Raw genomic sequence first — 140,546 nt, forward strand, 5'->3', positions numbered from 1 at the left:
AACGCAGTGATCAGATTCTCAGATGTCCCCCTGCTCGTGATCAGGCTTTGCATGTGCATGGGAACGTGGGAGCAGCGACAAGCTTCGCACCGTCATCTGAGCTGATAACGACACCGAAACAAGAGATGGAGACATCGGCGTGGCTGGGATCGATCCGTGCAAGATGAGCTGATGTGGGTTTTAGTCCCCGATGATCGGTAAAACCTCGACCGTGAGTTCTACAAGAGGATCATGGAAGAAGCAACGGAGGGAGGGAGAAGGAGATGAAGGTGGATGGGAAGACCGGCCATGGCGCGGCAAATGAACGATGTTGACATGCGGAGATCATGGTGGTGGAAGTAGCATTAGGTATTAGATCCTTGCACCGGCGTGTTCCCTGAGGAAGGGACATCGAAAGCAAAGGTTTGTGGCCATGGGAGGTGTTTGGCAGCCATGCAACCAAACCCGAAAGCACTACCGAAAGGGCTGATCGTGATCCACAAACCTCACATCGGAAATGGTGCATGTGAGTACTCTTACCTTTCGATGTGAGATTAATTGGGATCTCTCGAAGACATAATTTTTTTTTTATCGTTAATAAGTGTTATAAAAAAATATCCAATCCAAAGTTTTACTAAAATTATTGGGTTAATTTTTTATAACAATTCGTTGAATTATAAATTATCCAAAAGAAAAATAGAATAATTATGATAGAAATATGTGTACTCGGGTATGCACATAGATCAGCCTCTACTTGTATGTATTGAACCAACTTAGACCTCTTATTATTAATAAAAATAATAATTTAATATAATACCTCAAGTTTAATTCCATGTCCATGCAATCAAAAGAAGATTTGAATGGATTTATAAGAGTTTAGTATGTATATATCTTTAATTTTCGGTCGAGAATCTATGATGGATTCGAAAATTGACTGTGATCTTTAATGGTCTAGAGAAAGATAGCGAGTGTCACAGTCAGCAACAGCTTACGAGCTTGATCGCTGTCGTCAGATAGCTCGCCAGCATGCGATCCATGTGCACTGCAAGAGTGCATTGCACTACTCATGGGTACCAAGTCCTCCCTGCCAGTGCTCCAACTCAACATCTTCATGCATTCTGATCCTAAAGCAGAGGGAATGATGTTTTAGCTGTCATGCAATGAACCTTTGTTGCATGTTTTCAGCTGCACTTAAAGCAATATTCCAGCTTCTGGTAGCTTAATCTGATATATATATATAATAGATAAATATCTTGGGTATCATATTGTGAAAAAAAAAGAAAGAAATCACATATAATTGTAATCTTTTTTTCAAATAATAGTAATAAGGTAGTAGTAACCTAAGATCAAACTAAATAGAAAAAAATCAAGACAGAAGTAAAAAAAAATTATATAATATTAAAAAATACTTATAAAATCTTGAACTATTCTTTGACTTAGAGCTCTGTAGATCTGACCACTTAAAATTTGGATGAATCTACATGTATTTGTCATTTATTTATAGGTGTAGAATAACAATTTAAATTAAGAGATCTTTATCTCTAAAACTTTATTTAATCAGCTTGTTTAAAAGATAAAAGATAAGAACTTTAAAATCCTTCAAAAATAATATTTTGAATCTTATCACTCTCCTTTAAAGTATTCTTTTGAGATAAGTCTCAATTTACTTGGAAAATCTTCCAATGATTTTTTGGAAAGAGATTTTGTAAAGATATTTGTGATATTATCTTTGCTCCTGATCTCCATAGCTTTAATGACTCCTTGAAGTATATTTTCTCGAATGAAATGATGTTCAATTCTAAAATGCTTGATTCTTGTATAATAAATTAAATTAATAATTAATTTTAAGGTACTTTGGTTATTATACTGTAAAATAGTTAGTTTATTAATTTAATAGTAAGCATTCTTAATCAAATATTTTAACCATTTACATTCTTAAGCAATAAGTGAGAAAGTCTTGTATTTTGTTTTGATTATAAAAAGAGAGATCAATTGTTATTTCTTATTATACCTATAATTATCCAAATCATCTCTCAGATCAAATATCTGCATAATCATAGCTTATTTGATAGATAAATATATCTTCTTTTGTATTCATCACCTCTAGACCAAGAAAAATATATTAAGCTTCCTCAATATTTTTATTTCAAATTAGAGAGAAGAATATTTATTTTATCATTATGATGATTATATCATCCACGTAATAATATATAAGCTTCCTTACTTTTTAATAAATAAACTAGAATCTGAATAAAAAAATCATTAAAATATAAATATTGAGAAAAACTTGCTTTACCTCGTAGAGGGTCTTCTTGACTATGCAAACATAATTTGGTTTAAAAATAAAAATATATCTCTTAGTATAATAGTGTTTTTAATCAATTTTAATACTCAATTGATAAATCAATACGTTTTGGAAACTCGATAGTTCAAGTTAAAATTACAAGTAAAGAGAATAAAACTAAGTCACAAGTAAAGAGGGGCAAACAAATTTATAGTAGTTCAGTCTTCTCAATTTACCTTTATTCTTGATTTCTCTTTCCAGTAAACAAAGATTAATCATCCTTATTACAACTCTTTCTTTTTTCAAACTTAGGAGATAACAATCACATTCACACTCTCTTTTTACATGAGATTTCTCACATCTTACAACTTAGAATTTCAACTAAAATCAAGAGGAGAAAACTTAAATTATGCTCCAAATTAAGCTTATAATAGTTTACTAGCTCAAAAATGGATATTCCATCAACCAAGCCTGATTGAGGTATTTATAGACCTCAAAAAACTTTAAAAATAGAGCTAAAAATTTAAATTTCAAAATTTTAGGGTACAAGTGATACCACTCATTAAGCATTACTATTATCATAACTTTTGACATTGTAAATCTAAACTTTAGTGGTACTACCATCGTAAAATTTAAATTCTGGATAGGACTACCATCACTATAGATGATACCATTATCGAAAAGGCTAACAAAGTATAAATAGTGCTTGTTGGTTAACTCAGACGGTACTACCACTTGGGCTTGATGGTACCACTACCCAAGTCTTCTAACAAGCTCAATTTAGCTCGACTTTAAGCCCTTTGATAAGTGGGCTTTGTTTCAACCCAATACTAGCTTAAATTAACCTAGAATGACTTCAATTAAGACCTTGACAAATCAACTAAATATTTGACACATTTATAAAGCTTTCGGCACGTTGTATGAATATGTGATATTCTTTGCATGAAGCTAACACTTACACGTCTCTATGAGATTCTGAATCTTTCATTCTATTATGTTATTTTATTATGGTGTGTTTGAACAAGTGAGTTCCTTTTGATGTCATGTTCTTTGCAAAAAGAGAAGAATCTATTAGAAGTGAACTCCTTGCTATTATTTGTGTTATCTTTTAATTTTTATTTTAAGAATATCTTTAATTATTAATTTAAACTTTTAAAATTAAAAAAAATTGATTTCTTATTCATAGACGCAAGTAAACCTTATAAAATCAATAATAAAAAAAAGCATATAATGAGAAAAATTAGATAAGATGGAGTTTGAGTAAGACCTATTACATCACTAATGAATAAGCTCTAATAAAAATTTGTTGAGTGATATATCAAAAAGTTATTTTTGTGCTTTATCATATTGACAACCTTCACAAACTTTATTATTACTAGAAGTAGTAAGATTAGAAAGACCATTAACTAAACTTTTTTACATCATAATTCTTAATTTAAAAATATTTATACGATCAAGTCTAGCATACGAGATTGATATATCATTATTTGTACTCATCCTATCAACTTAAGAGTTAGATGTTGATAAAATATATAAATCTTTGACCCTTTTACTAGTGTGTATTATATCTATAATTAATTCTTTTATGTTGCGAAGAAACCTGACTCTATTAAGATAAAATAAAATAAAATTTTTAGCATCAATTGTATTTGTAATAAAAAAAGATTTTTTTCATACCTAAAATATGGTATACATTTTTCAATGTAATATGATTATTATTTTTATATGAGATTATGATGTTGTCTTCCTCCTTCACTTGGTGAATAGTGAATAGTATTATTTACTTTGATAATTATATTATTACATGTATATTGACAAAGATTTATGAATTTTATATATCTTGAATCAACTATTTAATCATATTAGAAATTGATGAATGTCATAATCTCCACTATAGTAGTTTTAATCATAAAGAATTTGTCTCAATTTTCATCAGTAACATTGAAACAATCTTCTTTATTTAAAATATTTTCTCCTTTAATCTTAACATAATATTTTTTTTATATGGCTTAACTTGTGACACCTATTTTTTTTATATGACTTAACTTGTGACACCTATCACATTTGATCTTCTTTTGATTTATACCATTGTTGAATGAAGACTTTGGCTTGTTGTTAGCATTATTTTTTTTTATCTTTATCAGTACTCTCTTTTTTTTTATTTATAAAAAGAGCATTTTCATCTACTCTTAAAATAAAGACTAATTATTTGACGAGTTAAGAATTCCTAAGAAGCAAAAAGATTTTTCAACTCGATGGTTATTGAATCCATCATTGAATAGATATAATATAATAAATATATTGTTTCCAAAGACTATGAAAATATAACATTTTAATCATGCATAAGAGATAGACTGGATCTAAAAATAATATCTTTGAATATGAATTTTTAATTTTTAAAAAACTTAAGAAATTAAAAGATCACCTTAGATAGTATTTGTAAAATCATTTTTTAAATATTAAAACTGAGTGATATTCTTCTTGTTGAGCAATGCAATAAGAATGATCCAAAACTCTGAAGTTGATTTGCAACCAATAATATGTTCTAAGAGATCATGGGAGATAGATCTCTTTAATGCAAGTTCAGCTTTTGTATTTTATGCCCTCTATCTCTTTATGGCATCTCCATATACAGCATATGGTATTATTGTTGTATTGCCACCAATCACAATAGATAGATCTTCCACTATGAGATAGGATTTCTGATATAGATAATCCTATCTCATTCCAGTTCATTCGCCATAGAAGCAGACACGGACTTTGAGTCATCAACTCCTCGACGCCATGTCATGAGCACGCTCCAATCGGCCCCACAATAATGGCTAGCAGCATGACACGGTCTTAATAATCCTTCCTGTCAGATGAAGGACGAGAAGACCATTCCCTGGTTATACAAACTTATAGCTTACGCTGAAGAAGGGGGGCTCTACACTCATTTCATTATATAGCTTATATCGTTCTCTCTCTCTCTCTCTCTCTCTCTCTCTTTCTCTCGTCACCCTCCCGCCCCCTCTCTATCTTGTATTGATTTAAGTATCGAAATGATCGAGTCGAGAAGCCCCCAGCACATATCTGTTGTGCAGGACCACTAGTGGACAGGAGATAACTGATAGTCAGGAGATGATCCCGTAGCAAGGAATACCCGCATTCCTCTACTTGGCTCGTCACGTAAATACCCCACATCAGTAAGAAGACATCAAGATGCATCTACACCTTCAATAGTGAACCAATTGAACCGACTCACCAGTCGATGGTATACATAACATATTAGTTCCAAACAAGTCTTCTAGACTAATTAATAAGTTTAATATCAAATCTACCGATCAATCCATAGTAAAAAAAAAAAAATTATCTTCTTCACACAAGTCTTAAAATACAAAAATTATATAATCCTTTCTCAAATAGTAACAAATTACTACTGTTTGACTTGGTAATCTTTGACTGGAGTTCTATAGATATAAGCATTTAAGACTTTGATGAATCTATACATATAGATATCATATATTTATAAGTATAAAATAATAAATTAAATTAAAATATTTTTTATCTCTAAAATTTTATCTAATCAATTTATTTAAAAATAAAATATTAAAATTTTATCTAATCAATTTATTTAAATAATAATTTAAATCTTGACACACATCACTGCACGTTCACCCAATTAACAGGAAAAGGCGTTCATCCGATGACAGAGGAAGCAAAGGAGGCAGAAATGACATTGTTTGGTTTATGTGGACGACATGTTATATCTATAAAAATCCAACATGATCCGTCCTCTGGACGCTTCTCTTTCACCTTCACATCACAGTATACTTCAATCATCCTTGCAGTTCTACCGAGAACACGAATGATCCCTCGTGAGAAACTCCCAGTACAGGATCAGTGTCCTCTGATTCCTCTTAGATCGCATGATAAGCTTTAGCATCCTACTGGCTGTGGCAAACATGGACTCACAAGTCCACATCACCCTTGTAGATCTGACTTGAATCTAAGTTAGGCCTGTTTCCCTCCGGCAGCAAGTTTGCTACATTCCGATAACGACGACGACAAGAAGCCGTAATGTAATGTCCTAACAATATGCATATAGTCGGAACAGCAAACGGCCCTGCTCTTGCCAGTTAACTGAGAACAGCAAACCATGCATGAACACAGCAGACCCATTGCTTTCGTGCTCCCTATCGCAGCAGCTATTTATATACCCGGCATCGGAGAGCATGTTCAAGGCAGGCGTGGCCAAGGCCAAGTTCATGGGGAGCAGCAACGGCGTCCTCAAGCGCGCGGCCAAGGTGCTGCAGCGGAGCTTGTCTTGCTCCAGGAGCGATCACCTCGGCAGCAGCCTACCGGGTCGAAGCCTGGAACTGCAGGAGGCCGATGCGGCGGCGGTGCCGCAGGACGTGAAGGAGGGCCAGTTTGCGGTGGTGGCGGTGTGGGACGAACAGCGCCGGAGGTTCGTGGTCTCACTGCGCTGCCTCTCCAACCCGGTGTTCCTGAGGCTGTTGGAGCTGGCGGAGGAGGAGTTCGGCTTCCGGCATGAGGGCGCCATCGCCATCCCCTGCCGGCCCAGCGAGTTAGAGAGAATTCTTAGAGAGCTACCACAGTGACTGTGACTGAATCTGTACGAGAACCGTAGCCATCCATCTTCCATGGCTCGGAACTTCAAATAGTCATGCCAATTACTGTAATCGATGTGAATCCTCCATGATTTTTTTGTGACGATGAATAACTGGTTCAAACAGATCACGCTGGAGCTTGAAATCTTCAGCGGAAAAGTCAAACAGAACGGGCAACGCTGTATATGAAGTCAGCAGTAGACGTCGAATCAGTCAACCAGGAGGGGATCTGTGTAGTTAGTCAACGATCGTGGGCTTAAGGCGATGTTGATTTTTGTGGGTTTTATACCAAATTAGCCATAATGATTGTCATAAACATGATACTAATGTTCGATAATAAGATGAAGAAAAGTATTGTGGTTGGAATGCATCAAAATAGTCAGCCATGGAGATGTAGCAGCCGCTCCGCCCACCATTTGCCTCGATAGTTTTCTGCGGTTCTACTTGGCGCTTACTCCATCTCGAGATCCTCTTCTATTGTCGAACATGGGGCCGACAGCAGCACAGGAGAAGGAGGAGGAGGAGGAGAAAGAGACGGAGATGAGCGGCGGAGCCGGGGGCGCGGTGGCGGAAACCCTGCTACAGGTGGTGGCGGAGGTGTCCGCTCTGCCGGAGAGTCGCGGGCCGCTGCGGCAGATGTGCTGCGACCTCGCGCGGCGGGTTAAGCTCCTCGCCCCGCTTTTTGACGAGCTGAGGGACGACGCCGTCTCTCTCGGGCCGGCCGAGCTCCGCGGCCTCGAGTCGCTCTACGCCGCCCTCGTTGGGGCCAAGGAGACCCTCCGATCCGTGAACGATGGGAGCAGGCTGTATCAGGTGACCGCAATCGCCTCCAAACCCCAATTGCCAGTGTGTTGAATTTGTTGTAATTGTGTGGTACTCAGTAAGGTTTATCCCCAATTATGATATCAATGGGTGAAATCTAACATCTTTTGATTTGTAGACATAAATTATTCCTTTTTTTCTCAACTTCTTTGAAAAACATTTATATGTTAAGAGAATATTTGTGTCTCGGAGATGACTAACTATTGAAAGAGAGTCGGGAAAGATATATTGGGTTTGACCTACGGCTTAGCAAGCTTAAGCCTTTTGGGTTGAATTGGGTATTCAATCTCATTTATGTTAATCTTCACCATATTGGCTCAAACTTATAGATCTTAACATTATCAACATCACACTTTAATCCCCTTGATTTGTCGTCGACAGGTTTTGCGGCCACAAAAATTTCAACGGCTGTTCCTTAAGGCAACTGAATCTATTGAGGAGGCACTCGGTGAGATTAGCTTGGACAAGCTTAATGTATCTGATGAAGTTAAAGAGCAGGTAAGATGAACAACCACTTACTTGATCCTTTCGGGCAAACATAAAATCCTGGATTTTGTTAATCGACTTGCTTATGCGGTCATATGTTAGGACATCCATCTTATAAGCATTAAGCTTAAGTGCATGTTATCAATTTGACATAGCAATATGTATTTTTCTCCAGTTAGTAGTTAATCAAGCTGTTGGTCATAGAGTTGATGTTTCGGTCAATGATGGATGCTAACTGGCAAAATCTAAGTTTCATGCTGACTGCTACTTGGATTTCCTTCCCTTCGTTGCTAATACAATTCATTAAATTGAATCTTCTCTTTCTCTTTAAATGTCCTTCCACATAAACTACCAAAAAATTGTTATATTGGTGTTAAATCTTACAAGCACTATGTTTAAGTCATCTTGATTATGGTGACTCAGACACTAATTGGTTTTGGTATCATTTTTACCAGGATCACTATACACTGATGGAACTATGATATCAGTTTAGCATCTCAATTCCGATATGTTTGCATCTTAAATCACTTTGGTACATGATACGATTCATAAAAAGTGTTTTTCCTTGTAAGTGTTGATAGGTTTTATGAATTATTACTGAAAATAGAATTCATGATGGATATCCTCACTCTAGAATTCTTTGAAGAGAAACACAAAACAACAAGAAAACTAAAAAGGGCGGCCCACATGCACGAGGCTCCACTAACGGAAAAATATAGTCAAAACAACAAAAATGCCAAACGACAAACAAATTATATCTACAAAAGACTTTGTTAAGTGTATCGAACACAAGACACTTAAAAAGTTAAGGACATTGGTGCATGTTGCTTGTGTAGGTCAGTTGGCCTCTTCTATCACTTTTCCTTTCCCATCTTCTATGAAAAAGGCACATCACATTCCAATTGATGAAAAGCCTTATAAATTGAGTATTCTTGTTCTCTGTCTCTGAAAATTCATTCATTAATGTGCCTGGATAAGAACTAATTACTTAACATTTGCAGATTGAGCTATTGCATGCTCAGCTTCATAGAGCTAAAGAAAGTATGGACTTACGTGATTTACAACTTAGCAGAGATTTAAATAGAGCATTAAATGAAGGTCACTGTGATCCTACCATCCTCAAGAGAATATCCGAGAAGCTTCAACTCAAAAATAAGAATGACATTATGAAGGAGTCAGTTGCTCTGCACGAAATGGTAATTTCAAGTGTTGGGGAGCCTGATGTCTCTGTGGAGGAAATGTCGTCACTTCTGAAGAAGCTTAAAGATTGTTCACTCTTGGAGGATCCAACTTCTGCCAGCATTGAAAGGAAAACTAGCTTTGCAAAGCATAGATCTCCGGTGATCCCAGATGATTTCCGGTGTCCACTTTCTCTTGAGCTGATGAAGGATCCCGTCATCGTCTCCACAGGACAAGTAATCAGGAATAAACTTGGACTCTGTTTTAACCTTTTCTGATAACCTAGTAATGTGATTATTTGTGCAGACATATGAAAGATCTTACATCCAGAAGTGGCTCGACAGTGGACACAAGACCTGCCCCAAGACGCAACAATACCTATCCCACACTGCTGTCACCCCAAATTTCGTTTTGAAGAGCTTAATTGCACAATGGTGTGATGCCAATGGCATCGAACTGCCCAAAACGCAAGGTGGTCACCCAGATAGGAAGCCAGCAAACAATTCTGATATTAGTCGTGATGGGATCAACATACTACTGCAGAAGTTGGCAAATGGAAACCAAGAAGCGCAAAGAGCAGCTGCTGGCGAACTCCGATTACTAGCAAAGAGAAATGCGGACAATAGAATATCTATCGCTGAAGCAGGTGCAATCCCCTTACTCAAACAACTCCTTTCATCTCCTGATCCAAGAACACAAGAGCATGCAGTTACAGCACTTCTTAACCTTTCGATAAATAGCGATAACAAGGGTATCATTGTAAAAGAGAAGGCAATACCCGAGATAGTAAAGGTGCTTGAAAGCGAGAGTATGGAAGCAAGGGAGAATGCTGCCGCTACTCTTTTTAGTTTGTCAACTGTAGATCAAAACAAAGCCCTCATAGGGGAAGCTGGGGCTATACCTGCACTTATCAGTCTGCTGTGCCAAGGCAGTCCAAGAGGCAAGAAAGACGCGGCCACTGCGATATTTAATCTCTGCCTTTATCCTGGTAACAAGGTTGTCGCACTGCAAGCCGGTATCGTGGTACACTTGATGACGATGCTGGACGATCCTGGTGCTAGTCTGGTCGATGAAGCACTAGCCGTACTGGCAATTCTTGCAAGTATTCAAGAAGGCAAGGTGGCGATCGCACATTCAGACCCTACTCCAGTTTTGCTAAAGCTAATGAAGACCGGATCAGCGCAGGTTCGCGAGAATGCTGCCGCGCTGTTGTTTTCATTGTGCAGTGGTGTTGAAGAGAACCTTGAGGCTGCAAAGGAGGGGGGAGCAGAAGAGGTGTTAAAAGAGCTTGTTGAGACTGGCACAGAAAGGGCCAAGAGGAAAGCTGGGAGCCTCCTGGGGCTCATGTGCCAGGCTGCAGAGGCTTCTGTCAGTGATTCTGCCAAAACCTAGAACTGCTTGTTTTGGAATCATGTAAGCAGTTGTTGCTCTTTGGGATCTTGCAATGACCAATGAAGAACTTGTTATTCTACCAAGTTAGTCTCAGTCTCAAAAATAGCACATGTATTGAAAGTATCACAACATATATGAGAAACAAATATTGTCTTAAATGTGAAAGATAAGTACAACTTATCTGCTTGTTGGTGACAAAATGGAGCTTTGCCAGTTTACCCTCCAACCTATGTAGGTTCTTTGCATTCTACTTGGCCAGCTTGCTTGTTATTCACTTTGGAGAGACAATAAACCTCTTCTTCCATCAACTCCCCCCACCATGCGAGCTCTGCAATGAGAGAAGAAGAGAAAAAATAGAAAAAGAATAAAGAGAGCAGAGAGAATGGTTGCTATGTTGTTCCATACTGATTCATTTTTACTGATGGAAGAACATAGCTAGTCCTTATGTTGTTGCCCACCTCAAGGTTGAATTCATTTATTACTGGTCGACCCTTTATTTTTATCTTCAACATGGCTTTGAGAAAAAGAGAAAAGAGATTGCATATAGTTCTTATAGTTAATGTGCATCATTTTATCATTAATTAATCTATTAATTAAAATTTTAGTTAGCATCAAAATACTTTTAAAAAACATATAAAGTATTCATATGCTCAATTTTGATCGTCAACCTGAGCAGGATTTCTGAAGGTATCTTATATCTCATATAATCTTTTTAGTTCTTGCAAAAGATCACGTTGAGTTTATCCAATTACATCTCTTGAGGGTCAAGTAGTTTAAGTGCCAACTTTTTTTAGCTTCGATTCAAAATAAATGCATATATTGATAGAAAATAAGATTTCTCCGATTCTGATGAGAAAAATCCTCTATTCTGTTGATGGAAATCCTTCCTCCTAATCTGTATAAATAGGAGATGGACATATTAATGTATTTAAGCTTTTTCACTTCTTCAATAATTATTTTTATCTTTTATTATTTTCATCGTATATGAAGAGGTCATGATGAATCTTTGAAAGTTGATGTGACATGTCCTACAATATCTAATAGATATTGATTAGACTTGATATTTGATATTTGAGTTATCCATATTACAAACAAGAGACATATGCCTTCACTTGATAAGTCATGTTAGATGTTTCGAATATTTTCTAATCCTAAGATTATGCATCACACTCAAAAAGGGATATGTTTTGGATTTTTTTATTATAAGTTAATAGACATCATGATTAAGAGGGATGTTTTGGCTTTGTTGATTGTTTCAAGAGTTTTTGATACTTTCTTGTTCTAGGCAGATGTATTATTGGTAAGAGAAATGCTTTGGTTTTGTGAGTAATATTGGTGTTTTTAATTTATTTTTTCTTAAGCAAATATATTATGTATAAACAAGATACTTTAATCATGTTGGATATATTACATACTCTAAGGGCGCTTTAGCATGATTGGTTACGATGAACATTTTGAATTTTTTTGTCCTGATTAAATGGATCGTGCACAAAAGGATACTTTAAATACATTAGGTGTTATAGACACAAACATATCTTATATGCATATTTGTGCTATTCATTTATCATAAGTCATTATATAATATGATGGTAAAAATATCACACTCTATATGGTGATTATTTTTTTCAAGTATTAAGGTTCATTTAAAATAACAAGTTTCACAACTTTTCATTTTCTAAGATAAAGATTTAGGTTTAAATTGGCTAATCAGGTTGGGTTTAAACTTAGCAAAACCTTTTTTTTCACCAATTTCTTTAATTTTTGAAAAGGATTAATCGATCAGATGATCGATTTTTGGACAAAGCACTATCAAAACTCGGCTTGTCGCACTTGGCTTAACCTATTGTTTGTTAGGCTCGGGTTTGATTGGTCTCAATCGATTTAGTTAAGTGATTCCACGATTTCACGAATTTTTTTTAAGATTAAAAAAAATTATATCCTATTTTAATTCATTCCTGTAAAAAATTATGTCGTAAATTTGTAAGTAGTTTAAAAGAGCAAATTCACTTGAATGCTTTCATAATAAAGACATAAATGGAGAGGCTGATTTATACAATGTCATTTTAATAACTACTAATTTAATAAAAAGTATTTATTTTAGATATAATGCTAATATAACAAATCCATTCGGCTTTTTATTATCTTCAGTAGATAACACAAATGTCTTTAACTGACGTTGATTATGATGTCTTGATTGATAAAAAATAATAGTCATATCATTATTATATATTTATTATATTACATTTATATAATGTGACACAAAATAGGATTTGATAAATCTTCCTAATGTCAAATATACTGATTTACAATAATTGATATTAATATTTATCATTTATAGTCAAACGGAAGACTCCGCGTACATCCTCTCCTCTGCGATGTCCGATCAACCTTATAAATAAGAGAGGGAGAGAAACCCAAATGCATTAGGTGATCATCTTTTGTGGATCCGGTAATGTTATTAATTTTTTTTTGGTTTTCTTAATCTTTTCTACTCAGATCTGAGTTTCTTACTGCCAAAAGATCATTGAAAGGATTTCTCATATATCTAATAATAATATCTCTTAGGCTTTCAAAAGCATATGCTACTTTGATTTGACTATTTACTAGAATGTTATGAGAGAGATCTATAAATAAGAATAGAAAAGGAGCTAAAATATTTGTCTAAATCATCAACATATATATAAATTTAATTCTTCGTTGACCTTCATGGAACAAGTCAATTCATGCAAGTGCTTGAGATTGAGTTGAAATATGGATATTTATTTATTTATTTTTGCTCTATTTTTCTAATGTGATATAGATATTTGAGTTTTTTTTCACCCGTTTTACTGTTCATTAAAAGGACCTATTAAATACAAAAAATAAAAAAAATGCATGTCAATTCATCTTGCTTTGTGACCGACCATTCTTCTTCTGCAAGCATTTCCACTCTTCTGTTAATATTGTCTTCCTCTTTTTCTTTCATAGTGTCGCTTGCTGCACCTTAAACCAGAAAAATGACAAGCATCACTACCTTTAAGCTAAAAGGATGGGGGGATCTACATATTGATATTCTTATGGAGGTATTCAAAGAACTAAATCCGATGGATCGATGTACTGTAGCTCGAGTTGCCCAATCATGGCAAATGGCTGCTTTACATTCATCACTTTGGAGAATGGTCGATCTCCAGGTTCTACAGTCGAACTTCGTAAGGGTGGATACAGGGCTTAGGTTGCCACAAGCACTGAGGACTGTCGTGGCTTGTGGTCGAGCAAACGTAAGATGCATCATATTCCATCCCAGCTTGCATATGAACGATGAGCAGTTGAACCTCATTGCTCGAGGGTAATTGGTCCATTTGTTTCTTCTTCTTCTTCTCTTCTTCTTCTTCTTCTTCTTCTATGTATATATGCTCTTTGTTGGTTTGTATAGATGTCCTCGTCTTAAAAGGCTCGTCCTGCCCTGTATGGAACGCATCAGCAAAGCTGCAATATGCAATGCCATAAAGAACTGGAGAGGATTGAAATCGATTACCGTGCCTGACATGGCTTCTCCCCTGCACACCATCCAGACGATAAATAGGTCCTGCAAGAGATTGACTGAGCTAAAGGTCATGGGTTCCCTCCACGGTGAATTCGCGTCAGCCATCTCAATGTACCTCCGTTTGAAGGTCTTGAGCTTGCGGTGTTGCACCGTGTCCGCAGCAAGTCTAATGTTAATATGCATGTGCATGAAGCATCTTGAGGTGTGCAATCTATCCCATTCCCTGGTGTATCTCAACGAGGGATGGGAAGCCATGCCACTAAAGAAATGGATGGATAACATCGTAGGCGAATTACTGGTGGAGCAGGTCGAGCAAAATTCAAGTTTGAGAAGCTTCATATACTGTCAAGACTACGAATCATGCAGTGCGTGCAGGAGGATGATGAGCGGTGAAACGAGGCTCCAGAAAGAGTGGCGGCGGGATGAGGTGAATAGTTTCGACTTGGATGAAGATGACGGCGATGTTGATGCTATTGTAACAAGAGACGACCGCAAGAAAGTACGGTAAGGAGCGACGATGAGCTCTTGTTTGACGGTGCCGACGGCAACACGTCGGACATTCTTGCTTAAGTAGTGCCAATTTGCATCTACTTCGTCTCGTTTCGACCAATCTCTTAATCGTTGTTAGGTCGGATTTAGTGAATGTGCAGAAATGTGTCTTTGTTGGGTAAAATTGTATTTTAAAAATTTATCGAATATTATTTGACAATTTTACCATTCTAATAATTTTTTATTTATTCAAAAGTGAATAAATATTTTCCATTTAAATTAATAAAATAAATGAATGTATGTATGTAATCTTATAAAAAAATTTATAAGCCAGATATACAATAAATAAAAATATTAAATAATCTTTAAAAATAAATAAGTAAATTTTCACTTTATAGAAGACATAAATCATTTTAATTTCTCATTAAATCATGTTATTGTATTAAGATATATTAAGAAAATTAATTGGCAAATCAACATTAATTTTTCTTTAGGGAAGAAATTAAAAGATATCTTAGGAAAAGTAAGCTATAAAATTAAAGAATAGAGTTGGTACCATTCTGGATATTAGTAATACGATAAGATAGATGATGTTATAAGATATTTTAAAAAATTAAAATAAATTCATTAGCATCCCACAAATATTGAAATGGTAATACTACTATACCGATAAGGCGTATTTCGGATCTCGAAGGCGTTATGATCCACGTCACGATCCACCTCTAGCGTCAACACGAACACTGGCCCTCAACACAAGGACCGCCTTCCTCTCGCATCAAGTCGAAGCTCATACAGGGAGGCGACCTCTTGACAAGTCTCGTTCCGAAAAACTTGGGACGGTGTCACATGGCGTCGTTTCGTGCATACCGAGGGACGACCGCATGAAGGTACATACTCGTCACTTGGGGGGTCGGTTGTCATGCCAAATCCGCATACGACCGACCCTCGGACACCGGTATAAAAGCCCCTGACTGGCATCTGCCTAGGGGGAAGAAAAAAGACTACTGATTTGATCTACGAGGGGCCCAAGTCAGGAATCCCTAGACTCGGGCTTATGTCCAGGGATGCGGGAATGCCCGAGCTAGCTCAATCCCATGTTGGAGTAGCTGCCACCCCAACCTCTGATCCAACCCGACCTCGACACCGCCTCAAATCAACCGAGAAACACACTCTTGAACATCGATGACTCCGGACATCTACCCGTGGACTAAGTTGTGCTGACTCCTCTGCCACGGCGCATGAGTTCACCAACATTTTTGGCGCTAGAAGGAGGGCTAATGTCGTAGGAACATCCTGCAAGAGCTCACCCTGAAGGAGAACCACCTACTGTTCACCTCCCTTTCGGGCTTGGAGAGCAGCCCCTCCCCGTTCCCAAGGATGGAGGCATCCTGACGTCGATGCCGGATCACTACTGGCATCTGTTCAACGATCCAAGACTCTCTCCTCCTAGAAACACTTTAGGACCCTCAGTCGTCTCACCCGAGACGTTCCTTGGCTTAGCCAAACAAGTACAAACCTTGGCGGGGATGATGCAAATGGTCGTCCCACTCATCCCGCAGATCATATAGTTAGCAGCTCCCCTGATCGACCCGACACCGTAGAGGCCGAACGTGGAACAGGTCGGGATAGGAGAGGCCTAAGAGCAGGCCGCAGCCCCTAGAAACCTCCCTGAGCAAAGTGCACTTGCATCCTGCCAAGCCATACCATCGCTCCTCGAGCCCGACACCCTATCATCAGACTCGACCGACAACTCATTCAGGGTCCAGTTGTCCGTGGTCAATTGTCGCCTAGATGAGTTCTAGCGTAAATTCCAGAAGTCGCGCGATGAGACTGAGGAAGACAGTTCAGGTGGATCCCCTTTTGCTCAAGAAATCCAAGACTTGCCCATGCTGCTCAACTTCAGACTTCCGAGACTAGAGACGTACGATGGTGGCTCCGACCCAATGGAATACGTCACTATATTTCGGGCTCAAATGGCCCTTTATGGCACTTCCGACACCCTGATGTGTCGAGCGTTCCTAACCACCTTCAGAGGACCAGTGCGGATGTGGTTTGGCCGACTACAACCAGCCTCGGTCTCTTCTTTTGATTAGCTTGCAAGGGAGTTCAAGCAAAATTTCTTGGCCAGCATGCGACCCAGGCCTTCCATGGCCACACTGCTCGCATTGTCCCAGTGCGTGGGCGAATCACTTTCCCAATTCGTCGTGCACTTCGCCGCTGAAATCCGAGGGTTCCCTGACACTCATCCCTCTCTAATTATGTAGGCATTTCTGATGGGCCTACGACCCTCAAGGTTCTTCTGGTCACTAATCGAGAAGCCACCTACAACCATCCCCGAGATGCTCCAACGTGCCAATCAGTACATCGTCGCGGAGACCCTAATGGCAGGAAGATGCGAGGATAGCAAGAGGTCGAGGGTGGAATAGGCCTGAAGAGCAACTTTGGAGTCATCAACAGCTCAACCCTGCAGGAGGCCTAACCGACTCGAGCAGCTACTCCCGAGACCCTGGCCCCTACCTTTGAACACTTCTCGTACTGAGATCTTTCTCCATATCAGGGAGAAAGAGCTTTTGGGATAACCCAACCCCTTGAAAGCTACTAACAATGATCGATCTAAATATTGCAGGTTCCACTAGGATTACGACCATGATACCGAAGATTGTCACAACCTCTGAAATCAAATTGAGAAGTTGATCCAAAGAGGTCACCTCGGGCGCTACCTTAAGAAGCCAAGAGAAGCATCGCTATGCCCCGACGGCCCTATCGAGAGGCAAATCGACGTCATCGTCGGCGGATCGGCTTCCGAAGGCAGCAGCACAATGATGAGGAAGGCCTATGCTCGAAGCACGGTGGAGAAGCACCCCAAATTTGAATCTGAATTCGAAATGACCTTCGAAATCGAAGAAGTTGAATACTCCCACCATGACGACGCTTTGGTGATCTCCATTCAAATCACCAACGCTCGGGTAAAGAGAGCGGTGATCTTCCCACTTGGGACCACTATCCTCCCCGTTACCATCGAGGAAGAATTGGGAACCAAGACGGCAATGACCACCTTCATGGTAGTCGATCTTCCCTCTGTGTATAATGCCATCATCAACTGCCCAACACTCAATAAATTGAGAGTGGTGGTCTCCACGTATCACCGAGCCATCAAATTTTCAATGTCAGTAGGAGTCGGGGTGGCCCGAAGTGATCCCAGGGAGTCAAGGCGGTGCTATCTAACAGCAGTCGCTCTCCCAAAAAAGCCGTGACCCCAGCAAGCCTCGGATCCCCATGAAGAAGCTAGAGTACCGGCACACTCGGGACCAGTCGAATAGCTCGTCGAAGTCCCCTTGAGAAGGGATCGACCCGACATGACCGTAAAAGTCGGGACGACGCTGCCGGAAGTGAACCAAGTCTAGCTTTTCGATTTTCTAAAGAAAAATGCAGATGTATTTACATGGTCCCCAAAAGACATACTCGGAATCAATTGTGAGGCAGCCCAGCACCACCTCAATGGTGCGTGAGTTCACCGACATCTATGATAACATCAACATCTAAAGATTATCAATAGAAGGCCAAGTATGATTTTAGAAAAAATTATCAAACATAAATTTATATTTAAAATATACTTCGGATGCTGCATGTGTTCGTAAATGTACCCTTAAGCAGCTTATGTTATTAGTGAAGGCCACTTACGTACATAAGATGATATCATGGTACCCTAAACATCTACATGTTATAACCCCAGCTTGCATCACTCGAATGATCCCATTTATAGAAAAAGTATGGTAATGTAGATCGTACCATTAGAAAGGCCATACATGTTATATCCTTCGCCACATCAAATCTCATCATTAACTACGAAAACGAAAAGAGAACAATGGCGAGCAAAACCGTCTCACATAACGGAACACGAGTTGGGGTTCTCGTCGCTGAACAGCTGCGGCGCGTGCACCAACTCGATGCGGTAACCGTAACCCGCGTAGTAGTCCATCTCGTTCGGAGGCTCCGGCACCGTGGCCGCCTTTGCGTTGGTCTCCTTCTGGCCACCTCCTCCTCCGCCGCCGCCACCACCACCACCCTTCTCCTTCTTCTCGCCTCCGCCGCCCTTATCCTTCTTCTCGCCGCCGTCCTTCTTGGGCTGCACCACCTCCACGTCCCGCCTCAGCTTCGCCTTCAGCACCTCTGGCAGCGGCTTCGCGTCCATCGTCCCCTTGACGGTGACCAGATCCTTTTGGGTGTCGAAGACCACGCTGTCCACACCTGAGTGATACAAGCGTGATTACCAGATAAAAGTTTGGGTATAAGAGAATAATCTAAAAGCCTGCATATATTCTTCGGTGCTGCTATTACAGGACGATCAGAGCCGTACTCGTTCAATCTGACGGCGAAAAATAAGGCCCAGTTGGTAGAAAAAGTTCGGCCACTTTCTGGGGAATAATTTCCCTTTCTACAATCGAGCGTAGCTTTTTCTGCTCCAGAAATATAAAGGGAAAAAAGGATTTGAAATCACCTTTAATTTTGGTGATGGTCTTCCGGATTCGTCGGATGCAACCCTCGCAGTGCAAACGAATCTTCAGCACCACCGTCGTCACCGCAAGCTTAGGTTTTCGTGAAAGAAGAGAAGAAATGAGGGATTGATGGAATCAAGAAGAAGGACGATGATACAATGCAGGAAGAGACGTGATGCCTTGTCCTGGGGTTTCTTGTCGTCGGGTTTCTTGACCGCGGCGGGCTTCTTGGCGGAGGAGGAGGAGGGATCGTTGGCGTCGGCGCCTTTTTTGGGAAAGTTGGCGGGGGAGACGAGGTCCACCTTCTTGTGGGTCTTGGCCTCCACCCGATCGCGGAGCTTCCACGGGTCCAGCTTTCCCATCACCGTCAGCTTCCCGCTCCCGGCGTCTGCTTTCACCCCTTCCACGCCTGCGGAATCAAAGCAATCGGATGGCACTTCGCGACGGATTCATCGGCCGCAATCGATGGGAGCTGGAGATTCGCACGCACCTTGAACGCCCTTGACGGATTTGATGACCTTTTTGGCACAGCCCTCGCAATGCATGTCCACCTTCAACACGACCGTAATGCTACCGCCGGCGTCTTTCTCCTCATTGCCGCCTTCTCCTCCTCGTCCTGCTCCTCCTGCTGGGTTGCCGGCCGCCGCCTCCCCGTTCTCACCTCCCTTATTCTTCTTCTGCGGTCAAGTTGAATGGCCACTGGATTAAGAAACGAAGAAACACTGACGATTAATGTAAGGGACGAATTAAAGCAGATGGAAACCCTGCCTTGGCCATGGCTGCCGCTCGCCCTCCTGCTTGGACAGTGGATGGATGGGAAATGGAAGACGAAGGTATCATATAACAGGGGCAGCTGCACGTCGAGTATTCGGGTCACAAAAAATTTGCGATACCCGACCTACTTGTACCCCATAACTCACCCATGTAATCAGTGAGGTCTTCTCAAAGGGACCCATGCGGGGCCCAACTGCCCTCTTAAGTAAACCGCGACGGCTAGATCATGTGGGGAAAACGAGAGTTTCCTGCGGGGGTCCTCTCATTACGTGATGGGTGTCGATGGATGGTCGTCATTCATGGGCATGGCGGGGCGAGATCCATGATGCGTTCGTTGGGCGTGGGAGAGCCGTCGGATGTGGACCGGCGCTTTCGTCGCGGAAAGAGGCCCGTTGCGTCTCCACGACACGTGGCGGCATCACGGTGGTGGATCATCGTCCCCCGACGAGTGCGTTCGGATGCATCTTAGGAAATTTGCACGCATTTCATCTTGGAATTGCAATCGAAGTTGCTGGGAAACCGCTGAAAGCGAGACGTCAAGAACTTATTTGACGCACAGCGAAGTCGTGCTTACAAGACGGATCAGTCTCATCAGCGATAATTTTAGACATACGAACAAGTGGAGGAAGAATTTTATGCATTCATGATATAGTCATATGGAGTGGGTCTAAATCTCGAGTAGAGTTCATGAAATCCGCTTAGTGATTAGTCTTCTGGTGGTGCAGTGCTTGCCGCGCCGATCAGGTGATTGCACGAATTTCAACAAAGCCTTGTGTTGGATACCCCCATCCTGCGTGTACTCATCGTATCGTGCAACACTGGACTACGGACTCGTGGAAAATATAGGATGACACATCACATGGTCCCACAAACCGGTGCCTAGTTGTCGACCTCGAACCCTTGGTCTCGGAAAGCGAGCGGCCCCGGTTGATGCCGTAGTGGATCGGCGGCCGCGACGGTGTCGTGTGGGGAGACGAAGAGGACCAAGGGGATGCCGTAGTGGCTCGGTCCTTGAGGACTGTAACAACCATCGATTTTGAGGGCGCGCGCGAACCCGTCGGAGCCGCCCCTCAAGGAGGTGATGGCCGTGTAGGGAGCGGAGGTGGCAGCGGCAGAGGAAATCGTTGTCGTCGCTGCCTTTTCTACGCCCTGTCATCTAACGGACCGAAGGGGCAATCGGGGTAACGGGAAACGGGACGTGAGATGGGTTTCATATTGGACGTCGATTTGACCTGTCTATGGGCCGGGCTATACGGCCCAATTAGAAAAGGGACTCCGACGCAGAAAGTAGCAGAGGCGCGGTTTCTGTCGATTTTGAAAAGGACGGTCGGAGTTGCATCTCGGTCTTTCTCATCTCCTCCTCCGGTTCTCCCCATCGAGGAATTCAGCATAGATCTCTTCCACCTTTTCTGCATCCCCGTTCGGATTGAACCCCTCCTCTGAGGAAGAGAAAGGCAGGAGGAGGAGGTGGTGGAGGCTTTTCTTGATTTGTTTGTTCTTCGATCTTCCATGGATGGTGGCGTCCGTGCTCGCTCGCTAATCAACGCCGACTCGGGAGCCACTGGTACATTTTGGTTCATTTCTCATCTATGCTAACATCATAAAGTTTCGATCTTTTTCTATGGATTTTGAGCCTTAGGTTCCTCCTGATTTTAGGGTTAGGGTTCTCAATTTTTTTGGATGATCGTGACAATAGGTCGATTTAATTGTAGGAGCGAATCATGGACGGGAGAATACCCAGAAGAGATCTTTAATGGGGAGCTCAGTGAGGAGGAATGGGTTGTCGGATATCACCAACACCGTGAGTTCCGCAGGGATTGGAATCAGCCGCACGTCCTGCTCTGATGACGATAAGGAAAACGCAAACGTGATGCCTTCTCCGAGACCCAAGGACTGCATTTCTCAGTTGATGAAGGTGCACGACTTTTGCCTTTTCAGACTTAATCTACTATTAATTCTTTTCTTGGATTTTTTTTTGTTGTGCTCAAAAGTATGTTTTTTTTTTGTTTTACTTCAGGAAAATACCTCTTTGTTGAAGCTTCTCGCTGAGAGGAAGTCAGTAAATTTCCCTAAATATGAATTAGTTTGATTCCTTACTTGTGTATGAAACTCGTGGTCCAAAGAATGATTGAAATGTTTCTTGTTGGCAGTGAGATCATTCGGTTGAGCAGCATTGAGTTGCAGAAACTTGAGCTCCAATTACAGAAAACCAACCAACAAAATTGGCAGCTAGCTAGAGCTAACTCTCAGATGCTAGCGGTCTATAACTTGTCCAAATACTTTCTCGTTTAAGATTTTTCGATGTTTTCAGCGTTATCATTTTTATGTTTCTTTGTTTGCAGGAGCTTAATTTAGGGAAAGATAGAGTGAGTCTTTTAGATCACCTGCTTTTGTTTCTTTTGCACTTTTAGTGTTCCGTTTCTATGGTAGAATTCTTGTAAACTGCAGCTCATAATGAACAAGTTTATAATTTTCTCTGAGATTTAGAATATCTTAACTTGTTATGTCTTGCTATGTAGCTAAAAGCATTACAACATGAGCTTGGTTGTACCAGAGCAGCCCTTAAATTGAAGACCTCAGAACTGGAGGTACTTCACTCACCATTTGAATATACCTTGGCCAATATTTTATCTGATCTACTACACTGAGGTCTTTTTCTTTTAATTTTAGGAGAAAGAAAAGTTGAATAAAGAAATTTGTCAGAAGGTTGGCTCTAAGGTGCATTCTAAATCAAAATTTGTTTTTGATGATCCAATTGTTGCTCATAATTGTTGTCTCAAATTTCCACACAAGGAGGGAGGAACCAACCACGGTGAGGTTGCAGCAGGTGCATTTACGACAACGGATAAGAAAACCTCCAACCTTAATAGGAAGTGCAAGTCAAAAGCACAGTGTAATTTCCTTGATACTAGTTGTTATTAGATAAAATGTGATCATGTATGATCTTTCTGTTCAGTCCTCTTCTTTCATTTCTTCACTTAACATTTATGTTTTCCCTTACGCTAGGCTCTGCCACTCTGACCCATCAAGTACCATCAGAAGAAAAGGTCGACGGAAGAAGGTAATAAATTCTTTTGGATGCTTTTTTTCTTGCTCTTGTAGGGTAGAACTGCATCCTCACTGCTTCAATTAAATTAGGCTATCCCTAAGAAGGAGATCGATCAATTTGACACCTGAATCATATCAACCCGTGGAGAGCTTGCGTACAATAGAGGATGTCAAAGTTCCAGTTCAGTCAATCGGTGAGTCATCAGATGAGAACATTTCTATTCAACTGGATTCTGCAAATGGTTCTATGATTCAAGTGAAGAACGAGGAAGAGGATTTGAGTGGCTCACCGAAGTTAGTAAATGAGGAACTCCAGAGAAGATCTTCATTTGGAAGGCCACTGCGAAAGGCCGCTGAGAAGGTCAGTTCCTACAAGGAAATGTCCCTTAAATCGAAAATGCGAAGGATGGGGTAAGAGCCTTCGTTCTACTTGGATTCCAACACTTCAGGTAGTGCCAACTGTGTGCTGGACACCCCAATCCTTCTACAATCTTATCATGTTTTTTTTTCCGCACACTTATAGTCCCTGTAAGCCAGTACCTTGCGTTGTTAGCTTAACGGCATTTTCACTTTCCGTATTGGTTGAAGCTAAAGAACATCTGAGCCACGATGATGTTGGAAATTTGGAATTACTTATAGAAGAAAACAATTTCAAGGGAGGTTCCATATTTGTATGCTCTGCAGCTTTGGTAAATTTGACAGGGTTATATACTTGAATTGCTGTAATATCTCTGTTGATTAGTCAAAATCAGTAGCTTCAAGCATATATAATTGACTGTGTAGTGTGTACTATCACTTCCATGTTTTGTTGTCAGCATATCACATATGTCATGGTTATAATCCCTCCTTTGCAAGCGTTCTCCTCTTTCTACTCTGTGTTTGATAATTGCTTGCATCGAAGATTACACTCGAAATTTTCTTTGAGCAGTAAGCTGAACACCACAATCTTTATTTGGTAATTACTTTATCATTTTACTGCCCAATGTACAAGTATAATTTTACATAACCATGGTAGCTTCATGCTCATACTAGTCGATACTGCCTCAGCATATTTAGACATACATGGAGCAGCGATGCGTCATTTATTCCTCCATGGCGGCCTCTAAAGCTTCCAATATGTCAGTACGAGTGACAATTCCTGTGAATACGATGAAGGCAATTTGTCAGCTAAACAATATCATTCCAAGAGCCAAGGTATGAGCTGGGTGTTTCCAACTCTCTCTCTCTCACCTATGACTTGCCCTGCCTCGTTCACTATTGGTATCCTATGAATCTTCTTCTTGAGCATCAAAGCTGCAGCATCTGCATGGTTACACACATCACATGAGACGTGGATGATTAGAAGCTGGAACCACGCGAGGACCGCGTGAAAGGAGTACCTGTGACTGTTTTCTCAGGTGACAGCGTGATCGCCGGCGACGACATCACCTCGCCCACCTTTGTTTTTGCCTGCTTGATCAGAGCAGAGCATCACTCATCAGTCAGTAATCGGAGGTTATAAACCATCAACGAAGAGAAGAAAGGGGTTGGAACCAACCCCCAGAGAGGCTTCAGCCCTGTCGTGCCTGGAAATGACCCCAGTGCATCTGAGCTCGCCGTCGACCACCGGCAGCGCAGACACAAATTCGAAGTGATGATCGATCTCCTCCAGCGTCTGACCTGCCATGGCGGTCACGATCGTCGTCGACATGACCTCCCCAAGAAGCGAAGAAGGCCCGACCTGCCATCCAGACAAACACTTGAATCCTGGTGCAAGGAACAGAGGATGAAGCGAGGAAGAATACCTTGTGAACGGTGACTTGTGATTGAAGATAGGCACGAAGGTCGTCGTAGCTCAACAAGGAGAAGTTCTCGGTCCATTCGCCGGAGATGATCCCTTCCGGGTACTCATCCAGCCGCGGCCGGAGGTCCTCCCTGGTGGAGAAGACCGAGGGCCTCATCTTGGAGCCTCTTGTACTGTTTCTGTGGTTCCAGTTCATGGAGCCGCTGGTGCCGGAGAAGGGAGTCTTGGCACCAACCGAGGGGAGTTGCAGAGGAATGGTTCTGCACGCCATTGCAAATTTTAGATCGAGATGCTAGCCATGAGCGACCATAAATAACAGCAACGAGTCGGGACATGAAAGGCCACACGGAGAGGTACAGGTGTATTAGAAGACAAGGCACTGGAGCCTACAGTTCACGATAATATCCTCCACAAGCAGCATGGACTCCAAACGAAGGGTCACAGGGATAGGTACAGGTGTGTTAGAAGACACAGTAATGGAGCATCAGTCCTCGATAATATCCTCCTCCACAAGCTGCATGGACTCTGATCTCGACTCCCGTCAGCCATGGATTGGTCTGCGACCTGTCAAGAGGATAAGGATGATGGAGTCGAAAACTGTGTGCAGAGTAAAACGGCGATTCATCCTCTCGAGCGACTCCGGCTTCGGTCTTTGTCCACAAGTAGCAGCAGTTGAGCTTTCTCGGTCCCGACCATATGTGCTGGGGGGGGGGGGGGATGATGCCGCCTGCGTGATGTGCTTCCTTCCTTGGCTTCATCTTCTGTCACCAAGCATTCTCGTGACATGCTATCTATCAATCCCTATTTTGCAACCATAATTTTGAGAAAAATAGATCAAAATTACAATACCAGAGATAGAGATTAATGATTTTGAAGAGATAAGTATCAATTAAATAAAAGCAAAAAAAAAACCACATATATTATCCTCTTGTAATTAGTTAGATTTAATATTTTAATTTTTATATTTTTAACAATTATATTAGGATCTTTAAATATTTAATTTTGTTTTTGTTTATGTCGTCAATTTTTTTTTACAAAAATATCATCAGACTTTGTCTCATTTTAATTTATTTTTTTAAAATAAAATCGATAATATAAGAAAAAACGAAATCAAATAGTTTAAGAAAGTATGATTGGATGTAAAGATAGTTAATTATTAGGGTAACACGGAATTATCTCTGATTTAAGCTCACGGTCAAGACGGTAAAAAGAAGTCACACAGCCAACTCAACACCGACTTTATTGTGCCTCACGTCACCCTTTTCAGTAGGCTATTAGAGGACCCGTTTGGTCGACACCTGCTCGACTACCCCGCAGCGGACCCACGTTGTCTCACTGGGTTGTCTAATAAAACGTCAGGTAGGAGGCTGGGTAGAAGGTTCGATAGGACCAGGCCTGTCTTCCCGCTTACCGTAACAATAATAACAATCGATTGCCACCGCCGCTTTCGTTAGCCCCATCGTCGGACTCGTTTCCTTCCAAACTCGCCTCTCCATCGGAGGAGTTCAAATAAGGATCGAAAGAAGAAGAAAGACGAAATCGATCCCTTTCTTTTTAAGCAAGAAGAAGACGAATAAAAATAAACTAAAGTAAGAGGAAATCTCTCTGTGTTTGGGACAAGAATTAGGTGAAAGAAGACCGAGAAAGAAGAGAACAATCATCCGGTGCAGTTGCTTGTACGATTTTAGAGTGTATTTTCTCTCGAGCACAGATTTTTTTTTCTTTTATGTTCCTTTTCTTTTGCCCTCGATTTTTGGCTTTAGATCCTGTGGTTGGCCGGTGATAGGTTCCAGTTTTAGACCGATTCTGACCTCAGTTAAGGCGGTGTTTGATCTTGGTTTCTATGGATCTTTGTTTTGCAGGTCGCGGAGCAGGCGCTGCGTGCTTTGGGTAATTAAGGTTAGAGATTCTTCTGCTACTGCTTGGTTAGATTAATCTTTGATGTGTTGTTCTATCTGCCCATCGTCCGATTCGGGACAGGAGTGTTCTTCTTTTGTTTGTTATCGTTGAACAAATTGAACAATTCACATCTTGATGTCAAAGAACGTCATCTATATGTTAAAACTGCCATTTTGACTTCGATCGTGCTGGAGATTTGGGGCAACAAATGTTTTTGTTCTTTTGATTAACTTTGTGTGTTGTTCTTTATATATATGTTATATTTTTCTGTGTGTATGTTTTTGTCTTATTAAAGAGAAATAAGATTCATTTTTTCAGCGCAGTTCGCCATCTCTCTGTATGCTTATTATTGAATTCTTGTGATAGTGAGTTGTTATTTCCAGCAATGTGGTTTTGATGTCTTTGAACCTGGTGGTAGTTTCTGGATCTGAGATTGATTTGATGCTAGGGGAGTGTTATGATCTTTGCATATGAGTTATTGGAGGAGCATCTTGCCAAATTAGCACTTGTGACTTGGAATATAAGGTTCCATTTGAGGACAAACTCCGGTCAGATCTATACCAAAGATTGGGAGAAAAGGATCAGATCGTTTCATTTTTGTTCGTGGTGAGTTTTTGGGAACTTCAAGTAGTTTGATTGTGATTTGGGAGGTCATAAACTCTCATCACCAGCCCGACTTCTCCCATGCCTGGCTTTAGTGCTTCTGAAGGAACAAAGTGCTTCGCATGAGATTGATTGTGGATGAATCTGATGTTTATGGAGCACATGATGGAACTTGGAACGGATGCACATAATCTTACTGAATGAATCTGCAAGACCTGGAGATACCCATTTGTATACAGGCAGGACTAGTGGAATGAGAATATGCATATAGTTGTATTAAGTGAAAATTATTGATAAAGGATAGATGTTTCTTGCTTCTAATTAAGCTTGTGCATTATATTTTTGAAGATTATGCCTTTCTGTGGATTCCTAAATTTCTTTGCTTGAGGTATATTAGCAGCAGCGACCGAATGTGGGGTTAATGTGGGGTTTCGTAAGGAATGTACTTCAAGTTGGTGCAGGAGATCATATCTTAAAGATAGCGGAAGAGGTCACCGACCCCCCTTTTATATATGTCTTCTAACTCTGAGCTTCACGAAACTTGCTAATATGACTATTTATGTTTCAAGGCACCTTGCTTACGGCATAAAATTATTGCAGGGATTACTTGAGATTGTTTGGTAATGGAAGGAAAAAAGGAAAGAAATATTGATATGCAGATGGCACATTAAGAAGAACTTGAAAATTTCTGCACCAATTTCATGAAATTGTTTGATAATGGAAAGGAAAAAATAAAAGTAAAGTTTGTATATGCCTATTTCATGTTGAGGAACTTGATAAATGATCTCTCTTCCTCAGTTATATGATGGTGGATATTGCTCACTCTTATATTTTGGACCAGCTGACAGTAATAGGTGTTAAATTAGAAATCAATCTTTCTTGGGACATTTAAATTTTTGTTACCAGACAATTCCAGCACTTAGTGTCAGTATTCTAAATCACATGTATGAAGTGCATCTAAAAGAATTCGAGAGTGAATGCCATACATGCTTAATTCTTTCACTTGATTGTAGCAGATGACTTCAAAATCCACATGGATTAGACACCAGCAATCTTCACATACATGAGTGTATCAGTGGTATTAGTATTTCTACCAGTTGTTAACAGGGGATGAGATTGGTATAGTGAAGCAATTGAAATGCGAGAAATTATTTCAAAAGCCAATCCCTCATTCGTTATTGTACCTGTCTCCTATGAAACCATTCAAGATAACCTAATTCCCAAAGATGTATTCCTCATATGATGGTTGGTGTTACAAACTTCTTGCCTTTGGTATTTATGTGGGTGCATGTATGATAAATTGATGATAATTACTCTTCGAACACAGTGTTGGGTTGAGTGCTTGTCTAGAAATCTTATTTAATTTAGAGCCATGCTAAAGATGTCATGATTGGAAACAACTTTCTTGTATGATTTTTGTTTCTGTGTCGATGCCACGAGTTGATAAAGATTAATGCAGATTCCAGAGTCTTTTTGGATTTGGCCACAACCTATTTCTGCCACGATCGTTTGTTATTTTATTTTATGTAGATGATTAGATGTTCTTATCTTATCAAAGGTCAGAATATGTTCTCTTTGGTGCTTATCTTTTCTTAAATTGCTGCAAAGCTTATTGCTGTTACAGATTTTGTAGCTCTCAGATGTAAATGGTGATAGTTAATCCACCTTTGCATTTTTAATCAGTTTGACACTAAACATTTACAGCAGTGTATTGGAGATGGCCGATAACAAAGAAAACACCTCCAAGAATCCAGATACCATTGGTCTACAAAAACAATGGGATGAGGTTCTGTGCCCCATCTGCATGGATCATCCTCACAATGCTGTGGTTCTCATATGCACTTCATATGAAAAAGGTTGCAGATCTTACATTTGTGATACAAGTTACAGGCATTCAAATTGCCTCGATCAATTCAGAAAATTGAGAATGAGCTCTAGTGACAGCCCATCTGGTTCCACCTCTACCATCCTTGAGAATGTTGATTCAGGGAGATCTCGCTTGGGCTCTCCTTACACCCTAGAATCTGCTTCCTTTCCTGGCGCCCTAGGGACAAGAACAGACATAGAGACCCATGGTGGTTACAGTTTTAATGATAGAACGACTACTGGTTTAGTCGAAGACTTAGACAACACTGGGGATAGACAAGCACAAGATAGATATTTAGCATCTCAGGTAGAAGCAAATGTTAGTTTTGATGAATCTGGTGGTGGTAATGCACCAGAAGACAATTGCTTGAAGTGCCCTCTCTGCCGGGGTGTTGTACTGGGTTGGATGATTGTTAAAGAAGCTAGACAGTATCTGGACCAGAAGCTAAGAAGCTGCTCCAGGGAATCATGCTCATATTCTGGAAACTACCAGGAGCTTCGTATACATGCCAGGAGAATCCATCCAACGACAAGGCCTGCTGAGGTTGATCCATCAAGGCAACGTGCTTGGCGCCACCTAGAACACCAGCAGGAGTATAGTGACATCCTCAGTGCCATCAGATCAGCATTGCCAGGGTCAGTTGTATTTGGGGATTATGTTATCAATGATGGGGAGAACCTGTCAGGTGATCGGAATGCACCGTGGTGGCCTACGCTTCTGCTGCTTCACATGATCAGTGGTCCAATAGGTTCATCATTTGATGAACGAAGAAGCTCTTCAAGGGCTGGGAGGGCTCGTCGGCGCTCCTCAACACGCCGCTACTTATGGGGTGAGAACTTGTTAGGCCTACAAGAGGATGATGGTTGGAACTCAGATGACAACATCCTGATATCAAGGAGGCGTAGGAGGATAATGAGATCAAGACGGGATGAGGAACAGCAGCCATGAGGTTATTTGCTTTTCAGCTGTTTCTGGTGTTCTATGAATTCTTTTGCTTGCTTCTTCTTCTTCTTCTCCACTAAGGATCGGCTTTGCAATACTGTTCCAGTTGTTTACACTGCATTTAGTCTCTACTGATGCCACTCAGATCATGATATCGGATATGTGGACTCTTCACAAAAGCATATATTGCAGACAAAGTGGCTATCATTGTTGATCATTTGTGACCAAACCTAATGATGTCAGCTATTTCAAGCCTCCTATATGTTAAAATTGGTCAGAGACGAAATTGTATCTCAGGTTAGATATGCTTTTTCTAGCGGTCATAATCATGTGTAGCAAAACTTTATTTTTTACTGTATAACTAATGCAATTCCAAAATTATAACAATGTAGGTTGATCTTGAATTTGTATGATTTGCATGAAAAGATTTCTTGACACTATCCATTTTTTACCATGTTGTATATTCATTAAGAAGTCCAGGTTTGTATTGTGAAAGAATGAAGGATTGATTTACAATCCACTCATCTGCTTAGATGAAGAGCTCACTGAGAACTGCAAATTAGATGGTTCCACACTGACAAGAATTGGATCTTTGCTGCAACTGATAGGATCTCAACTCTTCACACTTATCTTTAATATGCCTTTGCATGAGGCTGTTTGCGATTATTATATGCCAATCTTGGATTAACTACCTCTGGCACTGATATTAGATGTTACATGTTATTAGCTTAGGTTCTCTACACCTTATTTTTAGCTTAGTTCCTGAACCAGATCAGTGTTCTGATGAAAAGTTGTATCCCTGTTGCTGCAGCACCTCTAAAGGTGGAGGTTGTTCCAACATATAGGGTTTAGGGTTATTCAACAAAAAAAATAACATTATATTGTTGATAACACACAATTGGAACATGAAAGTCAGTTGGATCATGCTGCACATCTCAGAGCTTTCACTGCCTCAAAATAAAAAGATCAAGATCTATGTTTCGATTCAACTATATAAATTGAGGTATGTTCCGGTCCAAAAATTGAACTTTAGCCATTGTTGCAAGCAGTGATTTAAATAGGTGCTAGGGGGCTCGCTTAGGTGCTCGGTCGAGGCGAGATGAGACCTGAGCGCCTCGTGTGTGGACTAGGTAGTACACTTCAATGAAGCACCGTTTGGGCGCTCGCCCGAACCCAAGTGTCGAGCGCTTCGAGCGAGCACCTAGTTCAAATAAGGCAACCGAACCAGTTTGGTTCAATAATAGTTAGTATTTAGTAACATAATTTCTTACCCTCAAAAGTCACCCTTTATGCCCGCACGATCCCGAGCGAACCCTAGCGCTACTTCTACCTCTGTCGCCAACACTTTCTATTATTGCCTCCGTCGCAGATATAGCGGATCGAGCCTTCCTCTGTCGTTAACGGACACATCTCATAGCTTTCACTGCCTCAAAATGAAAAGATCAAGATCTATGTTTCGATTCAACTATATAAATTGAGGAATGTTCCGGCCCAAAAATTGAACTTTAGCCATTGTTGCAAGCAGTGATTTAAATAGGTGCTAGGGGGCTCGCTTAGGTGCTAGGTGCTAGGGGGCTCGCTTAGGTGCTCGGTCGAGGCGAGGTGAGGCATGAGCGCCTCGTGTGTGGACTAGGCAGTACGCTTCAATGAGGCACCGCTTGGGCGCTCGCCCGAACCCAAGTGTCGAGCGCTTCGAGCGAGCACCTAGTTCAAATAAGGCAACCGAACCAGTTTGGTTCAATAATAGTTAGTATTTAGTAACACAGTTTCTTACCCTCAAAAGCCACCCTTTATGCCCGCACGATCCCGAGCCAACCCTAGCGCTGCTTCTGTCTTTGTCGCCAACACTTTCTGCTATTTCCTCCATCACAGATGTAGCGGATCGAGCCTTCCTCTGTCGTTGACAGACGGGTCCGACAACGTAGCAAGAGCCCATAGCTTTTTTCTATCGTCGCTCCATGTGTAGTTCCTTTCACTATCGAGGGAGAAGACCACAAGTTCCTTTGCCACTGACGGACGCCCTCTGGAGCTTTCGTCGCTGCGATTGCTGTTGTCCGCAGCTTCTGTCGTTGCTGCCATTCGCAGCGCTGCCACGACTATCTTAAACTAATCCTTTGCCGCCACTACTGTGAGCTTCTCATCGTTGTTGCTATCACTTTCCACTATTGATTTCCACTATCAGTGACCCTTTTATCCTTCTCTGTTATTATTAATAAATCTTTTCTCTCCTTCTAACTACTGTTAACAGTAAGTAATATACTGTTAATAGTATATTATTAATTTAATATCATATTTTTTTATTTAAATAATTATATTTATTAATTATATTATATATTTTTATATTTTAATACTTTAGAGTGCAGCAAGTACCTAGAGCTTCGAGTGTTTTGGGACTTGACACTTTTTGACGAGATGCTTTTTAAATCACTGATTGCAAACACAAGTTGAGCAAAACTAACATCATATCATCTCGTTACACAAGGACAAAATTCTTTATACACTTGAATATGTTGTAGCATCACCACAAAGAATAGGTAGTAACTCATGTCCGGAAGAAAAAAAAGGAATACACTTGTCCACAATTCTCAAATGGACGATAAATACTCAAGACATAAAGCCACTCGAAAACAAGGACTAAAGAGGAAAAAGAAAAAAAAGCCTGTGTTTTCAAGGGAAATTATCCCCTAATTGGCAGCTTCATCTGTTTGCTCGAGTCTGTGCCTTCTGCTGGTATGCCATGGACATGGCACGCAGTCTGTCGGTTATCTCACCAAATGAGGGCCGTGCCACGGGATCCGGTGACCAACACTGTTCCATTAACCTTCTCCATTCGGATTCGCAACGTTCCGGTATGGGCGGTCGAAGCTTGTTGTTCAAGATTCCACCTGTAAGTTTCACAAAAAGATGATGATTTTGTTGCACAAATTTAATCAAATCACCGAGTATCAGCTTATCCCCATGGAAAGATGATAACCAGTGGTCTGATTAGCAATTCACTTACGGACAAAAAAAAAAAAAAAAACTAAGTCGTAAGAACATATTGTTGAATCTCGGATTTTGATGATGAAATCAATTATAAATTGTTTGATCTAATCTATACGTTGAGAGAAGTGTGCAGGATTAACTACGATAGCAGTAAGACATAAAGCAGGTATTGTGCCGAAATCAAAATCGAGATCTCGTTGGAAGTTCAAGAGTTCGTCGAAAGTCCGAATGTTCGTCGGAAGTTCTACCGGAACCAACCGAGAAGTCCAGGAGTTTGTCAAAGAAGCTTGTCGGAACTCGCCAAGAAGATCGTCGTAAAGTCCGGGAGCTTACCAAACTTTATACAATCCTCGAGCCTATGCCGTTGTGTGAAGTGTAACCATAAAATAGTTTCCGTATGCCCAAAATAGCATAAATGAGAAAGAACTAGTCAGTAGCATAAATTCTGAAGAAAATTGGAAACGGATATTATTACCACAGATGCTGCATGTGATTGTGAAATGGATAATTTGATCAATTATAAGTCTAAATAGACAAGACAAAAAGGCTTGAATCATAAAAACGACTAAAATGTTTAAATTTCCAAAGGCAAAATGAGATTTACATGATTAAGAAGAGCCTGACTACTTACTTAATAATGAAAAGTCGACAATTTAACATGAACATAAATCATCGTCGACGAATAGTTAGTACACAACAATGTATTGTTGATAGAAAAACAAGCCTTGTGAAATTCTTACTAGATAGTAAAATAACATTTACCTATGATCGCGCCACAATGCATATTCGCGTAGGGTTCTTCCCCTGTCAGGATTTCCCACATAACTATTCCAAAAGAGAAAACATCAACCTAGAAATGACCAAGACATGCTGTTAATTGCCTCTGTCTTAATTTCAAGAAACATTGCATGAGACTAAAAACTGACTCATGGAGATCACCTTTTCGGAAACCCTGCTACTGCTCCCATTCAATAGTTCCGGCGCCATCCATGGGAGGGTTCCTCGCACACCACCAGAAACCAGGGTATTTCTTTTAATTCTTGACAATCCAAAATCTCCAACCTACGAAATTACACATGAAAATATCTCGTAAGCTAACTCGAAGTTTAGTAGGAAGTTAAAGATTTTTCTCCGGAATTGGACAGCATATGAGGAATAATATAGAAGATGCAACCAGCTGAAAATATATATATTTTCACATGATGCAGATCGAGTGCATTGAAATGCATTTCTCAAGATATATATGTATATGTATATGTATATATGTATGTTTCGGGACCTACCTTGCATATCGGTCGTTGGAGATCTCTAAGGTTCACTAGTAAGTTGTCACATTTGAGATCAAAATGAACTATGTTCTTTGAATGCAAATATTCCATCCCAAAAGCAGCATCCATTGTGATTATAAGCTTTTTGCGATGATCAAGTGCGCTAAAGAAAAAGTAACATCATCAGCATAGTCATGCGATTTTTGCACCGGTGAAAGCAATACAAGAAAATTTTATGGCCGGCTCGGCTCACCTGTCCTTCCTTAGCAGGACATGCCTGAGTGATCCGTTCACCATGAACTCTGTGACGGTGGCCAATGTTCCCCCAGCACCATCTGGAACTACCCCATAAAAAGCTACCACGTTTGGATGGTGAAGTTTCGAAAGAATCTGTGCCTCCCTCCAGAAGTCATTGCTCTGTAGAATGAATCGAGCAGTATTCCAGTATAATCAATCAACTCGCGAAATGCATTACGTTTAAGTTCAGCATTACAGGTTTGCTGAAAAGTGAATAGCATGTCTGAATAGGAACTAATGGATGCAAAATTTGAAGATTTCAGATTATTTTAAGCTTCATCAGTTTAACACTAAGGTCTTAATCAGAGCCCATATAGATTTCCTGCAATAATATGGTGCAACTAAAATAAGATCAAATTTTGCATCGAAAGTCTTAACAAAGAGGTTTCTCCTATGTTGCTTATAAAAGATGGAAGTAATTGGATTGAATTGGTCGATTTCCTAAGCAACGAATCTGATAGAACATACAAGTGAAGCCCCGCTAACTTGGAAATTTTTAGTTCATGAAAGGTAAGCAAAGTGTAACTATCAATTATCATCTAAACAAGATAGTAGTAGTATAGCTGATAACACAGTAGAAGATCAGGTCACCAACAAACCAGTCGTTCTTGCTCAGAGGATCTCCCTGCGAAGCAGCTTTTCTTGATACGTTTGATTGCAACATCTGTTCCCCGCCACTTTCCATGGTAGACAGTTCCGAAAGTACCAGATCCCAATTCATGTAGCTCCTCAAGATCAGCATTTTTTATAATCTGAACATAAATAAGAATTTTAGCAGCATATCTAAGCACCTTGTTTTGTTAGCAACCAAGAGTTTTGAAGCCACTTTGTCTGATAGGCGACAAAAATGATCGGTGGTATACAGATCTTGTGCTCACCAAACATAAAACCTTAGGACATCATGAAGCTTTCCATGACAAACGACTAATTGATCTTATTCGACACATGGAAGTTCCTTTTTTCTTTTTCTTCATTTTTTTTTTTTTTTTTGCACAAGGACATGTTGTGAAACCATATGCAGAAAACATTTGAACTTTCTTTCTTGGACATAACACTCTTTCATACACAATAATGCTTACAGTAAGATCCTAATTATATATTTGAGGGGACTATAGAAAAAGGACATACAAAAAAGGTCCATGAAACCTTACTGTAGAAGAAGAGGCAACAAAAACAAAAAAAGAAATTTTGATTACTATATATCGGTACCACATGTATAATTTGTGAACAATACATTGAACCAAGTCTAAGTATGACTGTCAGTATAAACATTTGTCTTGAGTATGACCGTTACTAAGTGTTAAGAACTGAGCTTATCAATCAAAGAACAGAGCATTGTCAATTGAGAAAACTTTAGTTATGCTATTTAGCTACTTGTTGAGAATGATAACAGTTGAGCATATGTTAAAAGTCTATGAAATCCTTGAAACACATTTTGAGGTGAATCATTTGATGAGAAATACACCTCACAAAATTTGCAAACTATGTTATGAACCAAAAGGAAGCTTTAGTCTCAAAATAATTGAAATAGTTGCAGAACCAATTAGCAAGCTGTTGCAGAAAATATAACCTGCAGTTCAGATTGTAGAACATTAACATTTTTACCTGCAAACCATAGATCCCAGCTTCTATTTCTGCTATAGCAGCATCGCTTATAGATTCGTCCAGTTCTCTTACTCCAGCTTTCATATCCTGGATTTTAGATATTCAGCCACCATATCTAATATAAGGAATCGAATTAACCATCCTAAGAACCAAGTACAATAAAATCCATTTTTACCTCATTTTCAGACTCTGCTGGATAGATCCCAGCATCAGTCACTTCTGGCAATAAGGAATCATCATCTGCATCTTTAACAGTCTCACGAAGTACATGGGGAACAACTACTGCTGAAAACAGGATGGATGACGGAACAGCATGAGTTACATCCTCGACCGTAACAATTCCCTCGATTGGATGTTTGTCATGCATCTCGTGTACAGATTGTTTGCCATTCTCTTTCACCTGCTTATGACCGCAGAAGCCATTTTCCTTTACAATGCAACCTGAATCTGAAAAATCAACAACGCTTTGATCAAGGCAAGAAACTTCTCTCTCTGAATTTTCAGTGATAGCAGGAGTCCATGACAAAAACCAATTAGGAAGGTCGTGGTCAAGCAAGTCCTGGTCGAGATCACCATATTCTTGGTTATTCTTCTGAGATATTATGACAGATGGAAAATGAGAGACAGGGGCATTTGATGGCATGTCGACCACGCCATTTGAGTCTCTGTCACCAGAGCTTTCTCTAGCCATCTGTTCGGCAGATTTCTTCTGGTTCACTGTTTCTGAAGAATCCTTAGGCCAGGGAACAGGTGATACAGCAATGGTGTTTCCACCTTCACATGCAAAATCACAATTTAACAGCTGAAATGATTCGCCATGCTGACCATTAACCTTTCCACAATTTTTCACAGATATGTCTTGTATGCATCCATCGATTTGCTCATTAGAACAGTGCTCCATATGATTATCTGGATGAGAAGTTAAAACGACTGAAGATGCAGGAACAGAGGTTTCTAGCGCCTCTAACTCTTCAGAAGAAAGACGAGCTTCAAGCAATCTGCATTCTTTCATGGAAGTTTCTGATTCTTCAGAACGATTGTATTGACGAGTCTTGTTATCCTGAGGGTGTATAGCCTGCATAATATTATCATAAGAACATCCATGTAGCATATCCTGATCTACCAATTCTTTATTCCGATGCTCCTTATCTGTAAAATCTAGAGTCTGATAATGAAAATAATTTATACCACATAGCTCCGGCTGCTGAGAAAAGCGAACCTGAGCATCGGTAGGCATGGTTCCTTGTGATTCAAAGAGAAGACTCGGTCGTGGCCTCGATCCTTCCTCCAAGTTACCTATGCGTAGCTCAGAGTATGGTGATACCTTCGTGTATGGTTTCATTGTTTCATGCTGATTCTGAAGAAATGAATCAGAACACTCACGAGGCGCAATTTGAAACGCAGCGAGTGAAACATCTGATCCTGTTACCCAACCCAAGTTTTCTGCTGCCCGTCCAAGATGTCTTTTTGAATCAAAAGATATATCCATTGCAGGAGGTATTTCACACCGAGGATATGCAGCAAGGTTGGTTTCACTGTGGGTAAACAGTGGCTTAACCAAGCCTTTCATCTGACTGTGATCTTGCAATGGTGCTCCCGCATGGGATCTGAGTGGCAGATCAACATCAGTATGTGAGTTATCATGAAGCTTCGCTCCTGCAGCACTTGGAGAATACCCTGTATCGAAAACATAATAACTCCCCAATGGTTGTAGGGGCTTTATCTGATCATCCACGGATTGCTCCTGAGGATATCTCGTATCTCGTTGCTGAATTGGCTTTGGAGAAAAAGGAGGTGATTGAAATGGGGACTTCAGTCCACTTGGAGAGTTAATAAAGAACTGAGGGGCAAGATGATGATTGAAGATTCCGATGCCGTTTTGGGCCTTCGCCCCATCGAGTGCATCGAATTGAGGACAAGAAGGAGACTCTTTATGAAAACTTGGAGAATCATCCAGATGACATCCCATTTGACCAGAGAAGCTATTTCTTCTCGAGTTCTTTCTCGGGCTCGGGTCTAGCATGTTATTAACGGCGACAACATACTGATACTCTGAGTTGCTCTGCAGTCCTAATGAATCTAGACAAGTGTTCTCAGACTCATTGAGAAAGATGAGAAATAATCGGAGTCGCTGTGAAGCATCAGCCTTTTCAACCCCATAGTGCTCTTCCATCATATTCTGCAGGTCCTCATCGGAAGCAACAGATATCAAAGCATCTAGTTCTTCACCTGGAAGCTGATACTTGATCGTATGAGGTTGCTTGCAAATGCCAAAAGTTTTATGCATCAGTTCTTTCCATGTAACATTCTGACCCATGGAAACAATTCGAGTTTCACCACCGACGTACCTCAGTTTCCCATCTCCCGGTCTTGGCAAGATCTTTCCACCAAAGCTGCACAGGAGCTTCAACTTCCCAGACTGAGGGCTACTCGAGGCTGCAGATCCCTGACAGTCGTGACGACAAACTTGAATTGGCCGTAAAAATGAACCGGTTTCAGAATGCTCATCCCGATACTTGTCAGACACCCTCTGATCATCCTCAGTAGGACTTTTGTTGGTCTGACTCCGATCAGCGTAGTATCCCAGACACTTGACATCCGTCACTTGCCCTGTGGCCAAACTAGAATTTGAAACCTCAGAATATACTGTAGAAACTGATCTTCTCAGACCAAGAAGACATGTCAGATCTTCATAGCCTGCATGGAAATTCTGGTAATTGTTACAACCATCTCTTTTTATACGTCCTCGATCCATTTTGTGTGGAAGTGGCTCAATCTTGAAGAAACTCCACAAACAATTCCTCTCCTATTAGATCATATACATACCAAGGCACATGAACTAGAGACCAAATGGATATGGTACGCCATGGTTGTCCATCATATGGATCGTATAACTTCTAAAACACGCGTCCCCCTCCATCTCTTACATTTTGGATATTCACCCGATGCTACTTTCTGAACCCAAGTAATGGATTCTGGCATCAGAATTTGGCTGTAGCGATTCTTATCACCCTAAGCTTCTAATATATCCATCAACTTTCCAAATTGCTTAAAAGAAGCAATCCCTAGAGACGATTCTGTCACCTACACACACGATCACCAAGTTGTCTACAGAAGAAGCAGCTCTTTTTGCAGCACAATTTAGATACCTGCAAACATCTATCCAACATTACCACGGGACCAAGGCAAAAGAGCTTTCACCTCTCAAGACGCAGAACTCGATACATATCCAGCGCAATTCAAAGTACGCAACCAAAAACAGAGAATCGATCGGTGAAGTCGAGGAACAGAACTCGACAAGGGGGAAACAAAGGGTCGCATCGATCGGGAATCGTGCCCTTCGAAAAGGCAATACCGACTCGCAAGAAGGGATCTTTAGGATCTAAAAGCTTGTATTTTTTTTAGGGGGGAAATCGAGAGAGTACCTGCGGCGAAGTTTTCCGGCATCGATCAGCAAACCCGCACCGGAATTCAGGACAAATCTGATGGGAAAAGGAGTGGATTATGGAACAAAAAATTCCTCCTTTCTCCCATCATTTTCCTCCCTTCCCTTCGTTTAGAGCGACGGAATAACTAGAGCTCCGAAGGTCAAGGGAGGAAGGACACACATGAGGAGAAGGCGGCATCGATAAAGGCAAGTGGATTTACCGCGCTCCTCTCTCTCTCTCTCTCTCTCTGTCTCTCTCTCTCCCCCCCCCCCCCCCCACAACACGACGTGTCGATGGAAAGCGTTCCACGTCGGCAGATCCGTCCCCGCAGCTGATTCGTGATGCAATCAACCTAAAAGGATGCATACAATAAGATTCCATCCACCGGCCATGTTTTGTCGGAATGCTTCACGTCCCAAACAACACTTTCTAATTCTAATTAAATAATAGCATGAAATATGTAATATTCGAATGGAAAAAATATATAAAAAATAATAAAATAATTCTATTCATCATAAATTCAACTTAAATATTTATTTTCTAATTTATGGAGTATTTGTTTTAATTTAAGATTACAGTTATATAAATATGAAATTGACCGTTTGAATAGACTGTTTACTGTTGTGATGGTGAAAATGTCAAAAACATTTTTTGCCATTTATTTATCTTAAAATTAGTTATTTGGGCTTTGTTGGTGACCAAATCGATTCAAGTGCGGCTCGTTTGGCTCGGGAACGAACCACGGTCGAACCGACTCGCCGACGCCGGTTTTTGTCATCATCATTCTTATTTCTTTCTGCTGTGAATCCAATAGATGTGAGCCAACACTGCTTCTCGTACGCTAAGTCGGTGGTTAAATCATGTCGTGGTCCTTCCACCGCCTTCGCGACCATATAATCGGTCGCAATCGTCATATTTCATCGCTGTGCCCGGTCTCCCTCTTCTGCTTGATCCCTACATGTCGCCGTCGACGCCGACTCTGATATTTCCCTCCTCCTCCTCCTCCCAGTGGTGGCCACCACCGGCCCCGGCCAGGTGTCGCCCTGGCCTGCGATCGCATACGCATCCAAGACTCCCCGCGGCTCCGCCACCTCGCCAAGTACGCAGACGTCCTCGAGGCCAAGGTTTCGACGCCGGCGACTCCCTGATCGGCATCCGGGTCCATCGGGATCTGCAACAGAGTAGCCTGTGCCCCAGTATGCACTTCCGTAACCACTTGACAAACCGATGATTCTCCCCTGTGGCCGCGGAGGAGACCTAGCCGGCGAGTCCATCGCCGGAGTGCCGATCGGAACTACAGTAACCAAGGGACGCGTCTCCGTTGTTCCGCCGCGCGGCAAACCCTCGACCGAGGGATAAAAAACCCTCTTTAGATCCGAAGGCAATACGTCGAATCCGGTATTGCCTTCCGATCCAAGGGTTTTGCCGCCCTTCCGGCGTCAATCCAGGGCCTCAAGCACGACTCCGCCATACGAGAGGGGCGGATCCCAGCGACGGAAGGACCCGATGGCGTCAAGAAAACAAAGAGAGAGAAGTCGGGAGTGACGAACGCGGCGAGAGGGGACGACGAGGAGAAGCGCATAACAACCTATCCATCCGTCGCTTCCGACTCATGGCACGCATCTTCACGACGCCCATCAGGATGGTATGCGCATCTCAAAGCATCAAGATGCAATGTGTAAGGACGCCGCCTCGGAACAAAGCCGCTGGTCGCACAGCGCGCCTACTCACAAAGCTCCGTGAAGGAGACACGTCAGCGTAGAGTCGTCAAAACAAAGAAGATGGAAGTCCTATATATATTTCCAAGAAAGTATATAATTAATTGGTTATGTGGGAGATATGATAAATCTAATTGCGCGTCAAAAATAAAAAGGAGAAGAAGAAGAAGATAGCATGTAATTTGATTTTGTTTGATATATTTTTTTTTGGTTAAAATATCTTAATTTTCTTGGAGGGCTTCGATTGAAACCTTCAAACTCAACCTTTTTTCCTCAAATTTAATGTATTTGTTTCATTTTTTTTCCTGAATTTATTGAGTGAGAACTCTCTCTCTCTCTCTCTCTCTCTCTCTCTCTCTCTCATCCAGTTATACACTTTTGTCTATATAGATAAATTGTTTAACTTTGCAGATGGATCAAGAAAGTATATGATGAACATAGATGTGATAATAACTAGTTCTCAAGTTCTTTATATTAAAGAAAAAGATAATTAATTATTATGTCATCTTTCTTTCTCTTAGAAAAAGATGAGTGAAAGGTACTAAACCCAGAAGACTAGTGATTCAAATCCCCATCCTTCATTTATGGATGAGTTAGCTAATGCATGAAATGAGTAAATGAGATTTATAAGTACTGCAAGCCCTACTCCTTATTCTATCAATGTTTATGTATAAAGAAAAACTCTCAAACTCCAACATAAGTAAACATGAACTAATAATAATAATAATAATAATCATCATCATCATCATCATCAACTTAATCTCTTCTCTGCATAGAGTATAAGATATAAGATATAATTGAGATGTTATGATGAAATTAAACATAGTGCATATAAGATATAAAATAGTGCTTAAAAAAAAAAAGATAATTAAGATTCCATCACTAGATAGCCTTCACTTTGTGAGAATAAACATAGTGTCATCTGTCCTCCCCACATCTACAAGAATCTTCTGTAAAGAAACCCTGGTTTAGGTTCAACTGTGGTCACAGAATCCCTAGGAAGCCATGAAGAAGTTGCCAAGTATAGACACTATTATACCCACAAAGAAATCATATGCAGTCTGATAGTGGTGAAAGATCCAAGGCAAGGTGGAGCAGTGACAATTCATGCATCCCTATCCAACCAATCCTTCATCCATAACACAAAGTTACAGCACACATTCCCATGATCTTTAGGAACTTAGGGTTTGGGAAATGCCATGCATATTAAAAGAAGAGAGACTAAGCTGCATGCGTCCACATACTTCCTCACCATGGATCCTGAATCCAAAATAAGGAGGTGGGAGTCACCATCACTCCCTTTCAACCTCCAAACCAGGTTCTGTTCATCGGTGAGCAATGGCACCCACCTTTTCCAAAGGGTCTGTTCTACCTTAAAGGAACTGCACAAAAATATACTTTGATCTGCTAATCTGCAAAGAGATTATATGAATGACATCTGATCATGCATACACACCTTACAGTTCCATATTTCATTTTGCTGAATGACAAGATACATGGAGGATTGATTGTTTTAGCAGTGACAGATGAATCTAATTTAGCTTTCTGCTCATGCCAGCTAAAAACTTGGATGAACCTCAAAGTCAGAAGACTATGACATGTATCCTGAGATGATGGATCTTGTCATTTTGTCTCTTTATCCAAAAGTTACATGAAACTTCAATGCTGGGTGTTCTTCAAGTTCTCCACATGGAAATCATCTTTCATGAATGATTTCTTTGCCTTGGATGCAGCAGTAAAAGGAAAGGAATTTGACTGCCAAGGCAAACAGTAATAACTGTAACCGTCATCCCAAATCTATGTTTGTGTTTCTAGGTGAGACTTTGGATGATATGTATGATTCCTTCCTGCTGCTTTTCCACAATACAACATTAAGAAACCAGTGGCTTAATTCTTTGAATTGTGGAATAACATGATTAGATCTTTTCCCGAAGAATACAATGTCAAGAGCTCTCGTGTTCTTGTTGATTTCTTGATAGACTATGGATCATAACCTTGTCAAACATGCTTCACCCACATTAAATTAATGGCGGAGGAGATGAAGACCTCTCATGACCTTCACATGGAGCTCTTGCGTTGCCCCCAGCTATTTATAGACCCATCAACCTCCCTGCCTCATCCACACCTCCGTCTACTGGTCTCCTCCTTCCTCACCTGTTTGATCATGGCCCATTCGTCCGACCACCGTGACAGCTTCAAGAGGAGATGCAAATGGGTTAACGGCCCTCTCATTGTAGGAGCCGGCCCTTCGGGTTTGGCCGTGGGTGCGTGCCTCAAGGAGCATGGCGTCCCCTTCGTGATCCTTGAGAGGTCAAACAGCATCGCCTCCCTGTGGCGAAACCGCACCTACGATCGCCTAAAGCTCCATCTCCCCAAGCAGTTCTGCCAGCTTCCCAAGCTCCCCTTCCCCGTCGACTTCCCCGAGTACCCCACCAAGGACCAGTTCATAGACTACTTGGAGTCCTACGCCGCACGCTTCGAGCTGAATCCACAGTTCAATGAGACAGCGCAGTCGGCGAAGTTCGACGACACGTGCGGTATGTGGCGCGTCAGGACCGCCGCCAGCAGCAACGCCGAGGTGGAGTACATTTGCCAATGGCTGGTCGTCGCCACGGGGGAGAATGCAGAGTGCGTGATCCCGGAGATGGGAGGACTGAAGGAGTTCGGCGGGCAGGTGATTCACGCGAGCGACTACAGGTCCGGCGAGGCCTACCGGGGAAAGCAAGTCCTCGTGGTGGGCTATGGCAACTCCGGCATGGAGGTCTGCGTCGATCTCTGCCACCACAATTCCTTCCCCGTCATGGTCGTCCGCGACTCGGTAAACGCTCATCCACATCTTACTGCTGCATAATGCTCCGCTAACTCTGGTCACTGATCGGGCTACTGATCTGATCACCAGGTACATGTTCTACCGAGAGAGATTTGCAAGAAATCGACGTTCGAGTTGGCTGTTCTGTTGATGAAATGGTTTCCGGTCAAGTTGGTCGACAGGATTCTGCTGGCCTTGTCGTGGATGATACTGGGGAACATGGAGGAATACGGCCTGAAACGACCATCTCTTGGTCCCTTGGAGCTCAAACACAAGCAGGGGAAGACGCCGGTTCTCGATCTGGGAGCGCTGGGAAAGATCAAATCCGGTGAGATAAAGGTGGTTCCTGGAATCAAGCGGCTCTTGCATGGCGGTGTGGAGTTGGTCGATGGCCGCGTCATTGATGTCGACTCGGTCGTTCTTGCCACTGGTTACTGCAGCAACGTTCCTTCATGGTTGCAGGCAAGTCGAACTCTCACTGTAACAACAGAACTCCTCCATAATCTTCTCAGCTTTCGGAGAAGCATTGAAGTCGAATGTTTGCAGGACACTGACTGCTTCAACAAGGATGGTTTTCCGAAGCAGCCATTCCCCAACGGGTGGAAAGGGAAGACAGGGCTTTATGCTGTTGGATTCACAAAGAGAGGGTTGGCCGGTGCATCCCATGATGCAGTGAAGGTAGCAGAGGACATTGGCAGGGTGTGGAGAAAGGAAACTAAGCAGGCAAAGCATATCATTGCCTGCCATAGGAGATGCATCTCACAGATCTGATGAAGAGCTCTGTAGCTCGTGCTCGTTTGCTGTCCTTCTTCCTGTTAGTGACAAGCACTGTACAAACTGTAAAGGAATCAGGAACAGAGAAGCCTCCCCGGTTGTAGTAGCCCCAAGTTTTGTCTCTGGAAATGGCATCTCACATATCTTTTCCTTAATTGTGTTGTGGAAAATCCAGTTTCCCTTGAAACCAATAAATCAATCCATAATCTAACGACCATTTTTTGATATCGGTAAGATAATATATGTTTAACCTAATTTTAGATAGGTAAATATGAAAAAAAATTGTCCAATTAATAAAATAGTTAATTTGGGATCAGTTTATTATGTTATATATATAAAGAAGAGCAATTTTTCTGAAAAAAAAATTTATATTTGGCGTTTTTCAGAAAGTATCATAGATATCAATTTTTTTATTTGATTTTTTTTTTCTCTAATACTTTAAATGCTACTTGTTCATTTCTCTGATTACTTTTACCCCGTCGTGTGGATTTACCATAAGACGTTGAATCTCGAATTTTGATGATTAAACCAATTGATAGTATTTATCTGATCTACGTTTTGAGTAACGCAGGAAGCTTCGATCAGGGAGAGACAATTAAAGCAGGAAGAATCATGTTGGGCCAGAATGAAACATGTCAAAAGATTGGACGTCGAGCTAGAGGATTGGTCGACGTATCGACAGAAGGCTTCGGGCTAAAGGTTCGAGCATCAGGCCAAGAAGAGCGAAAATTACGGTAAGAAAATCGGAATTGCAGAGGTCAACTAGCAGATTAGGCAATAGGCTACAAGAGAAGACGATGCACTGAAGAATTATACGAAACGTCGATGAACCAATGACATGCCGAACAACATTTGATTTAAGCCTTATAATAATTGTCTAGATCGAAATATGTTTTAAGTGTGTAAGATTAACTATTATAGCAAGGTATAAAGCGAAATGAAGTCCGGGAGTCAAGAACGAGACTTCGTTGGGAGTTCGAGAGTTCATCGGAAATCCGGACGTTCATCGGAAGTTCCGTCGGACTTGACCGAGAAGTTCAGGAGCTTGCCAAAGAAGCTTATCGGAACTCGCCAAGAAGATCGTCATGAAGTCTAGGAGCTTGCCGAGAGTCCGTTGGAACATTGCTGAGAGATCATCGGAAGTTCGTCGGAAGATCGTCGGATGCTCATCGGAAGAAATCTAGACTTACGGACTTATTTAGCTTAATAAATGTCTTAAAATTCGTAGTTAGCACATAATTGGGTTGAAATTGGGTCAACTCAATTAGGAGCCAATTGGGCTAAGTTTGGGCTATGTTAGGCCAAGTGAAAATGCTCAAACAATGACCAAACAGGTGGAACCGATGCAGCACAATTCCCGAGACTATGTCAGGCGGTGGTACCGCTAGTCTGAGCGGTCATACCACCCAGACTCAGTCTCGGAGACTATCAGGCAATGGTATCGCCCATACCCCAAAATTTCGGGGATTTAAATTTTGGCTCCAAGTTTTGAAGCCATTTGGGGTCTATAAATACCCTAGCTATTCTTGCATGGAGTAGTAAGAAAGGTGATCAAAAACTCTATATTTCTAAAGTTGAAAACCCTTATAAAGTATAAAGTCCCTCGTCCGAAAGTTTAGAGATCATTCTAAGAGAGAGTGTGAGGGAAGCATCGTAAAAAAGGGTTGTAAAGATTCTCTCCCGAACCTGTAAAGGAGAATCGAGTTGTAAGGGTAGTTGATCTTCGCACATTAAAGGAAGATCGTCAGTGGATGCTGGTGGCCTCGACGGAAGAGGAATCGGCAAAGTGGATGTAAGTCACGACGATCGAACTACTATAAAAATTTGGTTTGTATTTATTTCTTGCTATTTACCTTTATTGCAAACGAAATTCTTATTTTTCGAAACTAAATTTTATCATACGAAAAATTTTTCAAACCGATGTTTTTATCCGCTGCACTAATTCACTAATGCACTAATTCCCCGCTTGTCTCTCACTAAAGTCTATTGTGATACATATCAATAATGATCGCGAGTTGTTTTGGCATCGTTGCTAATAAATAAGGAGGAGGAGGAGCACAAATTTGAAGTCACAAGTGCAATAGCAGCACACTAATCCGGTCTTAGGTCTCACTCCAATCTTTTTTTTTTACGGTCTTAAAACTAAGCCCCTCATTATCAAAATCATCACAAGTGTGCGACACTCACCACCCTGCCAATAATCTCATTTTCCCCGATGAGGGCGTAAGTCCTTTGGTAAAAAATTAAATTCATCCGATGTGTCTTTGATTGAAAAGGCAATAAGGTGATGGGGTATTTAGGATATTATAAAAAAATATTTTTAGGATATTATAAAAATATGAAAATGATATATGAAAATGATATATAGGATATTATGAAAATGATAAGAGATATTTAGGATATTATAAAAAAAATAAAACACCAAATGATAAAATTAAAAACTAAGAGATATCTTTTTAAAAAATATTTTTTCATATAAAATCGCCTTACAAAATAATAATATGTAATAACATGTTATTTTTTTATTGAAATGACCGATGTTTCTTAACATGTTATGTTATGTAATCAGTATCCAAGTTACCTATTGTAACATGGCATAACTCGGCCCCGACCGGCTGGAGATTGAACCCGTTTCAGGGGTCGCCTATTGAAGACTCAGACCGGTCATCGTGATTTCTTTAGCACGCGGCAAGGAGGCCAGAAGGCCATATCTCCCCTCTCTGTATCTCGTCTTCCTCCCCGTATCAGAGGAGAAAGAGAAGGAAAGCAGCCGGGTGGGAGCGATGAGCGGGCACGATTCCAAGTACTTCTCTACCACCAAGAAAGGAGAGATCCCCGAGCTCAAGGAGGAACTCAATTCCCAGTACAAGGTTTGCTCCTCCCCTGATTCGATCCATTTAGGGTTTGATTGACCGCGGATCGGACCAGATCCCTTTGGATCTCTATGCCTTCCTTTGCATCCGATGGATTTCCTTGCTGAATTTCTACATAATCTCGAGTCCATTTCGTTGTCTCGTTTGATGAAATATTATCAGGTTCGATTCGATAGTTTATTAGCTGGAAAGAACCTAAATGATCTCGAAGCCATTTGTTCCTCTTCGATATATCTCCTAATCTTTAAAGATCGGAGGATGAAAGAGAAGTCTTATGGTGTTTATACCTGGATTTGTCTCCCCACTGCACTTCAACGAAAACGTACAAACTTGTTGCAGGAAAACAAGATCTTTGCTTCTTTCTTTCATCCAAACTTTGTTATAGATGCCTGTAAAGAACTGAAGGCGTTAGGAAGAAATAAACCTTTGGATACAGATCTCTATTGTTGACACCAAGAGTGGACGAGAAGAATTAATCATCTGTTCCCAGTATTGGATCCTGTGAATGTTATAGACGATTACCTTTCTTGGGTTTCACAATGCTCTATACACACACTCTGAAAGTGCCAATTTGTTTGTACCAAATTCACGTTGTGACATTAGTTCACTTTTACTCGTCCATACGGCTTGGTTAGTTTATTTCATCTCGAAGAAATTATATTGCTGTCCGATTTTTATCATTGTTCCTTTTGGCTACCCAGACGTCATTCATGTGCTTCAGATTTTAAAATGGATGAGTTAAAAAGGCTAAATTTGAGGAGACTTCATAGGGGACATTTTTATTACTGTAACAAAACCTCAAGTGGACTTGGTGGACAGACAAATGCATTGGACCTCATTCTCTGGTCCTTTTCCTTCTTTCTTGCAAGTCTCCTAGTTGAATGGTGAACAATCTCTAAACCCAGTGAAGAATTTATTTTTCTTATAGTACTACTCATGATTGATCAGATAACCAGGAAGAGAAGGTAGCATAGAACTGTTGTTCCACTTTATTCTCCCTATATATAAAGAGGACATTAACTTTTTTGTAAATTCACTTGTTTGTTTTGGTTTTATTCAGCTGAAACAATAATGATTAACTATTCCATTTGTGCTAATCTATTCTGTAGGATAAGAGGAAAGATGCAGTGAAGAAGGTGATAGCTGCAATGACTGTTGGAAAAGATGTTTCATCATTATTCACAGATGTTGTGAACTGCATGCAAACGGAGAATCTAGAGCTGAAAAAACTTGTCTATTTATATCTCATAAACTATGCCAAGAGTCAACCTGATCTGGCCATACTTGCGGTGAATACGTTTGTGAAGGTAGGAGATTGTGTACTTCCAGTATCTATGTTCATGAGTTGTCCTACCAAATATCTCCTATGTTAATGTTGGAGAACAGTTGTGTTTTTAACTTGTAAATATGTCAATTTCCATACTTTATATGGTTCAGCAATATATTTTTAGTACAGTGTTTGACATCTGTTTGAATGAGTTCCTAAGCAAGTGATTTAACCATAGAAGCACATTAATGGTTTACAAATGGAAGAGAACTATAGCTTGGAAAAATTTATAGAATATGGACAAGGTATGATACTAAAATATAAAATGAATTTGGATCTGTCAGGTGCATATGTTAGGACTAATATTTTGTGTTAATATGTAAACACTTAATTTGTTATAGAACTTATTGTTTGATTTGTTATACTTTTCATTAAACAGATAATCATTGATCTGTAAATTCTACTGTTTCTTCAGTAAATCAAGCTTGCTTTGTGCCTTTTTTTTCTAAGTATAGCCTTAAGAGTTGCTGCCAAGCTTTACCTGGCTATCAAGGTCATGCAATGGAGGACAAATATGGGGGTACTTGATACTGTGCCCAAACTTTGTTTTGCTTACAAGATTATTACCAAACTTTAGGTCAATGGAACTTATGGCAATGGACATATAGATTTTTAGAGCAATCTATGTTAAAGCTTGTTTAAAATATCAAATGATGAAGGATACATAGGTTACAAACCCGATAAAAATTACAGTGGAACTGAATATTTGAACCTAGAACTCTGGGTCCAATCATATTACAATGTAGGTTGTTAAATTATAAGAAAGTTGTCTGGAGGAAGGAGTAATCGTTCTGCAGTTCATGATGTAATGGAAGGTTTAAAAAGTTTTGACTGATCATCATAGGCAAACATTCAACTAAGTTTGTTCTAGTTAAACTTACTCAGCAGCTTCTTGGTGAGGGGCTGGTTTACTATGGCATGCCTGTATTAGTCATTCAATAATAATTTTAAATGTTTTATTTGTTAGTTGTGGTTTTCATTGATTTTTGCAGGATTCACAAGATCCAAATCCGCTGATTCGTGCTTTAGCTGTGAGGACAATGGGTTGCATCCGTGTTGACAAAATCACAGAATATTTATGTGATCCCCTTCAGAGATGCCTCAAGGTTGTCTAATTTCTACTTTATTTCCTTTCAATAAATCTATCTTCCGTCTCTATACAGTTAGTTTTAGGTGCATGTGCATATTTGTTTCTCAATGGTGGCATCAAAAGTTCCATGTAACCGACCCAAATAGTTAGGACATTGTGTCTTATTGTTGTACATATTTTCTCTATGACTTGTATAGCTTTTCAACACATTGGAACTTTTTTCTGGTCACAGCATCTAAATTTTTTCATTATGATGTGTATGTCCTTGTAAATCCTTCTTCACAGGATGATGATCCTTATGTCCGAAAGACAGCAGCTATTTGTGTTGCTAAATTATATGACATAAATGCCGAGCTGGTGGAAGATAGGGGTTTCTTGGAGACTCTCAAGGATCTGATATCAGACAATAATCCGATGGTAGTGGCAAATGCAGTCGCAGCACTTGCAGAGATCAATGAAAGTAGCAGTCAACCAATCTTTGAGATTACTAGTCATACACTTTCAAAGCTTTTGACTGCCTTAAATGAATGCACTGAGTAAGTTTGCTTCTGGAACAGTTGTTTACTTTTGTTGGTTCCACAGTTCATAGGGAATTTTTTTCGCCAGTCTGCTTGTCTGCATCATACTTTTTAGTGTGGAGTTTTTTACATGGACTGCAATCCTTAAGTGTCATGTAGATGACTTGTATATGAATCTGTCAACTCCTTAATATTTACCACCATTTAACAAAATTGAATTGACCTAATGGATATAATACTCGTATATTTTCAGCACTTTGGGATGAGCTGAAGTAAAAAATTAATCCATATGTTGTCATTATAGGATGGAGTAGCCATGTCATTTAGCTCACGATCAATTCTATCACACAAATCAGTATGCATACTTATTTAATTAAATGGTTCTTTCAGTTGAGGCTGATTCAAGATTGTAACTTCCATCTACTCTGGCTTCATTTGTTACTTCTAGGTTACCAAGGGAGATTGGTTTAATGTGTTACATTGAGATAAAACATGTAGACTATGATTCAATCTGTCTGGTTGCCGAAGACTTCAGCTTGCTAAGGAGTGCCTGCATGCTTCTCAGGTTTAAAAATAGGTTCTGAATTGGTAAATTTATCTTCTCTGACTACTCCAATTGGACAAGTAGATGCTCATGGCAACTTTCTTCCAGGCCAACATGCTAAGCAACTTGAGATGGTAGCAGGTTGGGTAACCCAAACTTCACCTCAATGGGACCTATCTAGGCAACTAAAGATACCACGGCTAGCTATCTAGGTACCTGAACATGAATTGGGTATGCACTTTTCTATCCAAATCCATCCCAAACTGATTAGAGAGTGCCTAACCCGGTTTAAGTGGGTTTGGTAGACCCGGGTACTCTAAGAGAACAAAAAAAAGGAACTGCCCACTGCTTTTCCTACCTCACATGACAAAGGTACTTACTTTCCTACCCAAACCTGTCTCAGTCCTGACAAAAGGGACCTGAACCTGATTTAGTTATGTTGGTTAGACCTGGGTACCTAAACAACCAGACCAACTGTCATCCTTAATGACAACCATGCTCTTTAGATGTATTAACAATTCTATACTTGTTGTCACCTGGATTTGTCACATGACATGACTTAGATGTAGTGCAGGAAAATAACACCGTAGGAAGCTAGTTTGGCATGTGAGTCTGAAGCTCAACAACACTCAGGCCTTACAAGAATTGGGAGTTGGTAGAATATCCTTGAAGCAGTTCATTAGAGGTTGTACCGGTCACAACCTCAGGGGTGTCGATCATTTGGTTATAATAAGAATGTCAGCCAAATAACTGTTGTTGCTTGAATTAAGTTATTGGAAATCATGTACTGACATGATAGCTCCATGGTGCTGTCTATTCCGTAATTTCATTGTTATCTCATGCCATTTCTTGAATGCTAGAAAAATGTGCTGCACTTTTTAATCGAAAGCAGTTGAATTTGTGGACTCTGAAGAGATAATCATACGTGACAGAAGGAGATGGCTGAGAAATACTCTTCTCATTAGAAGACAAATCAATATGGATAGGGTTCTAACAAATCAATATGGACAGGGAGGCGGTCAGTGATTAGTGGAGGCAGAGGGTATCTTTGGATAAAAAAAAGATAGTTTAAGATTGTTCAGGCATTTTCAAAGGAGACTAATTTGTGATGCAGGGAGAGGTAGAAAGAGACTGAAGAAAATTATACTAGGGATAATAAATAGATTTGATCGCTTTTGATTTAACTAGAAATACTTTAAAATTTGAAGCCTTATCACTTTTTGCTGTTCTCTGTGAAATTCTAGCAATTAAGTTTTTCATTCTCTTTCAACTCTATTTGGGAGGTTTCTTCTTTGAATTAGAAAAGCACCATTTTTCGAGGCATAGGCCCCAACATTTCCCTTTGGAAATAGAACTCCTAGTAAATGAATATGACTAGATGTTGGATCTTCTTGTGTATTGATATTAATTAATATATATTTATGAACATTTTATTCTGGGTTAATTTTATATAAATATGTTGTGGTAGCACCGAAAATATTCCGTGACAAATATTGAGTTTTGGTAACATTTCCTACGAAGTATATCAGCATACCAAAATGAACATTTGGGATATAAGTTTAAGGACATGATAATCCTTATGGTACAAACATGATGCTGGTCAGAGTTCACTTCTCTGTCAAATATTATGGAGGTTTCTTCCATGTACTCTCTCCATTGGGGTCAAAATTTTTGGTCTTTGGTAGCATTGGTTTAACATTTGAAGATTATCTTCGTCGAGATTATTTTTCTTGAAGATAGTGGGTGGGGGTTCGTATCACTGTGGTCCTTTTTTCCTACTTGAGCACGCGATTCCTTTGTTTGTTATCTCTAATTCAATACTTAAGCATTGATTACATACACAATGGCTTGTATCCATGGAGTTAACTAGTTACAAAGGCTTGATTTATTTCTAATTATCATATATTCTAATTTCTAACTTCTGAATCTAACTGTGGTGCAGATGGGGTCAAGTGTTCATTTTGGATGCTTTATCAAGATATAAAGCATCGGATGCTCGTGAAGCTGAAAATATAGTAGAGAGAGTAACCCCACGTCTCCAACATGCAAATTGTGCAGTTGTGCTTTCTGCTGTCAAGGTAGGTACATGCTTATTTTGCTCATGTATCTTCACAAGTGAATTCAAGTGAATACATATCTTCACAAGTTCCCTTCAATTTGATGATCAACATTGCCATCTAAGCCTTTTTTGCATGGGTTCATTCATGACGAACCGAAAGCTCATATAGCCTTTGGAGTGGATCCCAACATACACCTCTGAGGATAACGGTACTCTGGCACTTGTAATGTCTTGGTTTCCCTATTTCTCAACCAATGTGGGACTAAACATGTTTATCAATGCCCCAATAGAAAGTCGAGCATGAGGATCCACGATAAATTATTTGCTTTAGGTGGGTTCTGAATGGTTTTGCCCATTCAGAGTGGACCCTAAAGGACGCATATGAGGGTAGAGGTGATTCTGACACTCATAAGGCCTTGGTTCTCCCACTCAACTGATGTGAGACTAAATATGCGTTATGTAACTTAAGGGCTACTTAGCAAGTCATAAAATTTATATTTTAAGCTAAAGAATTAGTATATGTGAGAAATAGATGTTTCCTTGACATGGAAATGTACAAAAGAAGGGGAAATGACAACCCTTGCTTTATGGATTCATTCAAACTTTGGTAGAATACTCTTGAATCAAATTTTGCTATCTACCTCAAAAAAGAAAGACATTTCTTATAACCTAAAAATTGATGAATTTTGATAGTGGCTTAAATAGAGCCTATCAAGGAATTAAATCTCTGCTCTGTACATGTTTTGGTAACTGGTTGGACCAATTTGATCTTAATATACTGGGTGGTATACCGAGCTGTATCATTTGGTATCACAAAAAAATACTGATATGGTCTGGTACTGACCTGACCAAGGACTAGTAAATACCTGTCCATGCCAATAGGTACACCCAAAATATGATTCCTTGGAATCTATTGAACTAGGAATAGGACGAAAGGACTATGCATGGCTTTAAGGTTTTTGACTTAAGGGGATAAGATGGTGGGATGTTTGTTGTTTGGTTCTAATCTGCTTTAGATGTCTATAATGTCTTAAAATTTCTGTGCAGATGATCCTTCAGCAGATGGAACTGATCACTAGTACTGATGTAATCCGAAATCTGTGCAAAAAAATGGCACCACCTCTGGTAACTCTTCTTTCTGCAGAACCCGAGATCCAGTATGTAGCGTTGCGCAACATCAATCTTATTGTGCAGAAACGGCCCACAATACTTGCACATGAGATTAAGGTTAGTTAAAATGTGCATTCCTTATTGAGGTTTCAGTTATTATCTCTTCATTTTCTGTTGAAGTTACTGGTTGTTTTCTTACACATCTTTTAATAGGTTTTCTTTTGCAAATATAATGATCCGATATATGTTAAGATGGAGAAATTAGAGATTATGATAAAGCTTGCCTCAGACCGGAACGTAGACCAGGTATACAGCTATTCATCTTGATGAAAGTGCTTTATGTTACATGATTTAGTTGTCGTGCGACCTCTTTTATGGTGCAAGGTAAAAAGTTGCAAAATGTGGAATATGCCATTGTACAGATTCTCACTCGAGTCTGATCGCATCTTGTATTATCAATAAAAATCATTTGATACAGATTTTCGCTGTATGTTTGTGACCTTTTTGCTTTGCAACATTTTGTTGGATGCTTAAGGGAGAGAAAAAAAATCTCATGTACCCTTCATTCCAGGTTCTATTGGAGTTTAAAGAATATGCTACAGAAGTAGATGTAGACTTTGTCAGAAAGGCTGTGCGTGCGATTGGTCGCTGTGCCATCAAGTTAGAGAGAGCTGCTGAGCGATGCATCAGTGTTTTGCTTGAGCTGATAAAGATAAAAGTTAATTATGTTGTGCAAGAGGCTATAATTGTCATAAAGGATATCTTCAGGCGTTATCCTAACACGTGAGTTTGGTTAGCTTGGTCTGAAATTGGCTTCTTATCTGGCAGTACCAGTCTGAATCTGCTTGATGTGCACTTTATAATTCAGTTTTTTCTTGCAGCTATGAGTCTATCATTGCCACATTGTGTGAAAGTCTAGACACTTTAGATGAGCCAGAGGCTAAGGTATTTGTTTATCCTTGGAGGTTAGTTTCTAGTTTGTTTTCCGTTGCTATCTCAAAAATGTGTTGGTTGGTTCAGGCATCAATGATATGGATAATTGGTGAATATGCTGAAAGAATTGACAATGCTGATGAGCTCCTTGAGAGCTTTCTTGAGACTTTCCCAGAAGAACCTGCACTAGTGCAACTGCAACTGCTCACTGCAACTGTTAAATTGTTCCTTAAGAAACCAACTGAAGGCCCGCAGCAGATGATTCAGGTTTGCTATGTTCCTGTTATGCCAGTTTACCAGTGCTATTAATGTTGATCTAACCATTGAGCTAGTGACAAAATACCCGGAGAATTCATTTGAATGTTATTCATCATGTGGTACTTTCCTATAATCGTGTACATTCCTTTTAATATTATTCAACATGTTGTTGTTGTATTTAAATGTTATATATCATGTGATACTTCATAGTATTTCATACTCTTCTTTGATGCCAATAATTGTTACATATAACTGCTTGACCCACCCCCCTCTCCCCTCCTCCCTGATGATTGTTTTCTCATTGTTACAAGGCAAGAAAACCCCTTGTTTTTGTATGTCTCAACATTTTCTCATTAAAAGTTCAACATTGGCAACACAAAGTCTTTATGAATCAATCAATGGTGACTTAGCACATGAGGCTCCCAACAAGGTTTGGAATGATCAGTGGATGCAGTCTTATACCTGCAAGAAGGATGACTAATTCCATGATTCAAACCTTGGTCATCTAATGATAAAGATTACAATCTTACTGTTATACTAAGGCCCATCCTTTTCTTGTAAATAAAATATACTTAAAAAAAGATCTACTCATAATGTATGAGCATAACAAATGGCTGGGATTACAGTTGAAAGTAGTCATGGAAGGACTTAGACACTAAACAAATTGTATGCTTAATATGTTTCTCAATATATGATATATGTGAAGTAAAAAAGTTCACCAGGGAAGCAATAGAGGTCTCTTGCTTTACAGAAACCTACCTTGATGAATATAGTTTAAACCTTATGCAACCAAGTAGTAAACCATTAAGTTGCAACTTTGTGGTGCAAGATGACAAGGATATTAACTTGTAACTAGACTTTTGCTATGCTAGTTTGTAATCTGCTTTAATATTCTTTTTTGTGTTGTTGTGAGCTGCCTTTCTTCTTAAGAGTCTCTTGCAAGAGAACTGAATATTTTCATCTCTTAGTAAATCAGCTATAAGTGAAATCTTGAATTGTTAACCATCTATTTATCTTATATCATCCTGGCTCTTGTACAAACAAAATATCACATGGTATCTCCAGAATATATTCCTTGCATAATGCATGAGAATGACATTTGATAAACTTTATTTTGTCATCCTCAGTAATTACAGTTATAATTAGTTTCATTGATGACTAATGTAGATTAATTTTATGCAATAGGCTGTTCTAAATAATGCCACGATGGAAACAGACAATCCTGATTTGCGAGATCGTGCATACATTTATTGGCGTCTTCTTTCCACTGATCCTGAGGTATCAAAAGCAAATTCAAGATACTAATTTCTTAAGGTGTCATATGGTTTGGTAGTTATATTTGATTTTTTTTTAATCAGGCTGCTAAGGATGTTGTTTTAGCTGAAAAACCAGTAATAAGTGATGACTCAAACCAGCTTGATTCTTCACTGCTTGATGAGCTTCTTGCGAACATTGCTACACTTTCTTCTGTTTATCATAAGATACCTGATGCTTTTGTAAGCCGTGCAAAGTCAGCTACACCGAGACCAGATGAAGATGATTATGCTGATGGTGGTGAAACGAGGTATTCTGAGTCACCTTCTAATGCAGTTGATAGTGCAGCTGCTCCCTCTAGTCAGGCTACTGTGTCACATGCTCAAACAACGCAACAGGCACCAGCAACAACTGCAGTCTCTGCACCTTCTCCACCTGTGCCAGATCTACTTGGAGATTTGATGGGTCTTGACAATGCTATTGTTCCTGTAGACCAGCCAACAACACCTTCAGAGTAAGGATGTCCAGATTTAAAATTCTATGTTCAGCCTTACTCCTTTTGGGATTTAACATTATAGATTTATCCAATACCTTCTGTCTCCTCTCATTTATGGAAAATGTTCTGATCATCTCTGCAGAGCTCCGTTGCCTGTATTGCTGCCTTCATCAACTGGTCAAGGTCTACAGATAAGTGCACAGATTATACGCCGTGATGGCCAGATATTTTATGCATTACTGTTTGAGAACAATACACAACTTGTACTTGATGGATTCATGATACAGTTCAACAAGAATACATTTGGTCTTGCAGCTGCGGGACCTTTGCAGGTGATTGTTTTATTAAGTATGAACATTAGAAACATTAATGAGCTACTGGCCATTCTGATGTTATTTAAGCCTGTTGATATCCATTTCCTATGTGATTTGGGATCTGATTGCCCAAAATATCTTCTTGCATTTTCTTTTGTTTCTCATTAGGTCCCAGCACTGCAACCAGGAGCTTCAGCAAGGACACTTCTTCCTATGGTTTTATTCCAGAATGTTTCACCTGGACCTCCAAGCACACTCTTGCAGGTTGCAGTAAAAAATAATCAGCAGCCAGTCTGGTACTTCAATGACAAAATATCATTGCACGTTTTCTTTGATGAAGATGGTAGAATGGAACGTGCAAATTTTCTGGAGGTAAGTAAATTGAAGTTTTTCTTTTATTATGGATGACATATACTAAGTGAAAAAATGGTAGACCTGATTCATTGAGTGTGGCTTTCATTATCTGGGACTTGATTCTGTAAAGTGGGTGACTTTGTTTGACATTCTCTTTTTCCTCGGTTCTCGGGCTTATTGATCGATCAGCATCTAATTATGAGCATCTCCTTTCTAGTACCCTATATCCTCTTACATGGTTGACATGTTCCTGTTCTAGTTCAATTTATAATACACATTGTTAGATTGAGAATCTGTCAATCCAAAAATAATAAGTGCATGATATTGCTGCTTTAGATAGTGCATCAGAGTACTGCATTAGATATTAGTGCATTATGAGACATTAGATATTCTGCTGGTAATGAATGTCACTTCTGGGATTTGTGGTTAGTGGAATTTGTTTGCTGGTCAATGTAGAATAATGAGTTGGAGAACCACATTGCTCTACTTGGCAATTTCTTTTTTCCTTTGTGCTAGTCGTCCTTGTGAATTCTGAAGGAAGTTTTTGAAATCTTGGGAAATGTTAAAAGAGTTTCTCACTCTCCCTCTATTTTTAGTAATGGCTTTGGTGTGTTTCTGGTCAATATTGCATTATTCACAACATATTGGCTTAAAGTATCCTTACCATAGTGAAGGCTTTGGGAAATGTTTCAGTGTATACCTTTGCCTATATTTACTGGACCAACCAAGAATTGGCACCGAACTTATTATTATTTTTCATTAATATCAAAGAATACAGGCTGGTAATCATTCGGCATTCCTGTGCCGTATTATTCTTGTTAGAACCGGTACCAGATCGATTTTTTTAGCCTTATTTTAAAGTAATAATAAAGCTGACAGACATTGAATAATTCTGTCTTTTTAATCCCATCATGATTGATTTCATCGGTTCTGTTCCTGTGCAAATGCAGACATGGAAATCCCTGGCAGACTCGAACGAAGTTGGGAAGGACTTGTCGAACTCCATCATCAGTGGCGTTGATGCTACCATTGAGCATTTGACTGCATCCAATGTGTTCTTTGTAGCAAAGCGAAGGAATGCAAACAAAGAGCTACTTTATTTGTCTGCCAAACTCCCTAGAGGTATTCCTATCCTGATAGAGCTCACGGCTGTTGTTGGTGTTCCAGGCGTAAAATGTGCAGTAAAGACACCGAGCCCTGAGATGGCACCACTCTTGTTCGAAGCCATGGAGGCTTTATTGAAGTAAGATTTGTGCTTCATTCATTAGTTTGGTAAAATTTAGCAGTCTGGTGTTATTGTGAGAGTGGGTATTTATCGTTGCAAAAAAGTTTTTTTTTATTTTTATTTTTATTATTATTATCCCAAATTTTATACAATTTGTGTTGAGTATTTGATGTTGCTGTTTTAGTTAGATACTTTTCATACTATTCTTCGATATCAAGTAAATGAGGGTGATTTAGCATGGGATGCCTCTTAGTCTTTGGACCCAAAAGAGTTATATACAGAAATGATGATCTCTCCAATTTCTGAATCAAGGAGGAACAAAAGTAGCGGAAAAGGTGGAATACTACTTCCAAATAATAATACGATCGAAAGAACATGCGACGGCGGCATCCTCTGGTTGTTTTCTAACTTGCAATTTCTTTTATTTCTGTATTTTCTTAGTAAAATTTGCTCATTCATTCATTCATTCATGAGGTACGTGCCGATGTGAATCACGGTCACGATGGTGGGTCCAGGACCAGAAAAAACCCATCTCATTTCCCTACTTCAGAAAAGAGGAGATTAAAAAAATAAACCTAGCCTTTTCTCTCTCTCTCTCTTTTTTTTTTTGTTTCATAATTTCTTTATAGTGTTCTGTTTTTTTGTTTAATATCTAAAATATCTTCAATCCAGTTACAATGTTTTGTTTTCAGTCATAATAAAACACACATTGTCATGCAATATAAAAGTTACTTTGTTATGATATTTTTTGTATTACATTATAAATTTCTAATAAATTTATAAATTATAAATTTATTACAATACACATTATAAATTTATTATAAACATAATGTCTTTATAAAAATTATATAAAATTACTATGTTATAATATATTTTTTAATATTATTGTAAAAATATTATAATCGGATTGGTTTACCTTATGAATTATCTATTAAAAAATATTTTAAATATTAAATAAAAAAATATTATTAGAAATTTTGTGAATGAGGATATTTTTAGAAAAAAACTTAAAAATATATCCTTCTCACCAAAAAGAAAAATAATACATATAAACATTGACTATGAAACTATATAATAGCGATTACAAAGTATATTATATATATGATTAAATTTTGATTACAGTTATCTACCAAAGAAAATGATAGGATTCCTTAGGAAATTATCTTGATGAGATTATCCCAATGGAAGAGATTCTTTTAGTTATTTATCCTAAACTCTCTAATCTTATTTATAAATAGATAACATTTTTTAGGAACTCAATATGGATTTATAAATACGTGACATTATTAAGAGATTACATATTTTCTTTATCTCTTGAATCAATGGATTATAGATCTTCTAGATAAAGGAGTACTGAGTATAACTTTCGTTATAGATCGTTATAATTATAATTTTTAGATTCGATGATAATATACTTATAAATTAGATAAAAAAAATTAAATAATATTGAAAGGGACATATTATAAATTTTGATCGATTGTTATGTGATCTTAATTTTTTAATATTAATTTTTTTATAATAAGAATGACGTATTATAATTTTTTATGTCTACGCTCTCTCCACGATACCACTGACACGGTGAGACAACATACGAGCTCAGTGTCCGGACTCTACGTGGCTGTGTAGGACACGACATGACGAATTGGCGTCGCCGTCTATCAGACACGACTCCACCAAAAGATATCGAAATCAACGTCGATGCTCCGAGGCTCGCGCTCCCAACTCCCACTCCCACCCCCACACTCTAATGGAGCAGCTCGCGACGCGTCGCCCTCCCACCCCCCCCCCCATACACCCAACAGTACCAGAAATTTCTAGTAACAGTCCGAAGGGTACCTACCATCTTCCCCTCCCTCCACGTTCCCCGATGCCATGGTGATGAAGTCAGATGGCTTGTCACCCATGTGGACTCATGGAAAGTGACATATGTATACCACATATATATATATATATGTATTCTCTTCACATGCTCCCTCTGGGCCTCGCTCATCTTGTGCTCTGCTGTCGCTCCACCTTCTCCCGTTACATAAATCTCCTCCCACTTACCAATTGTACACCGTGATACAGTGGGAGGTTCAATCGTCACTGAGCTCGGATCTTTGACCGCCACCGCCACCTCCACCTTCTCCTGTCCCTTCTGTCAAGTTGCAGCTGCAGAACATGCAGGCAAGCTTAACGCTGATTTGTATTTGTTTCCGATAGCTTAAACTATGCTTAATTGCATGTTAGCTTACGTTACAAATTGGCCTCCTTCCCTTCTGGCTTAGATCCTGCATTGGCTGTTGAAGATCCCGCATGATCTCCCCTGTGCAAGCAGCAGAGCCTGTCACGGTACAAAGCTCATGGAATCAATCGATATGCTCTTCTCTTCTCTTCCCCAGCCTAACATGCTCGTCGGTGTCTTCCTCTAATGCTCAGACGAAGTGAAGCGGAGAGATTTGGTGGTCTACAACGGAGCGATATCCGGTGAGGACGGCGAGGGTGGAGCGGAAGATGACACGACGCTCACGTTCGTACTGAGGGGACAGAACGGCCGGACGTGCTTCTACGGCACGCTGCGGTTGAAGTATCTCAGAAGCCTGTTCAAGAGCCAGGAGGAGGAGGAGGAGGGCGGCGAGTCGAGAATGGGACACAAGACGGAGACGGTTAACGTAGGCTGTAAAGTCCTGCCGATCTGTGACGCCGTGTCGACCGGCTCCAACGGCAGCTACGGCTCCGACAAGGACAAGCAGAGGAGTGAGCGGACAAAGGCGGTCTCGCGGATGAAGGAGCTGCTCAGGTGGGCTGCCGCCGCCAAGTCCTCCAAAGGAGGAAGCAAAGCTTGGAAGGTAAACACACCGAATTGCTCTGCTCCTTCGTCTTCTACCTGATTCTAATGCTGCTGCTGCTGCTGCTGCTGCCGCAGGCGTTGTATTTTCGACACAAAGTCGCACTGAAAGCCGAAACGGATGATTCGAGTTCGACATCCAGTGAAATAAGCTTCAAGTGGGACGGCGGCAGCTGCTCGAGTGCTTCGTCGGTGCGTTCTCCGCTTTCACTGGCGTCCACCTCTCGAAACGATCGCATGGTGGTGAAGAACCCGTCGAGGCTCTCAGTTCGTCGACAGAGTCCAGAGCTCGACCCAAACCTACTGGGAAGCCCCAAGAGCGAAGACCATGTCAGAAATGGGCAGTGGATCACTACAGACTCCGAATGTGAGTTCTGCTCGAACCTTTTTCTCCTCCATTTCTTCTTTGGATCTCGACTGAAACCTCCTGTCACGCTGCAGTTGTGGTGCTCGAGCTCTGAACTCAACCTGGAGTTCCTCGGTGCCATTTGCGTGTAACCTACGCTGATCCATCCATGTATTGCTAATGGTTCGAGAATTCGTGGCGATGGCTACAGCGCTGCAGTTTCCATTTCTACTCGGAGAATTAAAGACATGTCTATTTTCTGGAAATAGTGTGTTATCTTCTGGAAGCTGTCTCCTCTCCTCCTTTCCTTGGGTGATGCGTGTCTGCCAGTGTTGGAATTTAATATAGACTGTCTTCTCGTGTCTCGCAACGAGGGGGGTTGGCAAGCCATCGACTCCACCTTCCTCCTCTTCAATCGATACTACCTCTCGGAAGGAATGAAGCAATCACATGATGATTTTTATATTTACAAAAATTAAGATTATTTTTTTTATATTTTTTTTAAAATAAAATATATTTATTTATCGTAACATCATCGTCGGTTGTATTACCAAAAAACATAACATATAATAATGTTAGATTGATATAAAAATACTTTTAATATTTTTTTCAATCATTTTATCGATAAAAAAGATAATTTCTAACATCCAACGAAAGATATTTTAAAATTATCATTTTGCTCATCATTTTTATATCGATTCAACGTGTGATGTCACTTGTTGTATTTTTTATTAATACTGTTGATGATGTTAGGACAAATAAGATTATTTGTTTTACTTTCAAAACTATAGGGATTCTAATATAAATTTTTTAAATATAGAAACCATGATGCTAATATGATGGTATTATGTAATTAGCCCTCATCAAAATATACCTTTTTTATTCTCTTATTTATTTATTTTTACATCCTATTAAAGATTTCGTTTGTTATTTATTTAGGGTGAGGTATGGCAAATAACTACAAATCGGATAAGATTTACATATGATTGGATCAAATTAAACCTAAATGATATGCTTAATAGCTTACCAAAGCTTATGAATAAACCTAACCATATATGCTTCATCAAGATTTTAAACAAGAAAGAGACACCTCCAAATTGTATTAAAAATATTTTAAACCTTTTATCTAACTTAATTGATACAAAAAATTTTCATATGAAGGAAATAAAAGTGCTCACTGTGTGACTTCAAGTGCTAAAAACTTTCAAGTTCGATTAGGTTTGGAGGACTCACTAACCTCTCTCTTCTTTCAATTGACTCCATGATATATTGACCCCAAATCCACTAACTCGATAGGCCTCAGGAATATCTATTAGTATGTTATGCATTTTTCGTATAATTACATAAATACTTAATTATTAAAACAAAATCAAAGATGATATATGACATGTTTGCTTAAATCTCAATTCGTTAACTGAAGATAGTTTTTATTGGGATTCAACTATAATAAAAAATTATTATTATTATAAATAAATAAATAAATAAATAGTATGTTAAAAGAGTAGAGTCAGTCTTTTTCAACGAAAATTATTTATTTTTTTATTTATGGATTATATTCTTTATTCTTTTGTACTATAAATCAATTGATGTGCTTCCTTTGCTTCCCTTCACGTTCAAGCACGGGATCTTAGCTGTTCGCACGACTTGAAAAGCACGCGTGTCGCTTGGAGGGTCGTGGTTGGAACATTTCCTTCCGAACGCCCTGTCATCCACTCCGCACACAACACGTTACCCGTTCCAATCTAAATCCTTCCACCTATCTTTCTCTGTTGGAGACTCCACTCGCTGCTCTTCTCCCTGCAACTACCTCGTGAAAGCTTCCACCTTTCGTCTGCTACCTAACGGCCCAAATCCTGATCCTTGACCCTGGGATGGAGACGGAGCTGAAGGCGGCGGCGATGACGCCCTGGTCGCGCCTGAGCTGGGACATCGTCGAGTTAATCCTTTCCTACCTCCCACTCCGGTCAGTCGTTGTTGCTGGCGCCGTCTGCAAGCAGTGGCGCGCAGTGATCGCGGACCCGGGCTTCGCCGTCCGGGCCGCCTCGTCCCTTCCGAGGAGGCCCTGGTTCTTCCTCTACGGCCAGAACAACGTCGTCCTCCGTAAGAACCAGGCTTTCGGCTTCGACCCGGACGCCGGCGAGTGGATCGCCCTCCCGCCGTCTCCCTCCGTCCTCCACGTCGACTGCTTCGCTGGCGCCGGGGGGTTCTTCTTCGCCACTACGTCCGCAACCCGGTTCTGCTATGCGCCGCTCCTCCGTGGGCCCTGGCGAGAGACCTCCCCGCTCTTCTTCTCCCGGTGTAACCCCCTCGTGGGCGTGTTCTCCGCTGCCGGAGGCCGCCGGCACTTCATCGTCGTTGGCGGCGCGCGATTCATCGGTGGGCTCGTCGACATCGAGGACCCTCTGGCCGTGGAGATCTACGACCCGGCGTCGAACTCGTGGGAGATCTGCCCCCCTCTGCCGCCGGACTTCCGGACCGGGAATTCGTCGCAGTGGCTCTCCGCCGCGCTTCTGGGCGGCCGCTTCTTCTTCGTGTTCGGGATCTACTCTTGCTCCGTCGCCGCCTTCGATCTAAGTCGCCGCGCCTGGACCGGCGTTCAGACTCTCCGGCCACCGGGGGTGCTCTTCTGCTTCCTCCTGGCCTGCAACGACAAGCTCATCCTCGCCGGGCTCTGCAACGCCCCCGACGGGCCGCCCTGTTTCGCCCTCTGGGCCGTCGACCACACCACCATGGACTTCGCGGAGATCGCCGTGATGCCAAGGGACCTCCTTTCTTGCCTCTTCGACACCGACGACGACGACAACAAGTTCGCCAGCCTCAAATGCGTCGGCCTCGACGGCCGCGTCTACGTATTCAACGAAGACCACCACAAGGCCTACCCGGCCTGCGTCTGCGAGATCTCGGAGGACTCCTCTGCCGGCGTTGCCGAGGCCGCCTCGGGACTAAATCTGAGCTGTTCCTGGAGAAAGGTGCCACCTTTACCTAGCCCCGTGGATCGATTCCATAAGGTCATAGGTTTCTGCTCCCCTGTCCCGGTGAACTCTGTGCTTGGCGGCGGTGTGGATAGAGAATTGTGATACCTCTGCCAATCTTCGCGGTTTCTTTTCCTCTACAGTACTGTTGCTGCTGAAAGCAATGAACTTCGAATCGTGGACTGTTGTTGTTGATGTTTGTGTTGTCAGATGATGGTCTTGTTCTCGTTGACTGTAAGCACTTGTTCTACAGTATTTCTGTGACAGTCTGATGCTCTCATCTTGCAATTGCTCGTTTTGATACTGCCACCGAGTCCTTTGATGTTTACGCGACACAGATACCGTAGCCAACTGATGGAGACTTATTAGTCTTCCATGATCTTATCATCTCCCAGCTTCATCTCTGTTCCAGGCATCCAGACATCTCCAAGTTACAGAACGAAGCTTTTCGAGGCAGTCACCTCCACCACGAACTCCTTTCTCTATCTCCCCCTCTCATGTGATGCCTTTGCTTGCAAGTTATCATTTGTAATAGCTGATCCTGTGACTGTAACAAGCATTCTTCTGCATGTTCTCCTTATAATAGTCATGGGAAGGCATATACCTGAGCATATCTCTGGGTTGTAGATGGGTTTCCCTTGTCCGTGGAGAAAGCTTATGCTTTCTTTTAAAGAATGTATCTTTGAAGGAGCAAAAGCACAGTTCAAATATACATACAAGTGGCAAGATCTTCTTCTACAGAACCATGCAACTGACATAATGTTGACATCTTTAAGCAGCAAAGGAAAATTTTGATTGCAGTGGAATCACCAGAGTAAGTCTTCCATGGTAGCATGTGCAGCTCTGCTGTCTCTGTTTTCACCTCTTCCGATGTAAATCCTTTTATCCAACTTAATTGCATCATCATCTGATCCAAATTAAGCTGCATCCCTCAACAGTAAAAGCTGGCTTTTTGCTGCATCAGATGGTGAGTGCTGCCCAGTATGGCATTCAGCATCGACTGTACCCTTTGACTGCAACAGCTCAAGCATCATTGTAGTGGTCAAAAGACATGCATTTGTCAGCCATGTAGCTGGCAAAGAGATCATAAGCTTTATGGCTTCAGACAATCACTGAAGATCCAGAAAACTCAGCTTGCCAGTGGTAAACTTGTGAGAGAACTTGATTTCAAGATGGCAGTGAACAAAGACCTATTCCGCCAAACTAATAAGTCGGCTGAGAACTCCAGAAGATTGATCTCTGTGGTTCTTTCTGGTGACATGCTCAATTACTTGAGGCTCTTGCTGAAGATTTCAACCAAAGGTTTGTTGGACAGCTTGGCCAGTTCAATCACAGGTGTGTGATAATTGAGATGCAACACACTAGACCATGTCCTGGGAATTTCCATCACAAAATTTAGATGTTAGCACATGTGATCCTCGCGACAGATGGTCTACTTGCTCTTTCCATGCTAACTAGCAAAAAGAAAAGATCTGTCTTACTTGTAGAAAGCCATGGAACTCTTCAATTCTGCAATTAAAGCACATCTTACAGGTACGGTGTCTTTATCGATTGTGAGGTTGCAGCCATCCTCAGTTATTTGTGAACCATATACAAAGAAAGGACAAGATGAGAAAATATCACCATTTTCTGGCTGTCCTCATGATACCAGAGAAATCTTAATCCGGGAAGCTACAGTATGCTCATGAAGGCCATGAAGAGAGTCGATCATGTGCACCCGCAAGGAAGCTGGGCCATTTGCCATTTCCATCCCCAGCTCTCCTGCCAAGCCAAATATAGAGAGAGCACAAGATGTTGCTTCCAAAGGATTCGATGGTTCCACTGCAACAAAAGCAGCAATGAGAGCTGTGACAGCACATCCTGTTGCTGTGATCTTCTGCATCATGGCCACTCCATTTTGTGCAGCTACCACTATCTGTCCATCCGTTATAAAATCAGTGGCTCCAGATACTGCAACTATGGCACCACTGCTTTGTGCCAGTGATTTAGCAGATTCCACAGCATCTGGCGACTCATGGAAGCTGTCCACACCCTGGTTTCCACCAATTTCCAGAAATAAGCAAGTTAGGAAGAAGCATTAGCTAGTCATAATGAAAAATGACATGCTCTGAACAGCAAGTAAATGTGACTTGTAGAAGAGGTAATGATCATTCACAGTAATTTTATTCTATATGTTTGAAGTTGTGTTGGTGGAACATTGTTAGACCTAATTCACCAAAGTATTCTTATAACATGCTTCTAATAACTCAACAGGAGAGTTGTCAATTGTACTTTCTCATGGTTGTGTCAATTATGTCTAGACTTTCCCATCTTTTGTTGGATAATAAGAAAGATAATAAGCACATTATACAGTCTGGATATCAGATTTTCATTTAAGAAGAGATGTCTGGCTTATTGCATCACAAACAAGAGTTGTTATCTCATGGGATGGGTGATTAGCACAAGCCTAAAATTGCACTAAGCATATCTAGGCACCGCAGATATGATTCCAGCATGATGCATACTACTATCTTGCTTGCACAATACATATTGATCTGTGCTGACAGACGTGATAGTTAACCTTGCAAGTCCAAGGTTAACTATCAGAAAGGTAGGAATTTCATCTGAAATAATTAGTGGAAATATTCTGCCGAAAAAGTATCAAGGACAGATGGTTTACAACTCTAGGAACATCCAGGATTCATCAATAGGGTTACAGCAAAGAAGCCAAATAGAAGCACCACAATGAGAATAAGCTTAAGAGAGAGTTAGCAATCACACATAGCACACAATAAACACTGCATATTATTAACATGTTCAGCCAAAAGGTCTTTGTTCATGAGCAACAGCAGCAAAAGAGCTTCATTAAAGTGAACATTGGCCCAAGGATAGATTTGCCCACCCTCGAGTCTCTACAAGATAGATGCCTCTCAACAAGACCCCAAATACAAGGTAAATGATACAGAATAGAAAAACTCATTAAAAACCAATATTTGTTTAAGGGTTGCATTGAGATTAGTCCAAGAAAAACTTGGGATGAGGGAGCAAAGCTGACTAAGATGCCCCATCTTCAGCACGCTGATGCTGAGTGAATACAAGACACCAAAACCAAGAACAGATCCAAAATTTACTAATTTGGAAAGACAGTGATCTATGACTTACATATTTAAGCAGTTGCATTAATTCACAACCAAGTGATATATCAGATACAGTTTCCTATGTCTTCATTAAATACCACTAAGTTTTTCTACATTTGCTAATGATATCTAATAAACAGAAAGCAAGGTTAAATGTCAAATTATTATGATCCTCCAATGACCTGAGCTCTAGAACAGGTTAAGAATCAAGCTGTCAGCCATCATTTTTAATTTAAAGAAAATAAAAAAAAAATATTATACACACACTCACACACTATATATATATATGTATGTATATATATATGTATATATATATATATACATACATATATATATATATATATAAATATATATATACATATACATATATATATATATATATATATATATATATATATATATATATATATATATATAAAATAACCCAAAAGATTTTATATGGAAACTCAATTTTTTTATCCTGCACTTCTCAGGAGGTTCAATCCCCTTGATCATCAAGAATTATGGAACTCCATGCAATACAGGACTAATAATAATAGTTTCTTTCACAATTTCTTACGATGATCAAAATGGACAGGATGAACACTGGTGATAAGGGGAAGGCATGTATGTAGACCATGCATATTGATTATTGTAGCACAAGAATGAGTGGAACTTAAGTTCTCTATTTCCAGAACTACAGTTGGGTCCAATAACACTAAACAAACAACAATACATGCAAAATCTTGTTCCCCTTCAACAAGCAATATCCAGAATCCTATAAAATGTAAACCTCCCCTTCTCTACGATGCATTCGTATCTTTACCATCAAAATTTCTTCTAACCCGATCCACCAACAATTTGTAATGGAATCATCAACAAGACGAAGACCATTCAAACAGTGTCTCTTGCGTAATTCATGATCGTTTACAAGCATACAAAAAATATATATATAACTTTAATTTCTTTCTTTAATAGTATTGAATGCAATGAAATCGATATCACAAATACAAGAGGAACAAGCAAATGTGAGAGCTTTACTTTGGAATCGCGAACTCGGCAAGCAGAGGAGAGCGCGATGATCTCAGATGGGTTTCCCCGGATCACGGTCGGCCAGAGGGCCACCAGCCCCAGGCAAGCCTCCATCCGGAACTCGGATGCAGACACCGCGACGGGATCGAGAATCCAGGGGCGGCTGGACCGGGCGGCGGCAGCCGCCGCGGCACGCATGGAGGGAAGCCAGCCGTCCGACAGCGTGCCGAGGTTGACGCAGAGCGCGTCGGCGCGCGGGGTGAAGTCGTCGATCTCGCGGAGGGAGTGGACCATGGCCGGGGACGCGCCGGCCGCCAGGAGCGCGTTCGCCATCAGATCCATGGACACGAAGTTGGTGATGCACTGGACCAGCGGCGCGCGAGCCCGCACCCTCTCCAGGAGTTCCCACGCCCGTCGTCCCCACCGTGCCGCCGAGCCGTCAGCCGCCGCCTCTTCTCCTCCTGCCATGTCGCTCATTCCCACAACCTTCCCCGTTGCTTCCGTTATCGGGAAGGATCGGTTTCGGGTTCGGTCTCATAATTGCCCGAGCCATTCCACATTGCGCCCGAGCGCAATCGATTGGCCAGTGAGTGGCATCACACTAGGCGGACTTAATCAACCCTCGATACCGTCATCAGTGATGTCACTTCCTAATTTACTATATATATATATATATATATATATATAAGAGAATATTTGTGAGATTTGAAATTAAAAAAGAAATTGTTCGTATTAAACTAAGGACTAAAAATATTTTGATTGATCGGACGGTGTGGGGCTTCAAATAAGACACCACTGAGGAGGACCCACGTGGGATGCTGGGTGATCGACGACCAGAGCGAGTCGTTCTGCACGATGACGTGGCTCTCACTCAGCCGCACAGGCATCGGTGGCCGTTTTGAGGATCGCCGTGACCGATGCTTTAAAATGCGTGCCGTCGAATTTATGCTCGATATCAAACCGATCCGTCGCATCTGCGTTTTCTCAGTGATGGAATCTCTGACATATATATATAGCTTTGACATGCTACCTGTATAGCCGCTATTTATGGTAAAGCTAATGACCAAGGTAGACCGCACCCTTCACAGTAGTGTTATCGACAGTGAGGTATCGACAACATTCGCCGGTAATAATTCGAGTAAACAATAAGTTGATACAATGAAAATAGATCTAATCATAAATAGATCAAATTATTATATAAAAAAAGTAATATCAGGATTAAAAACAAATATGGTATATTAAAGATAGAAGTTATATGCCTTCGAACATGAGCATACATCTCTGTATATGTTTCTATGTTCTTCTTCAAAATTTTTAATCTAGTTTGATCATCCTAAGTTATTGGAAATTATATAAAGAATTTGCAAGGTGAGGGTAGACTATGAACAGACTAATCATTGTGAGGGAGCAAAAATAATCATAGAGGGCAAATGAGCACAACGCAATACATGCACCCAGTAAAATTTCCTCGTTTCGCAAATGCTGGTGTACTTTCATGGAGGCAGCAGATAAATAAATATACATGGATTCGAGAACATACAATCCACTTAAACTGAATTCAACAAATCAAATATATCGATTTCAACGCAATACTTTTTCTCCCTATAGACTGTTTTATCAATTTAAACTAGCAGATTTCACCTTGTACATTCTGCTCAAAACTTGATATAGACTGTTTTATCAATTTAAACTAGCAGATTTCACCTTGTACATTCTGCTCAAAACTTGACTGCCGCTTTAGCGGTTTATTGTCTTTAATCCTACAAAGAAATGAGAGACAAAAACTCTTTGTTTTCAAGACCAACAATTTCTTTTATATGTTTATTGTATGTAAAACAATATGGGTTCAATAAATCAACAAATTATCTGCACATCAACACCCACCTGCTTTCATGTAAAAGGACACCATGACATGACCTCATGCACCTCATGATCTCAACAGTTACAAAGGAAAACATTTGGGGCCAATGCTTCCCACAAGACCATAGATTTTTCCTGTAAAGTTTCTTCAAATCCACTTCTCCTATTCCGTTTGGTTTTGTAGGATGGAGTTGGGAGTTGAAGACCAGATGCAACCCATGCTTGATGTTGCGATGCATCAGAGTTCAACCTCATGCAGGTCATCCCCCAGGGAACCACCGTTCTGCTGCAGAGACAAGCTGCTGACTGAACCGGGGTGTGCGGTGTTGCTGGGTGAGGATGTTGTCATACCATGCCCAACACTAGTGGGATTCATCCCAGTGACGTTTTGATGGAGTGGGTTGGTGTAAGTCCCACTCCAAGATGCTGCTCTCATTCTGGATAAGGGACCGTTACCACTCCACGATGCCGCTGCTGCAGATCCTTTGTTTCCAAGAGGTGTAATATTATCCATGCTTGGAACCCGTTGCATCGATGATGAAGATGACGACGATCCCTGCGAGGAAAAGGATGCTTCTGCTGTTGCTGATTTAGATGGTTCTTCGTTATCATTGGTGACTTCCTGGTTGCTTTCTCCTGCTGCATCAGTTTCCCCTTCATCCACAGCTGCAGCTGCTGTGGGCACAAAAAACTTTGCACCAACCAATGGTTTCATGGATGGCACTGCAGGTGACTGGAAAGTGTTTGTCAAGGCACCACCGCCCTTGTTGAATGTATCCACGTATCTGGAAAGTGCCTATCTAATATTAACATCCCAGCAAACCAAATCTATAATGAGACTGCACCATTCAAAATATACCAAGAAATGATAAGAAAGTCAACCTTGAACGAACCCCCATTCTACCACGAGCGGAAAACTGGTTTTGGCTGGGTGGAGTGGGTGGAATTGTCGATTTCTGTTCCAAGGGAACTAAGGGTTTTGCCACTGGCCCTTCCCTGTCGGTAAGGCTTTCCCGCTTGAAAGCATCATTGATGTTGGTCACACTCTTGAAATTGTTACTGATGTTGTAATCAGGCATACCATTCTGGAATGTTGTTGCTGTTGGAGGTGGTGGTAGAGCAGCTTCGGTAGCTGGAGGCTCAGCTCCTTCCTCCACCCATGTCTTAAGTTGTTCGTCATAATAAAATTTGTTTGATTGACCCAATTTTACCTTCACATTACCAGGAATCTGATATACATAAGTAACAAGGGAGAATGCATAATAATAATAATAATAATAATAATAATAACAATAATAATAATAATAATCATCATCATCATCATCTAGAAGCGGCTGTGGCACAACCAATTATATCAAGTAAAATACCTGGCGATGGGATCTTGACACCCACCCCATGGTTTTCTGAAGAAGTTGTGAGCCAATGCGTCCAAAACGTGACCCACCAGATGCAGTCTTTTTGCTTTGTGCACCATCTGAGCTTGAATCCTTCAATGTTAATTTGCTGAGGTCAGTAAAGAACAATAAAGGTTCTCTTTCTTTTAGAAACTATACATTCACAGAATCCATATTGCCTATCATAGTCAGTGGAAGATTTAAAATAAAATTAATATAAAATAACCACAATTTGCTAAACAAGTTGAGCTGCACAAATTCACTTTCACCTAAAAGAGAAGAATCAACCTGCTTTGGGCTTCGACCAAAATCAGGCTCTGAAATGCTTCTGTTGTGCCTAGTCTGTTTACCATCATCACCCTTCCACTCACTCATGGTTTCCACTGATGCTGACGGGACTAAAGAGGACATGGCCATGGTCGACTGACTATTTGCTACTCTTGGGGCAACATAGTAGGTTTCTTTATCATTTACACTTCCCTGTGGCAATGGCGGCAGAGGTGCTGGCGGTGCACCAATCATGCGATGAATGGACCTATCGAAGGTGGTAAACAATTTTCCAACAAGATTTGCAGGAGCCAAGCTGGTACCATAACCACCCTGGATAAGGACAGTCCCAAAAAAAAGGATCAGAGCAAAGCAATAATCAAAGCTGCAAAGATTGGAACTCATTCATAGTGAATTACCTGCTGGTGAGTGCGCAGCCTCTCCTCTAGGGATGATAGCATTGACTTCCACATTTCAACATCAGAAGTACGACCAGAGTTCTTCAGCAATTTTAAAGATGCTTGACAGTACCTATATTAGATCTGATATATGAGTCAAGCAGTGATTTAAAAAGCGCTAGGCGCCAAAAGGTGCCAAGGTCCAAAACCGCCCGAGGCGCTAGGCGCTCGCCCGAGCGAAACAAGACGCTAAAATATTAAAATATATAATATAATTAATAAATATAATTATTTAACAGTATTAAAATCAAAATAATATATCATTAATCTAATAAATACAAATACATTACTGTTACTAGTATACTGTATACTGTTAACAATATTCTTTCGAAAGAGAACGAAGAGGAGTGTAAGGGAAGACCGAGGGTGCAGCGACAGCGGTAAAAGTGAGCAGTGGCAGCGAGAGCGGCGAGCGACGACAGTGGCAACGGCAGCGGCGAGCAGCGGGAGCGGGAGCGGCGAGCGGCAACAGTGGCAACGGCAGCGGTGAGCGGCAACAGTGACAGTGGCGAGCAGCGACAGCGGGAGCGGCGAGAGGTGACAACGGCAGCGGGAGCGGCAACAACAACAGCAGCGGTAGCGTGAACGCAAGCAGGGTTAGGGTTGGGCAACGACAGCTGATATCGGTGCTTTAGTTGGTTCGATTGAACCAACTAAAGCATCGGAGACCGAACCAAACCTAAAATGCTGGTTCGGTCGCCTGGTTTAACCCAAGCGCTCGCTTGAAGCCCCTGACGCTTGGGCTTGGGAGAGCGCCTAGGCGGCGCCTCTTTGAAGCGCGTCGTCTGGAAGTGAAGCGAGGCGCTCGGGCCTCGCCTTGCCTCGCCCGAGCGCCTAGGCGAGCGCTCGAGTGCCTATTGAAATCACTAGAGTCAAGCAAGAAGAAGGGTAAAGAAAATACTACTACTCACTTCAGTGAATCTGAAATCTTTCCAACTTCAGCCAGCATGTAGGCATAGATCAGCTTATATGGTTGGAAAGGTTGTAGGATGAACTGAGAATTTCCAAGAACCTTTGAATATTCATATAGTTCTGTTCTCTGTAAAGACAGTACACACAATCAGTTTTTTGTTCGGTTCTCAACATATATTGGTGTTCAGCACTATGAATTTCAACAAAGATCACATATCGTTGATATCTAAGTTGATGAAAAGGAAATATGTCTTCCAACGAAAAATAATGTGTAAAAGAAAAGGCATAACCATAACCATCTAAGTTGGAAGCTGTTTCATTCTTCAATTATTATCATTCTTTTTAGCTCCAAATAGTTTTGGACTTTCATTGTCACAACAAGCTCCAAAGTTTTAATTAATCCACTACATCAGGAAACAAAGTATTCACTAGTAAATCAACACAAAGCAGATACTTCTTTGATTAACATCTTGCAAGGATGCATTATAATAATGATTTGAATTCCTTCGAACACAATGGAAGTGGTATTTAAAACCAGCATCATTTAAGCCTCGCAGCCACAAAATAAGAAAGATTTGGAATATAACAAAGAAGGGAATCAGAATAAAACAAAAAAAGATACATACCTAAGAACAAGATACATGATGGTTGTTTATACATCATCACTGACTTTAAGAATATCAACGAACAACAGAAATTTTGTTAAGACTTAAATTTTAAACATAAATCATGAAATTGATGGCAACAGAGTTGATACAAACCATATACCTGTTCCCTTGATAATTTTATTAAAGTTAAAAATATATTTAAAACACTATTAAGGATCATTGATAATGAATCAAGCACGCATGCACACATGGAAACTATTGCAACTAGATAAAAGATGTGACACAGACACAAACGTTAAAGCAAACATGCTTGAACATAATGAACACAGAAAACCAACATGACTGAGCATATGCATGTAGCTGACTTATAGGAGTGTGTAGACAGGGGAAAGCCATGAAAACTAATTAACTGAGGATCCAGTAGGTTGCTTCATTGCAACCCAGTCATCATGAGTGATTATGTTCGAATGGCCAGAACAATCTATTACAAGCACAAGCCTTCGTTTTGACCCTCTCAAGATCCTGCGGTGGCAAGTGCCATGTGGCACCAACAAACTTGCCACAGGTGCACCTGTAAGATTGTTTCCTTGCAACCTAAGCATCATAGTGTGAATCATGATAACAATCTTTTTGCTGTTCCAAGACTACAATCTCCAAAGACCCATGCATGGGGTGTTATAATTATTCAACAGATCAGGAGAACTTAAATGACAAATCCCCTACAACATTTTTAGCACAGCAGTTTGAAGAGGCATTGCATATTTTTACTCCTATAAACAAACAAAAAGTTAACCAAAACCAGAAAGCATCTAAAATGGTGGCTAAATTAATATTATTAGAATCATTTGTGTGCTCCGAAATCAAATCTAACAACATACTGGAAGGCAATAGTTAATGAAAAATTACTATAACATAACAGAAATTGTAAACTGAAAGGACAAAACCTGAATAGCGTCAGGCGTCACATATGTTCTGGGATATTTCCAGTGATCTGCACCAATAAGACAGAGTCTTGCACTGTCTGAATACAACTCAATATTTTCTTCAGCAATCAAATAACATGTGTGTGCAGCAGTTACCTGCATAATATGACTTAGGTAAGATGTATCGTATTGAAAGGAACTAGGTAAACAACACAAATGATATGATAAAAGCATAACTACGACATAAAAGACAACTACAAACCTCTCCTCTCTCTTTCCATAGGCAATCTCCAAGATGAAGAATTACAAGTTTATCATCCTTAGTTCTGTTTGCAGTAATGATGGCCAAATTTTCTTCCCACTCATCCAACATACCACTGGCTTGAATCTGACAGTCGATAGAAAAGCCAAGTGAGCTCAGAATTCTGAAGCACATCCCAAAAGAATCACGTTATGATCATGAAATATGTTTCTCTATCTAATCTGTTAAAAATGTGGTGCAGGAGCATGGAGGGGCTCTGGGAGCAAAGAAAATATTTTATTTCTTGTTCTAGAATTTAATAACGATGGGAGGGAGTAGAAAGTAAGAAGAAATATACCTAAACTCACTTCATATCCTAGGTGTCTACTGTCTAGGTCTCCTATCAGATGTGATTCACATATGGAATCACACCATTGGGAATAAATATCAGACTCGTTACTCCTGACGATAATGATCCCTCACCGCCCACAATTGAAGGAAAAAAAAATCATTCTTTTGGAAATGTACTTGATATAACCTACAGACCCGAAAGTACAAGAAGAGAAAAGGAAAAACTGATATTGTGAAAAGGGTGGTCTGGTGCTAAGCTAAGTAAAATAAGGTTAAGTTTTTCAAAGGGAATCAGTTTTTAATCCAGAAACTAGATGGAAATTGATTTCATATACGAATCATGAAGAAACTTGCAATACAAAAATGAGAGATTGGGAAAATATAAATAAATTAGTAATATGGATGTATATGGAATTAAAGCACCACGATCTAACAGAAAATTTATAACCTAAACCAAAGCAAGAAATTTTTAATCCATGCACCAGAATTTATCCAAAAACTTTTGCTGTTTAGCATATGAACAAGATGAAAGCTGAACTGGTTGAAATCAACAGAAGTGATGCACATCTGGGTTTTTATTTTTAAGAATAAAATTTGGCAGTTGAAAAGATGCATATTCACAGAAGCAAGCAGAAAAATCAAGCACACATGTAATTTTGATCAAACAATGATCATAAGATGATGTTTAAATTGTAGGTCTGCTCTTCTAGGCATCACTCTCGCAAACAGCCAAGAGAATCTTCCAGAAAACTGATTTTGTGGTAAATATTACTAATAAAGAGCAAGGAAAGGAGTAAAGGTTTATTGGCCGGTCATATTGATTGAACATACACTGACTTTGAATCAAACTGTGAAAAGTTCTATCAACAAAAAATATCTCATACCTTCAGTGCATTAAGGGGAGTAAAAGAGAACATGCAACTCAAATTGTGATTAGCAATTATATTCCATAACTATAAATGTTTAAATCACTTGAAACAGCAATTATCAGATCTACCAATACAAGGTGACCAAATTGACAATTGGCCTTCAATCAAGACTTTAAAGTTTCTATTGAGTTGAAAGTAACCTCATTCCCTGAGTATAAGAGAACAGTCATACATCCAAATGAAAGGTAATTAGCATTTTGTTTTTCAAAAGTAAACATCGAGTGTTAAAGATCTCACCTCTGCAGGCTGTCTAGGTGAAGCTACAGATGAGCTAGTAACTAGATTGTTCATAGAAAATATATCTGCAGGTTGCCCAGCAATAAGAAGGCACAGTGTTCGTAGAGGTGATCCAAATGTAAACTGATGTTGTGCCATCCTCTTCACCATATCAACATAAAACTGCACCCAGAGTATATATTGGAGCAAATAAAGAAATCAGCCAGTTATAGTCAATCAAATGAACATGAGGTAATAATATCTGCAAACACATAAGAATTTTTCAATGTAATTTTAGCAGAAATGAGCAAACAAGTGCACCACCTTGTCCCCAAGCTGTGCAGCAAGAACAAGTGCAGGGCCCCACAGATGACCTTCTTCTGCACATTGGAGGGCCTCTTTCCTTCTACCAGAAACAAGAAGGCTCTGTACCTTAGTAGCAGTTGCCTGAAATAGGGGCACATAATAAAGGCGTCTGAAGGCTGTTCATCAGAGTATTTTTAGCTAAGCTTGATGAATTGAAAATACCTGAAGTTGTCCTTCTGATGGAATGTTAGTCAAACAATGAGAATATATACCATACTCTCCTAAAGGAGCATTGCTCATTTTAGACGATGCCAAAAGCTTAGTAACCGCCATCTCTGGACTATTTACATCCTATCAAGTTAAAAATCACATCCGAGTCAAAAATACAAATGCTGAACTTTAAGAACTCTAGGAGGAAAAATTACGAAAATGTATGTTTGTCCTAAATAACAAGTATTCTTTTCCTGAAAGAATAACTTCCCCTTGAAGGAAATGTTTTGTCCAATAGATACAGACAATTAAGAAAATTGCAGGCAATCAGTTGAGTACAGCATGAACAAATGGCATGTGGTAACTCGTATTTGCAACCATCAACATATCTATTCCTCGCTGAAGGCCTATCTGTATGTCTAACAGCCTATAACTGAAAACCTACCTGTATGTCTAACAATCCTTAGAAGTAAAGAACACAAGATGATTATATCAAGATGATAAGATGGGAAAGGTTGGCTCTCTGCAAGATTTTCAGAACTAATTTATGGTGGATAAAAATTCCAAAACAGTTAACCTAGTTCTCAAAGAAGTCAGGTTAGCCATCAAGGGGTTGCATACATTAGCTCATGCTGTCACAGCAGTTTTACGAGATTTGACCAGCTGTGATAGAAAAAAATACAAAAGCAATGTAACTGCATTTAGTAACTTAATCAAAGAGATTAGGCAAGAGTATCCAAAAATGTTACTATCTTAAAATTGTGTGAAAATAACCACCCAAGCTTTATCCAAGATGTCACTCTCTAGAGTATACACACATTATTTGGACAAGGATCAAAGAATCTTTTGACTCCATTTTTCATGTTCCATGTTAGAGCATTAAGTGTTACCTGGCTCGTGTAATCCAAAATTGGCCATAAAATACCTTCTCAAAATGACCCAAGCTTGCAAGGAGGAAAAACATTTATGAGTGTGTACCCACAGAATCTTTAATTTTGATTTATAAAATGCCTTCTGAATCAATTTTCTTAACTGATTGGAGCTCATTTGTTCCATAAATTTGTGCACCAGTCATAACCATGTCTGCTATTTGATAAGCAAAATCTTATGCATATGCATGCAAATACAAGTCAAGTCTATCCACATCCAGACATCTGAAAACCTCAATATGTTTCAAAATATCTGAGCAACCTATTTTAATCTAAGGAAAGATCTTATTTGATTAATTTCCTTAATATGAATGCTCAAATTCTTCTTTCTCGCACAATATTTTGTCAAGTCACTCGATCCAGAATATTATCATTGATAATTCTTAAAATTATATGTCAGTAGCATATCATCCATATTGACACTAAATCAAGTTTATTCCTTATTCATTGACATCTAATTTGCAATTGTATATAATTACAAGATTTAGTGAGTCTGATATATGTATCTGTGTTCAATGGGTTCAAACAGTTAAAAAAATCTTACCATATATCCACTGAATTTTAATGCCTACAGGAAACAAAAAAACTTAATAAGGCTTATATTTGTATAAGTGAGCAGAATCTAATAAATAATCATCAGTCAAGTCCTGCTGAAATACAAGATGTTCATCACAAATTATCAAAGAATAAGAGGGTAAGAGCTATAGCCATCCAGGCAACTTCCATTAAGAGATTAAAGAATCATGCAAACTTCCACTTCACTTACAAACTAAATAACCAGAGATTACTAATTAATTACTCAGAGTGACTGGCAATGTGTTTCCTTGTATTATCTGCAACATGTTTTAGAAGAAGTTCCTGCATCAAGGGAAATCAGCAGTGGTGACCCCTCTGTAATGCAATTAAATGTTACTTTATGTTATAGCCTTCATCATCACCACCATTATCACCAAAAAGACCTAAACCATATCCATATATGGTCGTCATTTGCTGTGACCCACCAATTTAGTGAACATACATAGGAAATATTGAATGTCACACAACAAATTTGCTATTAAGATGAGAATGTGATCTGATACTGGGAACAAAAAATCGAGGCTGTGAGGACAGCAACTTAATATAAATCAACCAAACCGAGATTTTCAAGGTATGCAAAACTTAAATTTTATTATCCAGGAATAAGAAATCCAAACAAGAGACACATACAGTTCTATGAAAGACCAAGTTCATGAAACTTTAGTGTAAGTTCAGAACATCAGAGAGGCAAATAAAGCATTAGCAGATAAAAGAGTTCCACATAAAGACCGTAAAGGGATGAAAATGTAAGACTATTTGTTAACCATGTGAGTTTTAGGAACAATCTAGACTGGGAAAAGAAAAATGAACATAAAAAATAGTTATTTAATATGAAACAAATGTTATAGAAACCTCTAGTGATGGGTCAGATCCAAAAGGAGATCGAAGTTTTCCATAATGTTGCAGTGATATTTTGAGCAAAGAAAAAAGCAACTTCAGAAGTTTCCCTTTCTGGAACTCAGTGACAGGAGACTCATAGCTTGAGATTCTCTCATCTATCCATTTGTTTGCATCCTTAGTAGCAGCATTCCCACCAGCAAGCGGACCTGGAAAATTCTGATGACACAAGGAATGGAAGTAGTCCAAGACACTACCAGAAACACTGCTGGAAGAATCAACTTCATTCAACACAACTTCAGATAAGCTAAGGATTGAGATTGTGCCACCAGCAGTTTCCTTTTAGATAAAAACAAAGATTAGTTGCAAAACAATTAAATTACAAACTAAATATATGTCAAGTATACTTTGTTAAAATGACGTTAGAAACTTTTTCAGCCCACCTGATTTCCATAGTTCAAGTTGGTTCCAGAAGGGCTAGCATTTGGCATGACTATAAGCTTACCACCAAATCCAAAAGCAACCAAGGCATGTGCAGGACGCCCAGCTGCTGATCTTCCTTCATGAGGAACATAAGAAAACTGAGAATAGGAAGCATTTGTGCCATGAAATGAATGCTGAGAGTAGTCAACTGAGTTCTGATTGCCTAGGTAGCTGTTGGACAAACTTTTATGAATGCTAGGGGCTTGCATTTGATTATTCATTTGGTACAAGCTTTCCCCATGAACAGCATTGTGAGGCCTCGTGATGCCGTTACTGCTGCCAAAATTGTGATCCACAACAGGCTGAAATTTTCCAAAGCCTAAATTTTGATCCGTATGACTTCCAGCATGCATGGTTGGACCGTAAAAGCTCCCTATTTGCTGCTTTCTGGATAAACCTCCAGACTGTCTATTTTCACCAACTTGTTCAGCCTGCAGCACGTTCGGCTGAACATAGCTGCTTGTTGGATTATTCCAACCGTCGCCAAACTCTTGGCTTCCCAGGACACCATCAGCGCTTTGTTCAGGTTGGCCAAATTCATCACTTACATTGTAGTTCCCCTCTGAGACGCCAGCTGAAGCAACAACCTCATTCTGAACTATAGTTGGTGCCATCTGTGTAGTCTGAGAATATGACTCAAGAGTACACCACTGTTGGGTATTTGTGTCGTAGTACCAACCTGGATATTGAGGATCAAAGACCATATTAGGTGGGTATTCAGTGCTCCCCTGATAACCAAGGCTCCAGTTAGAAGTAGTATGCAATGTACTCTCTTCTGCAATGGTTTCCAAGTAGGATTGTGAAGCCTGCTGAAGATATAGGACATCTGAACTCCCCGAATTGGAATCAAAAACAGCAACTTCGCCATTGTCCTTGAAATTCCCCTGTGAATTCACAGCAGATGCATCATAGCTATTAAACTGAGTATTTGTGGTTGCATCATGAGCATCCAGCTGATACCACTGCCCAGTGCCAGCATCATACTTCCAACCAGGATAAATACTCTCCCAGTACTGTGCATCTCCATCAATGTTCTGCTCGGTAGCCGAACCAAAAAGTTGTGTATCTTGGGCACTCAAAGAACTTGTATATGTGTCAATATTTTCAATTTGATTGTCCACAGGAGCAGAATTTGGGTCACAGTTGGATTTCAGTTTATCAGCAGATGGATCAGCATTTTCAGCAAGGAAGTCTGAATAGGTTTCCAACCCAACATTGTCTAACTGCTGTGAGCTGACACTGAATGCACTCCATTGGACCTCCTTTACGCTTGTTCCCTTAGATCCAACATTGTTAAAGTTTGATAGACTTTGTGCTCCGGCATCGATAGTGCTTCCAGATGAATTTTCTGATGGTACTACCATATCAACAGGAGAATTAGAAGATGCACTGTCCTTACAGACCAAAAGATCCTTCTTTGGAGACTCAGAAGACTGTAAGGTCCCACTTTGTGGCGGACCATTTGATTCGGAAACCAATCCAGCATTGCCAGGATCCTCCAACGATGTACCAACATCATCAAGGCTGAGGTTAGATATATCTCTAACAATTTCTTTGGGATGAGGAACAGATCCCTCCACACCAAAATCATCATCCACAAGCTTGTCAAAGAAATCCTCATCGGTCTGGTCTTCCACTTGGAACGGAGACGGAGATCCCATTCGATCGCAAACAAGGCAAAGCTACAAAGTTTTTCCCTTTGCCCCGATGGCAAGTACAGCAGAGATTTTCTTGATCCAAGAAGGACCGACCTAATCAAGCAAAACCCTCCTCACGAAATCAAAATTATTAGAATCCACCTGGAAGACGGCCCAATCTTTGTAACCTCAGCTTAAATTCGACCAAAATTATATCCAAAACCCTAGCAGATCTCTAACCTTATTCAAAGATTGCGGATCCCCAACGGAGAACAAAATCACAGGTCGCCACGGCGAGCTGAATCATGGGAATCTTCCCATCTCTGCCGATCTGACACCAAAAAAAGAAGCGAAAAGAGGCAAATTCGCGGGGATTCGGATGGGAAAGACCAATCAGTCGCTAGAGATTAGGACTTACCGGCCCAACCGCTAGAATCGAAGAGGACTGGAGCAATCAGAGAGAAGAGAAACGAAGGGGAGGAACCCTAGCTTGCGATCCAGCCGACATCTCGCCACCCACCCTGAAGCCTCTGCGTTTTCTTCCCCCTTTTTTTCCCCTTATTTTGTTCCTTTTTTCCCCGTATTTTTCGGTTCTCTCCCAATTTTATGTTATGACACGGGGAAACGGGAACGGGAAACGGGATTAATTGAAATGTAACGTGTACTTCGTGCGTGAACGCGGAGCTCCTTCTACGCGCTTTCTGAACCGCAAGCATGCGGGCCCGGCACTATTAGAGAATTGGGCCCATCCGTTGGTGGTCGAGCGAAGCAGAGGCCGCGTAGGATGAACGGGGTGGCCTTTTGATCGACTCTGATTTAGTTGGACCTTTACCTTGACGCCGGTTTGACTCGGTTTCCGGCCCGATGAACCGGTTTTAATGAACCGGATCTTAATTTAAGATTACTCATCATGCGTAATTTACTAATCTATCTAACATGGACTAATCAACTCTAAATTATTACATCTCGTCACATCTTTGATGACTTTCGTATTACAAACTGAGCATTATAAACCAAGAATAAATTTGACTTACTTTTGCTAATTATTTTCCTAGCACATCATTCAAAATAAATGTCATGATACTAATTATACTCATTTGTTTGAAAATAAGTCAAAATACAAATAAAATGATTTAATAAATAACATAAGCAATTCTATGGACGAACTATTTTGCCAAATGTTGACCGACTCTCATGATTCACATCAACTATTTATATTATTAATTCTTATTTTCTCACTTATTATTAAACCAAACACCCTTACAATACATTTGGGTTAATACCATGTAATATTATATTAAATAAAGAAAGTAATAACAGTGCATATGAGATTAATATAGCATCAGCAATATCCTTGTGTATGAGATTCTTGGATCCATATTTTCCATCAATTAAATTCTAATTAACAAAATAAAAAAATTTCCTAACGAATTAAATGTAAACTTGATTTTTTTTCTATTATCTTAATTACCCTATATAGTAATTAAAAAATATAATTAAAATATTAAATTTAAGAATATTTTATATATTAAATTTGTTACATTCAATTGAGACTAAAAATTATATAAAAGAAATGGAGTATGAATATAATCAAGCCCTATCCTCTCAACCGGCATCTTATAAATAAATCATAAATAAATTATATCGATTTATTTATATATGATTTTACTAGGTATATAGCATCAGTTCCTTAAGACTAAAGAAACCTCTTAATCCTTCTCCTTAACTCATCTAGTTCCTGATCTTATCAATCGTTCATCCCCTGTGACAATGCCTTTCTAACCAAAGATGTTATCTACGCCAAGGCCAACAATGATCCCCTTTCTTTGTAATACTATCTTAAGCGACCAAAGTCTCACCCTCTATGCAAGCCTCTCCCTAATGATTCGATTCAAGCTTATCATTGCCTCACTCGAGGTATATTATGATCCTAGATCCGAAAGAAATCCAAAATGTTGGAAGTCGCTGGAAGCTTTGCATCTACGGTAAATTCTTCGACAAGGCTCCACCCATATAGTTTATTAAGATAAAATTCCCACCTTTGTGGAAGCTGAAATTAGAAGTCCAAATCATCGACCTTCTTGTAGGTTATTTGTACTTTTGCTTTCGATCCAAGATTGACTTGATAAACACATTAACCGAAGATCTATAGTTCCTTCATGGATAAGCACTCAACCTCTTACATTGGAGAGAAAGTTTTCGACCTCTAAATGAGACCATGAAGTCAGCTCCCATCTGAATACACTTTCCTGACCTTCATATAGAACTAATACACACTAGGCTCATCTAAATTGTGGTAAGCATTGGCACTCCCCTCAGAGTGGATGCTATCACCACCTTTGGTATAAGAGCACGACATACAAGGGTTTGCATATTACCCGACTTCTCTCTACCTCTTTCCAAAGATATTTGGGTTAGAATTAGCTATTCCAACTTCTTTCAAATGATCGCCCATGAAAACTTACCTAATTTATGTTTTTTTTATGGATAAAACCTATCAATGTGTAGTGAGTAAGTTGTTTGAGCAACCAACCATTCATAGAAAGGAAGACGCCGGCGAGTAAAGCTGGAATGTAGAGATTGATGTGAAGTTAGAACTTAGGCCATTATACATGTACTGGATCAAAGTCCAATATATGTCTCACTATAGTAGCTGTTTTGGGTTCACAATGGCTCCATCTGATCCTTCACTCTTGCCTACTAACCTCTCTCAGAACCAATTCCATTGTGAGGAAAACAAGGCTCAACCTTTTCCAAACCACAACGTGCTCTCTCTAAATTAGTCATTGTTCTCTTTCAATCTATCCCTCCATCTCATAACATTTACTTACTTTGTTGCTCCCTTGTATTAACTCCCCTCCTTCCGCCCAAGATTGTGCAATGGCGGAGGCATCCTCCACCGATGCCCTACCCTAAGTGTCACCATCCTTTCCTACTACTTCATCATCCAACTCACTTCTTTTAAAATACGATACCTAAGCCCTACACAAAGATCAAACAAAACCAAGGCTAAAAGCTCTCTTGTCCCATCTTCTCCTATTAAGACTTCTTATGACACATTTAACCCGTTTCAACTCTCTAGCCTACGAGGAGAGCACTAAATGCTCCCCTTACCCCCTGGTTCATAGAGAGCCTTTCTTATTCTCTACTTATTCTACTTCATTGAAACATATTCCATTCAAACATATATCCACTGAAGAACCCCTCATAAGATTCATCATGCCAAGAAGAGGACCACTTCAATAAGCTCATAGAAAGTGTCATCAAAGCTTTCCAATACAGCACTGACTCTATAACCGAAGATGAACAATACTTCTTGCTAAAGGAAGATGATCCATAGTGGTCAAGGATCATCCATAAGACAGGGTCTAAATCCTACATATCGTTATCTTAGAGAAGTAAGGTGAACTCAAGTTTTATTTCTTTACCCGACTCCTTAAAACTAGGTTCTCCTTCCTTCTCTATCTTTGATAAATAAATCATTCAATATCTTCTTATGGAATTACTGTAGTGCTATTGAAGTGTCTGGTCTAAATTTATCGGTTATTATTAAATAACAATATGTCCATCCTCATTCTCTTAGAATCACACCTCTAGCAAATAGAAGCAAAAATATTCCTACATAAGTCGGGTAATAACTAGGAAGGTTCTATCTTCCCAACCCAAGGTTGGTCGGGAGTTTTCATTATTACTTGGTTCTCTTACAATCTCAAAATCTTCTCGATTAGTATTTTCTCTTGATTTCTATACTTAATAGTGGAACAAAAAGATATGCATACATGGCTCCTCTCTATAGTTTATGCCAGTACAATTTCATCATCTCGCAATCTTTTTAGTATTTTCTTTCGAGCCTTGGGCTTTTCTAATATATCATAGATGATTTTTGATAACTTTAATTGAATAAATTCCTCTTTTGATAAATTAGGAGGTAAATATTTTCAAGTTAATAGATTAGTTTTTGCTTTCAGGGATTTCATTTATAATTATAATTTTTTTGGGCCTCAGAATTTTCTAGATCATATTTTACATGGTGTAATAGTAGGTCCAACTAATCTCATATTTCGATCGAATTGGATAGAGCTCTTGCAACTATTGATTGGCTTTTTGTTTTTTCGTATGCTATTGTTAAGCATCTCCCCCACATTCTCCTCTCCTTATCCTTCTGAATCCTGGTTACTAACTCCCCTAAGCATTTATACTCCTTCACATTTAATCCCCACTAGCTTGAATACCCTATTGTTTATAATTTGGTTCAAGGCTCTTGGAATCTTTTGGACTCTAACTTTTACTCTCTTAAAACCTTCTACCAAGCCCTGTTTGTCCTTGAATTCAAGCTGATTAACTGGAAGAAGAGAGACCTTGGTAATATTAAAAATCAACTTAAAGACATCCGACACAATACATTATCTCTCTCCTAAGCTAAAGGAGAATCATTCCCCTCTTTTAAATGAAGATCAAACCAATCTCATCATTCTTAATAGTAAGTTCACGGCTCTTTCAAGATATGTCCACATGAAATAGCTCTCTCGAGAAATCCAACTGGCTTAGCGATGTTGATAAAAATACTAGATACTTACATAATATAGCTAGATAGAGGTGTAGGGCTAATCACATCCACCTCATCATCAAGGAAGATGGTTCTTCGGTGGAGAATCTTCCTTCCATATCTGTCATCTTCATTGATTGATATTATAACTTTTGAGCCCCCTAGACCTTGCATAGCAACTCGGACACAAATATTTAACCTTCCATTCCGACCATTCCCATCCAATCCCATCTATTTATTACTAACCCCTTCTCCCCCATAGAAATCCATAATGACCTTATTGGTATGAGATAGAGCAAAAGCCATAGCTTAGACAATTACACTACTGAGCTCTTCATAAGCTACTAAAGTATTATTCATTCTATTCACCAAGCTTTAATTACTTCTACACTAATATCATCCATTCCCTAGTTTTTATTTCTAGGATCCTTAACACTTCCAAGGTTACTATTGACTATAGGCCCATCTCCATTAGCAAAGTTCTCTATAAGATTATATATAAAGTTCTTACAAATAAACTTAAACCCTATCTCAATTCAATTATTAATCATAACCGATCTGCATTCATTGCAGTTCGTTTAATCCATGATAAAATTTCTAGTATATATGAACTTTTCCGCTCAATGTATCACTCTAAAGGTAAAGCTCTATTAATTCTGATTAAATTGGATAATTCTGATTAAATTGGACTTTACCAAAGCTTTTGACGCTATACTTTGAAAAGTAATCTTGGACTGTTTTGAATGAATGAACCTTCCTCTAAAATTTACATCCTGGATTCAATCATGCATTTCATATCCTACTTTTTCATGTGTCATTAATAACTTTCCCTCTAGTTAGTTTAAAAGCTCTCATGGAGTGAGGTAGAGAGATTCACTTTCCACTCTTCTCTTTGTTTTGGTCCAATAGAACCTTACCAGAATCCTTGAAGAGTTTATGGCCAACAAAAAGATTATTTCCTATGATATTATAAGTTTCAAAATTTCTCATCTCATATTTATAAATGATGTCCTGTTAAGCATCAAGGCTAGTGATACATCCGGTCAAAATCTTATCAAAGCCCTTAACATTTGCTCCTTAATTAGCCTCCAAATTAATAGAAACAAGTCAGTCATCCTCTTCCCTAAATGTTATAATCCTGAAATCAAACACAAGATCTATAACACGTTAGGAATTAAGAAATGCTCTAGACCTCTTAAGTACCTCAACGCATTCATCCATCACTATCGTCTTTCTAATATGTTCTAAGGCTAGCTTATTTAAAAAGTAATTAATCAGCTCAATGGGTGAAATAGAAGGGGTACTTTCCCAAATCGATAAAGCTATTATTTTCAACTCTCTTGAACATTTGGGTAAAAATTTCTCTTTAATCTCTGATATTTTGTTTGGAATAGTGATCAAACTCACAACAAGATATCTCTCGTAAGTTGAAACTATATTAACAGACTCAAAATTAAAGGTGGTCTCGAGATCAAGAACATCAATCTTGTTACAATAACCATATATACCAAAAACTTTTGTCCCTTCCTAATCTAGTATGTCAACTAAGGATCTCTTAGCAAAGTATTATTTCATCTATTCCTAATAAATACCTAATCATAAAACCTCTTCCTCGGGAAAGAATATTCTTACTTCCATTTTTAATGACCCATAGATTTTCAATACCCCAAATTAATCCTAAATCTCCCTCCTCCTTCCATCGGATCAATGATCTTATGATCAACAACCACTATAGCATTAGCCTCCTAGGCTTCCTATTTGGCCAAGACCTTACCCAAACCATCCTTTCCATTTACTTTCCTTTTGATCCCTATCATAATTTTTGAATTTGGATTTTATATCCCATAAGAACAGTGACACCCAAAAATATATATAACTTTCTAAAAAAAAAAAAATCTAATTTTGGATATATTATCCTAATACTATAAAATTATATTTCATTATTTTTTTATAATTTCAATTAAAACTCTGTAAAATATATCTTCTATTGATTATTTTTTTCTCGGAAAGCACTAAGTTATCACACCAATTTAGTCCTTTTGATTTCTGACTGTATAATTCATAATTACACAAGAAAGGGGACTTTCATTGCTAATAATCTCTAGCTCTTTTAAAAACATAGAAATAATAATTATCTTTTATATCCTTCGTTCACAAATCGATATAAAACTTCAACTCTCGTTTTGCCAAGCCATTCCATCAGCCTCTCAGTCCTTCGTATTATTATACTGTGATGGCTGTTATGTCCCAATTCCTGCCTTGCAGGTTCAAGCACAAGCACCTCCAATTGCACAACCTTCAGGCCGACGTTGTCTAACTGGCTTAACCCTTTGCCATCCTTTGAAGCTCTCAAAGCATCAAAATTTCCAACTCAAAGTCTGCTCAGACTCTAATTCGTCGATGAATATTCTCACCGAAAGCCTCAAGTCTCCCCTGATTGCTCTACCCACTTTGTCTCCGCTGTGCAAATTAACTATTGGTAGACAACCTCCTGCCTCACATACTAACTAATTTAGGTAGACAATATAGTGCCCAAAAAAAAAAACGAGTCCAGTCACCGATCACAGTATAAGTCGGTTATCACCTTCCTCTGCTGGCACGAACGAACCGCGGAGGATTTGGATTTGTTGCCGGATTACTATCTAGAGCATCTCTCGGGTTAGTTGGGGCGAAAACGCATCCACCAAACTCCACCCCGCGGTGAGCGGAACCCCGCGAATGGTGCAGTCCCACGTTCGTGTCACCTCAGGGCATCTCCATGGAGAAGGAAGAATCAGTCCGGCACTCGCCTCACCTACCCGAGCAACGATTGAAGCAGCCGCGTGGGACCTCGTCAGGTCCTGCACAGTCCTGCAGGTGCATGAGACACAGAGAACGGAGACGAGAAGAGACAGACACGAAAGGGGAACGAAGGAAGCTGTGGTGTCTGCTCGCCAAACTTGCCAGAGCATAGTAAGGGAGGAAGAGGAGAGGGAACACTCTCCTGTTCCCACTTCTGGTTTGATTCTTCGTCGTCGTTAACAGATAGCAGCTTTTCTCAAAAGACTAGTCTTTAACCGTACAACAGTAAATTAAAGTGCTTTCCTGGCTTCAACCCCCTCATCGTCCCACTCTGCTGAGCAGTATCTACAGTAGCAATTGTAACCGATAACCCAAATCGGAATCGCATGAATCGTAAGAGAAAAAAGCGATTAAAGATGAGCCTAGGTTTGTATTTTATTCGAATATTAACTTGGAAAGAAGAGATTTTTCGGTGTTTATAGCATCACCTCTGAAAAATTGACCAAACAGCCTCCAAGATGGCGTCTTTGAGCTCCGGGAGCAATTTGATTGGAGAAAGGAGGTCACTTTGACGCGAACTCCGTTGCGACGGAAAGCGCCGAGAGCTCGGCCTCCTCCTCCAATGGAGCTGGAAGGTTGAGGTCTATGAAACAGTCTTTGACGGGCAGCAGGGGACGAGCGGGGATGGCGGCGGCAATGGCTGCGGTGGAGAGACGATGGGATCTTTTGTGGCCGCCGAGGGCCTGGCCGGAGGGGAAAACCCTGTAGCAGTAAGGGCATTCGAAGAGTTTGGGGTTGCGATCGGCGGCATTGGCGTCAGAAGGGTCATCGCTGTGGTTTCGGATTCCGGCGATCGGGATGCATTCCACTCCCGCCCTCTTGCGACTCGCGCGGTGGCCGCCGAGAGCTTGATACGACCGGAAGAACTTCCGGCACGTTCTGCACTGGTACCTCGTCCTCTTCCGCCATGATCTAGCGGTGGCTGTAGGCTGCTTCGCCTCCTCATCTTCCTCCTCCTCGTAATAGAGATCATCCTCTTCGTCCTCATTGGCTTCATCCCAACCGTTGGATCTGTGGCCGTCTACCTCGGACTTGGACCAGGCGTTGCGGGAGAGCAGCATGAGCCAGCGGGCGACGTCCTCCTCGGGGGAGGCGTCGGAGATGGAGCTGACCGGCTCAGCGTCGGCGGAGGGATCCTCTCGGCGGCGATTGCGGCTGAACCGCCGTCGAAAGGACGACTCCGCGTCGCTCTCGCCATCCCGGTCGACGGGATAGGACCCGCCGCCTCCCCCCTCCGTGGCGGGGACGGAGAAGGCGAACTTGTGATCGACAAGACTGAAACTTCTCCTGAGGTTCTCCCGGGGGCCGTACGACGCCGCCGCCTCCGGATCCTTGGCCTCCTCCGCCGGGAAGAAGGACGAGGATGCGCACGGCGAGGGGAGGGGTTGCTGAGCCCTCGTGGGACGAGGGACATGGGCGACGTGAGAGCGCATGTGGCCACCGAGGGCGCGGCCGTTGGAGAAGCGCCGGTGGCAGAGTTTGCATCTGTGCCTCTCCATGGCTTCAAAGCTCGGATTTTTGGATCTCTAAACCTCAAAATCTTGCTCTCACTACTGTTCCATCACTTAACTCTGATTTGGTTTCAGGAACTAAAGAGAGAGATGCAGTGTCAATAATCATTCCTCTCTCTAAATCCAACGAGGAGGAGGAGGAGGAGGAGAAGGAGAAGGGGGTTGGGGGGAGGTCATAAGGTCATTAAACAAGGCAATAAGATATTAGTAGCAAGTCCGCAGCGTATCATGATCGCTTCGGTGGAAAGAGGAGATGCACCTTCGATGCTTTGATCGATCGGCTGACCGGTCCGAGGCTCGCCATCCGAATCTTGAACCGGTCCATCAAGTGATTCACCCGGTCCAGTTTGGTTCTCTTGAGCTCGCTCTCTCTCGCTCGGGTTGGGTGACGATTCGTTTCCCTTCTCGTTTCCTGCGCAAGAACCATGGCGGTGACCGCCGACCTCGGGACCGGCTCCGAGATTGCGGTGGCCCGAACGCCGCCTAAGGAGACGGCTGGCGTCGTCGGGGAGGCCCAGTGCGTCGAGGATCTCAAGCAAACCATCGCCGCCGCCACCGCCGAATCCGTCTTCAAGGTAGCCGGATCCTTCGCCGAGGGTCACAAAAAAACAGTCACGACCGCCGCCGCAGACTCTGTCTTCCAGTCCGCCGACTCCGCCTTGTCATCGATCGTCTCGGCGTCGTCGGGCATCCTCGAGGAAGCCAAAGTACGTCCTGGTTCTTGCCAATTTTTGCCCCCCTCTTGTCCTTCTATTTTTGATTATTGTTTCTTAATGTTTGTATGGGTGTAATTTAGGTTTAGATAGAATGGGCGTACGACCAGTATGCCACTACGTAAGAAACGGCGCTGGCAAAGATTGAAGGTGTGATTTCTTTTTCCTTATTATTAGTTAATATATTGGTTAATATTTCCATTTCTACTTCGCCTTTGCTGTTTGTAGAGATTTCCTTGACGTGTTCACAGAGGGCATCATGGATGCAGCATCACAATCCAGCTTTGTCTGGTGGAATTGCTGCGGGGATGGGACTTGTCCTGTTCAAAGTTAAGTGTTGATCTACTTCTATATGAACTTTAATGTATGTTTTATGATACTGCATATATAATTATGGACAATGGCCACATTACAATATTTGGAGTTACATGATTTTGTATAAGTGAAACAGAGAGGAGTTTTTCCTAAACGGATCTTCCTTTTCTTTTCTTGTTTCTTTATGATGAACTACTGATGGTGACAAATTTGCCACAAGATGAGTATTAGATTCAGATTGGCACATGGCAAAACTTTTTTCTAATCCAAATCAAGACTTACATCTTATCTTTATTTGACAAGCCCCATTGCACATGTGGGGGCATGGGGTCCAGTGTGCACTTTCTTGTACTTCAGTGCTTTTGTCCATCAAAAGTAGGCAGTGGATAGCAGCAATTAAGTTCAGATAGGATGGACTGTGGATCCAGTGTTCTGCTATGTTACCACGAATGATACAAGATTGTTGTTCCTCACAAAACCAGGAGGATGTCTTATGAACCTATTGGACCTTTTACACACCCATTTTACTTCAAAGCAACAGTCTTGTCATTTTTGGACAACAATCGATCTTAAAAGATGCTTAAAGTTCCAGTTTACTTGTTTAGCAATCTTCTTTAGTGTCTGTGTTTCTTAAACTTGCTATTCAGAAGATTGCTTCTGTCTCTCTTGGCATTTTCCTTTAAAAGTTTGGTTTTACTTTTTGTTGCAAGAGTCAATTTACACATTTATAGAATGGATGATTATGTATAACATACTTGAATGCACAACTTATTTTGTTTGACCCAGAATAAAATTTAATGTAAACTTTTAATTGAAAGATGGATATTTGGAAAATTTTGATCAATATGGCGTTTCAACACCAAATTTTTACTAAGATAAGCTTATAAGACACTCATCACTTGAGGCATGGTTTCAGTAAAATGTTGGGTATAGTTATATTCAGCTGCATTCGATATCTTGTTGTGCTAGTGACCAAATAATTCCAAACTTGTTGTACAAATTTAGCATGATTAAAAAGGTATACACAACTTAGACTTCCATTGCATGTTTACGTACTTGTATTTCTATAATTCAGTTTGATTTGTGCTATATATGTTTCATAAGATGATATAAGTCACTTCATTATGTAGTTTTTCCGAAGTTCTTGTTCTCATTTGCTCAGGCCAAAGTTATTTGGTTTTTCTCTTGTCTTTGCTCGGCAGTGCTCAAGCCAAAGTTAAGGAGCTGCAGGATTCAGTGAATGTCATGATGAATGAAACCAGGAAGTTGGAGGTAACTCCTGTGGTGAAACCTCTGGTTACTTGTGGTACTCTTTTCCAGTCTTTGCTGCGATAGAGGTTCTATTTAGCCAAGTAGAGCATAAAAGCCTTGCCTTTTCTTTCCATAAGCTTATAAGTAACAACAACTAATTTGTGTTTAATGTTACCTAATTTTTGTTTTGATCTATGATTATTTCTCCAGGATGACTTCTGAAATGTTTGACCATACTTTCGCTTTAAATCTTATAGTGGCTATAGAAGTATTTCAGATACTTGTTTACAATCAGTTTTGTTTAATGCATTCGCAATGAGTCACTATGTCATCTACCTGGAGCATACATCAAAATAGTTTTTTCTTGTCTGCTGTCGATGTCATTATCTCCGTATAATTTGGTGTCATGGTTAGTGTTAACTCGTCTTTAGTGCTAAGGGTTTAGATCTTAGTGTGCATGTATTTTTATTCCTTACCTTGACATTGTATCTTTGAACAAGTGCCACATAACGTCGCTTAACATGTCTGGAGATGGATAATTGTGTCCATCTCCTATGGAGGAGATGCACAGGTGTGGATGCTAGGATTGATGCAATTGATTATGTTAGCATGGAAGAGGTGGACGGGCAAACATGGGTCTTTACCAGCTTAGAGGAATGACGTGCTGCTCCTGCCGTCTGCCCCCAGTTCTCCAGTGCTGCTTAACTTCCTCCAATGGCAAAATCTTCATTTGATTAGCCAAATAGACCACAGAGTTGGGAGATCTTCAGCAAAAAAGACTAGCCTGTCATCTCCATTTGTGTTCTCTAAAATTATTATGCATAGACCATTGATCTGTCATTCTCAACTTGCCCCTTCTCCACTCTCAATTTGCCCATCTACGTTCCGAGTTCCTTTTTGTTGGTTCTTATTGACATGCAAATAACATTCTCTTTCAATGGGAATCATTTTTCATTGCACTGTGTTGGAATATTTGAAAAGAAATCAACAACAGCACTTTTCATCTCAGTCCTTTCTCCTAGAGTCTGTCATTTCTTTTCTTTCTTCTTTTGTTTTCTGGCTTCTTTCTTGCCAAGTTTTCCCAAAAAGCAATCTGTATTTTGCTTTATTCATCCAATAATGAAATCGATTGGACGGGCAACAGAAAAAGCGACATGCATATGCCTTAAAAAACTACATTTTGAACTTTCATTTATATTCTTCAAGTCGTATCATTTGCACTTAAATCTGAATTGCGTTCATATGTCAATGTCCTTTTGAACTTTAGTAATATGTCAACAAGATGGGTATGTACCATTGGTTCTTGGCACCTTATCTTGAGGAGCTTATTATTTCATGTTGTTGATAAGAGAGTAAACTCTATTTGTTACAAATTGTTGTTTCTGCACTGATGATCTGAATAATTTTTGTACTTCAATGCTTTGGAATGAGACAAACATGAATATATACTTGGCTTTTACCGAATGGACTGGCCATTTTTCTTCTGCTTCCATTTTGGGTAGGCCTAACGAGTTATGCATTAACCCTGTCATCAACAGAAATTATTGTGCTAACATATGGAGTCTAATTATCAGTATGATCCTCATATTCTTTGTTGATTTAATCTCCGATTAGATTATTCAAGGTTTGTTACAAGTAACATTCTGAACCTTGTTCAGGATAGGGTTCCATAGGCATTAGAAGATAGTAAAAGAGGGCAGAAGAGACTTATGTCTGGCATACACTTCTTCCCCTTGTTGCTGATTTGCACATGATTTGCATTTTTTTTTTCTTGTGGTTTATAATTATGGTTATTTTATTGCAGGGAAGAAGGCCGTCTAATTCATAGGCAATTAGATTTCTCTACTCATATCGGAAAAAAATATATCATGTGTAAGTGGTTCTCGTTGTTGCATCAAAGTGGTGGATAAGTTGTACTAACCTAACTTTTATATCTTTACCTATGTGCTGATAAACGACTGTTTGATGTTTCTTCAGCCATGAAAGGTCACACTATTGAACTTCCAAAGGCAGATGCTTCTCGGTATCGATCAAAGGTTCGTATTATGGACAATCTCGTGGTTCTTTACGTCATTCTTGAATTGTTTGTTTATCAATTATCATTTTCCTAGAAAAATTCGACTGGCACACAGAGACATTTCCTTAACACCAAGTTTCATCTTTATGGATGATACACTGACTCATCAGGTTTGAGAACTCCAAATGAGATATGTGATTTGTGCTGCCGACACTGGTTGGAGCATATTAAATACTTTCTTAAACGTGAGATGAGAGAGGTCTGTTGTAAGATGATGGTCTCATAGGGAGTCATTCTGCTAGGAGTTGCAATCTAATCTAAGGTTAAAACCTTTTGGAAGCCAGAGAAAGATGGGATAAGTGTTGGCATAGAACAATGCATTTGCACATGCATAAATTTTAAGGAATCGAAATTGAACTCTGATATATACCTTTTAGTTCTAGAGAAGGTCAAAGGTTGGAGGAAACTCTCAGTTTAACCTTGATTTCACTTTGCAGTCTCAGATTGTTCTATCCTATTTAATTAAACTGCATATTTTCTGACATTGGATTAATTACATTATATGTATATCGGGTAGAAATGGATTATGCAACAAGAAGTCAATTGAACATGTAATACCATGTTTAGTCCTTCATCGGAATTGGGGTAAGAGCTAACCTAAATGGACCCACTGGACTTGGGTTAGATGAATCTATTATTATTAATTTGAACATAAACATTTTGAGCTGGTGATTTGTACTCAAGAGTCAATAAGTTATCTCATATGGGGGCCAAGGAGGTATGTCATAATGTAAAGTGGTTTTGATTCTGGACTATGTTTGTTCTTAACAAGAACGATAAACTCTTGAATGGGGAAGATTATAATCCCTCGGCTTAGTCTTGACAACAAAGGCAAGTGAAGATGGAACATAAAGATGAATGGAATTGCAAGAGCCGATGGTTTAGGCTCAACAAGTTGATGGCCAACATTTCTAACGAAAAGTTCTTTACGTTCTTGATGCAGGTTTCTGCCATACATATCAAGCAAGAAAAGAGAGCTCTTAATAGTGCCCTCTCCATGATCCATTAATCATGGAATGCTGCACACTCTTATTTATGTTGACGAGTGATTTCTGCACTTGTTCTCATGCTGCCACATACAAGAATCTCACACCATACACAGGTAGGCTCAGACTGAGGCAGCTTAAGAGGGCACATAGAGCCAATGTATATTCCTTCCCAGCATCCACAATGCAAGCAGAAATGGGTAGCCTGTTCTGTTAATGGAGTTAAACATCCTGTCTTCAGAAAATAAGTGCATTTATTCCTCTAAATCCATCATTTTCCAGCAATCAATTCCGGTCAGCAGAAGTGTTGCCTAGAGATCACCAGAATTGGATATAGATGATAACCAGAATTAGAAGGTTTAGCCTAAGTTACATCAACCTGTCAGTACTGTGATCTATCAAAAACTACATGTGATCAAGGAAAACAGATCCATAGAACAACTATAAGCAAAGATGAGACCACCAATTCAAAGAACAGTGAAGGCACGGCTGTTAATACCCAGTGACAGAGCACGGCAACTCCGAGAAGTGGAGCTCAGGGTCGAGGCTCGGCATTGGGCTGTGAAGAGGGAACAGAGACCCGCTTGAATGGTTGGATATATTTTAATGTATTTATATTATTAATGTTCTGATGGTGATATGATTGAGATGTCATTTTATAGACTTGAATGATTTGGGTCTCTTCGCCATTTATCGTTTGTATATAATCTTTAAAATATAATAATATGTTGATTTGCGTGTCAGGCATTATACAGTGGATTAAAATGAGCTAATAACATGAGAACCCTGATATATATTGATCATCTTGTATCCAAATTAGAAGAATCCAGCATCAACTTTGCACCTATCTGGTTGATGAGACATGCATGCTTGCCTCCATTGTTGTTGGTCCCCTGACTCCTCACTGCAAAGGCCCTGAACATGGTGACCATTTCAAGAGCAGCTCCATTTTTATAGCCATCCTCAGATTTCCACAACTGAGTTGGTCGTCACTGACAACGTGACCAGCTTCCTTCATGGGGCTGATGGCGAAGGCTACCAGCACGCCAAATCTAAACGTCAAAGCCTCTGAATAGAGCTGAGAAAAGCAACATACGTAAGTGACAGAGAGAGAGAGAGTGTGTGTGTGTGTGACATTAACTCCTCAACCATGGGGAGCGTTTGGTTGTGTTTCCTTCCATCCAACCAAGAAGTCGCCCTCTCGCATGTCGATGCCAGCTTTGTAATGTCTACAGTCCTTTGACAGGGAAGGCTGAAGAAAGAACCCATAAGAAAGCCATAGTCCACCACATAACTTTGAAGAGGAGGAGGCACACATGTCATTTTGACTCTTACCATTCCATAAGAGTTTGCTGATTGGATTAGCGTTTAATCTTTTCTGCTTCTCCTGCTGCAGCTTACATCATTGTTCTGATGGTAGACCTGCAGAGGAAAAGCAGCTTTGTTCTTCTGCTTCTGAAGTCCCAAAAGCTGTACACCGGAGAAGAACACTTATAAGACGAGTTCACCATCGATTTGCGAGCTCCAAACCGTATTCAGAAGGAGCAGAAGGAGGAAGAGAAGAAGATAGAGATGGGTGGGTTGTTTTCCTTCTGAAATTTCCATTAAATTGGATTCATTCAGCCAGGATGTGACCGCCATGGAAGTACTCCTCTCGTCTTCCTCATCGAAACCCTCTCTCATCATGTCATACAGACTCCAACAACCACCCCAGCATTAGCCTAATAGAAAACCATGCATGCATGGCTAGAGAATAAGCAGCTGTCCCGTTCTGCTCTGCCACCATATATATATATATATATATATATATATATAATATGCTGCGATTTGGATACAGGATTTGCACACATAAGACCCAAATTTCCATGTCATGGCAACAGTGACAGGCCTCAATTGTCTATAAGAAGAAAACAAAGGTCCTGCCATACAACAATGAACACCTTTGGTCTTACTCGACATGATGGGGGCTCAACAGCGGCACACAGCTATAGGAAATCAAACCCTAAGGCAGAAAGAAAAAGGGGGAGATATTACCGATGTCTTGAACCCTGTGTTGATGGAGGAGAAAGTAGGAAAGTGGCAGTGGGTAGGATAAAGTACAGTTATAATTTCTGCATGATAGGTTTATCATACACCCCATGATTATTCACCTGCTAAAACTAGTTAGTACTGCTAATTTATACGTCCAAATGGGTGTTGACCTCAAAAAAGACATCAAGCCATGCAACTTGGGAGAAGAGAGGAGGCCATCAGGATCGAAGGCGTTGGAAAAAGAGGCTCGAGTCATGTAGGTCTTCCTCCTCTTGATCGAGTTGGTGCAGTCGTTGGCTGTCTCCTTCCCTTTCTTCGTCTTCTCCCTCCTCGTCACCGCCTCCCTGATCGTCATCCTCCTCGTCGTTATTATCCTCACTGACACGAGGCTCGAGAGGGCCCTCTGCAGCAGTTCCGCCACCACCACCACCAGCCTGATCGCTGTCGTCCCCTCTGCTGTTGAAATCGAATCCTAAAGCGGCCATATCGGAGAACCTGAAGCTTTGGTGATCCGCCGGCACCACGATCGCGTCGAGCAGCTCAGAGTTGTCCTTTCGTTGGCCCTCATTGGCGCCAGAAGCAGCAGCAATAGTGCTCACATTTGTTGCATTAGGGGAAGAGGTGGAAGTGATAGGATTGGTGTTGAGAGACTTGGAGTAAAGCTGGTCCAGCTGTTGGAAGTAAGGGCAGGTCTTGGAGTGCTGCGGTCGCTTCTTCCCCCTTTCTTTGGTCTTCCTGAAGTACTTGTTGATGTTCTCCCACTTCTCCTTGCACCGTTTGGCACATCGGTGATAGCCCATTGTAGCCATCGTGGCGCTCACCTCCTCCCAAAGTGGGCCCTTGAGCCCCGGCTCCTGGAACCTCGACTCCAGCCCGCTCCGGACACGGATCAGTGCCTGCACCTCCGCTTTCGGCCATCTACTTGTGTTGAAGGACATCTTAGAGCTACCGGGATCGCCATTGTTGAAGGTGTCGGAGGAGGGTTCGATCTGGAGATTGTTGGGGGTATTGGTGTGGTCCTCCTTGTCGGCGTCAGCGTCGGGCATGTGGGACGGGAATGGGAGGTTGCAAGGGAGATTGATGCTCTCGCCGGTGAACTTCTCGATGAAGGAGATGATGGCGGCCTCGCGTGAGGAGGCAAGAGCGCGTTCTTGGGCTCTTGTGGCAGCCTCGCGGCTGGACTTCGCCACCTGCTGCTTCCTCCACGCCTCCTCGCGGCTGATCCTCTGCTGCTCCCTCCTCTCCATCACGTCCAAGAATTGCCTGTGGAGGCCCTCCTGGTGGTCCATGAGCTGCTTCACGAGGTCCTCAAAGAAGGCAGCCACCGAGCTCAGCTGCCGCTGCCGCCACTTCCTCCTCCGCCTTCCGCTTCCCTTAGACAACTTCTTGGCCGTCGCCTCCTCTTCCTCATCGGCTGCAGGTGGCCCCGGGGCGGCGACGGTGGTGGCATGCAAGAGAGGGGCCTCATCACCAGTGAGGGCGGAACCTGAGCCCGTCTGATTGGCTCCACCCCCAGGCTTGTTGTAGATGGCCTCGAGCTCACTAAAGATCTTGTAGTTGCTGCCACCGGCGACTTGTACATCTTCTGTCTCGTCCACCTCTTTGTTCTTCCTGCAGTGCTTGCTATTTGAGGTCTCGGCCTCCTTATCCTTGCACCTCTTGTGGTTCCTGTTGATGTAGTCCAGATCCAGTGGCCTCCTGCAGTTGTTCCAACATAAGTAGAGAGCTTAGGAATGTGTCCAAATGATATGAAGGATATCTTTCTAGTCGCACTTTTAAGCTTCTTTTCCCCTTTCCATCAGTCTTAGGAATCATCAGCTAGTCTTTTCTTATCATTTCTCTTTGATGTATAGGTTTCCTTCCCTTCAACCTAATTAGGGCTGAACTGATAGCTCTTAGAGTGCTAAACTAAGTTTGCATGCGAGAGGAGACCTAACAAGGATTGCCTTACAGCAATTACCACGATAGCTCTTTGATGGAAGACTCGTCCTCTCTCTGCCAGTGGTGGAGACGACTCTCACTTCCATCATCTCCCTGCAAAATGGAGTCATTGTCATTGATCCCCTCCCGGTTGCCGCCGCCGCCGCCGCTGCTGTCGTTCACAGACAGCTTGAAGCTCATCGCCGCCGTCAGAAATGATGGCCCTCCGCCGCCGCTGCTGCCGGGGATGATTCTTGTTGGCGACGAGGAGTTTTCCGGAGCCGGCTCATGATCCAGGCCCAGCTGGTGCTGTGGAATGAGCTGCCTTGGTTCCAGGTACTGCTGCTGAGGGTGGAAGAGCTGGAACTGGTGGGCGGGGTGATGGAAGAGCTGCTGGGTGATGGAGACGGAGTGGAAGTGGGAGAAGTGGGGAGGCAGCGGCGGCGACGCCTGTGGTTGCGGCTGGTGAGGTTGAGGGAGGGGATGGTACTTCAGGGGGTGAAGGGCCGCGGAGTGGATGTCGGTGGTGGGGGTGTCGACGGCGCCTGCCCCGACAGTTGTGGGGTTCGCCGAGGAGATGGAGAAGAGCGAGGAGCCGCAGCTGTCCACCATGAATTTTTGGATCTCAGACACTCCTCCATAGCCTGACTGCATCTTCTCTCTCTCTCTCTCTCTCTCTTCCTTCACTCTTTTCTTGTTACTCTTTTCTCTCCATCACTTGCTTCTTTTCTCGTGGGTCAATAGGTAACGCTCCTCTTTCCATGAGAACACCTTCAGATCTGCAGGATGTCGAGCTGCACTTCTGCTCGTGTGCTGTTGTCTCTCTCCGTCTCTCTCTCTCTCTCGGGTGGAAAGGCAATAGCAACACTCAAAAAGGAAATCACAAAGGACTTGACTTGAGCTTCCTCGAAAGGTAGGCCAGGGAAACCTAAAAACCCTTGAGGAGGAGGAGATGGAGGAGGAGGAGGAGGAGGTCGTCCTACCGCTCCTCTCTCTCTCTCTCTCTCTCTCTCTTTCACTGCAACAGTTGCTGCAGCTGCTGCAGAGGCTATTGGGAGGAGAGAGAGTGTGTGTGAGCCGAGTGGTAGATAGAAAGCTTAAAGCGATGGTACTGGGGGTGACGTCAGCCTGAAGAAAAGGATGAGCATCTCGGTCCAGGCGGCATTACTCGATGGTCCTGCCACCACCCACGTGCCATGCACGTTCTAAGGGCAGAACCGTGAATTCAAAATGTTCAGCTTACCTACGTACGTAGTTTACCTACGGGAATTGGATCACAGTAAGTAATTTCTTGGGAGAAGCTATCTTAATTCCCTATAAATCTAGCAATGTACGAGTAATCTATATTTTAGTTGCACAATACCTACGGATTTTGACCCAATACATGTCTAGTTTTATGTCAAATGTTGGACGTCGAATATAAAAATTTTAGATCGAGACTTCCGTTAAAAAAAATATAATAATAATAATAAATAAAGATTCGATGATTTAAAGATAAATAATAAAAAAATCTTTTTCAGATGATCAGATGTTGAATTAAAATGAGTTAATTCGTGAAATATTTACCATATTATTAATACATAAATAATCATATTATTTAAATAATTAATGAAATAAGTTCTGAATCAAGAGAAGATGGGCCACGTGTCAACACAGGATGAGGTGGAGAATGATGGGTTGCGTCCGATGGTCCTCTTTGACTCGGAAAACGATGGGTAGGTGGAGTATTCTACCTACGAGTTTAAGAGAGCGATGGCTCGGATAATGATATGATGTGAAGCTTAGCCACACCTAATTTGTCTGTAAAATTTCAATTAATACAATATATATATATATAATTAAAAAGTTATCATATATTTATTATGTTGCTAATATCTCTTGCAACTAAAAAAAAAAAAAAAAAGAGTGTACAGTGATGAAAAGAATAAAAGATAAGAAGCTTTATTGAAATAGCTTTAGCTTTAATACATTAACATGTCCTTCTCCTATTTATACAGATTAGGCGGGAGGATTTTTCTTAACAGAATAGAGGATTTCTCTCAACAGAATAGAAAATCTTATTAAGGAAGATCAATATATATAATTTTATTTTTAAATATAAATATAAATTATTTTTATAGCTTAAATCTCAATCGAAGTTTTTTTATTGTACGATGACTCATCGTTTATAAATAGTATTATATTTTAATAAAAAAATTATTTTAAAATGCTCCTCGATGCAAACCAATTTGCACTACGATTATCATACATTAGCATTTTCCTAAATGCATTTGATGATTGATTATGTTTGAGTATCTGTTACTTATGGATATTACAAGATTTTGGGTGAAATATATGTTAGATAAATTAGTTAATTTTTTTTATTGCAGAAAACTCCATTATGTGATAAATGTTTGTAAACGTAAAATAAAAAAAGCTTAAAGCATGAAAACAAATTTATTCCAATAAATATCGGTAGCAAAATAATAAAGATAATAACTAATTACATATTTCTAAATTGTATTTGAATCCGATTAACCATTTAGATATTCAATTAGACTTAAGTACTTACATTTGCGTTAGAAAGTATCCCAACCCCTACTTGGGAGTAACATAATTAGTTGAAATGTGTCAAATTAAATCCTCAAAAAGCTTCATTTAATGTATTCCATTCTAACTCACAATTTAGATACTTAAAATTTGACTCTAATTCCAACTAAGGTATTTATTTATTTATTATATTCATATTCATTTGAAATATGATTATTCGATTTAAGTTGGTCCAATACATTCTAAAAAGAAAAACACATACACAATTTCGGTGTATTTGTTGACAATAATAAATCAAAATCTTACTTATATATATATGTCAAATAAATTAAAGGATATTTGTATTATCTTCCTAATATTTTTGTTGAATATTCTAGAGTGCAATTGTTTCGATGTTTGGACATAAACTCTCTTCCTTGGTCGAGGTTTGAGCTACAATTCTCCACCCATCGGGCTGACAGAGGGAAAGAGAACGCATCAATCAGTGTATGAAACATGTCGAAGAGCATCGCCCAAAGGAATCCATGGGAAGCATCATCATAAGTTTTGCACGTTGCGTAGGGCATGGCCTCCGAGATCAAGTCATGTGCTTTGTGTTAGAAGGCATCTGTGATGGGGTTTTCTTGTCTAGGGTTTTGCCATGCCTTGTGTGCGTGGGTGACGGTGGTGATGAGACTTGTTGTTACCCATATCTCATGGGAGTACTACCGATCCTTTTACTGGCATCGGTGGATCTCTTACAATGTCGAGAACCAGATCGGTGTGATATGGTGGCGTAAGAATGCAAGATTCAATCCTAGCGAGTTGCAGAGAACCAAAGCACGTCGGGTGTACGAGAATCTCATGCACAATACCAGGCTTTGATTTTGACTCGTTTCATCCCTCTGTCGGTCCTTGTGCAGGTCACGGTCAGCAAGACAACAAAACATATCCAACGCAGCAGAATCCGCGTCTGTGTAGAGAGAGAGAGAGGCGGAGGAAATGCCAAATAAGACGGACCCCATCTCCTCTCTCTCTCTCTCTCTCTCATACACACGCAAAGAGACACATGAGGAGGACGATCGAGCTGCGGAAGAGAGAATGGGGACACGACACTGCCAAGTACTGCATCCACTGGTCCGTCCGAGTTGGATTGGATCCCAACTAAGAGCATCTCTTCGCACCGCCACCGACCACTGCAACTGTCGGCTGTGTCCACTGCCTCCTGCAACAGCATAACTCTTGTAAGACCCTATAAACCTCAAAGCGATGGATATGATTCTACTCCGTTAGTCTTGATGTCATCATCTCTTGATATCCTAAGGATATATTCATGCATTACCATCACTCATTAGACAACAAATGTGTTCATATAATGCGGAAGTTTAGATGAGACTTCATATTGTATGTATTCCTCCCAACTTTTGAAGCTACTCAGGCTTGGCTTAGTGATCTAAGATCGATATGATTCAGCTGCAAAGATCTTAATGAAGAGAGCAGGTTTATCCTCGGATTAATCAAAAACATACAGGACAATGGAAGCAGATCTGAGCGAAAGATGTGACATGGATGGATTAAAAGCAGAGAAGCTCTGCGGAATCCAAGCAGGAAGGAGTACGTTGTTCCTTGCTGTACGTGTCACTCTCCCTACCGCCCTCCCTCAGGTCGAACTCCTCTGACCTGCCCATCATTAAGCCATACCCTGAGAAGCTTTTGAGGAACAATCTTCTTCCTGGGCTGTCAACTATAGTAGCATTCGCAGAACTTGAAACGCCACGTAAAACCCACAGAAAGTTGGCACAGTTATTGTCCTAACACCACAGTGTCTGAACTCCATCTCTTTTCCCTACCTCGCCTCTCCTTTCCTCTGCAACAGCGGAAGTCACAGGGAGGGATGGACGGGAGGAGGAGGGTCTGCATCATGCAAATCTTGCGGCAGTATGTGATGTGGGTAGGGGTAGACGTGAAGACAACACAGGAGGGAAGGGGGGTGGCGTGGTCCGACGGACAATGTAGAAGACGACAGCCACGGGGGACCGGCCGCTGTCGACCCGTTGCTGTCAACCACCGGTGGCGAGCCAGGCGACGGTCCATGCGTGGCCAACAACGGCATTCATGGCCAGCCATTAAGAGCCAAAATTGCTGCTGCTGTCGTCGCTCCCCGCTAGCTCTTGCTATCGTACGTACAGATCTGCCTATGCGCCTCATTATTATGTTGGAGTTATCTCCTCGTGATGTGGCGTGGTCAAGGACTGCCGGAGGGGCCTCGGCTTGGAGGTTGCGGTGTCGCCACCATCAATTCTCCTCCTCTCCACACCATTCATCGCGTTCGCCCGACAACACATTTATTTATGTGGCGAGAACGACCGCCACATAAGCTTGGCTGTCATTTCTTCTCGATGTGATCGATCCCAAACGCTTTGATATCCCGATGATGAAGTGTTTATGGATTCAATCATGCTAAATATACTATTTAATTGATTATTAATGTAAATTTTGATCTCAATCAGTTGGGTTGCAATCTCTATCCGACACTATTGTTTCATACTCTTATTGACTTTTTTTTTTATTTTTTATTTTTATGTTTAACTCAATCAACTCCTACTAAACCAATCCAACCGATAAGAACATGATTTTAAGATGATTAATATATTTTTAATAATAAATTATTAAAATTTAAGATTTTTTTAAATATGTTCACTGATCGAATATAATTTAATTTAGCTTTCACCAAATAATATGGTTATGATTTTGAGATATTAATATTATTTTTAATTTTTAATTTTATGATAATTATTATCAAAATTAGGGTTTTTTTTTTGAATAAATGTAGCTTAGTTCAATTTTCACTATAACTTAGTAAAGTAAAATGTTATTGAATCAGATCAAAATGATTCATTTTAAAAGAAATGATTACTAAGTCCAAAAGTCATTTAAGTAAAAAAAAAATCTAAAAGTATTTTTTTGTTCAAGTAAGAAAAAAAAAAGGGGGGCCCAATGGGATGAATCATGAGGTACAAAAATCAATAGTGAAAGTATTATGTGACAACCACTCACACCCTAAAATCCTTCAAAATCCAGAATTCTTATTATTTTAATGATTTAGATAATAAATATGTAAAATGTGTGACAACAAATTAAAACATTCATCTAATATGTTTTTTCTGATTTGTTGTTACAACACCTTCTCATTCAAAATCATATGATTCTTGTTTCGAATCATCTCTTAATCTGAAGTTAATCTCAAGCAAAACCCAAAAAATAAAATCTTTATCAGAAACAATGAATTATTAAAAAAATAAATAATGATTCTTAATTTGACATAAAACATTTATCAGAAATAATGAATTGTTTTAAAAAAATAATGACTCTTAATTTAAGATAATTGAAACTTAACAGTATTTGTTCTCGGCTTTTGTCTTCGGCCCACATAAATATAAAACAACATTTGTCTCCACCACTTGAATCCAATTCACTGTAACTACTAATGCACATATTCTTCCTCTGAAAATATTCAGCAGAAAGAGAGAGAGAAATTAAGAAATTTACAAAACTCCGTGTAAGGGATTATCAATATACAAAGGAAGAAAAAAAGAAATACCTGAAACAATTATCAAGAACCAATTTAAGATTGCAACACGATGAATAGTTGGATTTGCAATTGTAGAAGTCTTAGAGAAAAGCTAACAGCAACATAAATAAATTATTGATAGGATAAAAAAAAAAACTTGTATGTGAACAAATTCATAACATACAGCAGAAAAATTAAACTAAAAACTCTTCCATGTGGAAGAAAAAAACTATGGGACAAGTTAGAGAAGTAAATTTATTATAAAAATAATGAATATATAAATCTCGAAGTTATTTACTCAAAACCCGAACAATAATCACAAGAGAATAATAGAGATATAATGATTATGTTACCGTGCATAATATTCAAAATCTTCTTGTATGACTTAAGCAAGAGTCCGCTGCAAATCTAATGGAACCTACGGCTAGAATACTATTAGGATAATTAAGAACGACCTTTATGTTGTCAACATCTTCTTTTATTTTCTTCTACTCTTGTTCCTTTTCCTTTAATCGTCGCTATTGCAGTTTCTCCCGGTCACGCCAACCGCAGTTGCAAGCCTCCTTTTTTTTGTTTAGGTTAAAAGAGAAATATGTTAAATAACTACTGCTCATCATAGGTTGAATTAATGGGTCATGTACCTAACAACCTCTTCCTTCATCCCATAAGGAAGGTTTTCCTATGAATCTTCAATATAAATGCCGACCAACTATCGACACATCTCCTATCTTTCTTTTGATAAGATCTTTGTCAACATATCTGTCCTACTGTGACTCCAGTGGTACTTAATATATATATATGCTTTAACTTGAAATGAAAAGTTGAGTTCTTACACAAATGGATGGTACTTTTGCTGTCATAATGTACCACATAATTTTTCTGTTTCAGCTTCAATTCTTGTAAGAATTCTTTCATCCATAATATTTTTTTGCAAACATCCGTAACAATAATATATTTTGCCTTTGTGATGGAGAGAGCAATATACCTTTGTAATATGGATTGTCATGACATAACTCCTCTAATAAAAGTGAGTACAAAACATAGATTTCTTCGTATTAATATCTCTTGCCATATCTGTATTTGTGTAACCTGTCAAACATAGGTAGTTCACCTCCAAAGCTTAAACAAACTTTGGAGCTCTCTTTGAGATATATAAAGATCCATCTCACTGCTATCCAGTGTTCTTTACCTAGATTTGTAAGAAATCTACTAGCAACACTTACTATATATGCAATGTCCGGCGTCGTACATACTATCGCATACATCAAACTTCTAATTATTAAAGCATAAGGAATCTTTTATATTTTCTCCTTCTCCTTGTCACTTGATATACTATGCTCTGAGCATAACTTAAAGTGATTTGAAAGAAAAGAACCAACTAACTTTGCATTACTCATATTAAATTTATCCAATACTTTCTTGATGTTTTTCTCCTATGATAATCAATTTTTTTTTCTCTATCACAAGAAATCTGCATACCTAATATTTGCTTTGTCCCATATCCTTCATTGCAAAGGATTCACTTAGTTTTTTCTTCAACTTGTCAATTGTAAATATATCTTTTTTAAGGATAAGCATATCATTAATATAAAGTAAGTGAATAATAAAATTCTCACTAAACCATTTGATGTATCAAACTTTTTATATCTATTTGTAGCATATCATCTGAAGCTGTTCTTTTGCATATATTTTTAGCGATAAATGTATCAAATTTTTTGTACTATTGTATTCAAGCTTGCTTTAGCCTATACAAGCTCGCTTTAGCCTATACAAGCTCTTCCTTACAAACAAAATTTTCTTTACATTTGACTTCGAAACCTTCTAATTGCTCTATATAAATTTCCTCCAAATCACCATAAAGGAAAGTTGTCTTCATATTCAATTGCTCAACCTCTAAGTCTCGACTAGCAACAATACAAAAAGCAACATAGATGGAAGATATTTTAACAACAAGAGAAAAAATCTCTTCAAAGTTGATGTTGTCTAGAAGAGTAACATAGGTAAAAGAGTATCTTTCGGATGATTGATGTTGTCTAGAAGATCTTCTCAATTGATGTTCTACAAAAAATTGCTCTTCATATTCTTCTTGCTCAACATGTCTTATAGATAGACCAACATTAGCCTTTACACCGCCTTTCTGCACATCTCCCCATCATCCTGATGTACTAGAGGAGTAAGTGGGTCACAATCAATTGAGGTTGGTGCCTCATTCTTTAAATCCTCAAGGGTTCAATCCTCAAAGAAGATCATATCTATACTTTTAAATATATTTTGCTTTTCTGGATCTCAAAACCTGTAACCAAACTAATTATGTGAGTAGCCAAGAAAAATATATTCTTCTATCTTACCATCCGGCTTAGACTTCTTAATGTTTAAAACATGTGTAAATACATGACAACCAAACACTCTAAGTGCATGTAGGAGGCATCTTTCCCTAGCTATACATGTTCTACGATATTACCATCTAAAGTTGTATAGGGTGTCAAGTTAATCATATCAACTGTAATCCTTAAGGTCTCATCTCAAAGCCTTTTGGGTAGATTGGTCTATGAAAGCATATATCTGAACTTTTCTATGATGGTATGGTTCATCCTCTCTGTAATTACATTATGCTGAGGTATACTAGGAACTATCATCCGATCTTATGCTGAGGCATACAAGGAACTATCATCTCATGTTAGATGTCATGTGACCTGTAGTAATAATCAAACAATCTTGTGTACTCACTACCATTATATGATCTTATGTATTTCAATTAATTTTCTGTCTCTCTTTCAACTTTGACATGAAACTTTTTGAAAATATTAATAACCTGATCTTTGTCTTTAGCATAAGCTTAGACTTTCCTGAAAAAATAATTTTTAAAAGTGACAAAATAAAATACATCACTAATACCATAAACATTAAGAGATTTAGAAAGAAATTTTTTCCTCAAAGGACTATATACATATGTATAGACACAATCCAAGGTATGTATTTTTAGATAAAGTAAGGCTAGTAGAGAAAACTTTATATCGTTTGCTAGCCAAATAATTAATACAAGAGTTCAGATGTATAAATTTGAGATTTGGCAAGACTTCTCTCTTGGAAAGGACTTGCAGTCCATTCTCGCTCATGTGTCCTAGTTGCCTTTGCCACAACTCCATACTTAAGTCTTTCTCTATAGAATTTAACTGTTCACCACAAGTTTTGACCTGCAACATGTACAAAGTGTGATATTTCTTTCCACTAGCTACAATAAGAGAAATATTACTGAGCTTCTATTGTCCTTTATGAAATCTGCTATCAAAGTCTTTATCATCTAGCCTTCCAACTAAAATTAAATTTAATCTCAAGTGAACCACATGCCTCACATCCTTAAGCACCAACTTGTAGTTAAAGTTAGTTTTTATATAACTATCACCCATGTTGATGATGTTTGTCGAGCCATAGTTGCCCATCTTGACAACACCAAAATTTTTAGACTTATAGGTAATAAAGAACTCCCTTTGTAGTATAGCATGGTAAGAAGCACTTGTGTCAATCACTCACTCAAGATCCTTACACATACAAAAAAAATATATCATCAGAAATAAACATAATTAAATAGTTACCACCTTACACTTCTTAGGTTACTTGATTCTTATAATATCCTTTCTCACCACAATTATAGTATACATTATTTTTTCTTGATCTTAACTTGTTTCCACTAATGTGTGGACCATTTCTATTCTTGGACTTTGACTTTTTGTATTTTTTGAGATAAGTACCCTTATATCAATTTGAGATGTTGCTGAATTCTTTCTCCTCAACTCCTTATTCAATAAATTACTCAATCAACTAAAATGTAACAATGCCTACAACTTCTCGTTAAGAGATATTTTTATAGAGGATAATTGATTAATAATACTCTGCATTTCATACATTTCATTCAAATGCTCAATAATAAAAACATCCTCTTTATATTTCAAGTTCATAAGTTTTCTAATCAAGAAAGCCAATGGACATTTTTCTTTTCAAGAAATATTCTAACTTTTTCTAAAGAGTGTGCAAAACTTTCAATAGAAATATGATGAAAGACACTATCATTGAGTCATAATCGAATAAACTTGATCGTTTTTCGCCTAACTTCTTCCACTCATAAACCCAAGCTTTACACTATTCCCTTACAAAGGTCCATACAAATCTTCCATTCTTGATTTCTATATCATCCAATTATTTCCGTTCAAGCTAACCACAAAGGAAACACTACCGACCTCCATATTCGGATATAAAAATTAAATATTATCAAAATCCGCTTTGGCACCAATTGATGAGATAAAAAAAAACTTGTATATGAATAAATACGAGCAAGCTATAACAAGCAACGAAAAAATTAAACTAAAATCACAATCACATAAAACATCAAGATTTACATAAAAAATCTCTCCAACGTGAACGAGAAAAACAACGAGACAAGCTATTGAAGCAAATCCACTATAAAAATAATGAAAGTATAAATCTCGAAATTTTTACTCAAAACCAGAGCAACAATTACAAGAGAATAATAGAAATACAATGATTACATCACCATGCACAATATCCAAAATCTCCTTCCGTGATCACAACGAGAGTCTACTACAAATCTGATCGAACCTGAGGCTAGAACACTATTTAAATAATTGAGAACGACCTTTATGTTTTTCTTCTTCTCTTGTTCCTCTACCCTCAATCGCCACTGCTACAGTCTCTCAAAACCACGTCCGCAGCAGTCGCAAGCCCCTCTTTTCTTCGTGTCTAGGTTAAAAGAGAAAGGGTAAAATGACTAATATGGGCTGAATTAATGAGCTACGTTTCAAAGCCCGGTAACATTTACAAAATGTTCTCGATTTGCCAAAAGAAATCCCAAAACACTACACTGAATTATCTCATGTGCTTCTGCGAAAAGTTGCAGTGGAAGCCCTTTCTGATGGTATTGATGAAATGTTCCACCTTTCTAATGGTATCATTGACGAAATGCTACGAGGTCTTTGTTTCACCATGAGTCTTGTTTTTGAAGACAACATCATCATCCCACCTGCAGCACACGAAATGGAAAGAGTACTACAACATAAACCTTGTTACTTACTACAAAATGCAAACAAATATTACTAAGATAACCATTTGACACTAAAGGAAGATGAATTATTAATATTGATCAATGGGTTTTCTCGCATCAACTAAGCTTCTTTATCCTTTAGCACTTCAGCTTGTTGAAGTTGTTCCTGTTACATTCAAAGCAGATACTTTACAAAAGAAGAAATGAACTATAATGATATAGTTAATCCGTAGAAAACTCATGCACAATTTCTATGGAAAAGGCTTTGCAAAACAATTGTGGCTAACACCACCTTGATAACAAAGAAAAACGTTGATGAGACACTAGGTATTCCAACAAAAATCTTTACAGTTTCATTAATTAAATTGGTTAAGTCTCAAAATGAAGCTGGATAACTAGACAAATTAGATTCAGTTGCACCCAAAAAAGTAACCCAGAACATTTGGATCTATTCGAACATAAGGCCACCTGAGCTACTTGATCAATAAGCACACACCTCAGAAGACAAACTAAAATGATACAGTTACATGCACCATTTCTATGAAAAAGCCATTACAAAATTACCTTGATAACATAGAATAGAATTTATGAAAACATTGGTTTGTCGAAAAAAATACTAATATTCTTAATTAAATCTAAATGGTTGAATCATAGAATGAAGCTGGATATCTAGACCAAAACTTAGTTGCATCTGAAAAATTAATTGTGCATGTATGGATCTGTTCGAGCATAAGCACATCCGAAATAGTCGCATCCAAAATTCCAAATAACTTCTTGCCATGTTCAAAGTTAACAAGCTCTATTACAACAAACTTATCGAATTCAAAAAATGTCTAAATATTTCTTTTCAGGATGTAGTTGCTTTTAAAGCAAACCTACGAACAATTCCAGTAAAACATAAGTTCAAGTACAAAAAGAAGCATGAGATGGACATGGATTGTGCTATTCCATTTAGCCAGATTTATAATCTTGACCATTGCAGTGGATTTTGTGAAAACTGAGATCAAGAATCACATACTAACAACACTGTTCTAAGTAGGGCATAAGATGTCAACCTCATATGAGATATTAAAACCCTGGTGTAAATATATAATAAACCAGGGATATATTCAATTAGCACAGAGCCAGATTGTCTTCATGTAACAAAGTCGAGTACACATGACAAAAAAGTCGAGCATACAAAAGGAAACCTAATTAGCAGATAAAAGAGAGATGCCAAACCATAAAAAGTTACTAACACAGACCTTGCTTAGTTTTTGCTTGGCTTGTTCTTTCTTTATCCTTTCAAGCTCAGCTAACAGGACTTTAATCATCCTCGTCATCATCATCATTGCCATCACTAACAACAGAAATATAGATTCATCATAGTAGGATCAAGCGAACAATGAGTTAAGAACAAAAAAAAAAAGGAAGATGAATATGAAAAAATATTAGAGGAACAGAAATTACACCATTGCATTGTTCTCCTATAGAAAGGAGGGAAGTAAAAGAGACACGAGCTCAGCTTTTAGAAATTTGACAAATAAAGACAATATAGTCAATGATCATTGTTAACAAGGAAATCGGGTTTTAATTATTTTTATATTTGATAGGTTTATCAGCTTTGGCACTTGATATTTCATTATAAATGTCTTAAAATTAGAATTAAAAGAAGACAATTTTGATATACATAGAAAGCCAAACTAAACGAATGCATGTATCATGTAGAAACAGAGTCAACAGATATGTTAATCACTATAACCAGTTTTATCAGAAAATTGCATGACAGTGTCTCATATCTTAATTTATAGTAAAAAAACCATGATTACTAAAAAATGTGGAAACAAAAACAAAAAGTAACTACCTCTCTGCATCATCTTTGACTTATGCATCAGGATCATCAGCATCATTATCACTCTGAACAGTTCTATCTTCAGCTTTTCTCCTTGTTCCTGTAGGTAAAACAAGAGCAAGAAAAGCATCACCAGAAAAGATGCTTTTGTCTCGGCACCAGGATAATTTTAACATCAATAAGGAACCTAAGCAATGTAGCTTACCTTCCAAAGTACCTGCTCACCTTTCCTTCGATCTCTATCTTCTGCAAGCGAAAACAACTAGATTCAGTAACCAACCACATTAAGAGAGTTTAGAATTGGAAGACAAAATCCAAATGAAAATCAAACATAAACTCTGCAACAAAGATCAACCTTTTAACATTCCACAAACAAGGAGATGGTAAAAAATTCATTGTAGCAGAAGATTGTTAACAAAGCCAGAGAGGCCTTTGCCTAACAGAATCCACAAATGTTAGGATTCTACGTCCAAAAGTACAATCGCAGACAACACATATGAAAACAACAATTACAAGAAAAAACCGATTATAAAACTACATCACCTGATCCAAAACAAATGCAACCAGACCGAATATACAACCATATCGTCTGATCTTTCACAAACCATTAAATTACAAGCAAAATAAACAAACAGCATAAACACATGCTAGCATGAGAGAATACAGTAGAAGGGAACAAGCTTTTACCAGTACAAGACTTAGCCTTGGAGGCAAAGTGTCTCCGCTCGCACTCTTCCAACTCCTTTCGGAGGTTTTGCTTCGGCAACTCATCCTGGATACCCTGCTCTTCTTCCCTGCATCCACGTAGAAATTAGCCAGATCGTCAGCATCAACACAACAAAATCTCCCTTAACATTGTAATTTTTCGGGTCTTTCATTTGTTTTTGTCTTCAATATCACATCATCCTAGGGTTATTTTCAGAAATTCGAATCGAGTCTTAAAATTCTACCACAGGTTTCCAAGTAACAGAATCTATCCACCAATGATGCATCGCAAGTCTTCGATTCTTGATCCGATCGATCGAATCCAGATACGTAGGGGAAACTGAGATGAGGGCAAGGGTTTCTTGAAGGGAGGGAGGGGCACAGACAGAGAGAGGGAGAAATCACCTCGGTTTGAGGCTAATGTGGGAGGCGAGGCCGCGGTAGGAGTACTTCTGGGAGGGGCCGAAGATCCGGGCACCGCCCTGCTCGTTCCCACCCTTCGCCGTAGGCAAGAAGCGAGCGGCGGGTTTATATATGGAGGGAGGGAAACGAGATGGAACAGGGAAACGTGACGCTCTGTTGCGGAGCTCGCATAAAGGCCCAAAGCCCGCTTTAGTGACCTGTGAGAGGGCTCCTTTAAATGGGCCTTTTGGGCTCTACAAAAGAGCATTTTCTTTTTTTATTTTATCAAAAAACCTATCAGAAAATCTATTTAGACATTTAATAATAATATCTGATAATTTGGGAAGATTCATATTCATTAGATCTGATATAATTTTACGATCGCTGATTGCTGGTGGCTTAACGCAAAAGAGATCAATATTGATGGTGTCAAATGTTAATCGAAGCATGCAAAATTCTTGGAGAAGTAATACACTAATTTTCTTTATTTTTGCTTGATTTTGTCCTCTAATTTAGCTGATTTAGCTATGAAACAGTGGTTATTAGACTAGTTTACTCCTATCATTTGCATTCTTATCATTTATGAAAAGTGAATTTTTAAGCTAAGAAATACAATGAGACTCTATTAAAAATGATAACAAATGAGGCTTTGATAGAAAAGTCACTCACAATTGACAAGATTTATCTTTCTTTTTTGTTTTGTAAAATTTCTGTTTTTTTTACTTCTTATTTTGCATGTGTACTATGAAATTGAAAATAATATAATTATGTAAGATGTAACACATTCGGAATTGCAAAAACTCAAAACTTCTTAATCAAACATATCTTACGATATTCTAACTCATAAAACCTTAAAACTTTTTAATCTAACATTATCATACACTAAGTTAAACATAGAATAGGATCGTTGATTCTAAATCAATATCCAAATCAGAGAATATATATATATATATATATATATATATATATATATATATATATATATATATATATATATATATATATATATATATATATATATATATATATATATATATATAGAGAGAGAGAGAGAGAGAGAGAGAGAGAGAGAGAGAGAGGGCTAATGTTGACCCTAATGGCCGAAGCTTATGTTGTGATGGAAGGGCTCAAGCATGCCCAATGCTTCCATCTTCAATACTCCAATGCCTTCTCATATTCATTAGAACTCATCAATCTAATTAACAGTTATGAATTGAATGTTGTTCTCAACCTCATTAAGTCATCATTCAAAGACATTAAACAGATAGCAAACCAATTGAATGTTGCTCGTCAACCTAATTAACACACATGCTGTATCACGAGACAATGGACTCTTACTAAATCCATCCTTCGAGACATTAAATATTGCTTCAATCATTTTGATACAACTCTCAATTGTATCGCTCACAATCAAATAGTTTTTTTAACGGCTAATAGCCTCCAAGGTTTTGATCTATTTTAGAGGTTTTATTTTGATTTTTTTGGCTGATAAACGATGAAATTATTATTTTTACTTTAAAAAAAATATTCTCGTGAATATTGTTAGGATTCTTTCATTAAGGGGAGGGAGGGGGGTTGAATTAGCGTAGTAATAAAATAATATTAATTTAAAAATCTTCATACGATAAAATTATTTCGATAATGTTTAACTTTGAAAATGTTCATAAGACTGTGCACCGAAAATAACGAGGAAGTAAAGCAGTTTACAATAAAGATAAACAGTAAAATAGAAATGCAAACCATTTTATAGTGGTTCGATCGTCGTGACTACGTCCACTCTCGATTCCGCTTCTGTCGAAGCCATCGGCATCTACTAACGATCGTCCTTGAATGGACGAAGATCAATTACCTTTTTACACTCTTTTCTCTTTTTTATAGGCTTAGGAGAGAACATTTATACATCTCTTTTAGACCTCACTCCTCCCTTAGAAACCTTCTAACTCTAGGAGAAAGAGACTCACTAATCTAGAAAGATTATAATTTTTACTCAAGGATTCTTTCCCCCACTTTTGCTCAAATTCTTGCTTGTCCATGCAAGAATAGATGGGGTATTTATAGACTCCAAATTACTTTAAAATTGGAGCAAAAAAAGGTCTCATCCCGGGTTTCCCGAATCTTGGTGGTACCACCGCATATGCTGGGCAGTACCATTGCTTACAACACTGACATTGGGCGGTACCACCGCCTAACACTATGTGGTACCATCGCCTGACACTAGGTGGTACCACCGCCTAATCTGGTGGTACTACCGTCTGACATAATCTCGGAGACTGAGCCATTGGCGGTGCCACCGCTTGACCCAATGTTTGGATCACTGAATGAGCCTTTCTCTTGGCCCAAAACAGCCCTACTTTGGGCCCAGTTGGTCCCTAATTGAGTTGGTATAATTACATTCTAAAACAAACAAGAATGCTAAGTTGTCTAACATATCATTGGTTCATCCGGCGCTTCGTCTGACCCTTCGGGCATCGTCCTACCTTTCGGCGCATCGTCCTCTCCTTTGGCGTATTACCCAATCAACATATTGCCTTCTCGCAACATCCGATCTCCTTGGCGTAATGTATGATCTTCTTGGCCCGATGCCTAAACTCATGGCATGAAGCCTTCTACCGACACGTCTGTTAGGATCGGAGCGGCACTAAGAGGGGGGGGGGGGTGAATTAGTGCAGCGGATTAAAACTTTCGTTTCGATAAATCTTTTGATACAATAATAACCGAACTTGAAAAGTTTAACTTGAAAGCGTGTTCGTAAAGATATACAACAAAGGTAATGAGGAAATAAAGCACTTAAGAAGGTTTGCAGTAATGTAAATAGCAATAAGAAAATGCAAACTAGAGATCACGTCAATTTTAAAGTGGTTCGGTCAAATGACCTACATCCACTTGCGAGGCCCTCTTCGATGAGGCTCCCACCTTCCACTAGCAAATCTCTTGAAGGGGAAGGACAAATACCCCTATTACAACTTTTTACAAGCGGTTCACACTCTTACAAATTTTCAACGAGAAAGAAGGAGGTGAACACTCTAGCAAATTGGAAACAAGACTTGCTAAGACTTTTCTAAGACCTTTCTCTCAATCAATTGCTCCTCAAAAAGTTGTAATCTCAGCTGAGAATTGAGGGGTATTTATAGGCCTCAAGAGAATTCAAATTTGGGCTCCAAAATTTGAATTTTCTTTGGTTCCCGATGCTGGCGGTGCCACCGCCTGTTAGTGTCTGACACTGATAGTGTACTGGCGATGCCACCGCCTGGCTCTCGGGTGTTGGGCGGTGCCACCGCCAGACCCTTCGGTTCACTGGTTGGGCTTTAAATTTAGCCCAAACCAAGTCTAATTTTGGGCCCAGTTGGCCCCTAATTAAGTTATAATATTAACACCTAATCCTAACCCTAATTAACATGCTAACTATGAATTTAAAGACATTTCTTAAGCTATTACAAAGTCCGCAAGTCAAGGCTTTTTCCAGCAAGCTTCCGGTGAACTTCCGACGGTCTTCCAACGAACTCTCAGAAACCATTCTGCGGACTCCCGACAAGCTCCTAGACTTCACGATTTGATCTTGGCGAGTTCCAACGAGCTTCTTCGGCAAGCTATGATCTTTCTCAACGAGCTCCGTGAACTTCCAACGAACTTTCCGGCGAGCTTCCGAAAAACCCTCAAGCTCCCTACTCATTCTCGGCTAGTTCCGGCAGCATTCCTGACGAACCTTCGGACTTCCGTCGAACTCTCGAACTCACAACAAATCCTTTGCGCTTGACTCCGATACTTTGTTTCGCTTTATGTCTTCGTCGTTATCGTAGTTAATCCTGCACACACAAGCCAAAACTCTACTCCGATCTAGACAATTATTACAACGTGAATTGACATTCTGTTGCCCGGCACGTCATTGGTTGGCGCTTTGTCTGATTCTTCAATGCATCGTCCTCTCTTGCGGCTTGTTGCCCAATCGGCGGTTGACCTCCGCAACCCCGATATCCTTCGCGCAATTCCGCTTTTGGCCCGATGCCCGACGTCCGAAGCCTTCTGCCATCCAATATTCTAACATGATCTCTTCCGGCGCAACGTCAATTCCTCCTGCCTTAATTGTCTAATCTTGATCGAGTAGACCTGCATCACTCAAAATACAGTTAAACATATAAACACAATCAATTAGTTTCATCATCAAAATCCGAGATTCAACAACGTCGACCATTCCTCCAGTCTAACGTCCAATCTTTTGACATGTTCAATTCCGACCCAACTTCTTATTCTTCCCGCTTTAATCAATTTGGCTCTTCTGATCGAATCTAGTCCTACGTCACTTAAACGCATATTAGATCATAATATTCTTAATTAGTTTTATTATCAAAATTCGAGATTCAATAATCTCTCCCTTTTTGATGATGATAACTAATTGATGACGAAGTTAACCTTAATTGTAATCACATCAAATATTTAAGTTATGAATTATTTTTTTCCTTACTTGCCATTGTAATTTAAGGAAATCTTAATTTATTTTTTTGTTTGTTAATACAAATTAGGAAATAACTATTAATCATTCCAAATAGGGTGATATCATATTTATTAATATATTAAATAGAAATAATTTATATTAAATAAATATAAAAATTAAAATAAATTTTCTTTAATTGAGGCTCACCTCCTCCTATTTAAGGGGAGGGATTTCTCTCCTTCGTTCTTCACCTAGTCGAGCTTGGCAGCGGAAGGAACGATGAGTTATACCCTATTGACGAGGGGTAGGTTTCCCTACCTTCCCTGAAAATAAAAGTTTTAGTTTTTATTTTGATTCTTTAAATATTGAATATTTTATAGTTTGAAAGATATTTATCAATTCTTTAAATGTCAAAATTTTATTGTTGCATTAAAATTTACTGAAGTTTTTATAATGTTCTTTGATCCTACTTAAGACTTTTATTTTAGATTTAACATGTTAAAAATTTATATGTTTTATATGATATTTCCTAACATTATAGTTTATCTTTAATCTTATCTAGATAAAATTTTTTGTTAGATTAAAATATATTATCTAAAATTATTTTTTTTGATATTCTTTGATCTGAAATTTAAAATATATTATTATGAATGATTTAAAATTTAATTGACTATAATATGTTGAAATTATGAAAGTATGATTTCTATTTAGATTTAGAATGTTATTTCATTATATTAAAGCTTATCTCCTTATCTATCTTTTAATACGTTATTATGTTTTTGTTTTGTTAATGAATATATGTTGTGATATGAAATTGGATTGAAATTGCCTATAGGCCTAGCCCAACCCATAGGTTAGGCCATAGCCCACTAGCCAAGCTCAACCCATAGGTTAGGCCTTGGCTCGTAGGCTAACCCAGTGCAACCATCATGGGTGGTCACATGCGATGTACATGACCAATTCATGGGCCAGGGCTGGGCTAGCTTTGTGTGATGCATGCCTAGTCATATGTAATGCATATGACCAATAGATGGGCTGGCCCAATCCAGCCCAATATTATTGTAGGATTTGAGCCCAAATATTAAACTAGGTCACTAAACTAGGCTTGATTAGTTTAGATCGATTCAGGGTGATTTTAAATTGATTGACTTATTCAAGTCAGTTTAACCTAAAATGAACTTAATGTAGTCCAAATTATACTAGTCTAAGGTGACCAGTTAAATGATGATTAGAGATCAGTTCAGTTAGGTTCTAGTAAATTGAGTTCAATTAGCTCGATTGAACTAGGGTTCAAGTCAATTGAGGGCTAATTTGTATTATTTGATATTGATGATATTTGAAAGAGATATTTTAAATATGTTATTTCATCCCGATATGGATATGACCAGTGTGAGATTATGTTATTTCCCTGCCGAGAGCAGGTAGGGTGATTCCCTTCGGGAATTAGCGGGCCGTCAGACGTGACGACTGGACGGTACCTCCATCCGCTATTGGAAGGAACGTGTCCCCACTTTGGTGGGTGTGAGATAACACTTCATCCGTTGTTGGGAGTGCGATATGAGTTTACCTCCATCCACTATTGGGAGAACACAAACTCATCTCGTAGGATAAAGTCTCTCCATCCGCTATTCGGAGAGTGCTCTTTCGGGTATTTGATATACGCCAATGGGATGATTAAATTTTGATCATGTATTCATTTTGAGTTGACTTTTGGGGTTCCTACTTAATATTGCTGAATTTTTTTTATTTTTTATTTTTAAAGCAACCTCCCTCTAGCACTAAATCGAATTCTAGTGGAAAGCGGACCTTCCTCTACCGCTAGGTAGAACTGCTAGGATGATTCTTGAAGTTAACATCATTATGTTTACTTTTATATTTGTGATTTGATCAATAAATGAATTGTAAGAAAGGTTTATGAATGATGAATAAAGTGATGTTTATCTACTTGGCCTGAATGTGTGGAAAGATATAAAAAAAAAAAATTTACGATGTGATATTAACTCCCCCAATCGATATGTCATATTGATACAACCTTTAAATTCAAAAAATCATGTAATATTTTAAAATATAAAAATATATCATACCACATGATTTAAATCATCATCATTATATCTCCCCCTTTGTCATCAACAAAAAGGAGAAGTGAGCAAGTTTTTGAGATATGCAAGTTTTACAACATATAAGTTGTGCAAGTTTATAAATTTAGCATATTTTTAAATATGCAAGTTTGTAAGTTTTGTTTTTTGAGATAGGTAAGATAGCACTTTTGTTTCTCTTGAGATTGCAAGCTAGCAATTCTTGTTGATGTTCAAGATAGCAAATTTTTTTTTTCTTCTTTTTTGAGAAGTGCAAGTTATCAATTTTGCTTCAAAGCAAGTTTTTCTTCCTTTTGCAATGTGCAAGCCAGCAAATCTTTCTCCCCATTTGTCATTATAAAAAAAAGGAAAGAATAATATTGTATTTCTTTTCCCTTTACATTAATTTTCAAATTATGACAAAGATAAATAACAAGGATTGATTTACATCAATGTTTCAATCATAAAAAATAAAATATCAAGTCATGAATACCAAAAGATGATGTATCATTTTTGACAAATTTTTTTCTTTTGTAACTAGAAGGAATGATAGGAAACAATCTTGATTTAAAAAGAACACTTAAGTTATAAAAATTAAGAAATCAAGATCATGATCCGAAAAATATATAAGAAGAGTTTATGCTACCTAAATTTAACATTCAAACTAGCAATTTTAGTTTTCTTGATATGCTAACAATTTTCTTTCTCCCCTTTTTATTTTAATTTAAGTAGTTTGATTTCATACAAGCATGCCTTTGTCTTTTATATCAAACAAAAATATGCATCATCGTTTAAAACCGAAAAAGTAACTTTTATTACGACAAAGATCAATAAACCATAAATCACGAAAATCATCATGCATAATTTTGAAATATAAGCTCATTAAACATGATTTCAAATCATCATTAAATCATCAAGCATGGTTTCATTGAACATAAAGCATCTTCAATCAAAATAAAAAAGTAATACGAAAATCATCAAGATACACATTATTGCTTCTTAAAATCATACATAGGATTAATCTAATTAGATGTACAAGCATTAGATTTAAATCTAATATTTTATTCTTTTATCATAAAGAGATGTAATTATCATGATCAATTTTTTTAATTTTTCAAAAACACTAGAAAGAAAAGCATAATCCCCTTTTATTTATTTATTTTATATTTTTTTTTATTTTTTACTAACTAATTTAAAAATAACTCATGAAAAACATCAAGTAAATTCAAAGTAAACTAAGGGGGTTTTGGTTACCTCGTCGTCGAAAGTCATTAAAGCGTAGTTCGCCACCTTGTCTTTGTTGGTTTGCTTCTCGTCTTCGGATGAGCTCGATTTGTCCCAAGCCACCTTGAATACTTTTTTCTTCTTTGACAGCTTCTTCTTTTTAAGTTCATTTTTACTTTTTGATTCTTATTTTAAGAACTTTTTAAGATTTATTGTGAGAAGTTCAAGGTCATCATCATCGTCACTTGAGTTATCACTTAAGTGGTATTCTATTGTTCGAAGTGTCAAATCCTTTATGTTCTTTGAAAGGTTGTCAAGTTCATCATATGTCTTGTACGTCATTTCATATGTCATCAATAAACCAATAAGTTCTTCCAGTGGAATATTATTTAAGTTTTTTGCCTCTTGTATGACAGTTACTTTTGAATCCCAGCTTTTAGGAAGAGAACATAAAACTTTATTCATAAGTTCAAGATTCAAAAAATTTTTACCAAGAGCTTTTAAACTATTGATGACATCCATAAAATGGGTGTACATGTCAACGATAGTTTCATTTGGCTTCATTCGAAATAATTTAAAATCATATATCAAAAGATTAATCTTCGAATCTTTAACTCTATTGGTGCCTTCGTGTGTGATTTTAAGAGTATGTCAAATCTCATAAGCCGTTTCATAAATAGAAACTCAATTAAATTTATTTTTGTCTAAGGCGTAAAATAAAGCATTCAAATCATTCCAATCGTTTATTAAAATAGAAGACTTTTGAAATCCGTTTTCAACAATATTCCATAAATCGAGATTCAGCTAAAGCAAGAAAACTCTCATCCGAGTTTTCCAATAAGTGTAGTCCGTCCCATTATACATAGGAGGACGAATGATAGAGTGACCAGCTTTAAAGCCGAAAAGAGTCATTTCTCTTGGGTGTTAAATCAAATGAGAAAAAAACGTGGCTCTGATACAAATTGTTAGGATCAAGTTGGCACTAGGGGGTGTGTGAATTAGTGTAGTGATAATATTACGTCGATTCAAAAATCTTCATACGATAAAATCGTTTTAATAATGTTTAACTTCGAAAATGTATTTAACTTGAAAGCATTTGTAAGAGCAATAAGAAAGTAAAGCAAGTAAGACAAATTGCAGTAAAGGTAAATTTCATAAATAAAAATGTAAACCGAGTTTATAGTGGTTTGGTCGTCGTGACTTATGTCCACTCCCGATTCCTCTTCTGTCGAGGCCACTAACATCCACTAATGATCTTCCTTCAATGGGCAAAGATTAACTACCTTTTACACTCTTTTTCCTTTTCATAGGTTTAGGAGATAACCCTTACAAGCCTCTCTTTCTTAGACCTCACTTCTCCCTTTAGATGAACTTCTAAATACTATGAAGAAGTGATCCTAAATCGTAAGGAAGTTTCTTAATTTTTTCAAGTATTCTTTCCCCCTTTTTCAACTTAATTTCATACTTAATTCTTGCTTTCCCATGCAAGAATAGTTGGGGTATTTATAAACCCCAAATGACTTCAAAATTAGAGCAAAAAAAGGTCTCATCTTGGGTTTCTCGAGTCCTGGCGGTACCATCGCCTGCAGCACTGACACTGGGTGGTACTATCGCCCGACACAATCTTGGAGACTATGAATGAGCGGTACTACCGCCTGACACAGTCTCAAAGATTGTGTCACTGATGGTTCCACCTGTTAGGTCACTGTTTGGGTCTTTCACTTAGCCTAACACAACCTAAACTTGGGTCCAATTGGCCCCTAATTGAGTTGGCCAAATTCCAACCCAATTACACCTAAAACCTACTTTGATCTAGACAATTATTACAAAGCTAAATAAAATATTATCCGACATATCATTGGTTCATCAATGTCTCGTCCGATTCTTCAACGCATCGTCCTCTCTTACGGCCTATTGCTCAATCGGCCAATTGATCTCCATAACTCCAATTTCCTTGGCATAATTTCTACTCTTCTTGGCCTGATGCCCGAACCCATGACCCGAAACCTCTACCGATACGTTGACTGATCCTTCGGTTCGACGTCCAATCTTCTGAAATGTTCCACTCCGGCCCAACATGATTCTCATGCTTTAATTGTCTCTCCCTGATCGAAGCTTCCTACGTCACTCAAAATGTAGATCAGATCACAAACACATCAATTAATTTCATCATCAAAATTTGAGATTCAATACAACTACCCTTTTACACTCTTTTCTCCTTTTCACAAGCTCAGGAGTGAACCTTTACACATCTCTTTTAGATCTCACTTCTCCTTTAGAAACCTTCTAAGTCTGGGAGGAAGAAACTCACTAATCTAGAGATATTACAATTTTTACTCAATGATTCTTTCCCCAACTTTTGCTCAAATTCTTGTTTATCCATGCAAGAATAGCTATGATATTTATAGACATCAAATGACTTCAAAATTAGAGCAAAAAAAGGTCTCATCCCAGGTCTTGATGGCACCACCACCTATGTTGGGCAGTACCATCGTCTGTAGCACTGATTCTGGGTGGTATCACCTCCTAACATAGTATAGGAGACTGTGTTTGGGCGGTACCACTGCTCAGACTTACGGTACCATCGCTTAACACTAGGCGGTACCACCGCCAAGCCTGGTGGTACTACCGAATGGCACGGTCTCGGAGACTGAGACACTAGCGATGCCATCGCCTAGACCAACAATGCCATTGACCCAATGTTTGGGCCAAGTTAGTCCATAATTGAGTTAACATAATTATATTATAAACCAATCCAATTACAACTAAAACTATTTCGATCTAGACAAATTATTACAAGCAAGAATGCTAAGTTGTTTGACATGTCATTGGTTCATCCGACGCTTCGTCCGACCCTTTGGCACATCATCTTCTCCTTCGGTGTATTGTCCAATCGGCTTGTTGTCTTCTCGTAATATCCGATCTCCTTGGCGCACTATCTGATCTTTTTGGCCTGATGCCCGAACTCATGACACGAAGTCTTCTACCGATAGTCCGTTATTCCTCCGGTCCGATGTCTAATCTTCTGACATATTTAATTCTGACCCAACTTCTTATTCTTTATGCTTTAATCAATTTACCTCTCCTGATCGAAGCAAAGCTAATTCTGTATCATTTAAATACATAGATGGTAACATTATCAATTAATTTCATTAGCGGAGATTGAACTGATATTTTATCTCATGGACATGCAACGCTAACGATAGAATGAACCCTTAATATTCTTTTTTAGGAGACGTGTCCAACCTTTGTACCACAGTATTCAAAAAGGTCAACAAAAATTCCACTCCCAACGCGGATCCATCTGTAACCCTAATTTGACCTCCAATGGATAGTCCAATAAACACCTATCACCCAAGCCGACCTCACTCAAATCCTACGTCCCTATCTTCCTCCTCAACATGAGCTGTGGTACAGCTTCCATGGCGTACTCCACCTTCTTCCTAACGACCCAAAACCAACTGAAAGCAATGGAGATTGATCTCACACTGTTTTCTACTCCAAACTCATTATTAAAAATAAAATATTCGAATGTCCTCATCTAAAAAGAAAATTTAGATAGTATCTCATGAACACTTTCGAATCACATATATAAAAGAAAATTATATCTCATTTGTCATTTATGACATTCATAATAAAAAAAATTAAGAAGTTAATATTAATATTTTTTTATTTTCTCATTTGGGTTACGTATATTTACATCTACTCTTCGATCAACAAAGATGGGAGGGAGAACATGTTGATGGGATCCACCCCACATGACATGCCTCCAGTGAAAGTTCTTCCATCAAGTGTTTACATGCGTCATTTTCCCCATACATATGCATATAGGCTTTTTAGCGAAATGACAAAAGAAGACTAAGGATAAGTGATGACTACATTTTTTATATTTTAAATTAATATAAATAATTATCTCTCTCTCTCTCTCTCTCTCTCTCTCTCTCTCTCTCTCCATATATAGAGAGAGAGTAGAGTTGGAGTTTGGACGCACCGCAAAGAGAATGAGAGGCCGCGGAAGCCCCCATTTTGCCCTCGATTCCTGCAAACGACTTATCCTCTCGCTCCTCTTTCTCCTCGCTCCGCTCATAATTGCCGAATTCCAGCCCGCCGACGACTTCCTCCTCGCCTGCGGCGCCGGCGGCGGCACTGCCCTACCCGACGGCCGCCTTTTCGTCCCCGACTCTTCCTCCTCCGCTGCCCTCTCCGACTGCAGTTCCACTGCCCTCTCCTCCTCCGCTCCGCCCCCGCTCTACCGGACGGTTCGGGCCTTCCCCTGCCCCTCCTCCTACGTCTTCCACGTCGCCGCCGCCGCCCAGGCTGGCCTCCTCCTCCGCCTCCACTTCCACCCCTTCCCCTCCCCCTCCCTCAACCTCTCCGCCGCCCTCTTCAACGTCTCCGTATCCGGCGTCCCCCTCCTCTCCCTCTTCTCCCCCGCGGCGGCGGCGGCGTCACCTCCCCGCCCCCTCGTCAGGGAGTTCTATCTCAAGCACAACTCCTCCTCCCTCCGCCTCACCTTCTCCCCCGCTTCCCCCTCCACCGTCGCCTTCATCAACGCAATCGAGCTCTTCTCCGCCCCCGACCGTCTCTTCTCCGATGCCTTCACCCCGATCCCCTCCCTCTTCTCTTTCTCCGACGCCCCGCTCTCCAACCATCTGCTGGAAACCGTCTTCCGGATCAATGTGGGCGGCTCCTTCGTCACCCCCGACAATGACACCCTCTGGCGAACCTGGGAACCCGACGACAAGTACCTCCAGAACCCAGCCCGAGCTATTAGTGTCACCTTTGGTAATCATATTCAGTACAGAGACGGCGGAGCCACGCCAGAGATTGCACCTGACTACGTCTATGGAACTGCAAGAGCCATGAACAAGGGTGACTCATCAAATTCTTCTTCACCTTCCAATTATTTCAACATAAGCTGGAATTTTCCGGTGCCAAATTCGGTCCATGGATTCCTTGTTAGATTGCACTTCTGTGACATAGTCAGCAGCGCACTGAACGAGCTCTTCTTCAATGTGTACATCAACGGGTACCCTGCTTATAAGGATCTCGACCTCTCATCACAATCCAGTTACACTTTGGCTTCACCTTACTATGTAGACTTTGTTGTCCTGCATCGAAGCAGTACCGGGGGCATTAATATCAGCATTGGGCCTTCAGAACACAGCCTTCCATCGAAGATCAATGCTCTGCTGAATGGCGTGGAGATACTGAAGATTAATGGGGTTGTTTCGTCCCCGAATGAAGACAGTAGAAAAAGCAGACATTTTGGAGTAATTGTTGCTTCTGTTCTCGGTTGCTTGATCCTTGCTTGTGCTTTCATGGTGCTGGTTGTTATCATGGCTCAGAGGAAGAGTCGGAAGGATCAGATGCCTCAGTCACAAGATGCTGATACTTGGTCGCCATTGCCGGTCCTCCCAGGGAATTCGTATCTTAGATTGACAGAGTTGACCACTGCATCCCCTTCCAACAACCCTAATCTTCAGCTCAGAGTACCTTTCTTCGAAATTGTGTTGGCTACAAACAATTTCAATGAGAATGCTCTTGTTGGGGCAGGAGGGTTCGGGAAGGTCTACAAAGGTGTGCTTAGAGATGGCACCAAGATTGCTGTGAAGCGAGGCACCCGTGGGTCTCAACAAGGACTTGGGGAATTCCAAACAGAGATTGAGATCCTGTCTAAGATCCGCCATCACCACCTTGTTTCGCTGATCGGGTACTGTGAGGAGCAGGCAGAGAAGATCTTGGTCTATGAGTTTATGGAGAAGGGTCCCCTGAGAGACCATCTGTATGGCTCAAGGAATCCATCTTTATCTTGGAAACAACGGCTCGAGATTTGCATTGGCTCTGCGAGGGGTCTGCACTACTTGCACACTGGTTCTGCTCAAGTGATCATTCACCGTGATGTTAAATCCTCGAATATTTTGCTGGATGAGAACTATGCCGCCAAAGTTGCAGATTTTGGTCTGTCAAAATTAGGCACTTCAACCAACCAGTCTCATGTGAGCACCGGTGTCAAGGGAAGCTTTGGCTATCTCGATCCCGAGTACTTCAAGACACAGCAGCTCACCGATAAGTCTGATGTGTACTCCTTCGGTGTCGTGCTTCTTGAAGTCTTGTGTGCGAGACCTGTCATCGACCAGTCCCTTCCATGGGAACAGGTAAACTTAGCTGAGTGGGCGATGCACTGGCAGAAAAAACGGCTTCTTGAGAGAATCATTGATCCCTCATTGAAGGGGAAGACCAATCGCAAGTCGCTGAAGAAATTTGGTGAGACTGTGGAGAAGTGTTTGGCACAATATGGAATCGATAGGCCAACAATGGGAGATGTTCTCTGGAACTTGGAGTATGCCTTGCAACTCCATGAAAGAGCAGTGCACCAAGAACCAGGCGGCGACAGTACCTATGGCCCTTCGGATGAATCCTCGTCGAGTGTCCTGCAGGTTAGCACGAGTGCAGTGACAGCAATGAGAGATACCAGCACTGCAGAAAGACATGGCAAGAGTTCAACTGATACAGTAGGTCTTGCGAACAAAGAAGCTTTTAGACCAGGAAGGAATTCTTGAAATCGAAAATGAAGGTACTTCAGGATTCACAGATTTTTATTTTTCATATGGTGAAGTTGTTTCCTGTAATCCATGTTAGATCTTTTGAAATTTCAGGTCTTGTTAGGTTATATTGTAGTCTATCATGTACACGATTGCTTCTGTAGTCCAACTGTGTGTATTTCAATTGTATATGGATGGTTCCATGTCTCAAGTTGAGAACAAACAGGTGTTTTGATTCTTAATAACATGACAATTGTATTGATACAACATTATTCTTTCGGCACTTCTAAATCACCTTCATACTAGTAGAACAGCGCAGATAATCAACAATAACAATAGAAGCAAACATAAGATCTACATAGTTCGACACTCCTTCCATATTCCGAGTTCTCTTAAGTCAAGTGAACCTCAAGCACAAAATAACTTTTTATTTATTTTCATGTAAATCACGAATAATTCTCACATGACCCAACTTGACTTATTGTCTATCTAAACCTATCTATTTTCCTTTCGGAATCCATTCTAAAGCCAATAAAATGACATCTGAATCCATTTTAATTGTCTATAAACTTAAATACTTGAGAAAGCTCGCAATGTTATTGGTATCATTCAACAATTGAATTTCATGAATTTGAATCACTTAAATCTCAAAATCTGACTTAAATATCTATTTTTTTAATCCAAACTCATCTTAAATGCAAGGAAAACGACTCAAACCTGGTTTAAATAAAAATAGGTCATGACAGATTCGAGAAAATCCATGTGTTAAAAGAGATATATAAATACCGTATATAAAAGATGTGAAACAATTAATATTAGTGATAGAGAGAAATGAAAACCTAATAATGTCTTATTAAAAAATATAAATAACTAAGAATATGATTTTTGTCTATCTACACATTTCTATTTTCCTTATCCGAATCCATTCTAAACTCAATAAAATGACATCTAAATCCAATTTAATTATGTCCGTAAACTTAAATACCTAACAAAAATTGTTTTGTTATCGATATCAATTAACAATTGAATTTCATTTGAGTATACCCGACTCAAAGATTTATTATTTTTAACCAAACTATAAAATTTAATATTTAGTGATACGAAGAGATGATTTTATAAAAAAATTATAAATAACTAAGAATATTATTTTTTACCTGACTCAATAACAACAAAACGATCCATATAGCAAATATTCCAACTCCAAACAATCGAAAGCATTCTAACTTTAATGCAAAAAATTCAATCCGCTGTCATCCCCAGTCTTAAGAACAGAGCAAATGACCAACTAGGTTTAGTTATCTCTGAGGGAAGCATTACTTCTGTACCTTTCGTGAAAATAATAGCTAGTTTTCAAGATATAGTGTCAGTGAAGTCCAATGGCAGCTTCCCCAGCTGGTGCTATCTGTTCTGCATTATAGCCAAGAACAAGACTCCACGCCAGCCCCCATTCCCTTCGCTGGATCCCACCCGGCCTTCTCTTTCGGCTTCACATCCGATGACTCCATCCAATTTCCAAGCCTCCCTTCACACCGTCTCACGCTCCACACTCCAGATTCCTATCGCTTGTGGTCATATCTCCAAATATCTTCAAATGCCAATCTGCACTTTGCCAATAAAGCAGTATTTTAATATATCATGGCATATCCTATATCTATAATATAAAATGTAGAGTCTGGCAAAGCCAAACGTCACTCTTTTGTTCGGATGCGACCAACTATATAAATATATTATCACTTTCTAGTTAATTATATTTACTTTTTCGATCTTTATATTTTAAAAAATTATATTGATATTTCTATTATTATGAAAGTAAAACGATTAGATCCATTTACCTTAAGGACATAGTTTTTATCGATGAAAATATAAAAATAGAAGGTAAAAAGTAATTTTAAGTTCGATAGTCGATGACGTGATAGCGGCATCACTGACAATGGTGGTGACCAACCCCTCCTCCTCCCCTCTTGTCCCCAACATCAAGCAACCATCGTTCTTCGCCTCTTCGACCATTTCATCGTTGCTACCCCCTCCGCCTCTCCCTTCATTCTCCCCTTCTTCTCCACCCTCGCCCATAGCGTTGAGCATGTGTGCCATCATGTCCGCCACCTTTTTTGCTATCATCATGTTCATAACTTCAGCCTAAGAATATGAAGAAGGTTGCAACGTAATCTAGCACTAATCAAGGAGATCATGTTGCTGCTGGTGAAGTACTTGTCGAGGATGCTGCTGCTAGTGGTGTCAACTCTGGTGGACATGTTGATGTATATCGCTTCGAAGCTGTTGGGGTTTTCATCCAACAAGGTAATTGGGTCAGGGACCAACCTCGATTCCTCACATTTTCGGTTCTTGCTCGCTGATCACTTAGAAGTCAATGCTCAAGATGTCCAAGTAGGCAAAGAACTCATTGAAGCGATGGTTAGTGGAGAACTTGAGCAAGACGTGAGGAATGTCGAGGTCGATGATGAGATGGTGGGTCCAATTGATGAAGAAGTCAAAACGGAGGGCAGGTGAGGGAACAAGACCAAGAGATGACGACGGGTAAAAGGAGGAGAGGGCATGGATGAGGGTGGCAACAGAGTTGCCATGAAAAAGGTGGCTAACATACTCAACGCCAAGGGTGAGAGTGGAGAAGTGTTGGGAAAAACCTGTTAAAGCGAAATATTCTTTTCCCTCTTTGTGTATCAAAATGAGTTCCTCATCAAAATACCAACTTGATATCCAAATGAAAATATCAACCAGCACAGCATAAACAATAGAGCAAATAATCAATCACACAGTGAGACCAAATCTTTTAACGTGGAAAACTCAATATGGGAAAAATCATGGGATCGTAATCCATCTCAAACTTCCACTATCAATAATAATGATAACAGGTTTATAGTAGGTCTTCTCTAGAATAACTAGAGGATCAGAATAACATCAAGAACATAGATCTTGGCTCTAGTATATCATCATGTCATCATGTCATCACGTAGGATGGATCTCCTCAAAGAGAATTTTAGGTCTCATAGAGTGGATATAGCATGAAAGTATCTTAGAGAGGGTAAACTGTAGATCAACACCATTAAGATTGTAGAGTTTGCTACAAGGATTCTCCACATAAAATTTGGGCCGAAACTGACAACGTTTGGCCACCGATCGTCAACCAGAAAACTCAAAAACCTAATCTTTCTCTCTCTATTTCTCTCTCCTCTTTTCTCTGCATGCCGCCGCACGCAGCACCTCTAATCTTTCTCTTCCTCATTTTGCCATTTCTCTCTCTATTTCTTTAATTTTTTTGATTTAGGCTCAAACGGCCCAATTTGTCCAAGCCCACATATGGGCTGGACCCAACAATTCTCCCCCTCCAGCTCATATGGTGGGCTGTACCAAGCCCGCTCTTCACCTACATGCTTCAAGTTTCTCCTTAGGCAAAGACTTTGTCAACATATCTGAACCACTCTCATTCGTATGCACCTTTTCCAATTGTAATTATTTCATCTCAAGCACATCACGAATCCAGTGATATCTCACATCAATATGCTTGGATCTAGAATGATATGTTGAATTCTTGGAGAAACTTTTTCATCCATAAAGCTTCCTTGCAGGCTTCGGTAATTGCTATGTATTCTACTTCTATGGTTGATAGAGCAACACACTTCTGTAATTTAGACTGCCAAGAGACTGCTCCTCTTGCAAATGTCATCAAGAATCCCGAAGTGGATTTCCTGGAATCAGTATCACCTGCCATGTCTGCATCTGTGTAACCTTCTAACACAGGTTCATCACTGCCAAAACATAAATACAACCTGGAAGTACCTCTTAGATATCTTAATATCCATTTCACTACTACCTAATGTTCCTTTCCAGGATTAGAGAGAAATCGGCTGACAACTCCAACTGCATGAGCTATATCTGGCCTAGTACAAACCATAGCATACATCAAACTACCTACTGCAGATGAGTAAGGCACTCTGGACATTTCTTCTTTTTCTTTCTCACTTGTAGGACATTGTTTCGAACTAAGCTTGAAATGACCTGTAAGTGGAGAACAAACTGCTTTGGCTTTACTCATATTGAATCTTTCAAGAACATTTTTAATGTAAGTCTCCTGAGATAGCCAAATCTTCCTTTTCTTCCTATCACGAAGAATCTTCATGCCAAGTATTTGTTTCACCGATCCCAAGTCTTTCAAGGCAAAAGACTTACTTAGGTCTCTTTTAAGCTTTCCAATTTTTCCAACATCATGGCCAACAATCAGCATATCATCAACATATAGTAATAAAATAATAAAATCATCATATGAAAATTTCTTCATAAACACATAATGATCAGATGTGATTCTATCATACCCTTGGCTCATTATAAAGGAATCAAACTTTTTGTACCATTGTCTAGGTGCCTGTTTGAGTCCATATAAGCTTTTCCTAAGCTTACACACCATATTTTCTTTTCCCTTGACTTTGAAACCTTCTGGTTGCTCCATGTAAATTTCTTCTTCTAAGTCACCATGAAGAAATGTTATTTTTACATCAAGTTGCTCAACTTCTAAATTTAAGCGGGCAGCCAAACCAAGAACAACTCGGATAGAGGACATTTTCACAACTGGAGAAAATATTTCTTCAAAGTCAATACCTTTCTTCTGATTGAATCCTTTCACAACTAGTCGTGCCTTGTATCTTTGTTGTGAGCTATTATTTTCAGTCTTCAATTTATAAACCCACTTATTCTTGAGAGCTTTCTTCTCTTTAGGCAATCTTACCAAGTCATAGGTGTGGTTCTCAAGCAAGGATCTCATCTCTTCTTATATGGCTTTAACCCACTCACTCTTATTCTCATGTAGAATAGCTTCTTGGTAAGTTTCTGGCTCTCCCCCGTCAGTAAACATAACATACTCATGTGGAGGATATCTGGTAGATGGTTGTCGCTCTCTAGTGGATCTTCTCAATGGAATCTTAACTGGTAGTGGAGGTGCCTGTTCAGTTGGTTCAGCATCATCAACTGTAGGTGTATCATCACTGGTATTCTCACCACAATCTTCTTGTTCATCTCCCCCATGATCATCATGAACTACAGGTGAAGGAATTATACCCAAACTCCAAGGAATATAAACAAAGGTTTCTGGGTTCTCAATATTATCACCATCATCAAACAATTGGTCCTCAAGAAATACAACATCTCTGCTTCTAATAATCTTCTTGTTCACTGGATCCCATAATCTGTACCCAAACTCTTCATGACAATATCCCAAGAAGATACATGCTTTTGCTTTACTATCAAGCTTGTACCTCTCATCTTTGGGAATATGAACAAATGCTTTACACCCAAAGACTCTTAAGTGATTATAAGATATATCTTTTCTTCTCCATACTCTCTCTAGAGCATCACCTTTCAGAGGAACTGATGGAGAAAGATTTATCAGATCAACTATAGTTCTCATAGCCTCCCCCCAAAATGACTTTTGTAACTTGGCGTAGGAAAGCATACACCTAATCCTTTCTTCAATGGTTCTGTTCATCCTTTCTGCCACACCGTTCTGTTGAGGAGTTTTAGGAACTGTTTTCTCAAGCCTGATACCATGGAACCTGCAATAATTCTCAAAAGGACTCCTGTACTCGCCACCATTTTCTGATCGAATACACTTTAGTTTCCTGCCAGTTTCTCTTTCAACACTGACATGAAACTCCTTGAAAACATCGAGTACCTGGTCTTTAGATTTCAAAGTAAAAGCCCACACTTTTCTAGAATGATCATCAATAAAAGTAACAAAATAAAGAGCACCTCCAAGAGTTCTAGTTTGCATAGTACAAACATCAGTATGAACTAAATCAATAACATCTGATCTTCTAGATGATGGATATGTTTGAAATGCAACTCTATGTATTTTTCCAACTAAGCAATGATCACAAGATTTAAGAGATGTACCTTGCAACTCTGGTAAGAACTGCTTTCTAGTAAGAGTTTGAAGTCCCTTCTCGTTGATATGACCAAGCCTCTTGTGCCAAAGATCTATACTTTCACCTTTTTGAATTGCATTAATCTCTCATTTGTGTAGCTCAGCTTCCATGACATAAAAAGAGTTAAGTTTCTTTCCTCTTGCCACAATCAGAGAACCTTTAGTGAGTTTCCATTTGCTTTCACCAAAATAGTGTGCAAAGCCCTCATCATTAAGTCTACTTGTAGATATTAAGTTAAGACGAATATCTGGAACATGCCTTACATCTTTGAGTATCAATTTGCTCACAATACTGGTCTCCAAGTAAATATCTTCAATACCCACAATCTTAGATGTACCACTGTTTTCCATTCTGACATTACCAAAATCACCAACAGTGTAAGATCTAAAGAAATCACCATGAGAAGTAACATGAAATGAAGCACTAGAGTCAATTACCCAATTACTATCCTGAGCTACAAGACTAACACAACCTTCATCACAGACAATAGTGATATTACCTTCAGCAACAACTGTATTGGTCTCTTTCTTATTTTTCTTCATTTTATTATGTTCTCGCTTTCAAAACCTACACTCTTTCTTCATGTGACCTAGCCTGTTATAGTGAAAACATTTGATATCTCTTCTAGACTTGGATCTTCCTCTATATCCATGTGGGTTTCTGCTATGACTTCTTCCACGTCTTTCTTGTTTTTCAGTAACAAATGCCCCAGAAGAAGATTCACCTTGTTCTTTCCTTCTGGCATATTTATTTAGCAAACTGTCTTTAACCATATCTATAGTTAGAGTTCCCTCTAGCATGGAGTTGCAAATAGTCACCACATACGTTTCCCAACTTTCTAGTAAAGAGTTGAGAAGTAGTAATCCTTGCATCTCATTATCTATATTCATTTTCATAGCAACCAACTTGTTTGCAAGACTCTAAAATAGGCTTATGTGCTCAACAATGTTACCACCATCTTTATACATAGTAGAAGGTTTATCTTTAACCTTGATGGGCTTATACAAATCATTGCAATAGAGCAAATCTTCCATCAGACGCCTCCAAGTGGAATAATTTGATAAGTTCAATTTAATCATACCATCTGATTGCTCCATTTCAATCACACAAGAAAAACTAGCACCAAACAACATGTTGCTCTGATACCACTTGTTGGGAAAAACCTGTTAAAGCGGAATATTCTTTTTCCTCTTTGTGTATCAAAATGGGTTCCTTATCAAAATACCAACTTGATATCCAAATGAAAATATCAACTAGCACAGCATAAACAATAGAGCAAATAATCAATCACACAGTGAGACCAAATCTTTTAACGTGGAAAACCCAATGTGAGAAAAATCACGGGACCGTAGTCCACCTCAAACTTCCATTATCAATAATAATGATAACAGGTTTACAGTAGATCTTCTCTAGAATAACTAGAGGATCAGAATAATATCAAGAACATAGATCTTGGCTCTAGTATATCATCATGTCATCACGTAGGATGAATCTCCTCAAAGAGAATTTTAGGTTTCATAGAGTGGATATAGCAAGAAAGTACCTTAGAGAGGGTAAACTGCAGATCTACACCGTTAAGATTGTAGAGTTTACTACAAGGATTCTCCACATAAAATTTAGGCCGAAACTGACAACGTTTGGCCACCGATCGTCACCGTACGCTGCACCTCTAACCTTTCTCTTTCTCATTTTGCCCTTTCTCTCTCTATTTCTTTAATTTCTTTGATTTGGGCTCAAACGATCCAATTTGTCCAAACCCACATATGGGCTGGACCCAACAAGAAGAAGGGGAAAACGAGGGGCAAAGTGGAGGGGGTAGCGATGAGGAAGTGGTCGAGGAAGCGAAGGGCGATGACTGCTCGATGCCAAGAATGGGGGGAAGGGGAGGGGGTCCACCACCATCGACGCTAGTGGCGTCGTCATGCGTCACAACCGACACCAGCAGCTTTGTCGTCTACGATCGATGTTGTCCACCATTGAACTTAAAATTATATTTTTACCCTTTATTTTTATATTTTCATTAAAAACTGACATAGTTAGGGTAAGCGAATCAAATCGTTTCACTTTCGTAAGTATATGAATGCCAATATAATTTTTTTAAAATATAGGGATCCAAAAGCTAAAAGTAATTAATCGAGGCAATATATAGTTAGGTCTCTTTTTATAATATTCTTCTTTATTGCCTTAGTTACCTCAATTACTAGCTAATTGAGATAAATGAAACAAAGTGCTACTTAAGTTTCATATTTTATGACTGTGGTCTAGAGTTTTCCTAAAGAATAAGATTTCTAATATTGGATACCGAATCATGCCGCCACATTTATTGCAATGTCACATAGTTAACAGGTCCACCATGAAGAGAATCCGTGGCTAAGACAAAGTTCAACCTTCTATGCATGATGGACCTGGCATTCGGTGAAGAAAAAGCAGGAACGGACAAAGTTCAACTAGCACATTTACATTTCAATGTTTTCAAGTTTATTTAGATTTAACTTTTGACTTAGTATTTCAAGTGCAAATTATCTTGTATTAATATTATTTTTTATGTCAAATTTAGAGACTAAATTTTTATTAGGTATAACTTAGCCCATGTCGTCAAGTATGATTTAGCTCATGTGGTTAGGCATGACCCAATCAATATAGTTATGAATGATTCAACCCATATAGCGAAGTACAACCCAGCCCATGTAGTCAAGTATGACCCAACTGATATGTTCTAGCCTATATGGTTAGGTACAATATAAATTATATGGTCAAGTATAATCTCAGCTTATGTGGTCAGGTACGCCCTAGCTCATATGGTCAGGTACGACTTAGCTCATGTGGTTAAGCACTATCCAGCTCATATGGTTAAGTATAACTTAACTCATGTGGTTAGACATGACTCAATCCATGAACCAAACGTGACCCAATTTAACGATAAAGCTGGGCCTAACAACTTAGCCCATATGGTTAGGCACTACCCAACCCATATGGTTAGGTATATCCTAACTCATGTGGCTAGGCATGACTCAATCCACGAACCAAGTGTGACTAAATTCAACGATAAGGTTGGGCCCAATTTGTGAGTGAGGCTTAACCTAGCTCATGAAGCTAGGCATGGCTAACTATGCAATCAGTGTTAGACACATCGTTACCCCTCTATCCAGCCCGTTGTACCTTAGTCTAACCTACTACTTAGGAAAGATATGTGTGACACACATGACCCATCCAAACTTCAAGTAGGACAATTGGATTTGACCTAATACTATGCAACATAATCTATTTTTTTTATTAGTTTGAGCTCGTTAGTTGATTAAACCAGATAGGTATGATTGATTCAAACTTATTTAGAATGATTCAAGCTAATTCAACATGATTCCAAAGCAACTTAACCTAATTTAAATAATCATATCCAAATTATACTAGTCTAAAGCAATTCTAGATCGATCCTATAAGGATTTAAAATTAGCTCTACTAGGTCATAATTAAATTTAGTTTGGTTCAAGTCAATTGAGTTATTCCAATTAGGGTTCTAATTGAATGAGAATTATTAAGAGATTGATACCTTATGTCTTTGTGATTTGATAAAATTAAAAATTTTATCTAAAGATATTATTTTAAAATAATAATGGTTTTCTATCATTTTTGAGATTAAACTGATAATATTGATATAATTGTTTGTATGTATTATATGTGACTATACTAAGTAGTTAATATTGGAAGTGTAATTTGTGAAAGAAGTTATGTGCACACATTATCAGATTACTAATGAATATAATTTAGTAGGTCATATATGGTTTCTCATATTTATTATATTATTTCTTTGAATACATAAATGAATAGATGATTATGTATCCTTGCTAAAGGTAGGTAACACAGTTTCATCAAGGGATTAGGAGTTATCAGATGTGATAGATGGTTCCTCTCTCCATTGTTGGAAGGAACATATCCCTATTTGGATATGTGAGGAATACTACTCTATTCATTATTAGGAGTGTGACCTGGGTTTTCACCATTCATTGTTGAGAGAAATTTATCCCGTGGAGTATGCATTTGCATCTTGTTGTAAACAAAATTATAAACGAGGTGTTCGATTATGTATGTCTGTGTCTTTTAGTTTTATTTATGTTTTGCACAGCATATAAAGGACTGATAATAGGCTTAGCAACCCAATTTTCTTTGATTTTGGTGGCCTTCCTAGGCTTGCAAACAAATGTTGTATCATGTGGGCACTTGTGGGAATTTCGATCTGTAGTGGATCATTTTGGACCCTTTGTTGTATGATCATTTAAAGCTTACAAATTATTTTTGTAATTTACATCAGCTATAAAGTGTTTACTGAAATAATTATTTGTAGATCCCGAGTGAGACATGTTCTCTAACCCGTTTTCTCTTTTGTAGGTCTTAAGGGACTATGGGAGGTTTCGGGGAGGCTGACTTTTGCGGACGGACATGCAAGGGTGCCGCATGACTTAGGCAAAACCAACTATGTGTGTAACATATGTATCATAGTAGGACAAGCACTCATAGAAATACTTGGCATGCAAATGTGGGAGACATAGCGGGGCTACGTTGAGGGCACCCAGCACGCGCGACCATTTGAGGGAAAATAAGCATAGAGATGTAGGAAAGAGGAGTCACTTAGAGGAGCGGGCATATGAGATTAGCATTTAGATGAATGGCTAACCCTTCACGCAAGAGGCATTAGGAGGACAAGTAAGCTTGGAAGAATGCGCAACACATAAAGGTTGAGATGACTAAGTTCGAGCTATGACTCAACGTTGGCAGTCATACTTGATGGTGCTCAAGGCAAGCGAGGTGCTTGGTAAAGGATGAGACATTACAAGGTAGAATGAGTTGTTCAACGACCGAAAGAGTTGTGCAAAGCTTAAAGAGGTGAGGGGAATTGCTAACTCAAAGAATTCAGTACTCATGTAAGTGCTTGTATGCGGACGATGGAATATTCGTCACCATCCCAAGGCGATCGAAACTCGGCACCATAGAGTATTAAAACTTTCTCTTCAATATGAGAAGGATACACCTGTAGGAGGTTGAAGCATGCATCGAGTTAAGCATGTTGTTAGGCCTCGAGGGGTGCAGCGGGGGCTGTATCGATGTGGAGTAGCAATCTAGCAAGTGCGTTTACGAGAGCAGAATAATGCATAGTTTGTTCAGCAAGACGGAGTAGTCTAAGGGGATGGCAGTCTCCGAAACTTTCAGAGAGAAGGAAGCGAAGAGAGAAGTTGCTCCAACGGGATAGATATCTAGGA

At 39.6% G+C, this 140,546-nt stretch overlaps 18 protein-coding genes across 30 annotated transcripts; 10 read left to right on the top strand and 8 right to left on the bottom strand.

Moving 5' to 3' along the window:
* The first annotated feature begins 6,499 nt into the window (after nt 1-6,499).
* On the top strand, nt 6,500-6,962 carry LOC135598102 (auxin-responsive protein SAUR50-like). Its single transcript, XM_065091630.1, has one exon. The coding sequence runs from the start codon at nt 6,511-6,513 to the stop codon at nt 6,862-6,864; it is 354 nt and encodes a 117-aa protein (XP_064947702.1). The 5' UTR covers nt 6,500-6,510; the 3' UTR covers nt 6,865-6,962.
* Nucleotides 6,963-7,230: 268 nt separating this feature from the next.
* LOC103996448 (U-box domain-containing protein 12) lies at nt 7,231-10,938 on the top strand. The gene is made up of 4 exons (XM_009417374.3): nt 7,231-7,686; nt 8,077-8,193; nt 9,183-9,596; nt 9,667-10,938. The coding sequence occupies exons 1-4, from the start codon at nt 7,360-7,362 to the stop codon at nt 10,750-10,752; spliced, it is 1,944 nt and encodes a 647-aa protein (XP_009415649.2). The 5' UTR covers nt 7,231-7,359; the 3' UTR covers nt 10,753-10,938.
* Nucleotides 10,939-13,877: 2,939 nt separating this feature from the next.
* LOC108952688 (F-box/LRR-repeat protein At3g48880-like) lies at nt 13,878-14,783 on the top strand. The gene is made up of 2 exons (XM_018825471.1): nt 13,878-14,077; nt 14,165-14,783. The coding sequence occupies exons 1-2, from the start codon at nt 13,878-13,880 to the stop codon at nt 14,781-14,783; spliced, it is 819 nt and encodes a 272-aa protein (XP_018681016.1).
* Nucleotides 14,784-18,520: 3,737 nt separating this feature from the next.
* On the bottom strand, nt 18,521-21,410 carry LOC103997797 (heavy metal-associated isoprenylated plant protein 3-like). Its single transcript, XM_065091729.1, has 6 exons — nt 21,267-21,410; nt 20,926-21,183; nt 19,751-19,937; nt 19,440-19,669; nt 19,263-19,350; nt 18,521-19,012 (listed from the first exon to the last, which is right to left on the bottom strand). Exons 1-6 carry the CDS (start codon nt 21,408-21,410, stop codon nt 18,648-18,650), a joined length of 1,272 nt encoding a protein of 423 aa, XP_064947801.1. The 3' UTR covers nt 18,521-18,647.
* Nucleotides 21,244-23,737, top strand: LOC135598927 (SHUGOSHIN 2-like). 5 transcript variants are annotated; one of them, XM_065093428.1, is made up of 10 exons: nt 21,306-21,598; nt 21,747-21,949; nt 22,052-22,089; nt 22,185-22,293; nt 22,377-22,400; nt 22,554-22,622; nt 22,705-22,740; nt 22,828-22,927; nt 23,041-23,095; nt 23,173-23,737. In XM_065093428.1, exons 1-10 carry the CDS (start codon nt 21,544-21,546, stop codon nt 23,495-23,497), a joined length of 1,014 nt encoding a protein of 337 aa, XP_064949500.1. In that variant the 5' UTR covers nt 21,306-21,543; the 3' UTR covers nt 23,498-23,737. The 5 variants fall into 5 exon arrangements, with proteins under 5 accessions (XP_064949503.1, XP_064949502.1, XP_064949501.1 ...); XM_065093427.1 differs by having other exon boundaries at nt 21,320-21,598; nt 22,705-22,752; XM_065093429.1 differs by lacking the exon at nt 22,705-22,740 and having other exon boundaries at nt 21,301-21,598.
* A 273-nt stretch (nt 23,738-24,010) lies between these two features.
* On the bottom strand, nt 24,011-25,265 carry LOC135598928 (uncharacterized). Its single transcript, XM_065093432.1, has 5 exons — nt 24,867-25,265; nt 24,620-24,802; nt 24,462-24,531; nt 24,313-24,384; nt 24,011-24,220 (listed from the first exon to the last, which is right to left on the bottom strand). Exons 1-5 carry the CDS (start codon nt 25,134-25,136, stop codon nt 24,165-24,167), a joined length of 651 nt encoding a protein of 216 aa, XP_064949504.1. The 5' UTR covers nt 25,137-25,265; the 3' UTR covers nt 24,011-24,164.
* A 1,040-nt stretch (nt 25,266-26,305) lies between these two features.
* On the top strand, nt 26,306-30,580 carry LOC135598925 (uncharacterized). 7 transcript variants are annotated; one of them, XM_065093420.1, is made up of 3 exons: nt 26,306-26,556; nt 26,728-26,764; nt 29,072-30,580. In XM_065093420.1, the coding sequence occupies exon 3, from the start codon at nt 29,085-29,087 to the stop codon at nt 30,180-30,182; it is 1,098 nt and encodes a 365-aa protein (XP_064949492.1). In that variant the 5' UTR covers nt 26,306-26,556; nt 26,728-26,764; nt 29,072-29,084; the 3' UTR covers nt 30,183-30,580. The 7 variants fall into 7 exon arrangements, with proteins under 7 accessions (XP_064949492.1, XP_064949497.1, XP_064949495.1 ...); XM_065093425.1 differs by having other exon boundaries at nt 29,075-30,580; XM_065093423.1 differs by having other exon boundaries at nt 26,306-26,541; nt 29,051-30,580.
* Nucleotides 30,581-32,620: 2,040 nt separating this feature from the next.
* On the bottom strand, nt 32,621-40,005 carry LOC103996359 (uncharacterized). 2 transcript variants are annotated; one of them, XM_065093417.1, is made up of 10 exons: nt 39,757-40,005; nt 37,551-39,480; nt 36,507-37,406; nt 36,332-36,418; nt 35,326-35,478; nt 34,683-34,846; nt 34,445-34,592; nt 34,101-34,223; nt 33,924-34,011; nt 32,621-33,061 (listed from the first exon to the last, which is right to left on the bottom strand). In XM_065093417.1, the coding sequence occupies exons 2-10, from the start codon at nt 39,084-39,086 to the stop codon at nt 32,874-32,876; spliced, it is 3,387 nt and encodes a 1,128-aa protein (XP_064949489.1). In that variant the 5' UTR covers nt 39,087-39,480; nt 39,757-40,005; the 3' UTR covers nt 32,621-32,873. The 2 variants fall into 2 exon arrangements, with proteins under 2 accessions (XP_064949489.1, XP_018677670.2); XM_018822125.2 differs by having other exon boundaries at nt 36,507-39,480.
* A 3,636-nt stretch (nt 40,006-43,641) lies between these two features.
* On the top strand, nt 43,642-45,057 carry LOC103996348 (probable indole-3-pyruvate monooxygenase YUCCA5). The gene is made up of 3 exons (XM_009417261.3): nt 43,642-44,295; nt 44,377-44,748; nt 44,833-45,057. Exons 1-3 carry the CDS (start codon nt 43,642-43,644, stop codon nt 45,055-45,057), a joined length of 1,251 nt encoding a protein of 416 aa, XP_009415536.1.
* Nucleotides 45,058-47,677: 2,620 nt separating this feature from the next.
* Nucleotides 47,678-59,653, top strand: LOC135598924 (beta-adaptin-like protein C). Its single transcript, XM_065093418.1, has 15 exons — nt 47,678-47,930; nt 49,043-49,240; nt 50,253-50,366; nt 50,636-50,886; nt 53,355-53,490; nt 54,519-54,698; nt 54,795-54,887; nt 55,153-55,364; nt 55,463-55,526; nt 55,602-55,781; nt 56,958-57,050; nt 57,131-57,540; nt 57,665-57,854; nt 58,005-58,208; nt 59,141-59,653. The coding sequence occupies exons 1-15, from the start codon at nt 47,844-47,846 to the stop codon at nt 59,435-59,437; spliced, it is 2,709 nt and encodes a 902-aa protein (XP_064949490.1). The 5' UTR covers nt 47,678-47,843; the 3' UTR covers nt 59,438-59,653.
* A 1,749-nt stretch (nt 59,654-61,402) lies between these two features.
* LOC103996331 (uncharacterized) lies at nt 61,403-62,933 on the top strand. The gene is made up of 5 exons (XM_009417239.3): nt 61,403-61,581; nt 61,683-61,746; nt 61,834-62,243; nt 62,321-62,609; nt 62,684-62,933. The coding sequence occupies exons 1-5, from the start codon at nt 61,576-61,578 to the stop codon at nt 62,701-62,703; spliced, it is 789 nt and encodes a 262-aa protein (XP_009415514.1). The 5' UTR covers nt 61,403-61,575; the 3' UTR covers nt 62,704-62,933.
* A 1,240-nt stretch (nt 62,934-64,173) lies between these two features.
* On the top strand, nt 64,174-65,826 carry LOC103996324 (F-box/kelch-repeat protein At3g24760-like). Its single transcript, XM_009417227.3, has one exon. The coding sequence runs from the start codon at nt 64,460-64,462 to the stop codon at nt 65,663-65,665; it is 1,206 nt and encodes a 401-aa protein (XP_009415502.2). The 5' UTR covers nt 64,174-64,459; the 3' UTR covers nt 65,666-65,826.
* A 379-nt stretch (nt 65,827-66,205) lies between these two features.
* On the bottom strand, nt 66,206-70,256 carry LOC103996310 (hydroxyethylthiazole kinase). Its single transcript, XM_009417211.3, has 2 exons — nt 69,697-70,256; nt 66,206-67,592 (listed from the first exon to the last, which is right to left on the bottom strand). Exons 1-2 carry the CDS (start codon nt 70,162-70,164, stop codon nt 67,200-67,202), a joined length of 861 nt encoding a protein of 286 aa, XP_009415486.1. The 5' UTR covers nt 70,165-70,256; the 3' UTR covers nt 66,206-67,199.
* A 1,218-nt stretch (nt 70,257-71,474) lies between these two features.
* On the bottom strand, nt 71,475-83,384 carry LOC135598930 (protein transport protein SEC16B homolog). 2 transcript variants are annotated; one of them, XM_065093433.1, is made up of 15 exons: nt 83,243-83,384; nt 83,065-83,155; nt 81,148-82,986; nt 80,720-81,043; nt 78,375-78,503; nt 78,171-78,293; nt 77,868-78,029; nt 76,372-76,497; nt 76,131-76,265; nt 74,578-74,705; nt 73,628-73,739; nt 73,230-73,541; nt 72,915-73,034; nt 72,430-72,776; nt 71,475-72,332 (listed from the first exon to the last, which is right to left on the bottom strand). In XM_065093433.1, the coding sequence occupies exons 3-15, from the start codon at nt 82,846-82,848 to the stop codon at nt 71,786-71,788; spliced, it is 4,266 nt and encodes a 1,421-aa protein (XP_064949505.1). In that variant the 5' UTR covers nt 82,849-82,986; nt 83,065-83,155; nt 83,243-83,384; the 3' UTR covers nt 71,475-71,785. The 2 variants fall into 2 exon arrangements, with proteins under 2 accessions (XP_064949505.1, XP_064949506.1); XM_065093434.1 differs by having other exon boundaries at nt 72,430-72,758; nt 81,148-83,155.
* Nucleotides 83,385-90,561: 7,177 nt separating this feature from the next.
* LOC135598932 (zinc finger protein ZAT1-like) lies at nt 90,562-91,884 on the bottom strand. Its single transcript, XM_065093438.1, has one exon. It carries the CDS (start codon nt 91,708-91,710, stop codon nt 90,715-90,717), a length of 996 nt encoding a protein of 331 aa, XP_064949510.1. The 5' UTR covers nt 91,711-91,884; the 3' UTR covers nt 90,562-90,714.
* Nucleotides 91,885-98,924: 7,040 nt separating this feature from the next.
* On the bottom strand, nt 98,925-102,079 carry LOC135598931 (trihelix transcription factor DF1-like). The gene is made up of 2 exons (XM_065093437.1): nt 101,056-102,079; nt 98,925-100,793 (listed from the first exon to the last, which is right to left on the bottom strand). Exons 1-2 carry the CDS (start codon nt 101,667-101,669, stop codon nt 99,314-99,316), a joined length of 2,094 nt encoding a protein of 697 aa, XP_064949509.1. The 5' UTR covers nt 101,670-102,079; the 3' UTR covers nt 98,925-99,313.
* A 9,620-nt stretch (nt 102,080-111,699) lies between these two features.
* Nucleotides 111,700-121,001, bottom strand: LOC135598189 (uncharacterized). The gene is made up of 7 exons (XM_065091730.1): nt 120,996-121,001; nt 115,092-115,342; nt 114,669-114,775; nt 114,187-114,227; nt 113,994-114,081; nt 113,395-113,489; nt 111,700-112,316 (listed from the first exon to the last, which is right to left on the bottom strand). The coding sequence occupies exons 1-7, from the start codon at nt 120,999-121,001 to the stop codon at nt 112,272-112,274; spliced, it is 633 nt and encodes a 210-aa protein (XP_064947802.1). The 3' UTR covers nt 111,700-112,271.
* A 5,781-nt stretch (nt 121,002-126,782) lies between these two features.
* LOC135598933 (probable receptor-like protein kinase At5g24010) lies at nt 126,783-129,584 on the top strand. The gene has a single exon (XM_065093439.1). It carries the CDS (start codon nt 126,818-126,820, stop codon nt 129,377-129,379), a length of 2,562 nt encoding a protein of 853 aa, XP_064949511.1. The 5' UTR covers nt 126,783-126,817; the 3' UTR covers nt 129,380-129,584.
* Nucleotides 129,585-140,546: the final 10,962 nt, after the last annotated feature.

This window comes from Musa acuminata, chromosome BXJ2-1 (assembly GCF_036884655.1).
Source record: "Musa acuminata AAA Group cultivar baxijiao chromosome BXJ2-1, Cavendish_Baxijiao_AAA, whole genome shotgun sequence".
Taxonomy (NCBI): Eukaryota; Viridiplantae; Streptophyta; class Magnoliopsida; order Zingiberales; family Musaceae; genus Musa; species Musa acuminata.

Coding starts and splice junctions, on each gene's coding strand:
- LOC135598102 (XM_065091630.1), top strand. CDS start 6,511: ATGGGGAGCAGCAACGGCGTCCTCAAGCGCGCGGCCAAGGTGCTGCAG.
- LOC103996448 (XM_009417374.3), top strand. CDS start 7,360: ATGGGGCCGACAGCAGCACAGGAGAAGGAGGAGGAGGAGGAGAAAGAG. Junction 8,194..9,182: donor CTGATGAAGTTAAAGAGCAG/GTAAGATGAACA, acceptor TAACATTTGCAG/ATTGAGCTATTGCATGCTCA. Junction 9,597..9,666: donor TCATCGTCTCCACAGGACAA/GTAATCAGGAAT, acceptor TTATTTGTGCAG/ACATATGAAAGATCTTACAT.
- LOC108952688 (XM_018825471.1), top strand. CDS start 13,878: ATGGCTGCTTTACATTCATCACTTTGGAGAATGGTCGATCTCCAGGTT. Junction 14,078..14,164: donor TTGAACCTCATTGCTCGAGG/GTAATTGGTCCA, acceptor TGGTTTGTATAG/ATGTCCTCGTCTTAAAAGGC.
- LOC103997797 (XM_065091729.1), bottom strand. CDS start 21,410: ATGGGGAGAACCGGAGGAGGAGATGAGAAAGACCGAGATGCAACTCCG. Junction 19,938..20,925: donor TCCGAGACCAAGGGTTCGAG/GTCGACAACTAG, acceptor ACTTGACCGCAG/AAGAAGAATAAGGGAGGTGA. Junction 19,351..19,439: donor ACAAGAAACCCCAGGACAAG/GCATCACGTCTC, acceptor CGAAAACCTAAG/CTTGCGGTGACGACGGTGGT.
- LOC135598927 (XM_065093427.1), top strand. CDS start 21,544: ATGGATGGTGGCGTCCGTGCTCGCTCGCTAATCAACGCCGACTCGGGA. Junction 22,401..22,553: donor TTAATTTAGGGAAAGATAGA/GTGAGTCTTTTA, acceptor CTTGCTATGTAG/CTAAAAGCATTACAACATGA. Junction 22,753..22,827: donor GTCAGAAGGTTGGCTCTAAG/GTGCATTCTAAA, acceptor TTTCCACACAAG/GAGGGAGGAACCAACCACGG.
- LOC135598928 (XM_065093432.1), bottom strand. CDS start 25,136: ATGGCGTGCAGAACCATTCCTCTGCAACTCCCCTCGGTTGGTGCCAAG. Junction 24,803..24,866: donor CACAAGTCACCGTTCACAAG/GTATTCTTCCTC, acceptor TCTGGATGGCAG/GTCGGGCCTTCTTCGCTTCT. Junction 24,221..24,312: donor CGAGGCAGGGCAAGTCATAG/GTGAGAGAGAGA, acceptor TCGTATTCACAG/GAATTGTCACTCGTACTGAC.
- LOC135598925 (XM_065093420.1), top strand. CDS start 29,085: ATGGCCGATAACAAAGAAAACACCTCCAAGAATCCAGATACCATTGGT.
- LOC103996359 (XM_018822125.2), bottom strand. CDS start 39,086: ATGGATCGAGGACGTATAAAAAGAGATGGTTGTAACAATTACCAGAAT. Junction 34,593..34,682: donor GTCCTGCTAAGGAAGGACAG/GTGAGCCGAGCC, acceptor CTTTTTCTTTAG/CGCACTTGATCATCGCAAAA. Junction 34,012..34,100: donor GTAGCAGGGTTTCCGAAAAG/GTGATCTCCATG, acceptor GGTCATTTCTAG/GTTGATGTTTTCTCTTTTGG.
- LOC103996348 (XM_009417261.3), top strand. CDS start 43,642: ATGGCCCATTCGTCCGACCACCGTGACAGCTTCAAGAGGAGATGCAAA. Junction 44,296..44,376: donor TCATGGTCGTCCGCGACTCG/GTAAACGCTCAT, acceptor TCTGATCACCAG/GTACATGTTCTACCGAGAGA. Junction 44,749..44,832: donor ACGTTCCTTCATGGTTGCAG/GCAAGTCGAACT, acceptor GAATGTTTGCAG/GACACTGACTGCTTCAACAA.
- LOC135598924 (XM_065093418.1), top strand. CDS start 47,844: ATGAGCGGGCACGATTCCAAGTACTTCTCTACCACCAAGAAAGGAGAG. Junction 55,365..55,462: donor TTCAGGCGTTATCCTAACAC/GTGAGTTTGGTT, acceptor TTTTTCTTGCAG/CTATGAGTCTATCATTGCCA. Junction 55,527..55,601: donor TAGATGAGCCAGAGGCTAAG/GTATTTGTTTAT, acceptor TGGTTGGTTCAG/GCATCAATGATATGGATAAT.
- LOC103996331 (XM_009417239.3), top strand. Junction 61,747..61,833: donor AAGCAGCAGAGCCTGTCACG/GTACAAAGCTCA, acceptor TCTAATGCTCAG/ACGAAGTGAAGCGGAGAGAT. Junction 62,610..62,683: donor GATCACTACAGACTCCGAAT/GTGAGTTCTGCT, acceptor GTCACGCTGCAG/TTGTGGTGCTCGAGCTCTGA.
- LOC103996324 (XM_009417227.3), top strand. CDS start 64,460: ATGGAGACGGAGCTGAAGGCGGCGGCGATGACGCCCTGGTCGCGCCTG.
- LOC103996310 (XM_009417211.3), bottom strand. CDS start 70,164: ATGAGCGACATGGCAGGAGGAGAAGAGGCGGCGGCTGACGGCTCGGCG. Junction 67,593..69,696: donor GCCGAGTTCGCGATTCCAAA/GTAAAGCTCTCA, acceptor GGTGGAAACCAG/GGTGTGGACAGCTTCCATGA.
- LOC135598930 (XM_065093433.1), bottom strand. CDS start 82,848: ATGGGATCTCCGTCTCCGTTCCAAGTGGAAGACCAGACCGATGAGGAT. Junction 73,542..73,627: donor GGCTGCGCACTCACCAGCAG/GTAATTCACTAT, acceptor GTCCTTATCCAG/GGTGGTTATGGTACCAGCTT. Junction 72,777..72,914: donor TGTCAAGATCCCATCGCCAG/GTATTTTACTTG, acceptor TATGTATATCAG/ATTCCTGGTAATGTGAAGGT.
- LOC135598932 (XM_065093438.1), bottom strand. CDS start 91,710: ATGGAGAGGCACAGATGCAAACTCTGCCACCGGCGCTTCTCCAACGGC.
- LOC135598931 (XM_065093437.1), bottom strand. CDS start 101,669: ATGCAGTCAGGCTATGGAGGAGTGTCTGAGATCCAAAAATTCATGGTG. Junction 100,794..101,055: donor TCCATCAAAGAGCTATCGTG/GTAATTGCTGTA, acceptor GAACAACTGCAG/GAGGCCACTGGATCTGGACT.
- LOC135598189 (XM_065091730.1), bottom strand. Junction 113,490..113,993: donor GTCAAAGATGATGCAGAGAG/GTAGTTACTTTT, acceptor TTCTGTTGTTAG/TGATGGCAATGATGATGATG. Junction 112,317..113,394: donor CCAAGCAAAAACTAAGCAAG/GTCTGTGTTAGT, acceptor TGAATGTAACAG/GAACAACTTCAACAAGCTGA.
- LOC135598933 (XM_065093439.1), top strand. CDS start 126,818: ATGAGAGGCCGCGGAAGCCCCCATTTTGCCCTCGATTCCTGCAAACGA.